The following is a 144,179-nucleotide window of genomic DNA, read 5'->3' on the forward strand; positions in this document are numbered from 1 at the left end:
CCCACTCATGTCTCACACCACCCCCATCCCCCTGCCACCATGGGCAGCCCCCACCAGGCCCCCACTCATGTCTCCCACCACCCCCACCCCCCGGCAGTGCAGGGGCAGCCTCCACCAGGCCCCCACTCATGTCCCCCTGCACCCCCACCCCCCAGCATCCAGGGTCACCCTCCACCAGGCCCCCACTCATGTCTCCCACCACCCCCACCCCCCGGCAGTGCAGGGTCACCCTCCACCAGGCCCCCACTCATGTCTCCCACCACCCCCACCCCCCAGCCACCATGGGCAGCCTCCACCAGGCCCCCACTCATGTCTCCCACCACCCCCACCCCCCCGGCAGTGCAGGGTCACCCTCCACCAGGCCCCCACTCATGTCTCCCAACACCCCCACCCCCCGGCAGTGCAGGGGCAGCCTCCACCAGGCCCCCACTCATGTCTCCCACCACCCCCACCCCCCGGCAGTGCAGGGGCAGCCTCCACCAGGCCCCCACTCATGTCTCCCGCCACCCCCACCCCCCAGCATCCAGGGTCACCCTCCACCAGGCCCCCACACATGTCTCCCACCACCCCCACCCCCCTGCCACCATGGGCAGCCCCCACCAGGCCCCCACTCATGTCTCCCACCACCCCCACCCCCCGGCAGTGCAGGGTCACCCTCCACCAGGCCCCCACTCATGTCTCCCACCACCCCCACCCCCTGGCAGTGCAGGGGCAGCCTCCACCAGGCCCCCACTCATGTCCCCCTGCACCCCCACCCCCCAGAATCCAGGGTCACCCTCCACCAGGCCCCCACTCATGTCTCCCACCACCCCCACCCCCCGGCAGTGCAGGGGCAGCCTCCACCAGGCCCCCACTCATGTCCCCCTGCACCCCCATCCCCCAGCATCCAGGGTCACCCTCCACCAGGCCCCCACTCATGTCTCCCACCACGCCCATCCCCCGGCAGTGCAGGGTCACCCTCCAACAGGCCCCCACTCATGTCTCCCACCACCCCCACCCCCCAGCCACCATGGGCAGCCTCCACCAGGCCCCCACTCATGTCTCCCACCACCCCGCCCCCCGGCAGTGCAGGGTCACCCTCCACCAGGCCCCCACTCATGTCTCCCACCACCCCCACCCCCCGGCAGTGCAGGGGCAGCCTCCACCAGGCCCCCACTCATGTCTCCCACCACCCCCACCCCCCGGCAGTGCAGGGTCACCCTCCACCTGGCCCCCACTCATGTCTCCCACCACCCCCACCCCCCAGCCACCATGGGCAGCCTCCACCAGGCCCCCACTCATGTCTCCCACCACCCCCACCCCCCGGCAGTGCAGGGGCAGCCTCCACCATGCCCCCACTCATGTCCCCCTGCACCGCCACCCCCAGCATCCAGGGTCACCCTCCACCAGGCCCCCACTCATGTCTCCCACCACCCCACCCCCCGGCAGTGCAGGGTCACCCTCCACCAGGCCCCCACTCATGTCTCCCACCACCCCCACCCCCCAGCCACCATGGGCAGCCTCCACCAGGCCCCCACTCATGTCTCCCACCACCCCACCCCCCAGCCACCATGGGCAGCCTCCACCAGGCTCCCACTCATGTCTCCCACCACCCCCACCCCCCGGCAGTGCAGGGTCACCCTCCACCAGGCCCCCACTCATGTCTCCCACCACCCCCACCCCCCGGCAGTGCAGGGGCAGCCTCCACCAGGCCCCCACTCATGTCTCCCACCACCCCCACCCCCCCGGCAGTGCAGGGTCACCCTCCACCAGTCCCCCACTCATGTCTCCCACCACCCCCACCCCCTGGCAGTGCAGGGGCAGCCTCCACCAGGCCCCCACTCATGTCCCCCTGCACCCCCACCCCCCAGAATCCAGGGTCACCCTCCACCAGGCCCCCACTCATGTCTCCCACCACCCCCACCCCCCGGCAGTGCAGGGGCAGCCTCCACCAGGCCCCCACTCATGTCCCCCTGCACCCCCACCCCCCAGCATCCAGGGTCACCCTCCACCAGGCCCCCACTCATGTCTCCCACCACGCCCATCCCCCGGCAGTGCAGGGTCACCCTCCAACAGGCCCCCACTCATGTCTACCACCACCCCCACCCCCCAGCCACCATGGGCAGCCTCCACCAGGCCCCCACTCATGTCTCCCACCACCCCCGTCCTCTGGCAGTGCAGGGTCACCCTCCACCAGGCCCCCACTCATGTCTCCCACCACCCCCACCCCCCGGCAGTGCAGGGGCAGCCTCCACCAGGCCCCCACTCATGTCTCCCACCACCCCCACCCCCCGGCAGTGCAGGGTCACCCTCCACCAGGCCCCCACTCATGTCTCCCACCACCCCCACCCCCCAGCCACCATGGGCAGCCTCCACCAGGCCCCCACTCATGTCTCCCACCACCCCCACCCCCCGGCAGTGCAGGGGCAGCCTCCACCATGCCCCCACTCATGTCCCCCTGCACCGCCACCCCCAGCATCCAGGGTCACCCTCCACCAGGCCCCCACTCATGTCTCCCACCACCCCCACCCCCCGGCAGTGCAGGGTCACCCTCCACCAGGCCCCCACTCATGTCTCCCACCACCCCCACCCCCCAGCCACCATGGGCAGCCTCCACCAGGCCCCCACTCATGTCTCCCACCACCCCCACCCCCCAGCCACCATGGGCAGCCTCCACCAGGCCCCCACTCATGTCTCCCACCACCCCCACCCCCCGGCAGTGCAGGGTCACCCTCCACCAGGCCCCCACTCATGTCTCCCACCACCCCCACCCCCCGGCAGTGCAGGGGCAGCCTCCACCAGGCCCCCACTCATGTCTCCCACCACCCCCACCCCCCGGCAGTGCAGGGTCACCCTCCACCAGTCCCCCACTCATGTCTCCCACCACCCCCACCCCCCAGCCACCATGGGCAGCCTCCACCAGGCCCCCACTCATGTCTCCCACCACCCCCACCCCGCGGCAGTGCAGGGGCAGCCTCCACCAGGCCCCCACTCATGTCCCCCTGCACCCCCACCCTCCAGCATCCAGGGTCACCCTCCACCAGGCCCCCACTCATGTCTCCCACCACCCCCACCCCCCGGCAGTGCAGGGTCACCCTCCACCAGGCCCCCACTCATGTCTCCCACCACCCCTACCCCCCAGCCACCATGGGCAGGCTCCACCAGGCCCCCACTCATGTCTCCCACCACCCCCACCCCCCGGCAGTGCAGGGTCACCCTCCACCAGGCCCCCACTCATGTCTCCCACCACCCCCACCCCCCGGCAGTGCAGGGGCAGCCTCCACCAGGCCCCCACTCATGTCCCCCTGCACCCCCACCCCCTAGCATCCAAGGTCACCCTCCACCAGGCCCCCACTCATGTCTCCCACCACCCCCACCCCCCGGAAGTGCATGGTCACCCTCCACCTGGCCCCCACTCATGTCTCCCACCACCCCCACCCCCCAGCCACCAGGGGCAGCCTCCACCAGGCCCCCACTCATGTCTCCCACCACCCCCACCCCCCGGCAGTGCAGGGTCACCCTCCACCAGGCCCCCACTCATGTCTCCCACCACCCCCACCCCCCTGCCACCATGGGCAGCCCCCACCAGGCCCCCACTCATGTCTCCCACCACCCCCACCCCCCGGCAGTGCAGGGTCACCCTCCACCAGGCCCCCACTCATGTCTCCCACCACCCCCACCCCCTGGCAGTGCAGGGGCAGCCTCCACCAGGCCCCCACTCATGTCCCCCTGCACCCCCACCCCCCAGAATCCAGGGTCACCCTCCACCAGGCCCCCACTCATGTCTCCCACCACCCCACCCCCCGGCAGTGCAGGGTCACCCTCCACCAGGCCCCCACTCATGTCTCCCACCACCCCCACCCCCCAGCCACCATGGGCAGCCTCCACCAGGCCCCCACTCATGTCTCCCACCACCCCACCCCCCAGCCACCATGGACAGCCTCCACCAGGCTCCCACTCATGTCTCCCACCACCCCCACCCCCCGGCAGTGCAGGGTCACCCTCCACCAGGCCCCCACTCATGTCTCCCACCACCCCCACCCCCCGGCAGTGCAGGGGCAGCCTCCACCAGGCCCCCACTCATGTCTCCCACCACCCCCACCCCCCCGGCAGTGCAGGGTCACCCTCCACCAGTCCCCCACTCATGTCTCCCACCACCCCCACCCCCTGGCAGTGCAGGGGCAGCCTCCACCAGGCCCCCACTCATGTCCCCCTGCACCCCCACCCCCCAGAATCCAGGGTCACCCTCCACCAGGCCCCCACTCATGTCTCCCACCACCCCCACCCCCCGGCAGTGCAGGGGCAGCCTCCACCAGGCCCCCACTCATGTCCCCCTGCACCCCCACCCCCCAGCATCCAGGGTCACCCTCCACCAGGCCCCCACTCATGTCTCCCACCACGCCCATCCCCCGGCAGTGCAGGGTCACCCTCCAACAGGCCCCCACTCATGTCTACCACCACCCCCACCCCCCAGCCACCATGGGCAGCCTCCACCAGGCCCCCACTCATGTCTCCCACCACCCCCGTCCTCTGGCAGTGCAGGGTCACCCTCCACCAGGCCCCCACTCATGTCTCCCACCACCCCCACCCCCCGGCAGTGCAGGGGCAGCCTCCACCAGGCCCCCACTCATGTCTCCCACCACCCCCACCCCCCGGCAGTGCAGGGTCACCCTCCACCAGGCCCCCACTCATGTCTCCCACCACCCCCACCCCCCAGCCACCATGGGCAGCCTCCACCAGGCCCCCACTCATGTCTCCCACCACCCCCACCCCCCGGCAGTGCAGGGGCAGCCTCCACCATGCCCCCACTCATGTCCCCCTGCACCGCCACCCCCAGCATCCAGGGTCACCCTCCACCAGGCCCCCACTCATGTCTCCCACCACCCCCACCCCCCGGCAGTGCAGGGTCACCCTCCACCAGGCCCCCACTCATGTCTCCCACCACCCCCACCCCCCAGCCACCATGGGCAGCCTCCACCAGGCCCCCACTCATGTCTCCCACCACCCCCACCCCGCGGCAGTGCAGGGGCAGCCTCCACCAGGCCCCCACTCATGTCCCCCTGCACCCCCACCCTCCAGCATCCAGGGTCACCCTCCACCAGGCCCCCACTCATGTCTCCCACCACCCCCACCCCCCGGCAGTGCAGGGTCACCCTCCACCAGGCCCCCACTCATGTCTCCCACCACCCCTACCCCCCAGCCACCATGGGCAGGCTCCACCAGGCCCCCACTCATGTCTCCCACCACCCCCACCCCCCGGCAGTGCAGGGTCACCCTCCACCAGGCCCCCACTCATGTCTCCCACCACCCCCACCCCCCGGCAGTGCAGGGGCAGCCTCCACCAGGCCCCCACTCATGTCCCCCTGCACCCCCACCCCCTAGCATCCAAGGTCACCCTCCACCAGGCCCCCACTCATGTCTCCCACCACCCCCACCCCCCGGAAGTGCATGGTCACCCTCCACCTGGCCCCCACTCATGTCTCCCACCACCCCCACCCCCCAGCCACCAGGGGCAGCCTCCACCAGGCCCCCACTCATGTCTCCCACCACCCCCACCCCCCGGCAGTGCAGGGTCACCCTCCACCAGGCCCCCACTCATGTCTCCCACCACCCCCACCCCCCTGCCACCATGGGCAGCCCCCACCAGGCCCCCACTCATGTCTCCCACCACCCCCACCCCCCGGCAGTGCAGGGTCACCCTCCACCAGGCCCCCACTCATGTCTCCCACCACCCCCACCCCCTGGCAGTGCAGGGGCAGCCTCCACCAGGCCCCCACTCATGTCCCCCTGCACCCCCACCCCCCAGAATCCAGGGTCACCCTCCACCAGGCCCCCACTCATGTCTCCCACCACCCCCACCCCCCGGCAGTGCAGGGGCAGCCTCCACCAGGCCCCCACTCATGTCCCCCTGCACCCCCACCCCCCAGCATCCAGGGTCACCCTCCACCAGGCCCCCACTCATGTCTCCCACCACGCCCATCCCCCGGCAGTGCAGGGTCACCCTCCAACAGGCCCCCACTCATGTCTCCCACCACCCCCACCCCCCAGCCACCATGGGCAGCCTCCACCAGGCCCCCACTCATGTCTCCCACCACCCCCGCCCCCCGGCAGTGCAGGGTCACCCTCCACCAGGCCCCCACTCATGTCTCCCACCACCCCCACCCCCCGGCAGTGCAGGGGCAGCCTCCACCAGGCCCCCACTCATGTCTCCCACCACCCCCACCCCCCGGCAGTGCAGGGTCACCCTCCACCAGGCCCCCACTCATGTCTCCCACCACCCCCACCCCCCAGCCACCATGGGCAGCCTCCACCAGGCCCCCACTCATGTCTCCCACCACCCCCACCCCCCGGCAGTGCAGGGGCAGCCTCCACCATGCCCCCACTCATGTCCCCCTGCACCGCCACCCCCAGCATCCAGGGTCACCCTCCACCAGGCCCCCACTCATGTCTCCCACCACCCCCACCCCCCGGCAGTGCAGGGTCACCCTCCACCAGGCCCCCACTCATGTCTCCCACCACCCCCACCCCCCAGCCACCATGGGCAGCCTCCACCAGGCCCCCACTCATGTCTCCCACCACCCCCACCCCCCAGCCACCATGGGCAGCCTCCACCAGGCCCCCACTCATGTCTCCCACCACCCCCACCCCCCGGCAGTGCAGGGTCACCCTCCACCAGGCCCCCACTCATGTCTCCCACCACCCCCACCCCCCGGCAGTGCAGGGGCAGCCTCCACCAGGCCCCCACTCATGTCTTCCACCACCCCCACCCCCCGGCAGTGCAGGGTCACCCTCCACCAGTCCCCCACTCATGTCTCCCACCACCCCCACCCCCCAGCCACCATGGGCAGCCTCCACCAGGCCCCCACTCATGTCTCCCACCACCCCCACCCCCCGGCAGTGCAGGGGCAGCCTCCACCAGGCCCCCACTCATGTCCCCCTGCACCCCCACCCTCCAGCATCCAGGGTCACCCTCCACCAGGCCCCCACTCATGTCTCCCACCACCCCCACCCCCCGGCAGTGCAGGGTCACCCTCCACCAGGCCCCCACTCATGTCTCCCACCACCCCCACCCCCCGGCAGTACAGGGTCACCCTCCACCAGGCCCCCACTCATGTCTCCCACCACCCCCACCCCCCGGCAGTGCAGGGGCAGCCTCCACCAGGCCCCCACTCATGTCCCCCTGCACCCCCACCCCCTAGCATCCAAGGTCACCCTCCACCAGGCCCCCACTCATGTCTCCCACCACCCCCACCCCCCGGAAGTGCATGGTCACCCTCCACCTGGCCCCCACTCATGTCTCCCACCACCCCCACCCCCCAGCCACCATGGTCAGCCTCCACCAGGCCCCCACTCATGTCTCCCACCACCCCCACCCCCCGGCAGTGCAGGGTCACCCTCCACCAGGCCCCCACTCATGTCTCCCACCACCCCCACCCCCCGGCAGTGCAGGGGCAGCCTCCACCAGGCCCCCACTCATGTCTCCCACCACCCCCACCCCCCGGCAGTGCGGGGGCAACCTCCACCAGGCCCCCACTCATGTCTCCCACCACCCCACCCCCCAGCATCCAGGGTCACCCTCCACCAGGCCCCCACTCATGTCTCCCACCACCCCCACCCCCCTGCCACCATGGGCAACCCCCACCAGGTCCTCACAATCCCCAATCATGTGCGTAATGGTCAGCCTCCACAGCCAAAAAGCCCTACCAAGTAACCCATTCACCCACATGGAAATGGAAATCACATGTTACACCCCCAATGTTCATGAAGCTAATGAACCCATGTCCGTCACACACATTTTTTGCAATTGAATGGGAAAACACACAACATGACATGCATGAAACCAATGAGATGATACCACACAGTGAACTATGCAAACAAAATTGTATTGAAAAAAATAAAGAATGCTAAAGAAAGAAAACTAACTACAATGTGAATGTGAAAAAATAAGCTGCATGTCCGTATAAAAAGACAAAACTGGAAATCCAAATCCTAAAACATTTTGTCCAAAGTCAAATGTAAAAAAATCTCCATGCAACAAAGAACTATGTACAAAAATAACAAGGGTCCATGAGCCCAACTGAACAAAGGAAACCTCCTAAAAAACCTACCTAAATATCAACTATATACAAAAAGTGGAGCAGTGTCCGTCGACTCCAAATCATAATAAGAACGAAAGGAAACCTAAAACTAAAGAACTATATACAAAGGCGGCGGGCAAGTCCAGCGGCTCACTCTGTGGTGTCCCGGGCCAGGGCATCATCGAACTCCTGTTCGATGTCCCGGAGGCGGTCCAGTTCCATGGCCCCGAGGGTCCGCAGGGACGACGCTGTGTCCTCCTCCAACCCCCGTCGGATTGCCTCGAGGCATTCGGCCCGCCTCAGGGCCCTCCGCATGGAGTTCTCCGCCCTGACCATTGTGAGCCGCGCCTCTTCCGCCCGCCGCCGCTCCGCACCTATGGCGTGGCCCAACCGCTGCCACACGGAAGACACTCTCTGTCTTGGGTCCCCCTGCCCTACGGCCGATGCCTGCCCCTCCGATGTCGAAAGCCCCGAGCCTTCATGTCTCCCACCATGTTGCTGCTGCTGCTGCTCTGCCTCTGCCCGTGCACTGCCTCCTGTTGCCTGCACATCCTCCGCCGGCTGGGGTGCACTTGTTGATGTGGCCACCCCTGCTGGACCTCCGACTCCCGACTGTGGCAGGGATGCCTCCTCCACCAGCCTGGCCGCACCGTCAGAGGCAGCTCCACAGGGCACCCAGGTGACTGATGGGTGGGAAGATGGCACAGAGGACGACTGGCACGTAGGGGGTCCAGTTGAGGAGGGGGTCAGAGCAAGCCCCATCAGACAGCGGAATCCGGCCTGGGTGACCTGTCCCAGCAGGCTGACGTGGTCAACGAGCCATTCGAGATGACGTGCAGTCTCTCCATGAAAAGACTGCAGGTCACCTTGCATGGCCCGTTGACGCAACGCCAGACCAGCCAGGACAGGCTCAACCCGGACCTGGATGGCCACGTCCGCAGGCAGAGGAAGGCCAGTTGACGTCAGCTCATCCCCTGCCTGAAAACGGGTCTGGACGTAGGCATCCCTGCTGGTGCAAGATGATGCAGGGACAGGATCGGGGACAGGATTGCACACAGGCACCTCCGCGGCCGCCTGTGCTGCCTCCTGTCCCTGGTCCTGCACTGCACCACTAGCACCAGTGGGATCCCCACCTCCAGACCCTGTCTCTGGTGCTTGCGCGGCCCCCTCCTCCACCAAACCCCCACCAACCTGGATGACTCCGTGCCATCTTCCCCTGTTGGGCCCTGTGGGGTCCCAGCTGCCCCTTCTGCTGCCGAGGAGTCCAACTGCAACCTCCGCCTCTTGGACCTCCCCCCGGCAGCTGCGGCCTGGGACGCGGCACCATACTCCTCACTCCCCGACGAGATGACAACACGGGAGGGAAGCCGGGCCTTGCGTCTCCGGCTGGCGGTCGGATCCCCGCCGCTGTGCTCCACAGCACCTTCTCCGCCCTCTTCATCAGTTGACGCTGCAGACAGGGAGAAACAAAACACAGGCATCAGGGCACTGTACAATGGACACATACACGCATGACAGTTGCACATGAGTGGCATTGGCAAACCTCAGACATGTCATCACAATCCCCAACACACATGTCATTGCAACTGGCACACATGAGCCATACCACAGCCATATCGCAACTGCCAGTACCATCCCATCACATACAACAGCATCAGCAGCCAAAGGGGAGCCAGACATCACATGCAACACAGGAAGTGCACCACACATGTACACACACCACCACACTTGCATGCCTGTCTACACCTCTGCCAAGTGTCGCACTGTTCAGACAGGCATCCATGTCACATCTGCCAATCAGGCTTCCACATACCGCTGTCACATGCATCCATGTTGCATCACTGTTGCACCCTTGTCAAATACACACACATGCACATGTACACAGTGCTCATACATGCAGCCGAAAACAACATACATGCCTGACATCACGGACATGTCTACTTACATACACATTCATCCAAACATGTGTGCACGCACAACTGCATTTGCCATGCAAGCCCACACACAAGCACCATCCATGTCTCACACATTACAGCCCTCGAATGTGTCACCCCCACGGCCCTGTACACACCCACCCATACTCGACCCCATACAAACAGATGTGCAACCGGCACAATGGCGAATGATCACCACACGCACTGCTCACAACCAGGATGCATGTACACTCACCGCTCGACTCCAGACGGGTCTGCTTCTCTAATACCTGGATGTGGAGCGCTGGGGATATGCATTCCAGGACCCCCATCTGTTCTTCCGACAAGTGGCCCCGGCGCCCCTTGGCATCCGCTGCCTTCAAGAGGCGCCGGGCCTTGTTCAGGGTCCTGGACCTGAAGTCCTCCCAGCGCTTCCTGACATGTTGTAAGTCCCGGACTGCCACCCCCTCCGCGTTGATGGCAGTCACGATGTCAGTCCAGATCCGAGTCCGTCCTTCCTTGTCGGCGCGGGAACTTACAAAGAGGGCATCATACTGCCCCAGGACTTGCTCCACCAGGACACCAACTTCTGTGGCACTGAAGCTGGTGCCCCTCTGCCTCTCTGGCCGGGGGTTGTCAGTGGTCACAGATGGTGTTTGCCCCGACATGACAACCCCAGAGGCAGGAGTGGGTGGGCAACTGGGTCCTGGGGCTGGGCTGTGGAGCGATGGAATTCCAGGCGGGAGTCTTCGGTTCCAGCAGGGGTGGTCTCAGCAACAGCACCCCTGGCTGATGTGCAGGCAGCAAATGGCAGTGCACGTGGGCAGCAGGCAGTCAGGCAGCAGCAGATGGCAGGTGGGAGCGTGCTCGGGGCTCTGGGGGGCAGTAGTTCGGCCTTCTGGGCAGGAGCGTGGTCTTCCGTGTGCTTACGCCTGGCCAGCTTGGTACGGAGTGATTTGGCATGTGAAAATCCTGCACATCAGCGTGAAAACTGAGGAAAGGCCCTTAGCGCGTAAGCGTGTCCGCACGCATACGCAATTCTATTTGACCAAAGGCCCTCAGCGCGTAAGCGCGTCTGTGACGTGACCCGCACGGGTGTTTCCCACACAGCACGTGATGACAGAGCACACGTGGAAAGACTGCACGTCAGAGTCTCATCGCGTGTGATTGGTGGAAATGGCCGTACACGCAGAAGTGACAAAGCGTGTAATTGGTGGAAATGGCTGTACACGCAGAAGTCACAAAGCGTGTAATTGGTGGAAATGGCCGTATACGCATAAGTCACAAAGCGTGTAATTGGTGGAAATGGCCCTAGCGCGTACACGCCGCGTAAGTGACATTGGACGTGTGGGCCTGTATAAAAGGTACGCGTAGAACACCATTTCCTTGTACGTGCTTTTCGTGGAGAGCGAGTGGGTGAATTCTGTACTTCTTGTCGGTTCACACGCGATTTACTTCACGGCGTTTCAAGTTCGTATTCCCTGTTACCTCTGACAGATTTTTCTCTTTTTTCTCTTTTACTGGTTTACCTGGGCCTGTTCCCTCAAACAGTGTTCCCTTCTACTGTTGTCCTGTCTCCTCAGACAGCTTACAAATCTTCTTTTGGTGGGGGTGTTGCCAACCAAACGCGCTCCTTTTTCACGCTCTTTTACCTGGCAGACGGTGAGTCACGCACGTATCTAACATCTGTGCTTGCCCCGTGTGTAGCCTACCCCTTCAGAGGTCATTCTAGGCTGCATGTGACACGCATACGTTCATTCTTGTGTTACTGGGTGCGTAGTGCAGGTTTTTCTTTCTGCACACGTGGTCTAGGAGCGGTTGCGTGCACGTCATCTCCCTTTTTTGGGGCTCCTGTGCGTAGCATGACCCGTCATCTTTCCCCAGGGGTTACAATCAGCCTTGCTAGAGCACTAGGGTACAATTACCATCTGGTACCCAACTCCTTTGACCCCCAATTGCCCAGGACAATATTTTACAGCCACTCCCATACGCACATCAACATCAGTGCCATAGTTGGGAGGCGAGGATTCCGTAAGGGTGGCAAAGGTGGAAGAGCCACAAGTGGTGGCCGTGGTGGATCCGGTAGGGGACGTGGTCGTTACTTGCAGGGTGAGCCTGTCCCCCCATGTGTGGAGGACCAGTCAAGGGCACCCATAATCCCCCCCACCCCCCTCCCGTTGAGGCTGATGTGGCTGACACCATCCATGCTCAGCCCTTGTTGGACCAGCCCATTGTGGCACCAGACCTGGCTGACTCCATGGCTGACTTCCAGGTCAGCAGGCCTATGACACGTGCGCTGGTGCACGTTGATGACACCATGCCACGTGCATCTGGGGCAGCAAGGTCATCTGCTGCACCAAGTAGGCAGGGCGGAGAGGCTGCAGGGGCAGCTGCGGCTCCATCCACCCCAGCCCTCACACACCCAGCCCGGACAGTGTCGGTCCTAGACCATGCTGCTGATATTCCCCCTGACACCATCACACTAGAGCCAATGCCTGCACCAACTCCCATGCTGAGTGTGCAATCCCACACTCCTGATACAGAGTCCACCAGGGCTCCTGCCCCTAGTGTCCAGAGCGGCGCAGGACACTCAGGATCACCACCACCTTCCAAGCGGAAGAGGAAGAGTGCTCGTCCGGCACAGGCTGATGCCCCAGACACGGCTACACAGTCCGGCCCGTCCAGGAAGCCCAGCTTCACGGATGACGAACTGAATGCATTTGTCGAGTATGTGTCCGCACATGACAACGAGATGGTCATTGTTGCAGGATCCAAGACCACACCTGCACTACGCCAGGCACACTGGCAGACCGTTGCAGACATCGTAAGTGCCCTTGGAATCGTGAGGCGCACAGCCAATGATTGCTATAAGCGCTGGAATGACCTAAAGCGCAGGGCAAAGAGTAAACTGGCCTCAAGTCATGCCGCAACTCTAGTGACTGGAGGTGGGTCTCCAGTAGTAGACATGGAACTCACTCCACATGAGTCAGTCGCTGGGACCTACGTCACGGAGGAACAGATCCAAGGCGTGGGAGATCTCCCTGATTACGAGGCATTGTCCGGTGAGTGCACATGCATGTGTGTGTCATCCATGTGCATGGTGTGTGTGAGGGCTTCTGTTTGTGTGCCAGGTGAGAGTGTGTGCGCCTGAGTCGTATGGGTCATCCATTTGCTTCATGCAATACATCCTGCGCAGCTGCATTTGGCCATAGCTGTATCCCTTCTGCCAACAGTAGACATGTAGGCCAACTGCACGCCAGTTGCCCTTGAAGTGTCACCTTGCCACAACATTGTTGCAAAATTTAGCACTGTTCATTTAGTCAGATATTTTCCATTCCACCACTTTTACTAAGCATGTCGCAGTCCTCTAGTCACATGTCTGACATGGCTATGGTAAAGTGGAGTGACTTTGTTACCTGGATATCATTTGTTCAAACATGTCCCTGTGCAATTGCACCATTTCGGACTGGCAGCTCCAGGTGAAGAATCTGACCTGTTAGAATTAGAAAAGCTATTACATGCGGGAACTGGACAGTATGCATAGGTGCTGCCCTCCTCTCCATCTTCACTCAATAGCAATGGTACATGCCATCTGTGTGATGGCATGTGTGTTTCACCTGCCAATCACAGGCCAATGTGTGATGCCACTGCCAGGCAGCATGCAGAAAATGTGTTCATCTTCAATCTTGGTGTCATCAGTGTGTGCCATTTGCCTGCCCTTCATACGCAGTGAGGGTGCATGCATGGGAGGGTTTTAGTCATGTGGGACATGTGTCAAACAAGTACTGGTTCTCTTGCTTCTCAGCCCTCATTGTGTGCCATGGTGCTAATGCCTGTTTCCATTTCTTTGTTTCTATGTCTTTGCAGGGGAAGATGCACCTGATACTGCTGGGGTTGTGGAGATGGTGCAGACGCAGGAGGGGCCCGAGCGCCGACCAACCACCAGTGAGGGACGTGGTGTGGTGGTGGGTGAGAACCCACACGTGCTGCAGGTCCTGCTCTCAAGGGGTGTCTCTGGCTGCACCTCCCCCGAGCTGTACTCAGGTGTTGATTTGGATGAGACCTACGTGCCGTCGCAGGTGAGTGTTCCAGGGAGGGATTCTGTTCTGTCTCACCCACCTGCACCAGGGTCAGAACCCTCAATGGGGATGTCAGTGTTGGCAGCTACGCCTTTGGTGGTTACGGATGCAGGTTCACACTCCGCGACATCTGATCCTGTTCCTGGGCCAGCAGATCAGAGGGGGAATGCAGTCCTGCAGCCTCAGGCAGTACTGGCACAGCAAGGCACAGTTCGCCTTGCCCCAGACAGGTGTGGTGCCCGCCGACGTGGTGGCCGTACGGCACCTGGCAATACTGCATGGGAGCAATCCATTTACGGTATGGCAACCCAACAGGCAGCATCATCCAAGATGATGGCTCAGGCCATGGATAGGGTGGCCACTTCCATTGTCCCCCCTGAAAGGCCGATGGAGCGACTAGAGCAGGCAACCGACACCATCTGCCAGTCACACAGGGAGGACATGTTGGGGTCCAACAGGGACAGGCGGGCGGCACTGGTGACTCTGCAGGAGGCCATCTCCATTGAGTCCCAGGGCCACAGGGAAGCCCTGAGGCAGGAGCTCCTTCACCTCAGGACGACTCTTGTTGAGCTTGAGGCTTCTACACACCAAAGGACAGAACAGCAGCTGGAGCGTCTCACCCGTACGCTCTCAGCTGAGATGCAGGCAACGAGGGCGGAGGTCCGGGCATCCCGTGAATTGTTGCATGGGGACCTCCGCACACTCATCCTCCAGAACCAGACCTACCACACCCGCATGCTTGCAGCCATGGAGGAGCAGACTAGGGCCTTACGTGGGCTGCCTCCCATAGTGCAACCACCTCCGGATGCAGCTGTACAGGGTGATAATAGCGACAGCAGTGATACTCCCACAATAGGGTAGCCGTGTGGGCCATGGGCCCATGGAGGTGTTTTTTTTTTCCCCAGGATCCACGCAGGTGGGTTCTGGTGTGCATCCTGTCCTCAGACCTCCTGGGTGGCCTCCCCAACCCCCCCGGGCCCTTCAATGGCCATTTTTTATTTTTATTTTAATTTTTTTATTTTTATTTTTATTTCTTTTATTCCCAATTTTTTGGGACGATTTGTTGGCTTCCGTGGTTCCTGTGGGCATACGCTGCATTGTGGCTGGGCACATGCAGGCTTGTAATGTATTTGTTTCAGATGTTTGGGTTTGAGTCACACACACCCCTCCTGCTTCCCGTTTCCATTGGCTTGCAAAGGGTGTGCCCAAGTGACAGTGAATTACACATTGACGCTGGACTCCCATGAGCTGTGTGGGCAGTCTGTAGTCAATACTGTGTATACATTTCTAGTGCATATTGCTGTTGTGTTGTACACTGCATGTTGCATTGATGTGTAACTCATCTTCTGTGTCTACCTCCCAATTTGCAGGTCCCTTCCTCATGTCTACACAAGGACCTCTAGTCTGGAGATGTGGTCCATTTTGGCAGCAGTGCACCTACAACTCTACAGGCGCCAACACTGCACAGTTGGTAGTGGTGGGAGTGCAGGCATTTCCAGGTGGTGAGACTACTAATATTATACATTAGTGATGTCATGTTAATGGTAGTACGTGCTCAAGTTTGTTGTTGGTCCGGCGTTACTGTGAGCATTTCAGGTGTTGCAAGTTTCTAATAGGGACACTGTACATTGTGACACTAGTGTCATGTTGTGGGGATTACTTTGTTTACGTGCAAATAGCATGACATGGGACGGTGTGTCGTGTGGCGGTGCTGGGGTTGGGTTGGCTGACATGGCACTGTCCTCTTGTTGCATTTTGCAAGTGGGTATTCATTTCAGCTGCTTTAATGTGTAACTTCACAAAACTGCATTGGTGGTGTCAGTGTGGGTAGGGATGCACACATTGTGACACTTCCAGGTGAACAATCTCAGGCTGATATGGTTTTCACGGTTCTTTCTCCAGACATTCAGGATCAGTGTCAGGTTGAGTCATCATTGATTGTCAGATGGAATGTGCCAGGGCAGTGTGCACTCCACAGGGGTGTGATTTCTATGTGAAGTAATTAGCCACTAGCTGTGTACGGGCTGCCTCCCCCTGTGCCCTTTCCCCTCCCATGCGCAGTGGCTGTGCATGTGGTTGGGGATGGGGGGGCACCACCATGTCCACGGCCAGGCCTCGGCGTGTTGCAACGTTGTGCAGGACGCATGCTGCCACTATGATCCTGCACACTACTGGGGGAGCGTACAACAGCTGCCCGCCAGAACGGTCAAGGGAGCGAAAGCGTGACTTCAGCACTCCAAATGTGCGCTCCACTATGCCCCGGGTTGTAATGTGGGCTGCGTTATATCTTACCTGGGGTGGCGTGGTGGGGTTCCGAATTGGCGTCATCATGTGGGGGCTGAGAGGGTAGGCACTGTCCCCTGTGGAGGTGGTGATTGGTATCATTGGTGGGGTTGTGACCTTGCTCAGTATCTGACATGCATGCATGTGCAGTGGCATTCATACTCACCAAGCAGCCATGTATCGCCATGCCGGCCAGCTTCTAGGTCCCGGCTTAGGGTGGACATTCGGTAAATGAAGCTGTTGTGGGTTGACCCAGGATAGTTGGCATATACTGAGGTGATGATTCCCTTGCCATTACATACTACCTGCACGTTGATGGAATGCCAGTGCTTGCGGTTCCTATAGATGAGCTCAGATGCCCTGGGGGGACGTAGAGCCACATGGGTGCAGTCAATGGCACCTAGCACTTTGGGGAATTGTGCCACAGCGTAGAAATCCAGGGCGGCAGCATGCCTTTCTGCAGGGGTTCTGGGCAGGTATATGTGCCTGCGGACTGATGGGCGTGCAGTGATGATGTTCAAGACCTGGTGTAGGCAGCGTGACTGGGTGGCCTGTGATACACCACCCACAATGGCACTTGTCCGCTGAAATGATCCAGTGGCTAAGAAGTGCATTGAGGACCTTCTCCAGGGGGCTGAGTGCTTGGGAGCACAGGGTGGGTGATGTGAGGTCGTCCTCCCACTCACTCACCAGGTCCAGTATGATGTGTGGTGGAAACCTGTACCTCCCATGGACCTGGTCATCAGCCATTCCGAAAGGCTGGTTCTGGGTGTGAATATTCTGGCCCTGACTATCCTCCTCCTCCTCCTTTGGTAGGCCACGGCCACTGCTACTAGGAACGGTATGTTCATCCTGGGTCTGAGCTAGTTATTTTGTTAGCGCGCAAATTAATGGTTTGCGCGTGTTGTAGGCGAGCGTGTGACCCGCGCACCCCTGAAATCCAGTGCCCAGTCCAATAGCGTGTGGAAATTGGCGCGCACACCGGGATACAGGTGCGCTGACGTACTTGCGTGTGTAAGTGTCCGCGCACACCTGATATACACGTACATAGGCCAATCGCGTGTACACGCACTTTTGTCCAATTACACGCGATGAGACTCTGACGTGCTGTCCAATTACACGCGATGAGACTCTGACGTGCAGTCTTTCCACGTGTGCTCTGTCATCACGTGCTGTGTGGGAAACACCCGTGCGGGTCACGTCACAGACGCGCTTACGCGCTGAGGGCCTTTGGTCCAATGGATTCGCGTATGCGTGCTGATGCGCTTACGCGCTAAGGGCCTTTCCTCGGTTTTCACGCTGACGTGCAGGATTTTCACGTGCCAAATCACTCCGTACCAAGCTGGCCACGCGTAAGCACACGGAAGACCACGCTCCTGCCCAGAAGGCTGAACTACTGCCCCCCAGAGCCCTGAGCACGCTCCCACCTGCCATCTGCTGCTGCCTGACTGCCTGCTGGCCACGTGCACTGCCATTTGCTGCCTGCACATCAGCCAGGGGTGCTGTTGCTGTGACCACCCCTGCTGGAACCGAAGACTCCCGACTGGAATTCCATCGCTCCACAGCCCAGCCCAGGACCCAGTTGCCCACACACTCCTGCCTCTGGGGTTGTCATGTCGGGGCATACACCATCTGTGACCACTGACAACCCTCGGCCAGAGAGGCAGAGGGGCACCAGCTTCAGTGCCACCGAAGTTGGTGTCCTGGTGGAGCAAGTCCTGGGGCAGTATGATGCCCTCTTTGGAAGTTCCCTCGCCGACAAGGAAGGATGGACTCGGATCTGGACTGACATCGTGACTGCCATCAACGCGGAGGGGGTGGCAGTCCGGGACTTACAACATGTCAGGAAGCGCTGGGAGGACTTCAGGTCCAGGACCCTGAACAAGGCCCGGCGCCTCTTGAAGGCAGCGGATGCCAAGGGGCGCCTGGGCCACTTGTCGGAAGAACAGATGGGGGTCCTGGAACGCATATCCCCAGCGCTCCACGTCCAGGTCCTAGAGAACCAGACCCGTCTGGAGTCGAGCGGTGAGTGTACATGCATCCTGGTTGTGAGCAGTGCGTGTGGTGATCATTCGCCATTGTGCAAGTTGCTCTGTCACGTGCTGTGTGGGAAACACCCGTGCGGGTCACGTCACAGACGCGCTTACGCGCTGAGGGCCTTTGGTCCAATGGATTCGCGTATGCGTGCTGATGCGCTTACGCGCTAAGGGCCTTTCCTCGGTTTTCACGCTGACGTGCAGGATTTTCACGTGCCAAATCACTCCGTACCAAGCTGGCCACGCGTAAGCACACGGAAGACCACGCTCCTGCCCAGAAGGCCGAACTACTGCCCCCCAGAGCCCCGAGCATGCTCCCACCTGCCATCTGCTGCTGCCTGACTGCCTGCTGGCCACGTGCACTGCCATTTGCTGCCTGCACATCAGCCAGGGGTGCTGTTGCTGTGACCACCCCTGCTGGAACCGAAGACTCCCGACTGGAATTCCATCGCTCCACAGCCCAGCCCCAGGACCCAGTTGCCCACACACTCCTGCCTCTGGGGTTGTCATGTCGGGGCATACACCATCTGTGACCACTGACAACCCTCGGCCAGAGAGGCAGAAGGGCACCAGCTTCAGTGCCACCGAAGTTGGTGTCCAGGTGGAGCAAGTCCTGGGGCAGTATGATGCCCTCTTTGGAAGTTCCCGCGCCGACAAGGAAGGACGGACTCGGATCTGGACTGACATCGTGACTGCCATCAACGCGGAGGGGGTGGCAGTCCGGGACTTACAACATGTCAGGAAGCGCTGGGAAGACTTCAGGTCCAGGAGCCTGAACAAGGCCCGGCGCCTCTTGAAGGCAGCGGATGCCAAGGGGCGCCTGGGCCACTTGTCGGAAGAACAGATGGGGGTCCTAGAACGCATATCCCCAGCGCTCCACGTCCAGGTCCTAGAGAAGCAGACCCGTCTGGAGTCGAGCGGTGAGTATACATGCATCCTGGTTGTGAGCAGTGCGTGTGGTGATCATTGGCCATTGTGCCGGTTGCACATCTGTTTGTATGGGGTCGAGTATGGGTGGGGGTGTACAGGGCCATGGGGCTGACACATGCGAGGGCTGTAATGTGTGAGACATGGATGGTGCTTGTGTGTGTGGGCTTGCATGGAAAATGCAGTTGTGCGTGCACACATGTTTGGATGAATGTGTATGTAAGTAGACATGTCCGTGATGTCAGGCATGTATGTTGTTTTCGGCTGCATGTATGAGCACTGTGTACATGTGCATGTGTGTGTATTTGTTAAGGGTGCAACAGTGATGCAACATGGATGCATGTGACAGCGGTATGTGGAAGCATGATTGGCAGATCTGACATGGATGCCCGTCTGAACAGTGCGATACTTGGCAGAGGTGTAGACATGCATGCAAGTGTGGTGGTGTGTGTACATGTGTGGTGCACTTCCTGTGTTGCATGTGATGTCTGGCTCCCCTTTGGCTGCTGATGCTGTTGTATGTGTAGGGATGGTGGTGGCAGTTGCGAAATGGCTGTGGTATGGCTCATGTGTGCCAGTTGCAATGACATGTGTGTTGGGGATTGTGTTGACATGTCTGAGGTTTGCCAATGCCACTCATGTGCAACTGTCATGCGTGTATGTGTCCATTGTACAGTGCCCTGATGCCTGTGTTTTGTTACTCCCTGTCTGCAGCGTCAACTGATGAAGAGGGCGGAGAAGGTGCTGTGGAGCACAGCGGCGGGGATCCGACCGCCAGCCGGAGACGCAAGGCCCGGCTCCCCTCCCGTGTTGTCATCTCGTCGGGGAGTGAGGAGTCCGGTGCCGCGTCCCAGGCCGCAGCTGCCGGGGGAGGTCCAAGAGGCGGAGGTTGCAGTTGGACTCCTCAGCAGCAGAAGGGGCAGCTGGGACCCCACAGGGCCCAACAGGGGAAGATGGCACGGAGTCATCCAGGTTGGTTGGGGGTTTGGTGGAGAAGGGGGCCGCGCAAGCACCAGAGACGGGGTCTGGAGGTGGGGATCCCACTGGTGCTAGTGGTGCAGTGCAGGACCAGGAACAGGAGGCAGCACAGGCGGCCGCGGAGGTGCCTGTGTGCAATCCTGTCCCCAATCCTGTCCCTGCATCATCTTGCACCAGCAGGGATGCCTACGTCCAGACCCGTTTTCAGGCAGGGGATGAGCTGACGTCAACTGTCCTTCCTCTGCCTGCGGACGTGGCCATCCAGGTCCCGGTTGAGCCTGTCCTGGCTGGTGTGGCGTTGCGTCAACGGGCCATGCGAGGTGACCTGCAGTTTTTTCATGGAGAGACTGCACGTCATCTCGAATGGCTCGTTGACCACGTCAGCCTACTGGGACAGGTCACCCAGGCCGGATTCCTCCGTCTGATGGGGCTTGCTCCGACCCCCTCCTCAACTGGACCCCCTACGCGCCAGTCGTCCTCTGTGCCATCTTCCCACCCATCAGTCACCTGGGTGCCCTGTGGAGCTGCCTCTGACGGTGCGGCCAGGCTGGTGGAGGAGGCATCCCTGCCACAGTCGGGAGTCGGAGGTCCAGCAGGGGTGGCCACATCAACAAGTGCACCCCAGCCGGCGGAGGATGTGCAGGCAGCAGGAGGCAGTGCATGGGCAGAGGCAGAGCAGCAGCAGCAGCAACATGGTGGGAGACATGAAGGCTCAGGGATTTCCACATCGGAGGGGCGGCCATCGGCCGGAGGGCAGGGGGACCCAGGACAGAGAGTGTCTTCCGTGTGGCAGCGGTTGGGCTACGCCATAGGTGCGGAGCGGCGGCGGGCGGAAGAGGCGCGGCTCACAATGGTCAGGGCGGAGAACTCCATGCGGAGGGCCCTGAGGCGGGCCGAGTGCCTCGAGGCAATCCGCAGGGGGTTGGAGGAGGACACAGCGTCGTCCCTGCGGAACCTTGGGGCCATGGAACTGGATCGCCTCCGGGACATCGAACAGGAGATCGATGATGCCCTGGCCCGGGACACCACGGAGTGAGCCGCTGGACTTGCCCGCCGCCTTTGTATATAGTTCTTTAGTTTTAGGTTTCCTTTCTTTCTAATTATGATTTGGAGTCGACGAACACTGCTCCACTTTTTGTATATAGTTGATTTTTAGGTAGGTTTTTTAGTAGGTTTCCTTTGTTCAGTTGGGCTTATGGACCCTTGGTAGTTTTTTATACGGACATGCATGTTTTTTTTCTCATTCACATTGTAGTTAGTTTTCTTTCTTTAGCATTCTTAATTTTTTTAAATACAATTTTGTTAGCATACTTCACTGTGTGGTATCATCTCATTGGTTTCATGCATGTCATGTTGTGTGTTTTCCCATTATATTGCAACCATTGTGTGTGACGGACATGGGTTCATTAGCTTGATGAACATTGGGGGTGTAACATGTGATTTCCATTTCCATATGAGTGAATGGGTTACTTGGTAGGGCTTTTTGGATGTGGAGGCTATCCATTACGCACATGATTGGGGATTGTGAGCACCTGGTGGAGGCTGCCCCTGCACTGCTGGGGGGTGGGGTGGTGGGAGACATGAGTGGGGGCCTGGTGGGGGCTGCCCATGGTGGCTGGGGGGTGGGGGTGGTGGGAGGCATGAGTGGGGGCCTGGCGGGGGCTGCCCATGGTGGCAGGGTTGTGGGGGTGGTGGGAGACATGAGTGGGGGCCTGGTGGAGGGTGACCCTGGATGCTTGGGGGTGGGGGTGCAGGGGGACATGAGTGGGTGCCTGGTGGAGGCTGCTCCTGCACTGCTGGGGGGTGGGGGTGGTGGGAGACATGAGTGGGGGCCTGGTGGGGGCTGCCCATAGTGGCAGGGGGGTGGGGGTGGTGGGAGACATGAGTGGGGGCCTGGTGGAGGCTGCCCCTGCACTGCTGGGGGGTGGGGGGGGTGGGAGACATGAGTGGGGGCCTGCTGGAGGCTGCCCCTGGTGGCTGGGGGGTGGGGGTGGTGGGAGACATGAGTCGGGGCCTGGTGGGGGCTGCCCATGGTGGCAGGGGGGTGGGGGTGGTGGGAGACATGAGTGGGGGCCTGGTGGAGGGTGACCCTGGATGCTGGGGGGTGGGGGTGCAGGGGGACATGAGTGGGGGCCTGGTGGAGGCTGCCCCTGGTGGCTGGGGGGTGGGGGTGGTGGGACACATGAGTGGGGGCCTGGTGGGGGCTGCCCATGGTGGCAGGGGGGTGGGGGTGGTGGGAGACATGAGTGGGGGCCTGGTGGAGGGTGACCCTGGATACTGGGGGGTGGGGGTGCAGGGGGACATGAGTGGGGGCCTGGTGGAGGCTGCCCCTGGTGGCTGGGGGGTGGGGGTGGTGGGACACATGAGTGGGGGCCTGGTGGGGGCTGCCCATGGTGGCAGGGGGGTGGGGGTGGTGGGAGACATGAGTGGGGGCCTGGTGGAGGGTGACCCTGGATGCTGGGGGGTGGGGGTGCAGTGGGACATGAGTGGGTGCCTGGTGGAGGCTGCCCCTGCACTGCTGGGGGGTGGGGGTGGTGGGAGACATGAGTGGGGGCCTGCTGGAGGCTGCCCCTTGTGGCTGGGGGGTGGGAGTGGTGGGAGACATGAGTGGGGGCCTGGTGGGGGCTGCCCATGGTGGCAGGGGGGTGGGGGTGGTGGGAGACATGAGTGGGGGCCTGGTGGAGGGTGACCCTGGATGCTGGGGGGTGGGGGTGCAGGGGGACATGAGTGGGGGCCTGGTGGAGGCTGCCCCTGCACTGCCGGGGGTGGGGGTGGTGGGAGACATGAGTGGGGGCCTGGTGGAGGCTGCCCATGGTGGCAGGGGGGTGGGGGTGGTGGGAGACATGGTGGGTGCCTGGTGGGGGCTGCCCATGGTGGCAGGGGGGTAGGGGTGGTGGGAGACATGAGTGGGGGCCTGGTGGAGGCTGCCCATGGTGGCTGAGGGGTGGGGGTGGTGGGAGACATGAGTGGGGGCCTGGTGGGGGCTGCCCATGGTGGCAGGGGGGTGGGGGTGGTGGGAGACATGAGTGGGGGCCTGGTGGAGGGTGACCCTGGATGCTGGGGGGTGGGGGTGCAGGGGGACATGAGTGGGGGCCTGGTGGAGGCTGCCCCTGCACTGCCGGGGGGTGGGGGTGGTGGGAGACATGAGTGGGGGCCTGGTGGAGGGTGACCCTGCACTGCCGGGGGGTGGGGGTGGTGGGAGACATGAGTGGGGGCCTGGTGGGGGCTGCCCATGGTGGCAGGGGGGTGGGGGTGGTGGGAGACATGAGTGGGGGCCTGGCGGAGGCTGCCCATGGTGGCTGGGGGGTGGGGGTGGTGGGAGACATGAGTGGGGGCCTGGTGGAGGGTGACCCTGGATGCTGGGGGGTGGGGGTGCAGGGGACATGAGTGGGGGCCTGGTGGAGGCTACCCCTGCACTGCCGGGGGGTGGGGGTGGTGGGAGACATGAGTGGGGGCCTGGTGGAGGGTGACCCTGCACTGCCGGGGGGTGGGGGTGGTGGGAGACATGAGTGGGGGCCTGGTGGGGGCTGCCCATGGTGGCTGGGGGGTGGGGGTGGTGGGAGACATGAATGGGGGCCTGGTGGAGGGTGACCCTGCACTGCCGGGGGGTGGGGGTGGTGGGAAACATGAGTGGGGGCCTGGTGGGGGCTGCCCATGATGGCAGGGGGGTGGGGATGGTGGGAGACATGAGTGGGGGCCTGGTGGAGGCTGCCCATGGTGGCTGGGGGGTGGGGGTGGTGGGAGACATGAGTGGGGGCCTGGTGGAGGGTGACCCTGGATGCTGGGGGGTGGGGGTGCAGGGGACATGAGTGGGGGCCTGGTGGAGGCTACCCCTGCACTGCCGGGGGGTGGGGGTGGTGGGAGACATGAGTGGGGGCCTGGTGGAGGGTGACCCTGCACTGCCGGGGGGTGGGGGTGGTGGGAGACATGAGTGGGGGCCTGGTGGGGGCTGCCCATGGTGGCTGGGGGGTGGGGGTGGTGGGAGACATGAATGGGGGCCTGGTGGAGGGTGACCCTGCACTGCCGGGGGGTGGGGGTGGTGGGAAACATGAGTGGGGGCCTGGTGGGGGCTGCCCATGATGGCAGGGGGGTGGGGATGGTGGGAGACATGAGTGGGGGCCTGGTGGAGGCTGCCCATGGTGGCTGGGGGGTGGGGGTGGTGGGAGACATGAGTGGGGGCCTGGTGGAGGGTGACCCTGCACTGCCGGGGGGTGGGGGTGGTGGGAGACATGAGTGGCGGCCTGGTGGAGGGTGACACTGGATGCTGGGGGGTGGGGGTGCAGGGGGACATGAGTGGGGGCCTGGTGGGGGCTGCCCATGGTGGCAGGGGGGTGGGGGTGGTGGGAGACATGAGTGGGGGCCTGGTGGAGGGTGACCCTGGATGCTGGGGGCGGGGGTGCAGGGGGACATGAGTGGGGGCCTGGTGGAGGCTGCCCCTGCACTGCCGGGGGGTGGGGGTGGTGGGAGACATGAGTGGGGGCCTGGTGGAGGCTGCCCATGGTGGCAGGGGGGTGGGGGTGGTGGGAGACATGAGTGGGTGCCTGGTGGAGGGTGACCCTGCCCTGCCGGGGGGTGGGGGTGGTGGGAGACATGAGTGGGGGCCTGGTGGGGGCTGCCCATGGTGGCAGGGGGGTGGGGGTGCTGGGAGACATGAGTGGGGGCCTGGTGGAGGCTGCCCATGGTGGCTGTGGGGTGGGGGTGGTGGGAGACATGAGTGGGGGCCTTGTGGAGGGTGACCCTGCACTGCCGGGGGGTGGGGGTGGTGGGAGACATGAATGGGGGCCTGGTGGAGGGTGACCCTGGATGCTGGGGGTGCAGGGGGACATGAGTGGGGGCCTGGTGGAGGCTGCCCCTGCACTGCCGGGGGGTGGGGGTGGTGGGAGACATGAGTGGGGGCCTGGTGGAGGGTGACCCTGCACTGCCGGGGGTGGGGGTGGTGGGAGACATGAGTGGGGGCCTGGTGGGGGCTGCCCATGGTGGCAGGGGGGTGGGGGTGGTGGGAGACATGAGTGGGGGCCTGGTGGAGGCTGCCCATGGTGGCTGGGGGGTGGGGGTGGTGGGAGACATGAGTGGGGGCCTGGTGGAGGGTGACCCTGCACTGCCGGGGAGTGGGGGTGGTGGGAGACATGAGTGGGGGCCTGGTGGAGGGTGACCCTGGATGCTGGGGGGTGGGGGTGCAGAGGGACATGAGTGGGGGCCTGGTGGAGGCTGCCCCTGCACTGCCGGGGGGTGGGGGTAGTGGGAGACATGAGTAGGGGCCTGGTGGAGGGTGACCCTGGATGCTGGGGGGTGGGGGTGCAGAGGGACATGAGTGGGGGCCTGGTGGAGGCTGCCCCTGCACTGCCGGGGGGTGGGGGTGGTGGGAGACATGAGTGGGGGCCTGGTGGAGGGTGACCCTGCACTGCCGGGGGGTGGTGGTGGTGGGAGACATGAGTGGGGGCCTGGTGGGGGCTGCCCATGGTGGCTGGGGGGTGGGGGTGGTGGGAGACATGAGTGGGGGCCTGGTGGAGGGTGACCCTGCACTGCCGGGGGGTGCGGGTGGTGGGAAACATGAGTGGGGGCCTGGTGGAGGGTGACCCTGCACTGCCGGGGGGTGGGGGTGGTGAGAGACATGAGTGGGGGCCTGGTGGGGGTTGCCCATGGTGGCAGGGGGGTGTGGGTGGTGGGAGACATGAGTGGGGGCCTGGTGGAGGGTGACCCTGGATGCTGGGGGGTGGGGGTGCAGGGGGACATGAGTGGGGGCCTGGTGGAGGCTGCCCCTGCACTGAAAGGGGGTGGGGGTGGTGGGAGACATGAGTGGGGGCCTGGTGGAGGCTGCCCATGGTGGCAGGGGGGTGGGGGTGGTGGGAGACATGAGTGGGTGCCTGGTGGAGGGTGACCCTGCACTGCTGGGGGGTGGGGGTGGTGGTAGACATGAGTGGGGGCCTGGTGGAGGCTGCCCATGGTGGCAGGGGGGTGGGGGTGGTGGGAGACATGGGTGGGGGCCTGGTGGAGGCTGCCCCTGGTGGCTGGGGCGTGGGGGTGGTGGGAGACATGAGTGGGGGCCTGCTGGAGGCTGCCCCTGGTGGCTGGGGGGTGGGGGTGGTGGGACACATGAGTGGGGACCTGGTGGAGGCTGCCCATGGTGGCAGGGGGGTGGGGGTGGTGGGAGACATGAGTGGGGGCCTGGTGGAGGCTGCCCCTGCACTGCTGGGGGGTGGGGGTGGTGGGAGACGTGAGTGGGTGCCTGGTGGAGGCTGCCCCTACACTGCTGGGGGGTGGGGGCGGTGGTAGACATGAGTGGGGGCCTGGTGGAGGCTGCCTATGGTGTCAGGTGGGTGGGGGTTGTGGGAGACATGAGTGGGGGCCTGGTGGAGGCTGCCCATGGTGGCAGGGGGGTGGGGGTGGTGGGAGACATGAGTGGGGGCCTGGTGGAGGCTGCCCCTGCACTGCTGGGGGGTGGTGGGAGACATGCATTGTTGATCAGTAGTGCAAGGTGACATGTGGGTTGGCTGGGGGCATGCCCATGGTGGATGGGCTGCCTGCGGGACATGAGCAGGGGTGCAGGGTAGTCCCCCGTGGTGTGGGCTGCCTGCAGGGGCCGTGGAGGTTGTGGAGCGTACACCTGGGAGGACCCACAAGGCCAATTCACGTGTAGTACTCCCCAGAACCCCTGAAATACACATTCCCTGCTTGTATCGCGTGTGCAACTTACCGCGCACCCCTGAAATACACGTACCCTGCTCGCACTGGGCCAATCGCGTGTGGAACTTCCCGCGCACCCCTGAAATACACGTACCCTGCTCGCACTGGGACTATTGCGTGTGTAACTTCCCGCGCACCCCTGAAATACACGTACCCTGATGGGATTGCGTGTGGAACTTCCCGCGCACCCATGTAATACACGTACCCTGCTCGCACTGGGACTATCGCGTGTGTAACTTCACACGCACCCCTGAAATACACGTACCCTGATGGGATCGTGTGTGGAACTTCCCGTGCACCCATGTAATACACGTACCCTGCTCGCACTGGCCCATTCGCGTGTGGAACTTCCCGCGCACCCCTGAAATGCACGTACCCTGCAGAATTCGCGTGTGGAACTTCCCGCGCACCCCTGAAATACACGTACCCTGCTGAAATTGCGTGTGGAACTTCCCGCGCACCCCTGAAATACACATACCTTGCTGAAATCACGTGTGGAACTTCCCGCGCACCCCTGAAATACACGTACCCTGCTCGCACTGGGCCAATCGCGTGTGGAACTTCCCGCGCACCCCTGAAATACACGTACCCTGCTCGCACTGGCCCATTCGCGTGTGGAACTTCCCGCGCACCCCGGAAATGCACGTACCCTGCAGAATTCGCGTGTGGAACTTCCCGCGCACCCCTGAAATACACGTACCCTGCTGAAATTGCGTGTGGAACTTCCCGCGCACCCCTGAAATACACATACCTTGCTGAAATCACGTGTGGAACTTCCCGCGCACCCCTGAAATACACGTACCCTGCTCGCACTGGGCCAATCGCGTGTGGAACTTCCCGCGCACCCCTGAAATACACGTACCCTGCTCGCACTGGGCCAATCGCGTGTGGAACTTCCCGCGCACCCCTGAAATACACGTACCCTGCTCGCACTGGGGCTATCGCGTGTGTAACTTCCCGCGCACCCCTGAAATACACGTACCCTGATGGAATCGCGTGTGGAACTTCCCGCGCACCCATGTAATACACGTACCCTGCTCGCACTGGCCCATTCGCGTGTGGAACTTCCCGTGCACCCCTGAAATGCACGTACCCTGCAGAATTTGCGTGTGGAACTTCCCACGCACCCCTGAAATACACGTATCCTGCTGAAATCGCGTGTGGAACTTCCCGCGCACACCTGAAATACACATACCTTGCTGAAATGACGTGTGGAACTTCCCGCACACCCCTGAAATCCACGTACCCGGCCAAATCGCGTGTGACACTTCCCGCGCACCCCGGTATACACGCATACGTATTTATTGTCAGCGGGTCCGTGTTTGTGGGTACCCCTTTGCACGTCATTTGTCCTGGAGGGCCACAGTATAGGACATTCATCATGGCAGTATATAGGTGCTATTTGTTGGCGCACCTTTTGGCGCACATTTCTTACAGCCGCAGAGACGCTACTGCCTGCTTTCTTGTGGCGGTCGTGTTTGTGCCTGTGCGCTGGTTTAAGCGTGCGCTTTTTTGCCCTATTCTATGCCATGAATACGTGTTTTAGGCGAGCGTGTGGGCGTTCCGCGCACTTGTGCCCTGTACTTCCCCCATGACGCCCACGTTTTGGCAAGTTGTTCCCCATTCCGAGAGGTACGCCCGTGTTCCGCCTACTTTTGTTGCGTGCGCCGCGCTATGTGCGATTTTCGCTCTGGCCTGTGCGATTTTCGCTGTGACCTGGCGCACGCTGTTAGATGGCCTGTGCGCCAACGTGCGCCGCGCACTTTTTTATCGCACATCCGCTGGTTTTCTCGCGCACGGACTTCCATGAATCGATGTGCGCTGCTTTTCGTGCGATTTTCGCACTTGCACTGCGATTTTCGCTATTCCACTGCGATTCGCACGTTTTTGCCCACTTGCGCTGCGCTAATTATTCCATGAATCGGCCTCTTTATCTTTTCATCCATTCCCCAACCAACTACCAGTCTACTTCAAACATCCCATGCATGGCAAAACTCCTAGAAACCTAAGTGTATTGGCAAATGCTGGCACATGTGGAAGACGACCATCTGCTGGACCAGACACAAGTCTGCATTAGACTTAAGAGTGGAACAAACAGCACTACTTTCCATCTGGGATTACCTAAAATGGACTCCAGGGTAACTGCCACTCTAATACTACTAGGCCTTTCAGAAGCATTTGACACAGTCGATCATGCAACTCTCATCAAAAGAATGTAAGAAATAGGGATGAGCAACACTGCACTATGATGGATAGAATTCTTGACAGAAAAAAAAGGAAATCACCTAGATATCTCCCTTCAAATTGGCACCTTGCATACCCACCTGTGGGAGTCCACAAAGCTCACCCATCCTGACAATACTCTTCAAGATTTACATGACCCCACTAATGAAACTCATCAAAAGGCATGCACACACTTGCTACAACTATGCAGATGAAACACAAATCATCTACAATGCCAGTAGAGAGATAGAAAAACCCCTTAATGACTGCCTTGCACAAAGGGATGGATGAGCAGTTACACACTTAAACTCAACCCGAACAAAACAGAAATGATCATCACGACCAACAATCCCTTCACTCAACAGCACACACCATGGCCTACTAAAATGGGTAACAGACCAGAAGCATACAAATTAGTTACGAATCTTGGAATATGTATAGACAACAACCTAACTCTAGAACCCAATGCCAATGCAGTAATAAAGAAATGCGTCTTCCATCTATTCCCAATCAATCAGAAACCTTCCCACACGGAACACTTGCCATCATCCCTCTCATCATATAGGAATATACTATATCATCAGCATTTGCCTTGGAATGCCAGACTACCTTACCAAAAAGCTGCAATTGATAAAGAGCACAGCAGCAAGACTACACCTCAAACCCACTAAGAAAGAACACATCATACCAACACTAAGATCCCTACACTTGCTACCAGTTAAAAACGGATTTACATAAACACACTCTTCAGAACCTACAGTGCAATTCATGGCCAAGAAGCAGAATTCCAGAAAGAAAGAATTACTCTCAAACTTAGGCTGAAATAAACCATGAGATCCAGCAATGATATACGTCTTGTAACCCAAACAATAATCGAAAAAATAATGTGGTGGATACTTCTCATACATCTCAACAAAAGTCTGGATCTAGATGAAATCAACCAAAGTGGGCTGACCCAATGAAAGAAAATGTAATATCACTAACCAGAGCACAAGGAATTTCAGTCTAAACCAAACATTGTATGCAACATTGGCATTTCAGACCTCCCATTTCATACCATGAACCCTACTAAAACTCTTCATATTCATGGAAACACGCCACACAACTACCAAATACAATGCACACAGATGACTACCACAACATCAATTAAAAAATGATACAGCAAAATTCACATCTGGTCCCAGAACATACTCAATCACAACATGGTAACATTCCAACACAACACTACAAGCACATAAAACAACCTATTCATAGTCACACACCAGAACTCCCACCATCCTATACAACCTAGAAGCAAACCCAACACACACTGACCAGATTTCCTGAACTATAACTACCAAAAGAAGAGCAAAAGCACTCTTGTGCTGCCGCTCTCTTCCTACTAACAAACCCTCTGTTGTATTCTGCCTATCAGAATGTTGATGCATGGAGGAGATGCATGTTTGGAATGTTGGTGTGTGAGCTTGAGTGAGTGTTCCACTGAGTGGCAGTTGAAAGTTGGCTGGCTGTGGTGCTGGATGCCAGTGGTTCCTCTCCTTCTTACTCTGGAGTAAAGGCACTCACATCCCTCAGATGGTCCTGGTGTGAAACTTGCAGAAGGTAAAGCACCCTACAACATATTGGTAACAAGTTGGTCTTCTATCAGTTCCAGGAGGGGGCTGTGAGGGGGAGCAGCAGCACACAACTACTGTCTCACAAAGGTCCACCATCCACACTGCAAGGGTACCCAGCAGACAGAAACGGGACTTGGCAGCTGGTAAACATGTCCATGAGGGCTGGCAGTCTGGGCGATGCCAGCACCAGCACCGCTGGAGCTAGCAGAAGGTAGGGGCGAAGCTTACCAGTCCTCAGGAAAAGCGTCCTTTGCATGCCAGGCAGTGTGAATTGGATGTTTTTCCTGAACAGAAGTCAGTGTAAGGCAAACGGGATAGACGAGTGCTGTTCTGGTGCCCCACAGCAGGGCAGGTCTGACCCTGTGTATTGTGCCAGTCTGCACCAGAAGGGGGCTAGCGGGGAGCAGTACTGGCAGAAGTGTCTGAGTGCTGCTTGGTGTGGCAACCTGTATTTGGGATTGTGAGGGCCAAGAAAGGCCGTTGCAAGGAGTCACAGTGGCATGGACTAGACTGTTGGGTTTCCGGGACTCTGCCTGTATATCAGGAGTTCTGTCTTAATCAGTGTCTGTAGTACATGTGAAGCCTACGTCTTTTCTTTCTCGAATTGATGTCGCACCAATGAGCGGTTGTGTTGAAGATGCACCAATGGGCGGTCACGCAGGCTGTGCGGTGTCGTGTTGCCTCAGGCGTTGTGACAAGGAGATCTGTGTGGTCCAGACAGGGAGGAACTGTGCTGTGCACACCAGTTCTGATGAGCCGCCAGGGAATGCACAGAGCAGCATCAAAGAGGAATCAGGAGCCAGCAGTATCGGAGTGGGTACCAGCACCGAATTTGCTGGGATGTTCAGAGGACCCGGAGACTCTGTAAAGATACGGGGGCGGGGTGGGAACCGTTTGAGCAGTGGTGGGTTGGTGGAATCTCTCAGGCATTAGGCCGTCTAGCGGAGGTCAGGAGGCATGCTTTGCAGGAGGAAAGTAAATCTTCCATGCCTGTGTTAAGGTAATTGGGACAGCACAGATATCTGCTGTGGAAAACACAAACATGAAAATAAAATGCCTTTCACAGCGAGTTGGAGTGCCAGCGATGGGTCGGACGTTGCGACAAGTGTGACGACAGTGAGGAGCTTTCTGCCAGGAAAGGAGATCAAGTTTAGAAGAGTAAGCAGGAAACTGACATTTGGACAGGTGTCTTTTGAGACCTGTGTTTTTAAACTTTGTTGTAGTCTCACATGGGAAATGTAGTTATCTGAAAGGTAGGAGGGTGTATGTTAGATTTGTGAAACCTGTATTTAATGTTGTGTTGTGCATGTTGTGGACCCATGTAGGGACATGCTTAGGAAACTGGGATTTTCCTGTTGGTTATGTTGGTTGGGATTTCCTGTTTGTATGAGAGTGGACCTTTCAGGTCTGTGGTGTTCACTACATTTCTATTTTGAGTTTGCTGAGTTTTTCTGGTGAACAAATGTATTTCGTCCTTTGGAGTTCTTCGGATATGCAGGTGCGGAAATTTCCTTTTGGGACATTTCATGCTATGCTTTTTTTCTTGGACATGAGACCAAGGGGTGGTTGAACATGGGACATATGTTGATCACTGGGAAAATGTTGGACTTTCGGTCATTTTGGGGACATGTTTGAACTTTTTGCTCATTTGGAAACGTGAACTATGTTGTCTATTTTGTTAGGTTTCGTGTCATTGTGCTCGGAGCATTGAGGTGCTGTGTCGACTGGGTTTAATGCAGTGTGTGCAGCATGGGTTTCGTGGATGCAGTGAAGTGCTATTTTTCACGACGGGTGCAGTGAGTGTGTGCAGGGGTATGCGTGGGCACAGTGAGGTGCTGTGTGTCATGTCAACGGTGCACTGAGGTGCTGTGTCAGTTTGCGTGCAGCTGGCTTGGTTGGAGACAGGGGCCATGTACAGCAGTGTTTGGATTTTATTTTTTGAGGTTTGAGTTTTAGGTAATTCATGGATGGTTGTTTCGGAGTTGCCTAGTTGTCTGAATGTATGGTTAATGACCTCATGCTGCAGGTGAGGTTGTTGTTCACATTGGTGCTGTTTGGTTGAAGGTGTGTTTGAATGTGAGTTGTAGGCGATGGAAATGTATTTTGCGTTTTCTATTCTAGTGGTTCATGTTCTGGTCGGAGTTATATTATGGAAGTCTATAATGTTGTTGTGGTTGGCTTCAGCTTTCCTGATTAGGGGTGTTTGGTCTGTTTTATTTTGTTTAAATATTTTTTTTTCATGACCAGTCAAGTAGTTTTTGGTGTGGTTTTGGAATTATTTGCAGGTGGTGGAATGGTTGTGGTTTTCGTGTCAGGCAGGATTTGTGGTTGTTTGTTTGGTTGCTCATAAGAGAGCATTGTGTGTGCTTGGGCGTGGCAGGCCTGGGACTCTGGGGTCCAGCCCGGGTAAAAGGAGTAGTTTTTTTTTGGTTGGTCAGATGTGTAAGTTGTTTCTTTGCTCAGGGAGAGCAAATCTGTGCCCAGGCAGAGCAGACCTGGCACTCTGGGCTGGCAGCCCAGGGTAAAAAGAGTTTTATTTTTTATTTTTAATTGCTGTCATCCCGTTGGTTAGTGTGACAGTTTTGGTTTGTCGTTTGGTTACATCAGTAGGATCCATTTCTGCTGCTGCTTTGCCCTGGTTGTGTGTTAAGGAGGTTGTAGGTCGGTGTTTATGTAAATGGCCGTAATTGGTTATGGACAGCAAGTTACTTGTGTAAAAGTTGGGTAAAGTGGCTGGATGTATGCAGAGTTGTGTTGATTTTGTTTTAAGGGCTCCTGGTTGCCATTTAGTGGCCTTGAATGATTTCTTGGAGGCGTGGCAGGCTGGTGTGTTAGGTTGCTGTGCGGGCCAGTACATTGTGTGCTCAGGTTTAGTGACATGCGTTGCCTTGGCAGTTGGAATATGTGCAGAGGGACAGTTGTTGTATTCTGCCTGTCAGAATTTTGGTTCATGGAGGTGATGCATGCTTAGAATGTTGGTGAGTTTTTGTTCCACTAAGTGACAGTTGGAGATTAGCTGGCTCGGGTGCTGGATGCCAGTGGTGGTACCTCTCTATCTTACACATTGAATAAAAGCACTTGCCTCACTCACCTGGTCCTGGTGTGATACTTGCAGAAGGTAAGGACCCTGCAACATCCTCCTTTTCGCGTCCATCCTTTCAGGTGTAGCAGAGTGCTTGGAGAATATAAAATTGGCAACAGTGTGAGGAATACATAACATTAACAAAACACAACATTCTCAAGAATACATAAAAACGAGGGTGTTTCCCTCAGAATACCTTACCTGTCATAATTACACTACCACATACCTATTTTCTCATGGTTCTTTACCCTTCATTCCTATTATGCGATTGGTTATGGCTTTACTGAACAAACCATCCTTAGAACCAGGCAATTTCAATAACTATCACCCTGGCACTATCCTTCCCTTCTGTGGAAATCATTGGAAAAAGCAGTTTCCAAGTAGCTAGATGCTCAGACTTGTAATTTGTAATCTGGAGTAAAGGTTCTACTAACCTGGCTTATTTCAGCACTAGTCCAGAGAACAAGAGTGATATGAATAAAAAGGTTGATCCTGCGGCAAAAAGAGATTTAAAAAAGGAATGTTTTCATTTTTCATCTGATGGAGAGTAGGTCATTTGTGGAATGGATGGATTTGGGGAGAGTTCCAAGGCTTGGTGGTGGTCAGACCAGTCAAGAGCAAGAGAAGAGCTGTAGTGCAGGGAAGACAGTGCAGTGATTATTAGATAGAGGATATTACCTTTCTCATGTGTATTTTCATGTTCTGTGTGAGGCTGAGGGTGTCGAGAAGGTGAGGAGAGCATCCTCCTCTGGTTTGGTGGCCTTTTTGCCTGGGAGGTTGAAGTCACCTAGGAAGATGTTGTTGGAATGCATGAGGGACATGGTGGTGACTGAATTCTCTGATGAAGGTGCTGTTGGGATTGGGTGGTCTGTAGATGAAATGGAAGGTGACTGTGTCTATCTGGGAGAGCGAGAATTGGCAGGAGAGGACTTAGAAGGAGCAAATGGTGTTAATGTCAAGTCTGGTGCAGGGCAAAAATGTCTTGTGGATGACTGCGAGGCCTACGCCTGTCTTGTTCAGCTGGTCTAGGTGTTGGATGCTGTAGCTGTCTAGGACAAAGACGTCTAGGATGTGGGTGGAGTCCAGTGTCAGCCAGGTCTCAGTGATGAAGATGACATTGGGTAGTGTGTATTCATGAGGTCGGCAATGTCTGTTTCATGTGTGATAGCTGAGTGGACGTTGGCGAGCATCAACTTCTGTGTTGTGGAATGTGAGGGGGCGAAGGTGAAGATGAGCTTGAGCTGATGTGGGTGAGTTTACTGCATTGCGAATACATGCCTTAGAGGAGGGGCAATGTTGTTGATATTGCCTGGTGATGGTGGGATGGAGTCAGAAAACTCATGTCAGTGTATGCTTACCTGTTGTCTGAGCAGGGCTTCGGGCCCTGGGTCCTAAACAGGAATTGTCCATTTCTTTGCCTGCCCTTCACTTTGGACACCCAGAAAAGAGACACCCTTTATCTAAGAGTTAAGAGCAGGCATATGAAGTGGGTGGGGTTTAGGCCAAAATATCTAGATCCACTTGCACCTGCTCACCAATTGCAAAGGAAAAGAGGATTGAGGGCTGCTTAAGTAGGGAAACAGGGTGGCAAAACAGGAAGGCACCAAGAGTTTAAAGTGATTGACAGGTGGGTGGGGCTTAGGCCACGTAATCTAGATCCACTTGCACCTGCTCACTAACTGCAAAGGAAAAAAGGATCGAGGGCTGATTAAGTAGGGAAACAGGGTGGCAAAACAGGAAGGCACCAAGCATTTAAAGTGATTGATAGGTGGGTGGGGCTTACGTTAAAACAATTTGTAACCAAAGAGGTAGGTAGAAATGATACATCACAAATGAAATATGTGGCGATGTTTTGGGTCACAGCAAAAATTAAGGGAGAATCTGAATCTGAGGACTCCGCAAATGAGCAGCAGTCACTGGAAAGAGAAACAGCATGTGATCTTGATGACAGTATAGTAAGGATTGGACTCAGATGTGGACTCTTCAGATGCTGATCCTGTGGAACGTTTGTTAGAGAGTGAAATGTAGCATGGTGAATGACAATAGAGAGAAAAAGATAGTTGCCCAATGTTTCAATATTTTGGAATCTAGGAGACATGGCAATGCCATTTGTGGTTGATAATGAGAAGAATGATGACAGTATTTCCAGAAGGTCTGCATCTTCAGAATGTAGTTGAACATCACTGTTGTTTAAACAGTCATTTCAACGATCTTGTTAATTAATTTTCAACATGCTAAAACATGCCAAGTCATCTTTGTCAACAGTACAGGCTCCACAATTTAAAATCTGTTACAAATAGTGCATTCTGACATAAGGGTCAGCGAAAGCCATAATGCCCATTTAACAACTGATAGGTGGAACAGCTACCAAGCAGCAGATTAAATGTGCATCCCTTCACATGCGCATCCGACTGTTGCAGCCTACAAACCAAGAAATGTCCACTTCTAAGTCCTTAGCTCCAACAAGCTCCTCCACCAGCAACGCATGCAGAAATATCTGCTCTCTACATCCATTTACGTGGACAAAATCACACTGCACCTAATATTTTAGCAGTACTGCACAATGTTATATCTGAGTCAATTCAACTGCTGTTTACACAAGTCAGATGATATATGATTATGGGTCAACCATACTGGCTGCATTATGAACAGGCAGATTTCATAACATACAATACTTTGCACCTTTTGATTAATCTTCGTATGGTACTTTTTGAAAAAAGAACAGCAGCAGTTTTACTTTGGTGGCAGCAAAGGCAAAGCAAAGCAGCACCGGCCAACATTCAGGCACATCACAAGTTACCATGTAACACCTTGTGCACGATGAGCCCACATCGTAGAAATGCACATTGTACATGTTTCAAAGAATGTTAGAGCAACAAGAGTACACATTGTAGCATGCCTAACACACCTTTGGAGCCCTTTTGCATAAGCCACGTGTCACATGTTAGGGTGCAAGAAACACATGAAGTGATACCACTAATAAATCTGTTAAAACAACTAACGTGTTTTAAAAGCAAAGGGGAAGTTTCTGGCATACCTCTTGCTGACTTAATGGTCTGGCTGCTTCAAGATTTACCAAACGGATGGGCGCAGAACACTGTAAATTTGCAACCCTACTTGACCCTTGGGTTAAAAAGACACAGTTATCAAAGGGTCCGGAAGATTAATCTTAGAAAAACAAACCATATTTGGGTCTACTGTACAAGAAGATGTCAATGCTTTGGCAAGTGACTGTTGCCAGCCCTCCGGTAGCCAACACAAAAATGTACAACCAATATCACCAGTCAACTGCTATCAGTACCACCTTAGATACAGCATGCATGCTTTCAGGTAATGGATTAGTGAGGGTCAGGAACATGTTTCTGAGATTGACGTTTTCTGCTAGGGCTAGCCAGGCCAATGTTTCTGATAACAACCTTTCATTTAGGAAGCCAGGGTGATTTTTTGAGTTAGCAGCTTTTCCGCCAGGGAGAGCAAGAACCATTTTTTAGATAGCAGCTTTTCTGCAAGAGAGAGACAGAGCAAACTTTAAAATAGTGAATTTTCTGTGAGAGGGATTCGGATCGATTTTTCAGATAACAACGTTTATTTATTTACTACACATGTGCTTTGCCTATACAACATTAAAAGCAAAAGGACAGTTACAACAAATATTCTACATCACGGTTTAGGTCTAAGCAACAATATGAAAGTCATCACAATAAAAACATCCAGAGGAGCTTGGTTCTCACAGCAACACCTAGGCATACATATGTGAGCTGAGATTATAAATAATATAAAACATGACATGTTTAAAAACTATGACTAAAAACAAACCTCGAAAAACAAACATATATCTCTGTGTCATTCATTGGTTTAAGGTGATGACCGGGGAGAGTTGCTTCAACAGGATAATATGTCAATGATCTCAACCCACTTCCAATAAAATCTAGCTAGATAAAAAATCAAATTATGATCACAACCATTAATAAAAGCAGGCCATAATAACAAGCTGCAATCACAATTCAAACCACTATGGTAAGATTTTGAGTAGCTACATCGTAACATATGGAGAGATTCACAGGCTCTGAACAGATGTTCAATATTTTCGAGGTCATTGGTGCCACATAGCCGAAAACACATGGAAGAGATTTGAACAGCTTTTCAAAGGCATTGATGTAATTATGAAGAGGTCTAGACAGCTTTTAAAAATATATCACATATTATTCTTGGGCTTCACAAAGTGTGGATTGTGCATCATTATCCAAATACTTTGTGTAAACATGTAATCTTGAATATATACCAATAACCTGCATAACTGCACTTTTCATTAAATTCTCTGAAATTGCTTTTTATTGAAGTAAAATTAAAGTTTATGTTTTTGGAAAGGCATATATGGTCCTGTTTCACTTCCCAGATTATGTGAATATCAGGTTGCTAAAAACTATGGTAATCAATGGTCAGACACATTGCCCGGGACACTATTAGAGTGGTTATCACTTTTAGGTACATGTGTAACTGATTCTAGGGACACAAGTTATTGTTTTTTCACTGGTAACCACAACCAAAACTTAACCTTCTTTGGGACAATGGACAGATCATCAACACTGTGAAAACGGCAGCGACAAATCCCAAGACCTACCAGATATCCTGCACTTCCTCTCCCTCTAATCATGCAAGTGTGTGGACTGCAATCACTACTACACTGTTTTCAATCACAATCTGCCAACCACTGGCAAACCCCACACAATTTCTATGGTTACCTAACATATTCTTTGAGTCAGTGTTGGCATTAGTGTTGATCAACCAGCAGCACTGTGACAGGTGCATCAGCACTGACTCTAATGACTGTTGGTCTGAGTTGTGAGGGGTCAGAAATGTGGGACGGACACAAGGGTAGAGTATTCTCACAAGCTGCCATTTTAATAAATAAAAAGTGGTGAGACAAACGCCGATATTTCCCTAGCCTAAGAAGGATATCCCTGCCTAACAAATTAAAGCTAAAGGAAAATGACCTAATGTCCTAAAGTATCTCACCTTCACCCAAAAAAATATACAGGAATGTCCTGTATCCTAAATGTCCTAAAGTACCTCACATCTCACCCCCACACAGAAAATTATACAGGAATGATTTGGTTGATTTAAACTCCACAAAATAACATATTAATTCAAATTTAAAATATATAAACATTAATCCTTGGGACCATGGTTGAATTCCCTCCCCCTGGATCAATTCAGCGTTCTCTGAAACAAAGTTCAGTTTCAAGAATGTTCTATTCAATAACAAAATTCCACTCAGTGTAGGATACAAAGTATTTTCTATTCAATATATTCTTTAAATTGGCAAAGTGACTATCTCACTACCAAATGTTTGCTCATACTTCAAAGCAATTATTAATGTTTCCTCCACAACCTCATGTTCAGTAAACCAAAAGTATTTTTCTCCAAATGAAAATTCAGAAATCAAATGCAAATCCTCTTCTTCTTTTTGGTATACTCGCCTGCCACGATAAAACTCCTACTACTACAATGTGTACTGTGTGGTAAAGTATGTTCTAAACTCTCCACCCAAGAATCATCAATGGGGAGATTTGAACCAACAACTGCATGTCTGGTAAGTCTTTTGACTTCTAACACAATTGGTTTACATATTCTTCCGAATGGATATTTCCCAAAAAATAAGGATTCTCTTGTTGGTCTGCTTGCCCTAGACAATGTAGGTTACAGTTCTCTCCCCTTGATCTCCCTTTTCAAGGATGGCTTTTCTCCTGCAGCCTTTGATTTCTAGCAGTGCAGCATTTGGCTGCTGGCAATGCAGATTAGAATTTAATGTTCCCCTACTTGGAATCCCTTAGTAGGATTATTGGGCCAGGTTCACCTTTTATCACTTTTCTTTGGCTTTGTCAATGTGGGTAATAATATTCACCTATTCAGTATCCCTCAGTTCGAGCGTTACCCCCGTTTTGCCGTAATTCAATTATTCAGTATTCAAAATAGTTTTTATTATCTAGCGGTCTCCTTCGTAGTGCCCCGATGTCACCTGCTTCAGGCCACCTTACCGGTATTCCTTGGCATTTTCGTCTGACTTGATGGCATTGCTGCTTCAGCTGCTTCTCTCTACGGGACCTCCTCTGTGTCTGACAGCTCCTGTCAAACTTCCGCTGCCGCGGCTTGCGTGACCTTCAATTGAGCTTTCGCAGCTCTGTGTACTCTGAGGTGAAAATCAAAGACTGGGGCAGTTCACAGTATGTAGAGAGCTTCTCTCATTCTCATGGAATGGCAGGCTTCAATACTGCTTCATGCTGCGTGTATTCTACATAACCAAAGAGTCCCAACCTCTGTCATGTCTTTTACACAGCATCCTGCTGCATCCACAACAGCAACTTAAGCTTCTGCTTCTCCCTGATGCTTCTTTTTCACCCACAAACTAAAAGACTTATAAATGTTTAAAGGTCTCACTCAGGTGTTGGTGATTACAACATCTAGAACACTCTAAACAGTTTACTAACTCTGGGTCCCTCTTCATCTCTTTACTAAGAGCATTATTTTTTTTATTTTATTTTATTATTTTGTGATTGAGAGAACTCAACCTTTAATAAAACTTTCAAATACATTCCCATAAAATATGACAAACCAAGCAAAAACAAAAAAGAACAAAATTACTTTTCATTTTCAATATAACAATCATTAAGACCAGTACTACAAATTATTACAAACGGAATTACATAATGTTTCATTTCTCATTGAATACATATGGAATAAATATGTTAAAATGGATATATGTTAATAATATCACAAATCCTCAAACTTCTAAATTCAATGCTCTAATGAAGCATGCAATTTTTTTTTACAGAGGATGTAGTCCTACCCGCCAAACATCTATGCCAGAACCCATTGGAATCGACTTTAGGTGACAGGGGAACAATCTTACACTAATAGACTATGCGCAAATCTCTCCACGCAGGGCAGTTCATTACCTAATGTTTGGATGTTTCCACCATACCTGCTGTTTAACAGAATCTTCAAGCACCTGACTTCGCTGGAATCTTGTTGTTTTATCATAATTTGTTTGGAATAAAGCAAGTTCAACCAAAAACAGATCAAAACTGCACAGGTCACTTTATCTGGGTGTATGCTCAAGAACGGAGCCCCTCCTTTTTTAAATCTTCCCTCAGATGTGCCAGGGATGGATACGAATGGAATTGTTCTATTGTCATCGTCCAGTTCTGTCAGGATAGCAATAATTTGACCCTGTTTGGATGTTCTATCATGTCCCATGCGGAACAACTTATCTTTTCCATATTGTGCTGAATAAGTCCTTTAGAGCTCTTATTCTGGTACAACACTGTTTGGCATAAAATGAATTAAAATCTACAAATGAAGAGTCCTCCACCGGAGATAAGATTTTACACAGGAGAAATAGTATTCTCCAGTATGCTCGAGGTTTTAGAGAGACTAAACCCAAATCATATTGCACTGCTACTCCTGGAAGGCTCATTTGTATGTTTAATATGCGTTTCTAGACTCTACCCTTCACAATAGACTGGTGTTCCAGAAGGGCAAATTGGTGAACATCAATACCATACAGGAGTTTTGTAACAATGTTTGCCTCATAATATCCAAACACTGGTTTAAGTGAAGACATACCAAACTTTATATCTATAATTTTTATTTGCGTGTCCATTTTCGTGGTTAACTCATTCATCCAGACGATTTTTCAGGGAAGATCTTGCATACACTGCGAACCCATATAGATCAACGAGTCTACACATGGAACAAATTGCCAATATACCACTTACAATTACATTTTTTCGCTGTTTGTGAATCTGATTCTTTTTTATTTTAAGGCATTGACGGTGAGTGCATGATCTTTCATAAATTTTACAAAGGAAGAAATCAGGCGTTGAAAATCAGTTTTAGTGGCAACAAAAAAAAAAAATCATCAGCATGAGAAAGGCATTGAAAATGCAGATTTAGTAATTTAGGGGCAATCAGCAAGGCCGCACATAGGGCCTCCATGATGTTGTCCAGGTATAAATTAAAGAGACAGGGAGTGACCACGCATCCCTGACTAACCCCCGGGTGGTTGAAATCTTCCTTGAAAAAGCGTGCCAGTTTCCACCATAACAGCCCTCGATCCAAAGCATCAAATGCCGGTGTAGGATTGAGGTAGGCCCCTGCTTCATACCTTCCACTCCATGCATATATTTCTGGGAGGCGCTGATCTGTCAGTCCCATATTTCCCATTGTGCTGAAGTCTACCATCCCTGTGGCCCTTGGTTCATATGAGCCAGTGGACATGAGGGTGGCAGAGTCCATGGAACTAAAGGGATTAAAGTCCCTGATGACAGGGGTCCTGAGGTTATGCTCAGGGGTTTCTCTTTCCCTTCTTACCTCATCTCTTTCAGCTCCTATTCCCTGATGACATGGCAAAATCTGACCCTTTTGCTCTTCTATTAAGGCCTTACTGGTATCTATGATTTGTTCTTGCACAGCTGTCTATTTGTGGAGCCTGTTATTCTTCTTTTCACAGAGAGCCTCATTGTCTCTATGTGCTTCCTGCCTAGATTGGAAATAATGGGCCAATTTTTGGGGCAGAAGACTCACCTCCAGAGTTTGTTCCTTATTAGTCTGAGTATTCTTTTCCAAAGCATCCTCTACCCACCTGGTGTGCTCTAGTAGCGTTTCATAATCAGTTTTGATTTCACCAAATTCCTGAAGGGCCATCGTTCTTTCCTCCAACTAATTGGCTTACTTCCTGGCCTAAGGCATCCATCTCCTGAGTTAGAATGCCCCTCTGTGCAGCCAGGCCATCCCTCTGTTTTTGAAATGCACTAGATTTCTGGCGCTCCTCATCAAATTCCTCTTGAGAGTGGATGTCTTTAATGATTAATTTATTATTTTCCTCTTTCAAGGATTCCAGGTGGTTCTCTAAAGTGACTATCTGTTCTGCACATGCTCTGTTAAAAGTGAATTGCTGCTCCAGCTTTTGTTGACTCTGTTGTAGAGAGTCCAACCTTTACTTACACTCTTTTTGCAGTGTCTGTACCTGGGTATCTGTTACGCTCACCTGGTCCCACAAGGGCGTCGATCGGACCTGGACAGCTGCAGTCTCCACCAACGTGATGCGTAGTGCAGAGATGACAGTCTGCACTGGCCCACCTAATCTTGTCTGCTGGACTCGTAGAAGTATTCTCCTGCAAGTGGAGAAAGGGATTTAGCCACCCGTGGACTTTAGTGATGGCACCCCAACTGTTCTCGTTCTCCCCACTAATCACCTCCGATATCCCCTCTTGGTAACCTCACCTCATGTTTTTAAATGATGAGCTCTCCATCCTGCATGGCATGCAGGGGCGCGTAGATACCAGTTACTTCACTGGTTTGAAGGTACTGGAGGAGTTCCGGAGGAATATTGACTCCAGTGTATATAAAGTTCAAAGAGTTCAATATGTCCGATGTTCACTCTTGTTCCATTCCCTCGTTAGGTTGCAGCTGGGTCCAAAAGAATATTGCCTGGACGCAGCTGATGGCGTTCATGTAAGAGTCTGTATTACCAAACACTGTCTGGTAAAAGTTGCATGAGTTTAACTTGCTGTTTTCTCTCCCTTCATAGGTGCGGCATAGGAAGATGCGGCGAATTAAAGGATAATACCTCCAGTGGTAAAGCAGGTAAGCCTATGGTGGCAAGAGATTGTCTTTGTCGGTTTTCTCGGCTCACCCTGTTATTCCTTTTGTTTTCCACCCAGGTGCTGGGTTTCGACGAAGAAAATGATGGAGGCAGCGCCGAGTCAAAAGATGCGGTGGACTGGTAAGTATAACGTGGCGTTGCTGCTGGCGAAGCGGCGCGTGCTGAAATAATGTCCTTTCCAGGCTCGGAGATGTGCTGGGTCCGGAATCAGGTAAGGAATCAAATAATGTCCGTGATCTAACCTCTTCTCCTTTCTTTTCCTTTTGTCTAGGAGCTCCGGATTCGAGGCGGGCGTGGCAGAAGAATGGATGCTGACTTGCAGACACAGTGAGCGTTACGCTGCTGGATGCAGAATAACACGAAGCATGGGCTGCTGTTCGGGCGTGGTTTAAATAGCCTGCAAAGTATTCCCAGGTAAGAAGTTCCCCAGAACCACACCCAAGTGAAAAAAGTCCCTGTAATAAAATAGTCCCATCCAGGCCTCATGTTGGCTTGGACTCATTTGCAGCATGGTCTGCATAAGGTAAGTAAAGTCTATGAGCCTGGCGCCTATGGCGCCAGGACTGATTTCTATGATGAGCCTGGCACCTAAGGCGCAAGGACTGAATCCAAACAGCCCCCAGCCGGGGCTGTTGTGGTTTTAATGAGTATCTGGATGCCTGCTCCCCGGGCTGATGGACTCGATCCGGATGTCCGGGGGTAGGCATCATGACAGCATCTTGCTCTGCAATATTTTGCAGTAAGAGAGTCAGATCTTCTTGGAGTTTGGTGATATAATGCCTAGCCTCTGTTTCAGACTCTTGGCTTTCCTGGAGTCTTTGCTCTGCAGAGTACAGATCAGTCTGGATTTTCTGCAGTGCTTCCCCTTGCCTCTTTGTCAAATCTTTATTGTCTCCGTGCTTTTCCTGTATGACTCCTATGTGGAAATACAGGTAGGCTGCTATTTTGGCAATTTTACACTGATCCTCTTTTATTTTTGGGGCCAGGTACAGCTCGGTAAGCGCTTGATGAAATGGACCCTTGCCCTGTCAAGTATCAAGGACGTTTTCAGTGATTTGTTGTTTTATTCCCTGCAGCCATACCTGTTCGCCCTGTTCTGGCCATTCACCCCTGACAAAAAATGTGTGTAGGTGGTGTTCCCTAGCAATAATAATTTTCAATGGGGTTAATTTCCTTCTGACTTATCTCAGGGTTAATTTACTTTTGCAAATAGGCCCAATTCCCATAAGTATTTCCTTTGAGGGGTGCTTGTACAGTGTAGCACAGTATGCTAACGCAACAAGGTGTATGTACTCCGCCGGCTAGCATGCTGTGTTAGGCTGTCACGAGTGGTATGTCAAATTCAGGATCCCGGACCCGAGCCCCCAAGTTGTAAGTGATTTCAATCTGGCACACATCCAAGTCTCGCCCAGCATGTAGTGCGCAAATGAAACCCTTATTTATTTTTATCTACAAATTCAGTATTCTGAGTGATATACCACTCATATCACACCCTTCTCCTGAGACCCCCCGGTCACACTGAACCAGGAATCAAGCTAGTTTGCAAAGGTAAATATGTATTTATGTATTTAGAATTTAATCACAATATATTCTAATAGGTAACAACAATCACTAATGGGTGACAGAAAACTGAATAATATCTTTAATGCATTAGGAATCAAGTAATGAGCACAAAAACAACTGCAGCAAAGAAAAAGATACTTTTGGGTCGGTTTGGAACAGATAGCACTATGGTTAGGGGTTCCTCCTGCAACACCCCACAACCCACCAATAGGCAATTTAAATAGATGTGAGGAGAGAACAGGTACTCAGGAATAACACAGATCAAATAGAATATCACTCCCATCTTCCCCCTTTAAACACAAGAGAAAAATGGAATTGACTTTTCAGCTGTCAGATTGGCTTTGCAATTGGCTGAGCAAAACAGTAAATGTGGTCAGAAATGCTTAAATTATTATAAATTTGTATGGGAGCCGCTTTAAACCGATGCAAGCAAACAAAAGCAATGATTTAAGCAAAAGAAAACTTTTGGAATCTCAAAGTCAAAGAAATAATTTAAAGCTATTCACACATGTAAACTTTTCAAAATGTCAATTTGCGGCAAACTTTTCCTTATGCAGTTTTTGATATAACAGGTCAGTCTCACTGTGTCGGGTTCTAGAGATAGCTAAGGATGTTAGGTATCAGTGACAGGTGAAATTTAGTGTCTATCTTTAAAACTGAAGGTGTTATAGAGGTTTTCGTGAGAGGCATCCTTGCAAAATAGGCGTGAAAAAGGGAAAACAAATTTGGGTTTAAAAATTACAGATATTATATATATATATATATATATATATATATATATATATATATATATATATATATATACTATATTAGGGACTACGAAAAAGAAAATGCCACACAGGAATCAGTTATTCATGGCCGATCATAACTCTTCATGCGTGATACTCTAGTTTCCATTTGGTTTGGGAATTACTTTTCTTAATCAAATCAATAAGGAGTTATGGTTTAATAACACAGATGAGAGAAAAGTCAGTGCAAGGATAGTTCTACGATAGTATGGTTCTGAATTAAAGATAGGGTAGGTTTGAGATTGGGATCAAACAATGCAGATATATTATGAGTCACTGTTCTTCCTATTCATACTTATCGCCTTTGTAATTAAATTGGACCGTCAGTTCTGGTCACTGGATCGGGCAGGTCTACTGGCAAACAGGCACCTCTGGAGGGATTTGTATCAGCGACGCAGTCTTGGTCAAGTTTGGACTGCACCTCAGACTGGATTTGGAAGGGCCCATTCCGGTTACTGGACACAGTAGATAATCGGATGCAAGCTTTCAGCGGGCAAGCCTAATGGTAGCCAGCCAAGCTGAATTAAAATTAAGTGCCTTCAAGTTTGGTATTTTTGCAATGGGGTCAGGCCAGCAATAATTTTGTAATGCTAGAATCTGGATTCTGCAAAGAAATCTGGATCTTTCAAAGAATTCTGGAGTCAGCTACAAGTTGAAAAATTCTGCAATAAGGTGCTGCGCGGACATCTGGATGGGTTCTGGAAGCTGTGTGTTCTAGAAGCAGTGTGTTCTATGTGTAGTGCCCTTCCTATATTTATCCAGTACAAATTTGATGACATGGGCAGAACTTCAAAACACCCCCCCCCATCTCTGTGAGTGGCTACATGCTTGCGCTTTGTTTTGGTTGGCAGCCTAAACAGAGCTTTGATCTTATGACAGGATTTAGGAACTCCCACCTGGATTTTTACCCAAAACATACTTTTGCACAAATGTACATTTCTACCATTATGTACCCTTATAAAATTAGACCCATATTTTTCACATTTGATTGTCTACATTTACATACAATTTCCATTTTTGTGAGAACTGTATTGGTCATTCTATGGATTTTTATCAATTTTACCCATTACACTTTGGATTAATCATTTCTAATTTGATACACCTCTGGGCTCTGATCAGTGGATTGTGTACATACAATGTTAAGCTTGCAACATTAATAGTTTTGCCACAATCAGTGTTTTAGTGTCTCTTTGGTTCCTTATGTAGTAAGAACTCCTAGCACATCTTCAGCTGTCTAGCATGAGTTCAGATTTATACGTTTTTATTTTTCACTTGTCTACTTATTTTGGCTGTCATCTTAAATGTCATAACGTTCTGAGGCCAAAACAAGTAATTTCTATTGAAAATCTAGTCCAGTTTTTTTTCTTACATCCAAAGTGAGCAGATGGCCAGTCCTTTGAAGTTCCCTGAGAAACCTCCCCCACATCCTGCTCCTCCTTGCAGAGGCCAATTCTCAGCATGTCCTTTGTTCTTTGGTCAGCCAGCAGACAAATGTCTAATGCAGCCCCATTGAGTCGCTTACTGGGATTATACATGAACCATTTACAGCCATTAGCCTTCCTGTTATCAAGGGAGTGTCAAACGGAGATGTCAGTTATCCCAGACCAGGCACTGTCAGATGAGAATTCACATGGGGATTGGCCCCAGACTGGGCTCTTGTACATTAAAGTATTTTCATTTCAAATGTAAAATATAAGCACAGTGTATGAAGGATTTAAACATTTTTAAAAAATGATCCCTTCACCAACATGCTTGAAATAGTGGATTTTACAATTTTTCAGGACAAAGAAAATACTTTTAAGCTGAGTTTTACAGCCAATTTCGTTAGGCAGCTGTCAGGCTATGATGCCTGGATTCCTCTGACTGCCTGGAGGATCCATGATTCCAGAATGCTTTCCTTTCAATCATTCACTGGGGAAAATAACTGAATTTAGCACCAAAACAGCACTTTGAAGATTGCCACTGATTAGGAAACTATATTTAGGGGCATGTTTGGATTTTAGCCATTCTGTCAACTTGTTCCCAGTGACAGATGACAGTTGACAGCAGTGATAACAGATGGCAGATGCCAGCAGTGATTCCTGCTTTTAAACAACTTTGCCGGTGTATGTGGCAGGGCGTGTAGCTCTTTTGGTGGGTTATGAACTCTGCGCAATTTTGCAGTCTTAATGCGCACCGGGGTTATTGCCTCCATTCTTGGCAATTTCCTTTCCCCATTGGCAAAGGGGTGCAGTGTGGCGCAGTGGCATGGATAATTATACTCCACAAAATGAAATACAAATAAAAGCTTCACACGTTTTAATGACATGCCAAAATACATGTCAACATATCCCTTCTTACTTCTTACTATACCCATCCCGCCTATCTACATACAGTATATTTCCATTCACTTTCACAGCTCACCTCCAACAATTAAACATTGAATTTGAATTGTAGCTTTACTGTGCTTGCAAAGGTTTCTAAAGCAAGTTGTGTTCATACACGTAATGTGACTTGTGTGGGTGTGAACTTCGTATACATTTAGGCACTACAGAACCACCACACCCTAACACACAAATGCAAACAACCATTGTTTCTAGTCTTGGATTAAGCCTATAGAATTGTTGACAATCCGTTTGTGAGTCACTCAAGTCCTTTTCTAAATTCAGGGTGACCTATTTGTGATTAGGTTGGTAGTTAACATACTGTAAATCAAACAAAGCACTGAAAAAGTTATGCAAATCATCCACACAGCATCCAACTTACAATCAAGGTAATAGTGTGTCATGCAAAGCAGGCACTATTGCATGTATTTTAGCATATATGATAGCTTGCACGACATTGATGTGGTTGTAATTCTGTAATGTATTTATTCTTGCTCAGAACAGGAAGATGCTGTTCCCCGAAAGCAAAAGGCCCATGAAGAGTAGAAGTCTTGGTACAGTTGTTAGGATGCAGAACATTGAACCTGACTTTTTGGGGGACTTCTTACTACTTACTACTCTATCTCCTAGTAATATTTTTTTGTTTCCACTTTAAGTATACATAACTGCGTTCCTTTAAGAAATATGATGTGCAGCTGGTGCAATTCATGAACAGGAAGGTTTTAGCCCCTCCCTTAGATCCACCATTAATTACACTTAGGGAAAAAGTCACAATCATCATGGAGGGTTTGCCAGGGGAACCAGCTGCTACCGCTGGCTCTCCCTCTGCTACCCCTAGACCTATCCTTGAGACCCCTGGGCCATTGGACAAAGAAGCAGTGCCAAGAGCAGATATCTGTGTTGCAGCTGAAAACTGATGTTATAAATGCAGCCAAATGTGCCACAGATTTTTTTTTCACCTGGAATCTAGATCTTGTTAGGTTGAGAAGTAACAGGGATGCAGGAAAAACCATGAAGACACCATCACTAACAGTTTGGCAGTCCATTAATGAAGAATGCCTGAATGTTTGGGTTCAGAGGTGTGGATGTCAGTGCAGCTATTACCCAATACTGTAGCAACAAGAACGGTATGGGGGCTGGGACTACCTAGCTGGGAATGGGAAGGAACAGCCTGCAGTATTCAATTACAGGACAGCATTAAGGCACATCTCATCAATAAGTTACAATAATTGTGGGGTGTAACCTGAAAAGGATGCACTAGTCATCCAAACTTAGTAAACCAATTATTTTGAAGAAACACCAGAGTTTGTTACATTTAAAGACGTGTTATTGGAAAGACTGTGCAATTTACATATATTAAGGGCCATAGCGCTGTTAGCCAGCATACACTATTTCCAAATCTCAACAATGTTTCTCATTGTCTGCTTTGCACATCCAGTGAGCCACTGGGCCTGTGATGAGAGGGGTGTGCCCCAGTGATTTCTGCCACCACTCCTGACTGTACACTGTGTGACCTGACCCAGCACTGAGAGACCTTCATCACAGGCACCCTATAGCTAAACGAAAGGTGAGAAAATGAATTTTCATGAAGTTGCCCTCCGCCTTTGAAGTTAAACATCTGTTGCTTCATCAAGGAACAATATATATATATTACACGGCCACGGTGGTGGCCGTGTAGTTATGGTTAAGTTGCTGTTTCCATAGGAAGAGCACATTTTGGGCGGCTTATAACTTGGCTCCCCCTGGAGGAATCTACACCAAACTTTGCAAAAAAAAGTGTATGGACAACTGTGAATTGTTTTGCAAATATTGGTGATGTTTGGTCCAGGGGGGGAAAAGTTATAGGGGGGTCCCAAAACGTCTTTTTTTCCCATAGACTGAATGGGGGAAAACTATGTGCACGTCTACAGCCCAAATGGCTGGACGGATTTTCACCAAATGTGCGGCAGGAGCTTGGTCCCGAAATCGTGCTTTTGTAAATTTGATGCCAATCCGTCCAATAGTTTTCTTTAAAATGACCAAAAAGTACATCTGAAAAAATTAGTGATATCTATGTCCACTCCGTGGACACACTTCCCTGTTCGCTCCGCGGACAAGATACCGATTGGCTAATCCATAGCGTCAAGTTCGTGGACATGTGGCGCATTCACTGATTGGATGTTGAACAGCGTGAAGTGCGTCAGATTCTGTCGCTGCGCCCACCATCTTTCATTCGTGTTTTGGTGTACGCGGACATCGATGCTAACACATATAAAACAACACACCATTGCACTTGTTAACCGAGGCAGGCACCTGCACTGTTTGATGGAAAACAGCGGTTCTGCAAGTGTATGGGAGTAGCAGTTCTCATGAAGGCATTCAGATATGTTGTTGCAAAGTCAGAATGTATTTTCATTCTGAGTGAAGGTCACTTGGTTTGCTTTTTTGCTTGCGAGCTCAGTAGGCCCATGCATCCGACTGAACCCATAAGGGTCAATTGTTTTTTGACCTTGAGCGAAAGGGAAAATTCAGTAAGAATGCAGGGAGTGCAAGTTTGGAAAAAATACCATTTGATAAGGTTATGTATTCAAAAAGTTTGGAAGACACATGTAATATCAGTTGAAGAAGATACATCGCTGTCTGGGTTTAACGAAGACAATGGAGACGGTAAATATCGTGCAAGTTTACTTTTGGCGACTCTACACCGGAACGAGTTTTAATTTTTTATTACCAGAACAATAAATTAGGCGTTGTAACTGAGGTACTATCTTTCTGTGTAGTTGTATTTTTTTTTTAAACTTATGGAGAGTTCAGATTCTCGCCGTTTGTAGTCTATCACTAGGTTCACCCATGTTCAACGCTATTATTTCTTTAAAATGTCATCTATGACCACATCGATTTGTGTATCAGTATCCACGCTCCTTTTGTCTTTTTTGAAATTGTTTGGTAAAGGTTGGGTATTGATACGTATTTTCTGTTACGTTTTGGCATTTTAACTGAGGTACTATCTTTCTGTGTAGTTGTCATTTTTTTTTTAATTTATGGAGAATGCAGATTCTCGCCGTTTGTAGTCTATCATTAGGTTCACCCATGTTCAACGCTATTATTTCTTTAAAATGTCATGTATGACCACATCGATTTGTGTATCAGTTTCCACGTTCTTTTTGTCTTTTTTTAAATTGTTTGGTAAAGGTTGGGTATTGATACGTATTTTATGTTACATTTTCCCAACAGCTTCATTCTGCCGTACTGTGATTGCCATGGATTCCAGATGCCAAGTGAAGGATTTTTGGGAGCCAGATGCACGTACTTGTGACCGGCTGCCTAACTGTCACTGTATTGTGGGACGACGGGCATGGCCCCATTTGTCCATACCCTGGAGTGGCCATTAGGAGTAACATAACATCTTTTATGGTGGTGTAGGCCAAAGTTCATGCCGACGTCTTGGAAATCACTGTGCGACCGAAGTGGTTGCTTTATCGAAAGCGAATACTTTGTGTATGCAAATAGATCAATGTGTGCCTCAGGATTAACATTTTCAATGACGACTGAACAAATACAGTTACTATTTGATTGAAAATGGGAATAGTCTGATGGCTCGGACAGTTTATTATGAAATTAAAGTACTTTACAAATTCTAAAATTGTTAATGTTTTCCTTTAAAAAACACTTTATTATTCCAAAATGTAACGTGCTACGTTGTACTTCGCTGTGTATTCATTTGCAGGTTTTGCGTCACGGCACGTAGGTGCTTATGGGCGCATTTGGCTATGGTAGACAGGAACGTCATCCAAAAAAGTGTATAATATCATAAGGGTTGGTTATGTGACGAGATGTCGGAGTGTTTTCGTATTACACAAGTGTCGTAATGTAGTTAAAAAACATAGCGGTATATGTTTATTGACTGAGGGGTAGGCTGCAGCCGTGGGGAGTGGGCAGAATGTCGGGGTCATGGTATAAGGTCATGATCCGCACAATGTGGCTACTGGCCATGACCAGAAGGGAGAAAAGATAGGATTACAGTGGCCATTTCCACCTGGGACTGGCTTTGTGGTAAAGTTGTTCGACATTACGATACATTTGAAAGGGAGGAGAAAAGTGCTGGAGGTAATATGTTAACAGCGTTTCCTTTTTGCTTTTTGCAGGCTGCCATGGAAAACGAAGAGGGGGCATGTATGGAACAACCGCCTTCCCTTTCTATGTTGGCCATCTTGGAAAAGGATTTTGTTTTCTAATCCGGGGCGCCACAGGCGTCTCGTGTTAGAACAACAAATCCTCTTTTTCAGTAGCACACGTTACTGCTTTGCAAATCTAGATTGTTAATGGCAAATATTATTGCGTCTATGTCCTTTACTGAGAAGTATAAAGTAGATGGAGTGTATGCAATTTTTTTTATATATATTTTTAAACTGTGAAAGGTGGTTCTTAAAGGAACATTTACTTTGTTTACGTATGGCTTTTTTTTGGGAAGGACAGCTAAGAAGGAAAGTTGTGGACGGAAATGAGCTAAGAGGCATCAAACAGTAATATGGGGGGTAGGTGGACAGGGGAAAATGTTCTGCTTGTGTTATTTGTAAGGTAGGGGCAGTGTTTCTCATGCTCCTTCATTACAGCAGTGGTGCTGTTTCTTGGGAAGGAGGGATGGCCTTAGCTCATGTCGTTTTCAGATAACTAGTACTTTTGCTAAAAGTATCTACTGTGTACTACATTGTTAATGGCTGACTACGAATAAGTGTTCGAGCTGTGCAAGGGATATGTTTAAGATGGAAGTTCCTACATCAGTAAAAATTGTATTTCCAAACTGTCCACGAGGCATACATCTTATTGTTAAGTGTGTGCGGATTCTCAGACACGTCACCATACTGTGTGCCAGCATATGGTCATGTGGCATTCTCCGCAAGGTGTGCAATGAAGTCAGATGTTACTTTATATTATGGTTACGTGCTACTACTACAAACCGATCAACTTTAGCAAAAAAACTTTGTTAAAGTGATGTTATGATTAAGTTGCGCTACTAAAAAACTATTCAATTCAGTAAGTAAAACTTTGTTAAAGGGACGTTATGGTTAAGTTGCCCTACTAAAAACCTGTGAAATTCAGTAAAAAAAACTTTGTTAAAGGGATGTTATAGTTAAGTTGATCTACTAAAAACCTATGAAATTCACACCAAAAAAACTTTGTTAACGGGACCTTATGGTTCGAAGTAAAACCGAAAAACCCTTAAATTTGCCAGTTATGGTAAGCTAAGCAACCATAACTTACGCCACCACTGTGCAGTGCTAACACTAACACCCAGGACATCAAAGATGACATCAGAAATGTCATTGATGACATCACTGATGACATCACATGTACATTTACTTTGAATGAAAACTCTGTACACGGTATTCTTATTATAATGTTGACCAAAAAGTGTCAAGGATCATTGGAATAAATATCATGTGCTAATTAGTGCATTAAGCAACGCATTGATATACGTAGCATTCTATTATGAAGTTTGATGCAGTATACTAAGGTACTCATGTAGAAACATAGGCATTGTGTGCAGCATACATGATGGAGGTGCAATATTCATAAACTTGCCATGTTGAACAGTGAAATGATAACTGTTTTCTTGTTAGAATTTTGGCTACTGTGAAACATGTGATAAGTAGGTAATAAAAACCACTTACTTCATAATGGCATTATTATAGACAAAACACTAAGGGGCCGATTCATGGAACAAACGTGCGCCGAAAATCTTTGCGCAAGCAGGCGCAAGCGCGAAAAAACAGGTGCACGCGCACGCGTGCGAATCATGGAAGTCCCTGCGCGTGTTTTCCTCAGGATGTGCGCCAAACCCGTGCATGGCGCACACGTCACTGCAACATCCCGAAAGCGCACAACCTCGGCGCATACACCAGAAAGTGGGCGGAATACGGGGCGTAACGTGCGGAATGGGGAACAATGCGCGAAAATAAGGGCGTATTTCGGGGGTGCGCGAGAAGTGGCACACGCGATTGAGTGGGGTACGTGTATTTCGGGGGTGCGTGGGAAGTTCCACACGTGATTGAGCGGGGTACGTGTATTTCGGGGGTGCGCGTGAAGTTCCACACGCGATTGAGCGGGGTACGTGTATTTCGGGGGTGCGCGGGAAGATCCACACGCGATAGGCCTTGGGCGAGCGGGGTACCACTCACCGTCTGCGTGTAGAAGAACGCGTAGCCAACACCCACCCGCTGTGAAGTAATAGCGTGTGAACCCCAATGCCTGGAAAACACACGCACCGCACCCCTCGGAAAGCACGTACAGAGCAATGGAAATCCACGTGGGATCTTCAAGCCCTGCCAGGGCAACGCCTGAGCGCGATATGTCACAGAAGCGTTTACGCGCTAAGGGCCTTTCCTCTAATTACACGCTGACGTGCAGAATTTTCACGTGCCAAATCACTCTGTATCAAGCTGGCCACGTGTAAGCACACGGAAGAACACGCTCCTGCCCAAAAGGCCAAATTACTGCCCCCAGAGCCCTGAGCAGCCTCCCACGAGCCATTTGCTGCTGCCTGCCTGCCTGCCTGCCTGCCTGCCTGCCTGCTGCCACCGTGCCCTGCCATTTGGTGCCTGCACATCAGCCATCTGCAGGGGTCCAGTTGCTGTGTCCACCCCTGCTGGAACAGAAGACTCCCGACTGGGATACTATCACTCCACAGCCCAGCCCCAGGACCCAGTTGCCCACCCGCGCCTGCTTCGGGGGTCACCATGTCGGGGCAAACACCATCCAAGACCACTGGTGACCCCCAGCCAGAGGGGCAGAGGGCAACCAGCTTCAGTCAGAAGGAAGTTGGTGTCCTGGTGGAGCATGTCCTGGGGCATTATGATGCCCTCTTCGGATCATCACGCGCCGACAAGGATGGACGGGACAGGATCTGGACGGACATCGTGACTGCCATCAACGCGGAGGGGGTGGCAGTCCGACTATTCCATCATGTCAAGAAGCGCTGGGAGGACTTCAGGTCCAGGACCCTCAACAAGGCCCGGCGCCTCCTGAAGGCAGCGGATGCTAAGGGGCCACTTGTCGGAAGATCAGATGAGGGTCCTGGAACGCATATCCCCAGCGCTCCACGTCCAGGTCCTTGAGAGGCAGACCCGTCTGGAGTCGAGCAGTAAGTGGCCAAGCATTGCTGTGTGTGACAGAGCATGTTGCAGTGTGCTGGTTGTCTGATACTTGCCTGTATGTGTGACATAGGCCATGTACGCGTGTGTGTGTGCAGGGACATCATGGTCATGCATGTGAGACCAGTAATGTGTGAAGCACACGGTTGGTGTATGTGTTTAAATGCTACATGGGGAGCCCTATGCGGAATGGACACATGAGAGCATGCCAGTCTCTGTTCCTGGACATGGGTGGGGGTGAGGGATGGGTGATGATGCCATGTACATGTATGGTGTCCATGTCTGTGTGTCTGACCTGCGTGTCTGTGACTTGTGAATGCCATGGATGCATGACACATATCTGTGTCAATGTTCAGATTCACTGATGCAGCCTAGCTATCCTTGCATCCACTGTGTCTGGGGTGTACGAGTCCAGATGGATGAAAGTACGGTGAAGTGTGCATGTGATAGGCATGAACCATGATGCATGTGAGTTCAAAAACAACATTGTATGTTTGTACAGTCCCTTGGACATGTAAGCAAATGTCCATAGCATGCGCCATGCCTGTTACTGCATGTGTTTTGCCTGCACTGACCCATGTGTTGTGGAGGCACATGATGGAAGTGATCTTTGACAGTGCCACTCGTCTGCTATTGCTTCCTGTCTAGGGGACCATTGCACAGTACCCTGATGCTTGTGTTCTATGTCTCCCTCTACACAGCGCAAAGTGAGGAAGAGGGTGGAGACGGCGCTGTGGAGCAAAGCGGCGGGGATGCCCCCACAGCTGCAGCGGAAGGGGTGGGTGAGCCCCCACAGGGGCTTGCAACAGCGGAAGACAGTGTGGAGCCATCCAGGTTGGTGGTTTCCACAGAGGAGGAGGAGAGGAGGAGGCCGCTACTGAGCCGCACATGGGGCCTGGTGGGGGCATCCCTGCTGGTGCACTGTGACTGCACACCATGCACCAGCAGGGATGCCCCATCCCAGGTCCGTCCGCAAGTAGGGGGGATGTCCATGTCATCTGACTCCCCCTCCACCTGCGGACGAGGGGACCCCTGGCCGTATGGAGAAGGTCCTGATTGGTGTTGCGTTGCGCACGCATGACATTCGTGATGACGTGCGTGCTTCCTGGGGGGAGCACGCACGTCATCACAAAGAGCACCGTGCCAACGTGGCCCAGAGCGGTCGTGGTCAGGGGTCTCATACATGTGTCGGGCACTCTGGCGACCCTCTCCTCCTCTGTGGAGGCTATGCGCCAGTCGTTCTCCATGCCGTCTTCCGGCCCAGATGCCACCAGGGCCCCCTGTGGACCTGCTCCAACCAATGCAGCCAACTCGGTGGGGATCCCATCCCTGCCACAGTCGGGAGTCGGAGGTCCAGCAGGGGTGGACACACCAGCAACTGGACCCCAGCAGATGGAGGATGTGACGGCAAAATCGGGCAGGGCACGTGCACAACGGCGTTGGTGGATTCCATCAGCCTGAATGCCGTCGTGCTGGCACAGGCAGTTGCGTCGGAGGCAGCGGCAGGATCGACGTGGGAGACATCATGGCTCGGGGCCATCAACATCAGGGGTGTCATGATGCCCGCTCCCGGGGAGCCAGTTCAAGCCCTGCGTCCCCGAAAGCGGACATCCAGTCCCCAAGGAAGGACCCAGCAACCCCATATAAGGGGCCCTTTGCACAGTGTCCTGGCGCCTATGGCGCCAGGCTTATAAAAGACATCAGTCCTGGTGCCATGGGCGCCAGGCTCATTATGGAAGTGCTTGGGTGCACTTACCTGATGCAGACCATGCTGCAGGATCCAGGTCTCCTTGAGGCCTGAAAGGAACTACTTTACCTGTGGGACCAATTTACCATCCGGGCGTGGTCGGGGAAGGATACATACCTGATTGGAGGAAGGATACATACCTGGAACTTCTTCCAAGGCTATTTAAACCCCACCCGAACAGCCACACGTGCTTCGCGGTGTTCTGCATCTAGCAGCTGGACGCTCACCGTGTCTGCTCCTGCATCCTGACTTCTGCCACGCCTGCCAGCATCCTAGATCACCTGCAAAGGAAGAGAAGAAGAGAACAGAAGAAGGAAAAGTCCTTACCTGTAAAAACCGCATCCCGGAGACATCTCGCCGACAATCCTGAAAAGGATGACTTTTATTTAAAAGCTCATCATGTCGATCGCTGCAGCGCCGCATTCCACTCACCTTTACAGGGCGCCTCCATGTTCAGCAGCGATCATCCGGATTCGCAGTCACGCCCCAGCGCCTAGGGAGAAAAAGACCAGAACAAAAGGTGAGAGAGAGAAGGGAATACGGAAAGCTAAATCTCCATGTTAAGACGTACCTGTTGATTCATTCCCGCTTCATTTCAGGTCCGCGCCGCATCCTGGAATTTCCGGACCCCGGCCGCTAAGGGGAAATAAAGACATCAGCGTTAATGAGCGAATGAAAAGACATTACCAAAAAACGCTCATTAAACACTTACCTGATTTCTACAAGGATTTCACCTCTCATCTCGGGTCGGTGCCTGTTCCCCAGCATTCCGTACCCCGGCCCCTATGGGGAAAAAGACACTAGCATTAGTATATTAATGCATGGACACAAGGGGAACCTCTTATCAAAAAACTTACCTGGAAGCCAAGCAAGTTTGGTTCTCACCAATCTGAAAATCCAGTGAAGTAACTGGATACCAATGCGCCCCTGCATCAGAAGCAGGATGGAGAGCTCATCCTTCCAGACCCTAAGGTGAGACGCTACGAGGAATCACAGAAGGGTTTCTAGGAGGGTGAGAGGGGAATGTAGGAGGCTGATTGCATTACCCCGCAGACAGTTAATCCCTATTTTTGCCTACAGAAGGATACTTCTGCGAGCCAGACAAGCCAGATTTGGGGGCCCGGTCCAGTCCGTCTTCCGAACCCTGCACATCACCTTAGAAGAGGTCACAGCAGCGCAAACCAGGCCAGCGCCTCGTGAGAGTCAGGTGAGCGTTACAGAACGCGAAGACTTCCTACAAATTCCCACCCAGGTGCTATGGAAAGTTCTGAGACTGATCAGTTGGCCCAATTACTGGGAGAATTACGGGCCGAAGTACATGCCGCTCGTCAAGAGACTAATGCACTCAGGAGGTAATTAATAACATCAAAGGAAAGAACTAATGACCTGGCCATACAGCTTTTGCAAGGTCAAGCTGGGCAAACTCCTCTACCCGGTTCCAGAGGGAACCCCGCTCCTGTGGTTTCCAGTAACCCTGTGCAGATTAATCTACCTGGAAACATGCCGCTGGCCCCACCCGAACGCTTTGCTGGGGACCCCAATCGATTTGCCGTATTCATGAATAAGTGTCGTTTGCACTTCCTATGCAGACCTTGGGCCTTCCCTAATGATCAGACCAAGGTAGCCTTTGTATTGTCATATCTCAGCGGCTGCGCTGCCGATTGGTCAGTTCCACTGGTTACTCAAGATGACCCGATTCTCCGTGATTTTCAAAGGTTTCAAGCAAGCATGGAAAGGTTATTTGCTCGACACTCTCAGGGGCAGGCTCTGGATGACGAACTTCTATCCCTGCGACAGGGCAATCAGGACCTCCTATCCTATATTGCAACCTTTAATAGACTAATTGTGGAAACTGGATGGCCAGAGGATAAAAGAGTCACGTTGTTTTATCGAGGGCTATGCGGAGAACTTAAAGATGTCTTGGCCCAAGTTGTAAATCCGCCCCAAGAATGCACAGAGTATATAGACTTAGTGGTCCAATTGGATCACAGACTTCAAAACAGAAAAGCAGATCGGTCCAGGTTTGAGACCCCGGTGTTGGTCAAGACCCATGCTAATCCCAAGGGAGTTGATGTCTCTGAGCCTATGCGAATTGGAGGGGTTAAAGGACCCTTAACTCAAAAGGAACGTGAAAGGAGGCGGCAGTTAAAATTATGTCTTTATTGTGGGAATTCTGGACACTTTCTACGAGATTGCCCGGCAAAACCGCCCCGAAAGACGGTAGAAGCCGCTGATAAAAACCATGAAGACTCTGTTTCGGGAAACGACTCCGCCCGACAAGTGTAGGGGTCCACTTGCCGAGCTTGAAAACTAACTCTCAGACCTTGCATTTCATTGTGCCAATGGTTCTCGTAGATCCAGAACAGCCTAAGCGGTTGCATGCAATAAAGGCATACATTGATAGTGGGGCTATTGGAAACTATGTGGATCGTGAATTGGTCTCTAGGATTAACCTCCCTCTCCGTCCTAAAACCAGCAAAGATGTCATCACCACAGTCGATGGAGTTGAAATTGCCTCTGGACCGGTAACACATTCCACTACTGAGGTGACTCTTATTGGTCCCAACGGCCATCGGGAGGGTGTTGTGTTTGATGTAATCAAGGCTCCACAGTTTCATGTTATTCTTGGAATCCCTTGGTTAGAGACACATAATCCTCGAATTGATTGGCGAGCTAAGAGAATAACCTTCCCGGATTGTACACAAACCTGCTACCCAAAAAAACTGAAGATTAATCTAGCATCTGTAACCTCTGCTTCCATGCAACTACCTCCGGAATACCAAGACTTTCAGGACGTCTTCCAAAAGGAACAGGCCAACACGTTACCCCCTCACAGATCGTACGATTGCCAAATCGATCTGGTGCCCGGTGCACAACCCCCTTGTAGCAGGATTTATGCCCTTAGCGAACCTGAGAATCTGCATTTGAGACAATATTTCGATCAATACCTAGCTAATGGTTTTATTCGCCCGTCAAAGTCCCCGGCATCCTCGGCTTTGTTCTTCGTGCCCAAAAAAGAAGGCAACCCTAGAACTTGTATCGATTACCGCGCATTGAACCAGATAACTCTTAAAAACCGTTATCCTCTGCCCCTGATCCCTGAACTCCTTGACCAGGTGAAGGACGCTTTCATATACACCAAGTTAGATCTCCGGGGGGCTTATCATCTGGTACGAGTTAAAGAAGGCGACGAATGGAAAACTGCCTTCCGTACTAAATACGGATTATTCGAGTACCAGGTGATGCCTTTCGGATTGTGTAACGCGCCGGCTGCCTTCCAATACTTCATGAATGATGTCCTTCGGGAACTCATCGATGTTTGTGTTGTCGTATATATCGATGACATTCTGGTGTACTCCTCTTCGGAATCTGATCACAGAAAACACGTCAGGGCAGTACTTGAAAAACTGCGTCAACACAAACTATTTGCTAAATTGGAGAAATGCGTTTTCCATACCACAGAAGTCGAGTTTCTAGGTTTCATCCTGACACCCAAAGGAGTCCGAATGGACTCAAGAAAAGTGGATGCTATCCTCAAATGGCCATCACCTAGCTCTGTAAAAGGGGTTCAAAGCATGCTCGGCTTTGGCAATTTCTACCGCAGGTTTATCCCGGAATTTTCACGTGTGGTACAACCCATTACTGCACTCTTGAGGAAAAATAAACATTTTAAATGGTCTGAAGAAGCCGAGCAGGCCTTTCAGGATTTAAAAGCTAAGTTTACCTCCGCACCTATATTGAAACACCCGCATCCTGATCTCCCTTATGTCGTCGAGACTGACGCATCCAGCCTAGCCATGGGAGCTGTCCTGTCCCAAAGAGATCCCGAAACCAACCACCTGCATCCCGTAGCATTTTGGTCCAGAAAATTCTCGGCACCCAAGGTTAATTATGCAATCACGGACAAAGAACTGTTAGTCATTAAGTCCGCTTTTAAAGCCTGGCGGCATTATCTGCTTGGCGCTCGACATACCATCACAGTGATCACTGATCACCGGAATTTACAGTATTTGAAAACCGCCAAGGCTCAGTCATCCGATGGGCTTTGTTTTTCGCTGAATTTGATTTCGTGATTACCTATCGACCTGGCTGCAAGAATGGCAAAGCAGACGCCTTATCCCGAATTGGAATGGGAGAATCTGATACAAACTCAGAACCAGTACCAATAATTCCCGAACAGAGGATTCTAGGCATGACTTCATTACAGACGCTTGAAGACATTCAAGCCAGAGTGAAACAACTGCTGGACCCTACAACCTTACAGGATTGGATACAAAAGGGATCAGACTTTACCATAGATAATGATTTACCTTATTTACAAGTACGCTTATTCCTGCCACATAAGGAATTACACGAACTAGTTATTTCCGGTTATCATGATGCATTAATAGAGGGACACCCCGGTATTGCCAAGACAGAGGAAAAGGTGAAACGACAATTTTGGTGGCCCTCTTGGCGAAAAGATGTTAAATCTTTTGTGATGTCCTGTGGTGTTTGCGCCCAAAATAAAAGTCAAAAGAAAAGACCAGCCGGTCTCCTTCAACCTCTAGACAGCACCCTGGCACACCCTATCAATGGATTTTATTACGGACCTACCTCCTTGTTCGGGGTACAATACTATTCTGGTACTTGTGGATTTGTTTTCCAAAATGGCCCACTTTATTCCTTTGAAAGGTTTACCTTCAGCTTCTGTCCTAGCCAAAGAATTTCTAGAAAATATTGTTCGGCTACATGGATTCCCATCTATACTAATCTCTGACCGGGGAAGCCAATTCATTTCCCACTTCTGGTGCAAATGTTGTCAAATGGCGCAGATCGATGTAAGATTATCGACCAGTCACCACCCTCAGACCGATGGTCAGACCGAGAGGACAAATCAGACCCTTGAGCAATACTTACGGTGTATGTTACAGCAATCTGAAAGCAACTGGAAAGACATTCTTTGGATAGCCGAATACGCATATAATAATTCGGTACACTCTGGAACTGGCCACAGTCCTTTTTATACTTTGTTTGGGCATCACCCTCGAACCTCAAACCTTGACTCACCTCAGAACCTCGGAATGCCTGCAGTAGAACATCTGCATTCTACAATTACCCAAGCCTTCAAAGAGGCAACTACGCATTTACAACAAGCCAAGAGAAAATACAAGGAGAATGCTGATTTACATTGGAGTGAAGCACCTCCGTATCAGATTGGGGATCAAGTGTGGTTAGCTACCAGACATTTACCACTCAAAGGGCCTCGAACTTTTAACCCAAAATATCTCGGACCTTATTCTATTACGGCAATAATTAACCCAGTGGCTGTTAAACTTGATTTACCAGCTAGTATGCGAATTCACCCTGTTTTTCATGTGTCACTTCTGAAACCAGTGGTACCCGAAACCCGACTACTCAAACCTCGAGAACCTATCCTAATAGATGGGGAGCCCGAATTCGAAGTGAAGAACATTTTAGACTCAAAAATGCTTAGGTCAAAACTGTTCTACCTAATTGATTGGAAGGAGTACGGACCTCAGGAGAGGTCGTGGGAACCCAGCGACCATGTGCATGCACCTCGATTAGTCAGGAAATTCCACCGACTCTTCCCAGACAAACCAAAACCCCCGGAGGGAACAACCTTGGGAGGGGCCTGGGGGGGGAATGCTGTCATGATGCCCGCTCCCGGGGAGCCGGTTCAAGCCCTGCGTCCCTGAAAGTGGACATCCAGTCCCCAAGGAAGGACCCAGCAAACCCATATAGGGGCCCTTTGGACAGTGTCCTGGCGCCTATGGCACCAGGCTCATAAAAGACATCAGTCCTGGCGCCATGGGCTCATTATGGAAGTGCTTGGGTGCACTTACCTGATGCAGATCATGCTGCAGGATCCCGGTCTCCTTGAGGTCTCCTTGAGGCCTGAAAGGAACTACTTTACCTGTGGAACTAATTTACCATCAGGGCGTGTTTGGGGAAGGATACATACCTGATTGGAGGAAGGATACATACCTGGAACTTCTTCCAAGGCTATTTAAACCCCACCCGAACAGCCACACGTGCTTCGTGTTGTTCTGCATCTAGCAGCTGGACGCTCACCGTGTCTGCTCCTGCATCCTGACTTCTGCCACGCCTGCCAGCATCCTAGATCACCTGCAAAGGAAGAGAAGAAGAGAACAGAAGAAGGAAAATTCCTTACCTGCTAAATCCGCATCCTGGAGACATCTCGCCGACAATCCAGAAAAGGAAGGCTTTTATTTAAAAGCTCATCGCGTCGATCGCTGCAGCGCCGCATTCCACTCACCTTTACAGGGCGCCTCCATGTTCCATGATCATCCGGATTCGCAGTCACGCCCCAGCGCCTAGGGAGAAAAAGACCAGAACAAAAGGTGAGAGAGAGAAGGGAATAAGGAAAGCTAAATCTCCATGTTAAGACTTACCTGTTGATTCATTCCCTCTTCATTTCGGGTCCGCGCCGCATCCTGGCATTTCCGGACCCCAGCCCCTAAGGGGAAAAAAAGACATCAGCGTTAATGAGCGAATGAAAAGACATTACCAAAAAACGCTCATTAAAGACTTACCTGATATCTACAAGGATTTCACCTCTCATCTCAGGTCGGTGCCTGTTCCCCGGCATTCCATACCCCGACCCCTATGGGGAAAAAGACACTAGCATCAGTACATTATTGCATGGACACAAGGGGAACCTCTTATCAAAAAACTTACCTGGAAGCCAAGCAAGTTTGGTTCTCACCAATCCGAAAATCCAGTGAAGTAACTGGATACCAACGCGCCCCTGCATCAGAAGCAGGATGGGGAGCTCGTCCTTCCAGACCCTAAGGTGAGACGCTACGAGGAATCACAGAAGAGTTTCTAGGAGGGTGAGAGGGGAAAGTGGGAGGCTGATTGCATTACCCCACAGACAGTTAATCCCCTATTTTCGCCTACAGAAGGATACTTCTGCGAGCCAGACAAGCCAGATTTGGGGGCACGGTCTAGTCCGTCTTCCGAACCCTGCATATCACCTTAGAAGAGGTCACAGCAGCGCGAAACAGGCCAGCGCCTCCGTGGGAGTCAGGTGAGCATTACAGGGGTGCAGGCATCGGCCGGAGGGCAGGAGAACCCTGGAATGGGAGTGGCTTCCGTGTGGGAGCGGTTGGGCCAGCAGATAGGTGCGGAGCGGCAGCGGGCAGAGGAGGAATGGCTCACAATGGTCAGGGCGGAGAACTCCATGCGGAGGGCGCTGAGGCGGGCTGAGTGCCTCGAGGGTCTTCGCAGGGAGTTGGAGCTGGACACTGCTTTATCCCTGCGAGACCTCGGGGCCAGGGAACATGCCCGCCTCCAAGCCATTGAACAGGAGTTCGATGATGCGCTGGCCCATGACAACATCCAGTGAGCCGTTGGACTAGCCCGCTGCCCTTGTAAATAGTTATGTAGTTAGTGTTAGGTTTCCTTTGCTTTTTTCTTGATTTTGGACCTTTTGGACAGTGGCCAACATTTTTGTATATATTTTTTTTATTACGTAGTATTTTTAGATAGGTTTCATTTCTTCAGTTGGGATCATGGACCCTGGATTGTTTATCTGTATATAGTTGACTGTTGGATTATGGATTTTTTTTTGATTTACCCATCGAGCAATGGTTTTTGGTTTTGTTTTTCCCTTGGATGTACTTTTTTGAACTGTGACTTTGGACACCTTTCCTTTGGATTATGATTTGTGGTTTTTCATTATTTTACGGACATGCTGCTTTTTTGATTTTAATTCCCATTGTCGTTTGTTTATTTTTAATCCCATTTATATTGCTTTTAATACATTTTTTCCATCAAACTTCAATGTGTACTATCATATCATTGGTTTCATGCATGTCATGAGATTGGTTTTGAAATTCACTTACACCCATTGTGTGTATGTGAGGGACATGTGTTCATTTACATACTTGCCATTGGGGTTGTATCATGTAATTGGCAATTCTGAGTGGGTGGATGCAATACTTGGGTGGGTGTTTGGCATGTGGAGGCTGCCCATAAGGGCCAGGGATCTAGATTGTGATGACGTGTTGGCTGGGGGACATGTGTCAGGGCCTGCTGGCAGTTGCCTCGCAATGCTGGTGGGTGGGGGTGCTGGAAGACATGTGTAGGGGCCTGCTGGCAGGTGCCTCGCAATGCTGGGTGGTGGGGGTGCAGGGGGACATGAGTGGGACATGAGTGGGGGCCTGCTGGAAGGTGCCTCGCAATGCTGTGGGGTGGGGGTGTTGGGAGACATTTATGGGGGCCTGGTGGAGGATGCCCTGCACTGCTGGGGGGTGGGGGTGCTGGGAGACATGCATTGTTGATCAGTAGTGCAAGGTGACATGTGGCTTGGCTGGGGGGCATGCCCATGGTGGATGGGCTGTGTGCGGGACATGAGCAGGGGTGCAGGGTAGTCCCCCGTGTTGTGGGCTGCCTGCGGTGCCGTGGAGGTTGTAGAGCGAACACCTGGGAGGACCTACATGGCCAATTCACGTGTAGAACTCCACGGAACCCCTGAAATACACGTACCCTGCTGAAATTGCATGTGAAACTTCCCGCGCACCCCGAAATACACGTACACAGGACATTAGCGTGTGGAACTTCCCACGCACCCCTGAAATACACGTACCCTGCTGAATTCGCGTGTGGAACTTCACGCGCACCCCGAAATACACGTACACAGGACATTCACATGTGGAACTTCCCGCGCACCCCTGAAATACACGTACCCAGCTGAAATTGCGTGTGAAACTTCCCGCGCACCCCAGTAATACACGTACACAGGACATTCGCGTGTGGAACTTCCTGCGCACCCCTGAAATACACGTACCCAGCTGAAATCGCGTGTGAAACTTCCCGCGCACCCCGGTAATACACGTACCCCGTTCGCATGGGGCTAATCACGTGTAGAACTTCCCGCGCACCCCTGAAATACACGTACCCTGATGGAATCGCGTGTGGAACTTCCCGCGCACCCCTGAAATACACGTACCCTGCTGAATTCGCGTGTGAAACTTCCCACGCACCCCAGTAATACACGTACCCCGCTCGCACAGGGCCAATCGCGTGTGAAAATTCCAGCGCTCCCCAGTAATACACGTACCCAGCTGAAATCACGTGTGAAACTTCCATCGCACCCCAGTGATACCGCTTGCCGTGCTGGTATAGGGTTAGCGCAGCCCTTTGCGCTGGATTGGGGATTTTGATGGCTTTTCCCGGCACAAGGGGCGTTCTTGGGGGAGTAACTGGCGCTGCTGCAGGCTCGCTGCGCCACTGTGCGCCACGGCTGGTTTTGGTGGCTGGAAACCATGAATATGCTGTGCGCGGAAAGTATTTTAGCGCACGCAGCTGGCGCAAGGATTCGCACGCGCACACTGTGCGCCCGCCGCATGTGCCACTTGTGCGCTGAATTCTATGAATTACCCCCAAAGAGACAACATCAAATACAAATATGAGTATATACACGAAAAATGAACTAAGGAAAAAAACAGCGGTAGTAGCAGTCAGTCTTCATAACCGAACTGATTATCTTTATGCAGAGAAATGATTGCTCTATTTCAAAGGTGCTACTTACCCTATGCCTATGTATCACATGATTTGACTGGACCCTAAGGGAATTACTGTAAGAACATACTTGAAGGATAAGTCCACAAATATAGTACCTTTTATATTTTTAATTCCTGACTGTTACTGAAGAAAACCATGTGGCCTAGATATGTCAGTAAAGGAAAAAAGGGGGAGCCATACAAGTGATGTCATCAGTGATCTCATCAATGACATTTGTGATGTCATCTTTGATGTCCTGGGTGTTAGTGTAAGCAGTGCACGGTGGCGCGAGTTATGGTTGCTTAGCTTACCATAACTGCCGAATTTCAGGGGTTTTCGGTTTTACTTTGAACCATAACGTCCCTTTAACAAAGTTTTTTTAGTGAATTTCATAGGTTTTTGGTAGCGCAACTTAACCATAACGTCCCTTTAACAAAGTTTTTTTACTGAATTTTATAGGTTTTTAGTAGCACAACATAACCATGATATCCCTGACTTTGAATACATGTAACATAGAACATACTGAACCCCTAGCTAGTGATTTTGATGTCCGCGGACTACCGCCATGTCTGCGGACATATCGTAAATCTGAGCGTGGTGAATGTAAATTTAAATACTGTGCCCCATTTCCCCTTTGAGGTTGGCTCTGAAAAGAGCCGTTTTTTGGGGGGTTTTTGGGGGTTTTTTTTCAGATGCTTGACAGACACCTGTTATTTTGTATTTTTTTTTTCTTTTTTTCTTACGTTACTCCTAAAATCTTCACATAACCTTCTCCAAAGCAACCCTTACATTCCAAAACAGCATGGCATTTCCCATAAAAGATAAGGAAATGCCATCTTCTTTAAAATAAACATTACTGGAATCAATATTTTCATTATTACATAAGAACATACCAGATGTAAGCATGAAGGCACACATGCCTCGGTTGATTACACACCTAGCATTGTTTTGCTGAGGACAAAAAACTGAACTATTGTCCCATATAGTAATCCAGAAAAAATTACTTTGGCATTTGGAAGGTTGTTCATTACTGCTTGAACCAAGTGTTCCAAATCTGCCAACAAAGTAGGGGCACTGACATAGCCTAAATGGAAAGCACCATAGTGCAAAACTACCACATGGGGACTGTTGCTCCTGCCCATATCTTCACAAACTTGTACAATTCCCTGTACATTGCAATCAGGCACCGTGCTCTACACGACCTCCACTCCTTTAACATCAAAATTCTTTGCAACATGCATTGAGCATACTGTTGTAAACCATGCACAAACATATCTCCGAGCACCAACACCCTGATTTTCTCCAATTCCGCCATCTTCACTACACACAGTCTCTTTCAACACAAATCCACAACCTCAACATTTGATTGGCTGATCCCTACAGTCTTCTTTCCATGCTGGATTTGCTGTAAAACCCCGGATGTAGCACGCCCTGTCCATGGACAGCCGCGCTGTCCGTGGACCGCGTAACTCTTGGACAGCCCTTGTACCATTTCCACTTCACTCTCTGTGCCATTTCCTCATTGCATACAGCTAAGCAGTCACACAATACAGAGAACATCCTCAGAACACCCCCATTTTGTTTATTTTCGAACATTTCAGGACACCGCAAGTGTTCTTATAACACATGCAACTTGCCAGCGAACAATACGGACAACGTCCTCAGAACACCCCCATTTTCTTTATGTAAGAACATTTCAGGACACCGCGAGTGTTCTTCTGGCTCACTCTTTTTTCTTTTGCTGACATATCTAGGTCACATGGTTTTCTTCAGTAACAGTCAGAAACTAAAAATTGTATTTTATTTGTAGACTTATCCTACAAGTAGGTTCTTATAGTAATTCCCTTAGAGCCCAGTCACATCATATGAAACATATACATAGGGGAAGACACAAGCTTTAAAGACAGCATTATTTTCAAGCAAATAAATGATGATTTCTCTGTTTCAAAGCTGCTATTTACCCTTTGCATATGAATATTGGTATGTGTTCTTGTCTCTTTGTGTTTTCTCTATAGAAATGCAATTATGTAATACATGGGTTTTATTAGCTACTTATTACATATTTCACAGTACACAAAAATCTATTAAGAAAACAATTATCATTTCTTTATTCAACATATTAACATTACGAATATTATACCTTCATCTTGTACGCTGCACACAATGCTATGTTTCTGCATTAGTAGCTTAGTATACCAGATAGAACCCCATAATAGAATGCTATTTATATCAATGCATTGTTCAAAGCACTAATTAGGGTATGATATTTATTGCAATGATCCTTGACACTTTTTTCGCAACATTATTATAAGAATCCCTTGTACACATATTTCATGAAAAGTACATACACATGTGATGTCATCAGTGATGTCATAAATGACATTTGTGATGTCATCTTTGATGTCGTGGGTGTTATTCTTAGCAGTGCACGGTGGTGGCGCGAGTTATGTTTGCTTAGCTTACCATAACTGGCGAATTTCAGGGGTTTTTCGGTTGTACTTGGAACCATAACGTCCCTTTAACAAAGTTTTTTTATTAGCACGCAAACAATATACAAAGATGGAGTGTAAAAAGCAATTTCTCAGAGATGGCTGTACACAGAATGTTGCAAACTAAGAATTTATGGTCGTTTACAGTGTAGGTCAGCTGCTTCGATTTTTTGCTCGCGTGCCGGAGAGGCCCAAGAATCGCATTATAAAGTTCTATTGTTTTTTGACCTTGACAGACAGGGATCATGCTAAGAGACTCCTTTTGAAGGAGTGTTGCAAAACCATAAGACACAATAAGGATGAAATTTCTGAAACAAAACCACTTTTATATATTATATCACTATGAGAAAGATCGTTGGCACAGACGGATTCAGATTTTGGGACTGCACTATGCTTAGACAATGGAAAATGCCAATATAATGTAAGTAACCCTTTAGATTCTTTTATACTGGTATATAATAACAATAGCGTGGCGTTAAAGCCCGGTTAAGTTGTACTTGTTCGTTCAATGTGGCATAGTGTTTTCTACCGCGCACTATCACCGCCAAATTGGTCCCCTGTCACTTAGAGGGCTCTGAAAAAGGCAGAGGACAGAGGGTGGGTTAATGGGAATAAGTTAACATATCGGGTTGCACTATCCTCGCTAGCAAATAGTTTCACGCCCTAATAAATAAAATGAATATTTTTAATGAAGATCGGCTAGTGACACTAATTTATGTTTTTTAAAACAGGTACGTCCTTCCGTACTGTCAATGCCACGATTTTCAAACCCGGCCGACGGATTCTTCAACTGCCAGGTGCAGCTACTTCTAAGCAACTTCATGACCCTCACCATTTTATGGGACAATCGCCAAGTACCAATATGCCCTTACGCGGTATTAGCGGCTAGAAGCAACATACCAACCATTATGGTGGTCTAATGCCTCATTGTTGGAACAGCCTTCCGATTATCAGTGCGACCATAGTGCTTCTTTTATCATAAACCAACACCCTGTGTAGCGCAAAGGAACAGCGCATGACTCAAGATGAACTTTTGCGGATCGACAGCAAAGACAAATGCAAATCGCTGAATATTCTCTAAACATTTGATGTCAAATAAAAGTACTTTACGAAATGTACAATATTGCTGTTTGCTTTTAAATCACAGTTTCATATTCCGAATTGTGGCGCGCTGTGTTGTGAGATGATCTGTGATGTTTTCCGGGTTCTGTGTAAAGTTGCGTAGGACTGGAGACGACTGGGCCTTATGCAGTACTAGCGGCTAGAAGCAACATACCAACCATTATGGTGGTCTAATGTCTCGTTGTTGGAACAGCCTTCCGATTATCAGTGCGACCATAGTGCTTCTTTTACCATAAACCAACACCCTGTGTACCGCAAAGGAACAGCGCGTGACTCAAGATGAACTTTTGCGGATCGACAGCAAAGACAAATGCAAATCGCTGAATATTCTCTAAACATTTGATGTCAAATAAAAGTACTTTACGAAATGTACAATCTTACTGTTTGCTTTTAAATCACAGTTTCATATTCTGAATTGTGGCGCGCTGTGTTGTGAGATGATCTGTGTTGTTTTCTGGGTTCTGTGTAAAGTCGCGTAGGACTGGAGACGACTGGGCGCGTTTGGCTACGCACCCTGTACCGTCACGGAGAGAGACTGGGAATATGAATGTTTTGATACTGTCAGGCTTGGGGGCGGGAGATATGATTTAGTGTCGCAAAAGCAGGTCAGCCAGGTCGATGGGGCAAGTGATAGGATTATCACATAATGTCGGCGCACAGCAGCCTGATTTATCGTTTGTTTAGTGGACAAAAAGTCGGGTAAGGCCCATAGGAAATTGTAATGTCAACGGACATAAGCAGGGTTCTTTGAACACTTTCAACCTGACAACGAACAATACGAACAGCGTTCTCAGAACACCCCCATTTTGTTTAATTGCAAACATTACCTCCACGTCCACTCTTCCTCGTCCCAGTACTTACTTCATGAGGCCCCTGCCTCTGACACAGGACCTTCTTCTATTTCTTTAAATTCCTATAACTCCTCCCCCACATCCACATCACTCAGTTTCATATTACCAAGCCGGAGTATGGGACCTTCCCCGCAGGGAGGGTGAGGAGGGTCGTCAGTACTGTGACGAGGAAGAGTAGGACTAGGAGTAATGGAGATTACCAGTAAGTAATCAGAGCATTTCAGGACACAGCGAGTGTTCTTAGAACACATTCAACTTGCCAGAGTACAATATGGACAGCGTCCTCAGGACACCCCCATTTTGTTTATGTACGAACATTTAAGGACACTAAGAATTTATGGTCGTTTACAGTGTAGGTCAGCTGCTTCGATTTTTTGCTCGCGTGCCGGAGAGGCCCAAGAATTGCATTATAAAGTTCTATTGTTTTTTGACCTTGACAGACAGGGATCGTGCTAAAAGACTCCTTTTGAAGGAGTGTTGCAAAAACATAAGACACGATAAGGATGAAATTTCTGAAACAAAACCGCTTTTATATATTATATCACTATGAGAAAGATCATTGGCACAGACGGAGTCGTATTTTGGGACTGCACTATGCTTAAACAATGGAAAATGCCAATATAATGTAAGTAACCCTTTAGATTCTTTTATACTGGTATATAATAACAATAGCGTGGCGTTAAAGCCCGGTTAAGTTGTACTTGTTCGTTCAATGTGGCATAGTGTTTTCTACCGCGCACTATCACCGCCAAATTGGTCCCCTGTCACTTAGAGGGCTCTGAAAAAGGCAGAGGACAGAGGGTGGGTTAATGGGAATAAGTTAACATATCGCGTTGCACTATCCTCTCTAGCAAATAGTTTCATGCCCTAATAAATAAAATGAATATTTTTAATGAAGATCGGCTAGTGACACTAATTTATGTTTTTTAAAACAGGTACGTCCTTCCGTACTGTCAATGCCACGATTTTCAAACCGGGCCGACGGATTCTTCAACTGCCAGGTGCAGCTACTTCTAAACAACTTCATGACCCTCACTATCTTATGGGACAATCGCCAAGTACCATTATGCCCTCACGCGGTATTAGCGGCTAGAAGCAACATACCAACCATTATGGTGGTCTAATGCCTCATTGTTGGAACAGCCTTCCGATTATCAGTGCGACCATAGTGCTTCTTTTATCATAAACCAACACCCTGTGTAGCGCAAAGGAACAGCGCGTGACTCAAGATGAACTTTTGCGGATCGACAGCAAAGAGAAATGCAAATCGCTGAATATTCTCTAAACATTTGATGTCAAATAAAAGTACTTTACGAAATGTACAATCTTGTTGTTTGCTTTTAAATCACAGTTTCATATTCTGAATTGTGGCGCGCTGTGTTGTGAGATGATCTGTGTTGTTTTCCGGGTTCTGTGTAAAGTCGCGTAGGACTGGAGACGACTGGGCGCGTTTGGCTACGCACCCTGTACCATCACGGAGAGAGACTGGGAATATGAATGTTTTGATATTGTCAGGCTTGGGGGCGGGAGATATGATTTAGTGTCGCAAAAGCAGGTCAGCCAGGTCGATGGGGCAAGTGATAGGATTACCACATAATGTCGGCGCACAGCAGCCTGATTTATCGTTTGTTTAGTGGACAAAAAGTCGGGTAAGGCCCATAGGAAATTGTAATGTCAACGGACATAAGGAGGGTTCTTTGAACACTTTCAACCTGACAACGAACAATACGAACAGCGTTCTCAGAACACCCCCATTTTGTTTCATTGCAAACATTACCTCAACGTCCACTCTTCCTCGTCCCAGTACTTACTTCATGAGGCCCCTGCCTCTGACACAGGACCTTCTTCTATTTCTTTAAATTCCTATAACTCCTCCCCCACATCCACATCACTCAGTTTCATATTACCAAGCCGGAGTATGGGACCTTCCCCGCAGGGAGGGTGAGGAGGGTCGTCAGTACTGTGACGAGGAAGAGTAGGACTAGGAGTAATGGAGATTACCAGTAAGTAATCAGAGCATTTCAGGACACGGCGAGTGTTCGTAGAACACATTCAACTTGCCAGAGTACAATACGGACAGCGTCCTCAGGACACCCCCATTTTGTTTATGTACGAACATTTAAGGACACCGCGAGTGTTCTTAGCTCAATTTTAGCTTGCTTGTGAACAAAACGGACACATACTCCGTCCTCAGAACTCCCCACCATTTAGTTTATATAGAACATTTCAGAACAGCCGTGTTGTCCGCAGACAAATCAAACACAACAAAAGTGTCTAGCATATAAAAAAAACAGAACATTGAACCTATCTCATACTCCTCCACCCTCCCCAAACACTCTTACACACCAACACACTCCACTAAATACAATTTTTAATCCAAGTTTCACTGCACTGTCCGCGGTCATCCGGGAATGCAAGATGGCGGGCACCACAGAAAATCTGACGCACTTCATGCACCACGCCGTCCAATCAGCAAACACACTGCATGTCCGCAGACATCACGCAAGCCGCTCGGCCAATCAGGGCACTGTCCGCGGAGCGAACCGGGAAGTCCGTCCGCGGAGCGAACGGAGATATCACTAATTTTTTTGCCTTACATTTTGGTCATTTTTTTAAAAAATACTGGACGGATTTATACCAAATTTACAAAAGCACGCTTTCGGGACCAAGCCCCCGCTCCTGCCAAAAATTTGGTGTAAATCCGTCCAGCGGTTTGGGCTGTAGGCCTGCGCAAAGTTTTTTCCCATTATGTCTATGGGAATAAACAAAAGTTTTGTGACCCCCCCTATAACTTTTCCCCCTCTGGACCAAACCTCTCTGCAAAATAATTCAAAGTGGGCCATATACTTTTTTTGCAACGTTTGGTGAGGATTCGTCCAGAAGGAGCGAAGTTATAAGCCACCCAAAAAATGCTCTTCCTATGGAAACACCAAATTAACCATAACTATATATATATGTTTTTTTTTTTTTAAGCATAGCTCAGGGGCAACAAACTTGCTTTGGGAACAAGAATTTGCAGTGCAACATGGGTTCAGTTCCTGTTTCAGTGCTTAGAAGCTGGAGGATTCTGGCATTAAGCAACATATAAGGACCAACAAAAATAATGAAATGGTCCTTTTTTAGGGGAGATGTCATGGAGCTGCTGCCGCTGCTGTTGATGTTTTAAAATAAAATAAAAAACCTGCAATTACTGTGACCTGCACCACATCCTTGCCCTCTATCTCCCATCTAACTAAATAAACTGTAGGTTACTTACCAAATACGCAAAAGAGAAAGGTGCAGGCTGGAATGTTTGAAACCATTCATAACCACTGGGACAGCTCTGGGTTTCAGGTGAGTGCTTCAGGTTTTATGTTATGGAGGCAGGTACTGGACACTTAAGATGTTGAACTAGTGACTTATGGCTTTTGTAGAGAGTGTTTGAAATTGTGTAGTAAGGAGTTGAAATGTGTTGACTGTGGATACAAGATTTTTAAGGAAGGTATTTGAGACTCATACTGCTGGGGTGTTGAAGGAGGGTACTGGGGACTTAACTTGCTAGTTTGCTTGAGGTTGATGGTGTTGGTGGAGAATGCTGAAGACTTAAGTTGCTGGAGGGTGGCACTGTGTAAACTTGAAGGTGTTGGAGCGAGCATTGGAGGTGTAAAGTTTTGGAGGGCAGGAGTGGGTGCCAGACATTTAAAGCTGTTGACAGGCGGCACCTAACTCTGTCAACTTGCAGTGGATGGTGCAGTGCCTGTGATGAACATGGTTAGGGGATAATCAGGCTCTGGGTGAGTGGCTTGAGTGGGTTGCTGTGCAATGGTTCAAATTGCATTATTGACAAGAAAATCCCTGCATGTTTTGAGCAAGTCTAAACATTTAAAGTGGTACAGCCTCTCATTGGCTTCTAGTTGGACTTGTGTTGGTCAGTTGCTATTTCCAGTCTCTGGACAGAAAATTGGCAGCCACTGGATGTCTGCATTTTGGAGTCTAGGCCTCTTCGAGATGCTCTGTCTGTTTACATTTTAGCCTGAGTGATGTACAATAGTCACGGGTGTTATGTTGGAAATCTGCCTACATTCACCGTTATTTTGTTATATGGGCCTACACACACTGATATTAATATATATGGTGATCCATTCTTCTATGAAATGTATATCAAATTACAGTGATATCGTAACCATATTTTATGAAAGTGTACTGAGGAACAATGCTATGTGATGCAACTTCCTGTTGTATCACTTCCTGTGATGTCACTTGGGGCAAGGTCAAATCACTTCACTTCCTCGGATGTCATCAGAGGTCAAGGGCCTTGAAACACTTGTGTATAGGCGCGTTGCAAATACCATGTCATATCATATCATATCATGTGATGTCCCTTTTGCTGCCCCTGGCATTTTGGTGAAATGATGTCCCTGGAAAAAATATAGGGCAGACTCACCGTGTTATATTCAAATTGGTGGGTTATCTAGTGTTTAAAAACCTCATCTGGAGATTAGCAAAATTGTGACCTTGTTCAAAACACATTAGCATTCAAAGGACCTCAAAGGACCTCATCACGAGTTGGGTGGTAACGCCGGCGCTAATAGCCCTGGCTTTATCTGCCCTACCACTAAACCCACCGGCGCTATTAGCGCCGGATCACGGGTTTGGCGGAACGGGAAATCCCCATTCCCCGTTGAGCCCATTTGGGAATGCCCCATTCCCCATTGGGCTCAATGGACACATTTCACGCTCTTACCACCGGCGGATTTCCCGTCGGCGATAAGAGCGCGAAATTTCGGCGGATTTCACTGCAGCTAAGAGCTGGGTGGAAATCAGCCGAAGCCGTGATTTGGCAGACCCTTAAATCCGGCGGTAACAGCGCTACCGCCCGATTTATGGGTTACCGCCAAACACGTGATGAGGCCCAATGTGTCTTCGTTGTTTTGATGCCAATCGATACCCTGATATTTTGGACACCTAGAGAGAGGCCAGACTTCCATTCAAATGGAGAGCAACATTATTACCTGTTTGCACGCCATGTTTTTACTTACTGAACGTTATTTGTATTACAGTACATCAAATGAGAACCCAATATATTGCTTATCATTTTGTTGCTGATTTTGCATAAAAAAGCGGACACCATTTCATTTCCAGTGTCTTATTTCTAGTAAAAGTGATTTTTAGAAATAATGGCATTCATCACAAGAGACATAAATATTACCATAGCTTTAGTGCTTGATATATTTCACATCGTCTTTTTTTTCTTTTGTACATTGTGTCGTTATATGTGTAAGCGAAAGAAGATAGACGTGTTATGTAGATGTCAAAGATTGATCAATTCATTTTTATAAATGCTTAAAAGAAACTCATATTGTTGTATTTGTTTGTATCTCTTAATAGAAAGACAACAATACATATTGAGACAGGGACGTGTGCAGGTAGGCAAAATGATGAATGAAGAACAAGTAGAATGGTACAGAGAGAAGAGTAATGAAGAACAAGTAGAATGGTACAGAGAGAAGAGTAATGGGAAAGAGAAATGAGGGATGGATGGGGACGAAAACAGCAAAAACAAAACATTCTGGAGAAGAATATGTGTCTTCTCTCAGGTGGATGCTTTCATTATTGTCATGGCCGCTGGAAAGAGTATTAACACAATATAGATGTATACGGCCTTCACCATGAGTATTTGCGTCATGTTATACACTTCCAACAGTCTTTTTCAGAAATATACAAAATGGTGTAATTGCCCAGCACTCTTGTCGTCCCCAATGAAGACTTATATCCCCCGTTCGTATATAACAAAACTAATGAGACACCTCCAACACACCAGATTTAGATACATCTTCGAATACCGTTTCCCAGAAAATATTCTCTCTACAACCATAGTAGGTGAGATAAAAAAAAAAAAGACAACGCAGTCCTTCCCATCTTGTTATCACCTAGCCTTTCAACTTGAACAAGTGAACATTTAACGATATCAAGGGAGACAGGCGGTTTAGGTCCTATAACTGTATTATCAAGCAGGATGCCCTGTTCCATTGCAATCATATTTGCAGTGAAAATAGTGTCATAGCTAAACAGTGACTGCAGCTCCTCAGCAATACAATACGCAGTGACAGGCTCTCAGGGCTTCCATGTCTAAACAAATACATTGTGTAATTGGACAAAGGCACAGATGTACATAATGTAAGCATTCAAGGCAACACAGAAACATTTCTAGGACAGACAGAGATACTCTTCAGCATGCCAGTCATTGCACGCAGATGCACTGATGGACGCTTCTTCATAACTGTTGTCACTGTCGTGCACTCACATCTGGAACACGTTTAACTTCAGTCAATATTATCGCCGATAAGACGTGATATTCGTCTGAAGGAGATCTGAGCAAATTACATTTTCTAGAAATTGTCAGAGAAACGTGGCATTCCTGTGAAGTTGCACGGGTCTAGCCCAGCACTGCCCACTATCATCCTTGCAATGTCAATATAATGAATACCAGTCTATTGGGCCATATTAACCCCTGGTAATAGACCTAGTAACTCCCCTAGTGTGTTTCAATGTGGTGTAACAGCTGAAAAATGCAAAAAAAACTATTAAGATAAAGTTTTACTGAGAGTGAAACTGTGCCCAGTTCATTAGTGACAATATCCAATGTGATGTGTGGAAGGAATTTATTTAATCTTAACCACTGTCATTGATCTGGACAACCTTCCACATCAACATTTTTCCTCTCTTGGCATCACTGAAGATAGGGACCAGCCATGCACAAAATAGTATTGGAAGTGCATGTAAACACTTTCAACCACAGACACATGTCAGCTTTTTTGGGCCCGATCAATGAGGCTTGCTTTCCTATGGCTCAGAAAACAAGGGACCCATGTCTGGGTATACCCTCTCTCCTCTAGGGAGACATGAACCTGATTCATGGAATTCGATGCAAAAATAGTGCAATGGTGCGCGCCGAGAAGGACCCTGTGTGAGCCGTGGCGCCCAAAAAACTTGCATATTCATAAATTCCAAGATGCATTATTAACCGTCGCGGAAGTCACAACAAGCTGCGTGGGGAACACCCACAGCACGTCCCAGCATCCAGTACCCCGGCAAAATTGCGTGCCTAACCTCGCAATGCCAGGCCGCATCCCAACAAAATTGCGTGCCTCACCTGGCAATCCCAGGCCGCATCCCAAAGAAAACACATGCCCTCGCTCGCAAGCCCAGCCGTACCCCAGTGAAATTGAGCGTCCCCTCGTAAGTGTAGTCTACACCCCTTACAAAAATGTGAGTTCCCCCTACACCCTCAGCACACATCCTGTCCACATAACCCTCCTACTGCACATCAACCACTGTAGTCCACACACCACCCCCAGATCCCCTCACCTTTGACAACCCCCACATGCAAACCCCTCCAGATGGGACACCAACCCCCAGCCACCCTTACCTTTGACATCACCCCCCAATCCCTTTCACCTGTGACACCCCCACAGATAGCCCCCTCCAGATGGGATACCCCACAGGCAGCCCCCTCCAGATGGGACACAAACCCCCAGCCTCCCACACCTGTGACACCACCCACAGGCAGCCCCCTTCACACTGGACAACACCCACAGGCAGCCCCTATAGACTGGACACTGCCCCCTCAGACCCCCTCACCTGTGACTCCACCTACAGGCAGCCCCCTCTAGACGGAACACCAAACCCCAGTCCTGCTCCCCTGTGACACCACCCACAGGCAGCCCCATCCAGACAAGACATCCCCCACAGGCAGCCCCCTCCAGATGGGACACCATCCCCCAGCCCCCTCACCTGTGACATCAACCACAGAAAGCCCCCTCCAGACTGGACAAACACCACAGGCAGCCCCCACCAGACTGGACCCTCCCCTCTATCACCCTCACCTGTGACACCACCCACAGACAGACCCCTCCAGACTGGACACCCCCCACAGGCAACCACTTTCAGATGGGACACCACCCACAGCCCCCCTCACCTGTGACACCACCCACAGGCAGCCCTCTCCAGACTGCACACCCCCCTCAGGCAGCACCCTCTAGATGGGACACCACCCCCAGCCACCCCTCACCTGTGAAACCACCCACAGACAGGACACCACTCCCCAACCCCCCTCTCCTGTGACACCCCCCACAGACAGCCTCCTTCAGACAGGACACCCCCCATAGACAGGCCCCTCCAGACTGGACACCACCCACAGGCAGCCCCCTCCAGATCGGACACAACCCCCCGAACCCCCCACACCTGTGACACCACCATAGGCAGCCCCTTCCAGACTGGACACTATCCCCCAGCCCCCCTCACCCGTGACTCAACCCACAGGCAGCCCCCTACAGACAGGACACCAACCCTCAGTCCCGCTCACCTGTGACACCACCGACAGGCAGCCCCCTCCAGACAGGATATCCCCCACACGAAGCCCCCTCCAGTTGGGACACCACACCCCAGCCCCCTTCACCTGTGACAGCTCCCACAGGAAGCCCCTCCAGAGTGGACAAACACCACAGGCAGCCCCTTTCAGGTGGGACACCACCCCCAGACAGCCCCCTCACCTGTGACATCACCTCAGCAGCCTCCTCCAGACTGCACACCCTCCTCAGGCAGCCCCCTCCAGACTGGACACCAACCCCCAGTCCCGCTCACCCATGACACCACTCACAGGCAGCCCCCTCCAGACAGGATATCCCCCACACGAAGCCCCCTTCAGTTGGGACACCACACCACAGCCCCCTTCACCTGTGACAGCACCCACAGGAAGCCCCCTCCAGACTGGAAACCCACCTCAGGCAGCCCCTTTCAGGTGGGACACCACCCCCAGCCCCCCTCACCTGTGACATCACCTCAGCAGCCCCCTCCAGACTGTACACCCTCCTCAGGCAGCCCCCTCTAGATGGGACAGCCCCCCACAGACAGCATCTTCGAGACAGGACGCCACCCACAGACAGCCCCCTACCAACTGGACACCCCTAACAGGCAACCCCCTCCAGATGGGACACCACCCTCCAGCCCCCCTCACCTGTGACACCATCCACAGGCAGACCCCTCCAGACTGGACACTCCCCACAGGCAGCCCCCTCCAGTTGTGACACGACTCTACAGACCCTCTCACCTGTGACACCACCCACATGCAGCCCCCTCCTGACTGCACCCCCCTCAGGCAGCTCCCTCCAGACGGGACATCCCCCACAGGCAGCATCCTACAGATCAGACACCGCCCACAGGCATCCCCCTCCAGACAGGACATGACCCCCAAAACCCCCTCACCTGTGAAACCACCCTGCAGCACCCCTCACCTTTGACACCACCCACAGGCAACCACCTCCATACTGGACAAAACCCAAAGTCAGCCCCCTCCAGACAGGACACCACCCCCCAGCTTCCCTCACCTGTGACATCACCCATAGGCAGCCCCTCCAGATGGGACACCACCCCCAGCCCCTACACCTGTGACACCACTCATAGGCAGCCCCCTCCAGACGGGACACCACCCCCCCCAGCCACCCTCACCTGTGACACCTCCCACAGGCAGCCCCCTCCAGTCTGGACACCACCTTGCAGCCCCCCTCACCTGTGACACCACCCACAGACAGCCCCCTGCAGGCAGGACACCCACCACAGGCAGCCCCCTTCAGATGTGACACCACTCCTAGCTTCCCTCACCTGTGACATCACCCACAGGCAGCCCCTCCAGATGGGACACCACCCCCAGCCCCCACACCTGTGACACCACTCACAGGCAGCCCCCTCCAGATGGGACACAACCCCCCAGCCACCCTCACCTGTTCACCTGTGACACCTCCCACAGGCAGCCCCCTCCAGTCTGGACACCACCTTGCAGCCCCCCTCACTTGTGACACCACCCACAGGCAGCTCCTGCAGATGGGACAACCGCACAGGCAGCCCCCTTCAGATGGGACACCACCCCTACCCACCCTCACCTTGTGACACCACCTACAAGCAGCCCCCTCCAGACTGGACACCACCCACCAGCCCCCCTCACCTGTGACACCACCCACAGGCAGCCACTGCAGATGGGACACCCCGCACAGGCAGCCCCCTTCAGATGGGACAACGCCCCCAGGCCCCCTCACCTGTGACACCACCCACGAGCAGCCCCTTCAGACTGACAACGCCCACAGGCAGCCCCCTCTAGATGGGACACCACCCCCAGGCAGCCCGCTCCAGACTGGACACCAATCCCCAGCCCCCCTCACCTGTGACAATTCCCATAGGCAGCCCCCTCTAGACTGGACATCCCCCACAGGAAGTCCCCTCCAGATGGGACAACACCACCCATCCCCCCTCACCTGTGACACCAACCAAAGGCAGCCCCCTCCAGACTGGACACCAACCCCCAGCCCCCCTCACCTGTGACACCACCCACAGGCAACCCCCTCCATATGGGACACCCCCCACATGCAGCCCCCTCCAGATGGGACAGCCCCCACAGGCATCCCCCTCCAGACTGAAGAACACTCCCCACAGAAAGCCCCCTCCAGACTGGACACCTCCCCAGCCCCTTCATAATACTACACTTATTACCGTAACCGAACTAGGATTTACCCACAGATGTATGAAACCTACGCACATAAAAGGCAGAATACTTGACTGGGTTGTGGACTATAATTGTCTAGCCAGCATCACCAACATCTCACCATTAGCCTGGACCGACCACTACTTGGTATTGTTCACGCTCTCTACCATCCGGCCCCCACCTTTACCTATTAGTAGGGCCCCACCCACACTCACAAGAAATAAGAAGAGCATCACTGTAGAGAGATTCATCCCAAACTTACTTCCCACACTAAACTCACTCCCGGATAACCTGAACCCAGAAACCATGGTTGAAGAATATAATAAAATCATGTCCACTTCATTGGATCTAATTGCTCCCCTCAAACTTAGACCAAGTACGCCTAAAACGCATCTGAACAAATGGTACACACTATTCCTTAAACATTTAAGACAGCAAAAAAGAAATTGTGAAGCCACTTGGAAAACCCTTCAGTACCTAACAAACTTAAACTAACCAAACTAGCAGCCCTCTACAAAAAGGAAATCTACCTTGCTAAACGATCCTCCTTTGACTCCTGGATAGCCCAAGCAAAATCTAACAAGAAGGAACTATTCTCCATCCTGAAAGAAGTAGAAACCCCTATTGCACCACCAGATACCTGCACTAAAGATAAGAATTGGTGCTCAGAAATTCAAAAGGCGTTAGCCAACAAGATTGCTACGCTACAAATAAAATTTCCTGCAAAAAAGCCTCCCTTAACGACCCTCCCACCTCCAAATCACCTGAGAAGCCTATGTAAAGGGAAACCACCTGCTTTCATTTCTCCAAAGTCACTATACCTGAAGTAGAAAAAATCATCCTGTCACTAAAACCATCTAACTGTCAGGGCGATCTTTGCCCTGCACAGCTCATTACAGATGCGGCTCGTGACCTTTCCCCTTTTATCGCAAAATTAATTAATGCATCCTTCTCCACTGGTTCTATCCCTACCAACCTAAAACAAACATGGGTACTGCCACTTCTAAAAAAGCCCACACTTGACCCAGCCACACCCACAAACTATAGACCCATAACGACTGTGCCATTCCTGGTAAAAATGCTGGATACGGTCGCATACGTGTAAATTTAGAAGTATCTGGAAGAACACCACATACTTGGAGTCAGGCAATCAGGTTTCCATCCTCAACATGGGACCGAGACTACCCTCATTGACCTGAAAGCCCAGATTGACAAACTTAGATATCATGGCCAAGCAGCCTTACTCCTCCTCCTATACCTTTCCGCCGCATTTGACCTGGTCGGTCACACGGTCCTATGCACTCACCTACACACGTCAGCCCACTTTTCCAGTGAGGCCATTACCTGGATTAAATCTTTCCTCAATGGCAGAACTATGAGGGACTTTTCACCAACAGCTGCAGCAGACCCCATTCCCATCACCTGTGGCGTGCCACAGGGCTCCTGTGTCTCACCCACTCTGTACAATATATTTACTAAGCCCCTTTTCGATGATTTGGATCATCTCGGTATCACCTACACCAACGACGCAGATGATACCCAGATCCTCCTTCCGCTTTCTGGAGATTATGGAAAGGATTTGGCCTTGGTGAATAAAGTGTACATCATCATCCAGGCATGGATGGCCACACATGGACTATGCCTGAATGATGATAAAACGGAATTTATAATTCTAGGTACTACTACCAACCTGAAGAAATTGGGCTCTGCCTATTGCTCCTTCATGGTCGATGGAAATAGCATCAAGGTGGAACAAGAGGTTAAAACCCTGGGCTTTTACCTGGACTCCACCTTCTCCCACATCATTGAGGTGAACTATCTAGCCTCATCCACAGCCTACACTTGCAAATTGATCTGTGCAGCCAAACCATTCCTATCGGACACAAGTTGCTTGACCCTAGCCAGAGCACTCATACTGTCCCGCCTGGACTACTGTAACACTCTCTATCTTGGGTCCTCCAGCGCATCACCAATAAACTCCAAACTCTCCAGAATAATGCTCTTAGAGCACCATTGGGCATCTCTAGAAGAGCGCATATTACAGCACATCGTCAACAGAACAATTGGCTTTCTGTCAAAGACAAAATCCTCCTAAAAACGGCATCACTCACTCACAAATCGCTCAACAATGCTGCCCCCATCTATCTCATCAATAGATTCCATAGACAGACCTCCTTGAGACCAACAAGTACAGCCTACAAAGACTGCCTTTCTGTCCCCAACTTTAAACGCTCTACCGTAGGGGGCAACAGCTTCCCAGTCAAAGCTGCAAAATTATGCAATTCTCTACCACCTCCCCTTAGAATGGACTTGCACTATAAGAACTTCCGATCCAATTTCATTCTATGGCTGAAAACGTAGCCTTCCCTTCATAGCCAGGTGCCCAGTCTATCAGACCCCTGCTTACTGTACCCATTGATGCATACCTGCACGTATGTATATATTCCTGATATTACTGTATGTTATATATTTTCTGTTGATGTTGTAACTCAGCTTGGCAATCTCATGTAAATGCTGCGCTCTGTACCCGAGGGTATGAAGGCGCATTACAAATAATAAAACAAACAAACAAACAAACCCACAGGCAGACCCTTCCTGACTGGACACTCCCCACAGGCAGCCCCTTCCAGATAGGACACCAACCCCCGTACCAATATAAAATGGTGGGCTGTGTTTCCAACTTTCAGCTGAGCCGAACGACCTTTGAGTTTTGTTTATGTTTAGGCTGACCGAGAGCAGACTGTTTGTTCTATGCAAAGAAACCTTGTGACTCAAATGAACATCAATCTAAGTGTTGTCTGCGCTCACCAGCCTTATCCTCATATAAACAATGAGACAATGTAGAACAAACTCAGATCATGTGTTTTTGCTGAACTAAATTGAAGTGATTCTTGAAACAAGGCTTACTGTGGATCAGAGAACCAATGCCACCATTGTAACCTCTTGGACATGCAAACTTGTTAAAATCAGTTGTACAATATTGTAATATTTGACATGTGAACTGGGCACAAACCCTAGAATGTAAATTATTAATTTGGAGAGGGGCTGGACAATGTTTGGAAAATTGTATAAAAGTGTCAGTGTTAAGATGTCCAGCACTCTCACCCCTCACTGTGTCTGCTGGTACACACTGCAAGGTGTTGGGAGCCAGAAAGCAATTTGCTTGCTTTGAATCTGGACAGAATAAAAGATACTTGTATATTTTTGACCCGTGATTGGCGTATTTCATTTTGTGGTACTAAGCCTCAATATTTCTTTGGTCTTTCAGATGGTGCCCAAATAGGGATCCTCAAGATTGATGTCTCCTCGCTGAAAAGAAGACGCAGCTATCGTACCGGGATCAGAGAGTGAGAAAAGGGGGCCCCTTTGTATGAGACGTGACATCTTGACAGTACTGCACAATCCAATCCCTGAATGGTGAGCACATGGTTCGAGAGGACATCTTAATGAGTGGCCCCAAATCGAGGCGGGCTCTTTGCCGAAATCGCCGTCCACGAGGATCCTTTGTGAACCGATCGGACCTCCTTTGCATTTTGTAATCAGGTAAGTCATGCCCCAATTCCTAAGTGTCCTGATATTTGGTTGTAGATTTACACTTGCGAGTGGAAACGATGCCAGGTAACACCAGTGATTTGACATGCCTGGGAAATTGTCTGCCTGTTTCAGGGTTTATTCCGCAGAGACAGACAATCTTTGAAATACAGCCGCCCGGCACCACCTTAGGGTTTGCGTTATGTACTGTGTATTGTAAGTACGGCCTTGGTAGTCAAGTATTCAAAGATATTTGGCACAGACAAACTAGACATGAGTCCGAATTTCAGTTGCCAGTTCATGGTAGTTTTGAAATTGCCCGTATAGAGTATTTAGAGTCTATTTTGTCAAAGAAAAAGGCTAGGCCTGGAGCATTTGATGTGATTAAGAATTGGAGAAAGGAAGCTATGCAGCAACTTTAGAGTAAAGAGAAACATGCACGTCGACATATGTCTAACTCTGAAAAAGCATTATTGTATGATCAACAGAAACAGTTGGAATCTATTACAAATATGGATAGGGTTTTTCAACTTGAAAAATATATCTGCCTCAGGACTTTCATACCTCAGACAAACTAATCGATAAGCTTTTGTATGAGCGTAGGACAGTTGCCACCTCCATATGTGACTCTCCCTGTTGTTTACCTCTTCCCGCTGTTGCAACTCCTCCTGTTGTTGTTCCTGTTCCTCCCGTTGTTGCTCCTCCTCCAGTTGTTGCTCCTTTTCCTATTGCCATCCACCATTCTGCATCTCTGCCCTTACCGGCAGTTGCTGTTCCCGTAATTCCGTCTTTACCGCTAGCGGTAGTGTCTCCACTACCCCGTGTACAAGATTTTTGTGAACTTTCTTTTCCAAGTGGTTCTGCTCCACTTGTAGCGATTGAAGGGCAACGGGCAATCCAAAAGTAATGACTCGTAGTATAGTATCAAGATCTAGAAAAAGAGAATTGTATGCATGGGCTAAGAAATGTATAGAAGAAGATGAAAAATCAGCTGTCTTAACTGCAATTTCTGACTGAGAAAGTATTTCTGAACAAAATATTTTGATAGAGGGGATGGGAATGAATTTGGCTGAAATGTGCAGTGATTTGACAGACATGGATGTCCCGCAAGGGTTGAGGGATTTGAACGTATTAGCTTACTCAAGGGACACTGTGGAGAAAGTACATGAGCATGTTGAGCGAGTATTTGAGTTTAAAAGGGAGTTAGATCAGTTACTGAATGATGATATGGATGACGATAGATTGGACACTTCGCATGTGCAGAAACTATTTCTTCCCTCTTGTAAACCAATGAGTGAAGAGACGCTTATTTGCACAAGAGACGCGCTTCAATGGATTTCGGATGTTTTAATTTCTCCCATTAAAGTATATGACACGTTTAGTCAGTATGCTCGACAATGCAAAGGAAAGTGTTACGGGTAATAGTAAGGTCAAGTGGCACAGCGAGTAGAGTGCTCACTTTGACCCCCGTGCAGAGCCTGCTATTGCAGGTTTGAATCCCGGCAGGGCCAAACTCAGCCTTTCATCCTTCCGAGGTTGATAAATGAGCACCACACACCGTGGGTAATAATAAGCAGCGCTCAGATACCTGAGGGTTCGTAGCGCTATATAAATGCCAAATTATTATTATTATTATTATTAGAGTAGAGTACCTGCAGGATGAGTGTATGAAGAAAAAGGTTTGTTGTCCCGCAGATTTGATGATCATTTATAGGCGAGCATTTTCACCCGATACTGTTTTGACTACTTGATTTAGCTTTGTTGCTTAACAAACGTTCAGAATGACCTACTTCTCAATTGCCAACCAGGGAGGTTCCTCAGACATTTGTTCCTAAAGCAGAAATTCCAGCTAATCTTGCAACAGGCGCAGCAGCCACTACTATTGAAGCTCGTTATGTTTCACAGTTTGTTCATGTGCCATTTTCTAGACAGGAAGTGAATAATATAAAGAAATTGAATCTGTCTTGCATTCGTCAGTTTTCACGCTGGGTGATATAGACTTGTTGTTCCCTGTGATCCTACCTGCTGATTTATGGTAACAGATTAGAACTGTAGATGATTTGTCAGGATTGGCTGATCCATGGGTTCATTTGTTATGGATAGATGAAGAAAGGAATGCTGGTGAGAGACCGCCACAGGTGATAATGACACTGCCAGACAGAATAGTAACTTAATTGAAGACCTTAGTTCCAGAGAGAGGAATAGTTTGGGACAAGCTTACAGCTTGCATCCAGGGGAAATCTGAAGGTGCTGCTGAATTTTTGAATCGGTTCGAACAAATGTTTTCAGATTTTAGCAGTCAAGATTTGAGTACTGAGTCAGGAAAAAGGTTGTTTATAGATAAATGTGTGCGTGGATTGTTGCCTGATATCCAATCAAAAATTATGACTTTCGAAAGTGCCTGGCAAGCAAAATCGCAGACTGAAATATTGCACATGGCTCGGTATTATGAAAATAAGGGCAATAATGAAAAAGAGAGGATAGAAAAGAGGAAGGGAGACTTGAAGACAAAAGTGTTGTTGCAGCAAATAGTAAGATGACCTAGAGGTGGGAATACACAGTTTAGAGGTCAGTTTGCACCACAGAGTAATGCGCAAATGGATCCTTTACAGATGAACCAATGTGCCTTTTGCAGACAAGAAGGTCATTGGCGAGCACAATGCCCGATCCTTCAGCAGCGATCGAATAACACATATGGCACGTGGCTATTTTCAACAGCTGCACTGACTGAGAAGGACAAACAACATTTTAATTGACAAAAGAAGGAGAAATCAAATATCCCTGTCACACAGGAAAACAGGATTTTTAAACACTGAAATACGAAAAGGGCCTCCGCATTTGTGTGCAAATAAACACGGTTTGAAAAAGTAAGTGAAAAAAAGATCACTGCTCACAGAAAAAAGTCAGGAAAACAAAACATGATGTGTGGGTTGATAAAAAGCAATGTATATTATCTTTCACCTACCAAAACTCCAATGACATTTGAAGAGCCACTTTGTCTTCATGGAAAATGTCAGACCCTTTTGCTGGCTGTGGGAAAAACTTCACAAGGACATCTCCCACTTCTAGCTTCGATGTCGTATCTCCCAACTAATGACCAACCACAATAAAAATGTCCTGCGAAAGGTGTCAAAATTCGATGTTCTAGAGACCTGCTGGCTCTGAAAGCAAAAGTGACCCTTGGCTGGAGCATGACTAATATGTGTGAAAATTGGGGCACTCACTTCAAAGAGCAAGCTTCCAACACAAAGGAGGTTGATAAAAGAAACTGTGGCCAAAGGCTGACCAGTGAAAACAAACTGCGAGAAGCAGTATCGGGAACATGTGTCTCACATGAAGTTTAACAATGTATTCAAAAGGACTACTGTCCTTTAGGCCTTTTTTTCAGCCATCATATGGCAGATGGATTTCATCTATGTACCATTTTTTATGTAATTTCCAGGCGATTTGGGGGATATAAAATTAATCTTCCTGTGACTTTGGAAACTGTAAGGGCCAGTTAAACTATGTTTCTGGCTGATCTGAACATGTTCCAAATGTGAGAGTTGGTGAGCGGTTGGAAATTGAAATGAGGGATGTGCTTAATAAATTACACATTTGTAACTGTTGTGCTTTTCATGGAAATAGCAGAAAGGTGCCACATGGCCAGGCTACATGATACAGACTTGCTTATCGACTCTAATTTCCCATGTTTAGCGGAAATCGAAAATATCTTAAGTCTGGCAGTTGCTAGTAAAATTATGAGGTTGTGATACATAACTCATTTTTTGCCAAAAATTTGAAAGGAGAACAAAGGATGATGACAAATGGGAAGTGCCATATGTTGCTCCAGACCCCTAAACCAATCCTGAATTGGAGGCTGGGTTTGGAGGGAGAGAGAAGGGTAACTGTCCAATTCTAGTGGCAGGGATTTTTGCAGAGTACTTTCCCAAGACTGTATGATTGGTGATGTCATTGCTGTTATATAAAGGGGACTGCACTAGGACAGGGGAGGAAAAAAGGAGAAGGCTGCTGAAACTTGCCATCTGACAGCTTTAAGGCGAGACCAGCAGAGATTGCCGAGAGTGCATCTGGGTGGAGCTGTCTATCTCTAGGAAGGCCTCAAAGCTGTCTGGGTTCTATGGTGGAAAGCGTGAGGCCATCTCTGAGAGTGGAGTGACCAGACCCCTGCCCTATCTTTCCAGAGTGTCCTGAAATGCAGCTGGCTTTCCTGAACCGTAAACAGAGGCTTACTATGTAAGTAGAACTGAGGCCTGGGAAACCAAAAGGTGGGGGAGTCTGCTTGACTTGAATCTTTTCCCTTTATAGTGGGTGGGGGGGGCAGAACTGTGTAGATCCCTAGCCTATGTAACCAAAAATATTAATTTAATGAATTCCCCATATGGCAGAACGCTGCAGTGAATTTTGTTAACGTTCGAAATTAACAAAGCTCACTTCCCAGTGTGTGCTGAAAAGTATAGCATATGAATTAATTGAGTAATCCTTGTTGTCCAGCTGACCCCGAAACAGGTTTTTCAGTGAGGGGGGTCTGAAATCCAAAATTCCCCAAAGCATTCCAATTTTTCTGTCTGACCAACATAGACCAAAGCAAGGAAGGGCCTGAAAAACAAACAGATCAATCACGCTGTGTTAATTTTATACCAAAAGTGTTGGCAAAATCATCACTACCAATCTTGAAATCCTACTGCTAGCCTTTTAAGCCTGCAGGAAAATTCAAATCACAAATTACATAAGTGCCTTTGTTATTGGTCAGTGTAATTATTTTCTGAAGTGAAATGTGCAGAAAGTAAGAATTGTGATTGTGTTCTTTTAACTCACTTTTGCGATTTATTTAAGATGAGAGAAGTTGATTGTGCTGTCCCACGGATAAAGTGGTTTTGACATTTTTGTGCTAATTTCTATTACTTTTAATTTAAATAAATAGCCATATATTTCCCGTACACCTGCCTGGTTCTTGGCTCATTGTTAACTATGGGTAGAGGGATCCAAGTGGCATGATATTTGTCTGAGATAGGGCTAAATAAAAAGAATGTTAAATAATTTGTTGCATAACCACTTGAGTGAGTAGGGAAGGACCTCCTGGTGTTGAGGGTGGCTTATCAATAAACCGTTAAAGCTGCCACCCCCAGTTAGCAATATGGTGCGCACAACAGGAACCTCTTTCCTGAGCACCACAACACAGGTGAAATTTTATTATTCTCATTTATTGAAAAGCCAGGTTTCACAAGCTTCTTGAAGATGGTATAGGATGTTTCATCTCTGATGCATGGGGTAGTGAATTCCAGAGTGAAGGAGCAGTGACCACAAAACATACACCTCCAGCTCTAGCCTTTTTAAATCCCAGAGTGACATGGGGTATGCTGTCAGCAGAGCAGTGGGAATGTGAATATTGTTCTTGTGAAATACACCAAGTGTGTGACACAGGAACAGTGATGGTGTTTATGGGGTAGCTGCAATGGGTAGGGGCAGCACAGCATATGGGAGCTCTAGAGGGGTAAAATGATGATTGAGTTGAGGTGCCACTGATGGGAGAGATACTCTTTAAATAGCAGGGTCTTACAATCCCACAGGAGGTGTAGTTTGAAAACTGAAAAGTAGTATCTTAGTTGCTCATTTTTTTGAGAGTGAGGATGCGTGACAGGAAACGGAGTGGGTCCTTCTTTTTTGTTTTCTCTTGAGCTTCTTTGATATGAGACAGAAAATGATGGCATGGCTTCTGGTGGTTCATCTGCCTTCAGATGTGTCCCGGAAGAGTAGGGTGTTGGGTGTCACTACTTTGTAGGTGATGCAGTCAGGATTGAAGATGGTGCTTGTGTGTATTGCTAGACAGTGCAGCGTCTTGAGAATGGGGGCGATGTCGTTGTATTTTCTCAGCCGTGTGAGGAGACATGCTGCACCGGTCCATGCTGGAATGGATTCACTGCGGCCAGGATGGCAGTCTGTACTTGTGCAATTAGGGTGTTGCCAATGTCCACATGAGAGATGACCGAGGGTTGGTCAACTTTAGTGAAATGCTAGGCATGAATGAAAGGCATGACTGCAGAGGCGAGCTAGCTGATGCATTGCTGTTTCAGTCTTCTCTATGGTTTGAGTAGAAATAACAGTTGATTGTAAATCCGAGAGGTTTTCCGCAGGGTGAGAGTTGGCTGATGAATCAATCGAGCTTCACTGAAAGTTTGCAAGTTTCTGACATGTGTTCATCTATTACTGTGACAGGAGGATAGCTCAGGGGCAACATGTGTGTCTCGGAAACAGGACCACGCAGAGCATCACATGTTTGAAACGCGGTCCCGCGCTAAGAGACAGGTTTCTGGCATGAAGCACGCTTCCCCTCTCTGCTGTGAAGTTCGTGTTTGAGTTGGTAGAAAATGTACAGACACAATTCGCTTATTCTCACAGATTCCCACAGAATATTCACACATTACCAAATGCAGGTTTAATCTATGTGTACGGTGACTGCACGTCTGTTAATTCCATAATGAGTATTGGCACGTGACTTAAAACATGTGGAATTGGAAAATAAGCCTTTTTGTAGACATATTTTTTGACTCAGCCCCTCCTAACATTAGGAGTTGTGATGCCACTGAAGCCGGGCACATCCGGCTAATGCCAATTTATTTAGCTGTCTTCTTTCTAGAAGACGCCCCTTTCCTAAAATGACACTTTGCATGTCTACCAACAATGCACAACTGCACCACTCCTCTTTAGACAGATTAGGATTACTAACACATGGTAGAAAGACGCGGCTTCTACCCGAGACACCTTTCAGCAGTGGGATTGTATAACAACAAATATATAATTGCATACATTAATCGAAACTTTATAAGTAAAAGAACAATTAAGTTCTGAGGCTTTAAATTCAAGATGAGACCGTTGGGAAGGCACATTAGCGCATTTCCTAGTTGACCCCAGCGCTTGAGCACTGCTTTTGTAGTACATGGTTTGCTTTTATTATCAGCGAATGCCTCCCTCATGAGAACTTCGCACGAGAACATGGTTTTCTACTTAGCAGTGGCCATCGCCTGACCCTCCCAGGGGTGGTTGCAGTCGCATGCTTCGCTTGCTCCTCAGGATTTTCTGTTATTCTCTGCCTATTGGCTGCTTATCACAAATGTTGCCATCTGTGCATTACCATTATATGGTACATTGCAGCTGAAATGGCATCGCCTGCCTGTGCAGGTCCGGTGCCAAAACGAAAAACACACAGAAAGAATGCAAACTTTCAAATTACATCCACGGAAGAACAGGGAACCTGTTACAGAAAGTTAGCATTGGAGCAAGTGTGCACAAAACACAGAGGGCCTGATTCATGGCATTGTTAGCACGCTGCAAAGTGACTTTGCACTGCCAACAAACACCCTGAATCACTGAGCGGTGCAAAGTGCATTGTTGCACAGCAAAAGTACACTTTGCACCATTCTGTGAATCCGGGTAACTGTTGGCAGTGCAAAGTCACTGCGCACCGCACACAATATTTCGTAAATCAGGCCCAATGAAATCCCATTGACAAAACGCAAATCGGGCCCATTCTAGGCATGTTTAGCCAAGACCCCGACCCTTATACTGATGGAAATATGCACCCTAAGCGAGTGTTTTTTGGTAGAATGGCAATGTGTGCCCTAGTTGCTCTTTTGGAAGATCTGCAATACCACCGTCATTAATGTCTCTGCATAGACATGCATGGAGAACATGTGTAATATCGAATGCGGGAAACGCACGGCCTGATTTCGCGGATCGCCTGATATAGACAGCTACAGAGTAAAGAGCCAGGCCGCTACCATGTCAAATCGTTATTCTATGAAATTGCTGCGATGACTCCGAAAATTGTCTCATAATTGACCTTCGAGCCATTTGTGCTGTCAGCATTTATTAATAATATTTAAATGCATAGGTAGCCGTAACTGTCCTTCACACGATGACCTTCGGTTCTCCAATCTAATAGCTTTCGACATTTAATAATGCGTTTAACGGCAAGGTCAGGTTAGCAGATATTTTAATGGGCCAATATTTTACAGGGAATTGGTGAACCAAAAACTGTAATTATGCATGCAAAATAACCCTTGGAATAACTGGTGGTGGCGAACTGATAGAGGCCATTTGGATGGGGCGTGCGCAACTGTCTGCAAGGTACATGACACATGGGCCACTTACTTCTGTCATACATAATTGGGATTTTTATTATGGGCCAAACCTTCACATACCTTGTCACCTTGATAAACCAGCAGAGAAGAGTTCAGTTTAAGGAAGGGGTAATGTTTAGCAGTAGAGTATTATTGCCCAGACATTTCTGATTGTCTGGATCCTTCCATATTTACAGCTAGTTATACAACTAGTTAGTCTTACCAAATAAAAAATAAATAAAACAATCTATGGTATAGTGCATTTTATTTTTAAAGGCACACAGATACCATATAATTTTGGATACATTTCCAAATGAATTAAATGCGGCATCATTTGACCATTCATTGTTATTATTACTAGGTGTATTATTATCATTATTATTATTATTAGTATTATTATTAGTATTATTATTACTAATATTAGTGTTGTTATTATTATTATTATTATTATTATTATTAACAATATTATTATTATTATTGCGTTTGTATTTGTTTTGTTATTATTATTTTGCAATATAAATACATTGATGAAATGACTGTTTTGTGCCAACAATAAAACACTGAGCCATATTGCTTAAACAGTGGTGGAAGTGTGCGAAAAGAAGTAGTGGAACTATGTTCCCTGCTGGCCTGCCCCTGCTTCCCACAAACCCCATTGCCACAACCCCTCCCACACACAATACCCCCCCCCATACACTTGCACCTGCTGTTTAAGGGAACAGTCAATGCAGGGCACTGAAAGTAAAGGTGTCAACCTCTTCCTACACTTTTATTTTCAAACAAAACCATTCCGGAACGGTTTTCTTTTAAAAATAAAAGTATAGGAGCTGTAAAAGGTAATAAAAAAAGTATAGGAGCACCGCTCCGACCGCTACCGCTCACTTCGACCACTGTGCTTAAACTACAGTGGTGCTGGGGAATTGTGCATTTGTTGCAGTAATGTCTGAACAAAAGAAGATCGTGGTATTGAACAAGCTACGCTGTGCAGCAGGCGCGGTTGTCTGGTGTAAATGTCGGCTCACAATTGCTTGACAGTCGAGGGAAATATCGCGGGACCGAGAGGTACCTGATTTGGCCACATGCCCGTGGGATTCCATTAGAATCCATACTCTGCAGAACAAAGAGTGCTCCCGGTCAGACATGACACAATGCTGAACAGAAGAACATACAGAAACATACTCGGAACAAGTCGGCATAGCGTCTCAAAGCATGCGCAGCCATTTGGGAAATGAATTAAACATCAATGGATTTGAAATCCAAGGTAAACGACTTCTACTCTAATATGATGACTCCACCCAAAGTTACTAGATTTAGGGCCTGATTTAAACACTTGTTTTAAACTCGCTGCCGGCCTTCTTTGTGGGATGCCAACTCTTAATGGATTGCAATATTATTTTGCACGAGTCCTTGAACAGGACTGAACTTTAAAACCCCAGTACCTCACCGAGGTGTGCAAAGAGCTCCTAGTCGGTAGCCACAGTACTAGCGTTAACACAACACGAGCTAGAGGAAAGGGGTGCATATGGAACACTCCCCCCCTTGTGCATCAGGCTGAACTGCACATCAAAAGCTTCAACTCGACGATAACTGCCTTATTTTGGAAATGCTCAGACCAGTTGAGGTTATCACTGGTGAAGAGTTCTCATTTGAAATGGCAAATAAATTGCATGTTTTAAAAAGGATATCAAGCTTTGCATGTCAGTCAAAATCATACACATGCAATGCACTCCATGGATCTCCACCTGAGGTCAAGGAAGGCCCCTTCTGAGTTTCTGGACACTTTATCACTGAAGGCCACTTGGCTGTGTTTTGAACAATGATGTTCCGACTCCACTCCCACCACATCTGTGTGTGTGGTTGAAACTTCATTTCTGGCACTGGAGTATGTTACAAAAACCCATAACTTTAAAACAAAATCATAATATTATACATAATATTCAAATCGTAAAAGGCAAGATGCACAGCTGTGACATGGTGTGGCCGTGTGCGGAAAAGGCATTCTACTATTTACTTCTTTTAAGAGATTAAGATTTATGTTTAGTGACTTTGTTCTTGTAGTTCCAGTTACGAAGCTCTAACCGCATGGACATAACTGTGTTCTGTTCCACACAAAATACTCACACAGGAGCATGCAGAGGAACAACTCTGTGCGTTTGATTATGTTCTGTGACACTGGATGCACCCAACTGCATAGACGTCAGGTGAAACTCATTGACTGGTAATTGGAAGTGGATGACCCACACAACGACCAATGCTCTTCCGTTGAGGTTATTTGGGAGTGGTTCCACGTATGAAAGAAATACACGCTGACTGCTGTTAAAGTTGGAAGAACAATGGTAGAGGAAGCACGCATGCACTCATGGTGCTCTCTGGCGGGGAGTGTGTCTGCTAGGAGACACACGCTATGCCTGTTTACAGTGGGGCAGTCATCTGGGCTAACACTGTTGGGGAGCAACATTGGTAGGCACGGTCACTGTCTGATGTGTGCATTGCCCACCTGCTACTAATGTAGTGGCTTCTGGGATCTTTAATGTATTACTTTATTATATGTGTACCACACATCAATGACCCGGATGTTTACGAGCTTAGAGTGGTCATCTAGGGACCTGGCGTTTTTTTTTCTCTCCTTTGTTGAGCATCTCTGTGGTAGTTTGTTGACTGAGCATGTCCATGCTCTCTGTGGTAGTTTGTTGACTGAGCATGTGCATGCTCTCTGTGGTGGTTTGTTGACTGAGCATGTGCATGCTCTCTGTGGTAGTTCTCTCTGTGGTAGTTTGTTGACTGAGCATGTGCATGCTCTCCGTGGTAGTTTGTTGACTGAGCATGTCCATGTTCTCTGTGGTAGTTTGTTGACTGAGCATGTGCATGCTCTCTGTGGTAGTTTGTTGACTAAGCATGTGCATGCTCTCTGTGGTAGTTTGTTGACTGAGCATGTCCATGCTCTCTGTGGTAGTTTGTTGACTGAGCATGTGCATGCTCTCTGAGCATGTGCATGCTATCTGTGGCAGTTTGTTGACTGAGCATGTGCATGCTCTCTGTGGTAGTTTGTTGACTGAGCATGTGCATGGTCTCTGTGGTAGTTTGTTGACTGAGCATGTGCATGTTGTGCTAGTGTCTGCTTTTCTCTGCTTTGTTGCTGACGCCCATTAATTCCAAACAACTGTTTGCTGACTACAGCAGAACATCAGGGAAACATTGAAGGCTCTGCCATGGTATGTATGGGGGTGCACTTCGCTGGGCACAACCATCGTTAATGATGCTCGCCAATGCTCTGTAGTTTTAGGTGGGAACTTATCTTTTCTACCCCACCTTCCCCACCTGCTGTTGTCTGTTTCTCCAGTGGCATGTGCTTTCATCACGTGGTGGACTGCACTTGTTCAAGGCGCTGTGACATCGTGAACTTGGTGTACCCAGCTAGAGGGACACATAACATTCTTAGGATATGGCTGGAAGGCGGATGGTTAAACCCTGCCAGCAGCTCTCTGACCTTCGGGAGTTCTAGATGCAGAGGTAACTGTTTGCTACATGTAAAAGGGGTCTTTATGCTCTCTATTTTGCAGATGTTTGCATCCTCGTCTTATGTGTTCCACCCCTCTTGTGTAATCCTCTTCAACCCTCTTCTCCTCACCTGCAGTTGCCCAGCAGTGTTACTGGCTAGCGGGAAAGAATGAAATCACCCGTGTGGGTGTGTGATTGACGTGTTATGGCAATCAACATGTCCACGTGGAATGTCCAGCAGATTAACACCTATCAAGCGAAAGAACATAATGTGTGTGTAATAATGACATTCAGAGCGATTATAAATTCCTGCAGGAGAACCCCTGCAGACACATGTCGAACTCCATGCAAATGTCTCAAATGATAAGTAGATTAACAGCATGACTGACACTAAAACCCGGGGGTCTGTGCTATGTTTCTCAAGAAGGTTACATGCCCTAAACTGAATACTGCAAAGGGCACAATGCGGCTACATCCCTGTGAAAATGGACTTAGATGGTCATTTATAGGTATACGGTGTTCTCTATGTCTCAGACTGTCATCATTGTACTGTTTTAAAAGGTAATCTAAAAGTCACGGGTAACATTATTCCAGGGGGTGACATCAATGTGACCCAGGAGCTGGCTCTAGAGTTCTTGCCTGCTAGCATACAGCTTGACCACTGATATATCCCACAAGGTTATACCCTTAAGGAGCAATGTGATCTTTTGGATGGCTGGAGACTGTTCACCCCGCGAGGGATGGACCTTATTGTCATTTCCCCTGCCCATGACAATTACCCAAGGATGTATGTTTAAGGCGTCTCTTCAGAGATGAATTTCAGGGTGCCAGACATTCAAATAAAGAGAATTCTGGTGGCAAACCACACATCAGTGTTGCTACTCATGTAACTGTCAGACAAAAATGGTGAACAGGCAAGCCTTTTGAGGCAGAGTCTCTCAAGCACACAGGACAATCCGAAGATAAAAGAGGCTATTGAGATATGATATGATATGACATTTATAACGCGCCTATACACAAGTGCTTCAAGGCGCGATGAGGAAAGGGAGGGGAACAGAGGGAAGACAGACAATGATCTTACTAGGCCAGGTGTCATTCAGATCGCGCAAGTGCAAGGGAACGGGAAAAGAAAGGTGCGGGGGAGGGAGTGCAGCACATGGGATAATAAATAACAACATAAATAAATAAAGAACGGCCAGTTGGTGGCAAGTGCAGGGTGAGTGCAGACATAAGTGCTGGTTTGGGGACTGTAGGGATACAGAAAACATTCCCCAGGTGCAGGGGTTGCCAGGGAGGCAGCACAAGCCTGCAACTGGCAGGGCTAGGGCCTAAGATCAGATGGGTGGCCACGTAACCCGTGCAGCCTCATTATCAGCCAGGACTTCAGCAGGGGAGAGAGGGAGAGAAAGCAGAAGCAAAGAGGAGGGTTTTTAGGTGCTTCGGTGTTAGGCAGAAACCTGTGCAGTTCCCTCTGGGACCACTGCAAAAGATTTAAGACTACAGGTGTTTGGCAGTATACCCACTTGGTAGCAGTCTGTACCACACAGATTCACTTGGTAGCTGTGGCTGAGCAGACTTCCCTCAAGAGAGTTAGGCAGTATACAGAGTATTCACAATAGGTCAAAATAACATAGTAGAACAAGCAAACACTGACCAGAGCTTGGTGTAAAAGAGATATAATAATTTATTTAAAACCACATCTAATAAAACACACAGGCACTCATTTTAAGTGGTTCAAAAACACGGTCACTAAAAGATATACACTCCCTTAAAAGAATATTAGACAAGTCTTAAGTAAAGCCCCACTTATTTTAAGACAGCAGTGAGTGCTTAAAGCAGATGGCACTCTAATAATTCGTTTTAAAAGGGAGAGCAACGCAGAATATACTTTGAAACGGATCCCAACACTTTCACAAGAACACAGTAAGAGAGGAAGGCAGAGTCAAACCGTGAAGTTAGAGTTCAGAAAGCCGGATCCACTTCAGAGGATCAGAACAAAATGTGTCCAAGGTCACACGGTTGAAAAGTGCACGAAAGTCTCAAAAAGGTTCAGAAAGAGTTGAACCAAAAGAAAGGGACCAGTTAGATGGTTAAGCTGGACAGCCCAGTCCAGAAGGTTAAGGGATTATTATTACCTTGTAGCAATCTTTAGAAAGGGAGGCCTGGCGGACACGGTACCTTAAAGTGGTGAAAATACTCCAGCGGGGGCAGTTGTTCCTGGCAGCGGATGCAAGTCGGTGCTTCATCCGGGGGAAGAGACGATCTCGTCGGGGAGGAAGACAGGAGTCCGTTGCACTGCCAGGGAAGAAACCAGCCGCGGAATTCTCAGTTAAAAGGAGCAGTCCTTTTATTCGCGGTCCAGGGGTAAGTGGCTATCCGGTTGCCGGAGTGCTTGGCACGGGCAATTCGACCACAAGACGTCCTGGGATGCGAGCAAAAGAAGGTAAACTGGTTGTGCCCACTAGTCAGTGGAAGAAGACTCTCCAGCAGGGAGATCTTCTCTGTCGTCGGGAAGTGGTGAGTCGGTTCCGCAGGGCTCCACCAGTGGTGTTGTTGTAGCAGGTCGGCTCAGCTTCTCCCTCATCGGATTCTCAGGTCCTGTGGCGACTTCTGAAGTTCCAGTCCCCAAAGCCCTGCTTTTATGCAGCACACCCCCATTCACTCAGCCTAGCTGTCAATCAAACATGCTAAGTGGTGAGCCGGCCAGCTCACCACTTTGGCCAATCACACAAGAGTGCGACTGAGTTACCAAGGTAACTCAGTCCAGGGTTCCTAAACCCCCTCCCTCACCCCTGTGGTACCCAGACAGAGTGGCACCACTTTGGGAGGCTTCTGTGGAGAAGCCCACCAAAAGTGGAACAAAGGGCTTGATTTGGGTTGGAGTCACAGAAGAGAACACAAACGCCATTTTAGAATCGAGTCCTGGCAAAAAATACCAACCGGCGAATTAATATTAAATAAATAAACCGGCGGTATGTTCGAGGCTATGAGAATTAAATAATTAAAGTTGGTAGCCTCGAACAATGGGAAAATCCCATAGGGATATATTTGCGGTCGAATATAAAAAGTAGTATCCACTGCCACAAGCCAAAACTCGATTAGGGGGGACGGAGACGTGCTCCCTCGACTAACAGACCACGGGGCAATCGAATTGCCCCGACCAGTACATCCACAATATGATGGTTTGTACTGGTTTCTGTTCATAATTTGGGACTAGTAAAGCCAATGGTGACTTTACATGCCCTGGGAGACAGTAGTCAGTCCCAGGGTATGGAGTCTATGGTGGGTGTCACTATGACACCCCTGTGTCACTGCACGGAGTGTGCTGTGTAACACACATAGTAAAAACACATGAGACCCTATGGAGTAACGGACCCCATAGCCCATAAAACACATTAGCAGTCAAAGGAACACCAAAAATCATGTCCAAGAGTGGGAGAAAAAGAGTCTCACTCTTGGCAGGAGAAAAAAACAAACTCCAGAAATCCAGAAAAGCTGCTGGGGGACTCACTAGGTTAGGAAATTCAGCCTAAACCGAGAATTCTCCCTAACACTCGCCCTCCCCCCAGACTAAGGGACAGGAGGATTTAATCCACTCCTTGATGAATCTCATATCTCTAGTCGATGACCTACATCCTAGAGAGACCATCAGCAGTTTGGTGGTGACACCCTGACCTGTGCTCAATGGTGAAATCAAACCCTTGCAGGCAGATTGACCATCTCAATAGTTTTGGGTTTTCCCCTTTCGTTTGCATTAACCATCTCAAGGGTTGGTGGTCAGTCTGAATGACAAAAGTAGAACCATACAAGTATGGCCTAAACTTCTTCAGAGCCCACACAATAGCAAAACATTCTTGTTCAATGGTTGACCACCTTGTTTCAGGATCCTTCAGTTTTCTACTGATGAAGCAAATGGGGTGCTCCCTACCTTTCCCATCCAGTTGACTGAGGACTGCACCTATTCCTACATTTGAAGCATCTCTCTGCACAATGAAAGTTTGGTGGTAGTCAGGAGCTCTGAGTACTGGGGCTTCGCAAAGAGCCTTTTTCGGGGTTTCAAAGGCCTGATTGCATTCCTGATTCCACCTAACCTTCTTAGGGAATTTAGGAGAGGAGATGACATTCAGTGGAGAAGCTATGCACCCATAGTTCTCAATGAAATTCCTGTAATACCCAGTGAGGCCTAAGAAGGCTCTCACCTGGGTCTGAGTAGTAGGTGTTGTCCAATTTTGCACAGCTTCACTCTTACTGGGCAAAGGCTTTATTTCTCCACCTCCTACCTCATGTCCAAGGTAGATCACTTTACTCTGTCCAATCTGGCATTTACTTGCCTTTATGGTTAGAATGGCCTTTCCAAGAGCCTGCAAAACATATCTCAGGTGGTCCACATTTTCTTCCCAGGAATTGCTGAACACTGCTATGTCATCCAAATATGCCATGCAGAAGTCCTCCATCCCATTCAGTACCTGGTCTACTATCCTTTGAAATGTAGCAGGTGCATTTTTCAATCCAAAAGGCATAACCATAAACTGGTATAAGCCAACTGGGGTAGAAAATGCAGTTTTCTCCTTGGCATGGTCTGTCAGGGCTATTTGCAAATAGCCTGACGTCAAGTCAAATGTGCTGAGGAACTTTGCTGCACCAAGTCTATCCACCAACTCATCTGTCCTTGGCAAAGGGTGGGCATCAGTCTTAGTGACTGCATTAAGAGCTCTGTAATCCACACAGAATCTAAGTTCCTTAGATCCTGCCTTTGGTACTAACACAACTGGGCTAGACCATGGACTAGTAGAGGGCTCTATTACCCCGAGATCAAGCATCTTGCTGACCTCACCTTTGATGTGGGTTCTTACATTTTCTGACATTCGATATCCTCTGCTTTTGACTGGCAGACAGTCACCAGTGAGTATGTCATGCTGTCCCCAAGGGGTCAAACCTGGTGAAAGTGAGAACAGGGAGGCAAACTGATTTAACATAGATTTGCACTCTTCCTGTTGCTCAGGTTTCAGGTTTGAAGAGAGATTTACTCCTTCAATCTTTTCGTCTAAAGGTAAGCCTCTGAGGAGATCAGGAAGAGCTTCACTCTCTTCTTCTTCCTCTGATGATGCTAGAAGCAAAGCTCCTACATCAGGTCTGGAGACATACGCTTTTAGTCTGTTGGTGTGGAAGACTGTTGGAGCCTCCTTGGGGTTGCCCAAGTCCACCAGATAGTTGACCTCTCCAAGTTTACCCACAATCTTGAAGGGTCCCATCCATTTGTCTTGCAAGGCCCTCTGCCTTGTTGGAATCATAACGAGAACTAGCTGGTCCTGAGTAAACTCAACCATGTTAGCCTTTTGGTCATGCCAGTGCTTGACCAGTGCTTGTCCAGCTTTCAAGTTATCACTTGCTTCTGCCATCATTTGTGACATTCTCCTTCGGAGAACTATCACATAGTCAGTCACTCTGACCTGCTTGGGGGAAGAAGCACTCTCCAACCCCTCCTTGATCAGGGCCAATGGACCTCGGACCGGATGACCATAAAGAATTTCAAAGGGAGAAAACCTACTCCCTCCTGAGGGACTTCTCTATAAGCAAAGAGAAGGCATGGCAGTAGAAGGTCCCACTTTTTTTTAAGGGGGTCCTCTAAAGCACCTATCATGCTCTTCATGGTTCTGTTGAACCTTTCAACCAGTCCATTTGTCTGAGGGTGGTATGCGGTTGAGAACTTGTAAGTAACTCTGCAGGTTTTCCACATGGCTTTCATGTAGTGGGACATAAAATTCGACCCCCTGTTAGAGATTACTTCCTTAAGAAACCCAACCCTGGTAAAAATACCAAGGAGGGCCTTAGCCACAGCCGGAGCTGTAACAGTCCTCATAGGAATTGCCTCAGCGTACCTAGTAGCATGGTCTACTACAACAAGTATCAACTTGTTGCCTGAGGAGGGTGGAGGATCAAGGGGACCAACAATGTCGATCCCTACTCTCTCAAATGGGACTCCCACTACAGGGAGAGGCACTAAAGGGGCCACATTCTTGGAGCCAACCTTACCAGAAATCTGGCAGGTGTGGCAGCTCCTGCAGTACTTATCTTCTTCAGCCCCCATCTTTAGCCAATAAAAGTAGAGTGAGAGCCTTTCCTTAGTCTTCTTGAAACTCAAGTGACCAGCCAAAGGAATCTCATGGGCTACCTGCAAGAACTGTGATCTTTTCACTTGGGGTAGTACAAGTCGTTTGTTGTCCCCAGGTGCAGACTCCATTGGTTCACTGTAGAAGAGGCCATCTTCCCAGTTTAACCTCTATTTCCCAGGCTCTTGCCCTTCAGCCTGAGCATCTGCCTGGTGGCGAAGACCTTCCAGAGTTGGACATTCTCTCTGTCCCTTACTGAAGTCTGCCCTGTCGGGGCCACCTTCTGCCAGTAAAGACTGCAGCTCAGGATGGTCAACAGGATCCGCGTCTCCAATGAGTTCCTGGCCTTCCACTAGCTCTTCTTCAGAGTCTAGTTCAATCATAAAGGGTTGTACCTCCCTCTCAGCCTCAGCTGGAGGGGGAGTTACTGGTGTAACTTTGGACAACCTCAGGGAAGTCCTTGTTGGCTGCACTGGAGTACTGGCTGTGAGGTTCTTTTTAGAAGTTTTACGTTTCCCTTTTCCTTCTAGTTTCTTAGAGACAGCAGCTGACATCTCCAGTGGAGCAGGAGTGATCTATTTCTTCATCATCTCCTTGGAAGTACCTCTCATGGTTCTCTCCCTTGCAGGTCTGGTGAGCTCCTGTAACCTTTTACTAGGAGGTCTGGGGGTATGTGACACTACTCCAAGAGTTTTTAAGTCATTACCCAGCAGAACCCTTCCTGGCACCTCACTTTGTATGCTGACAGGCATCTTCACAGTCATGTCATTACACTGGATGAGAACTGGTAATTGGGGAAGCATCTGCACAGGCCCTCCAGCTAACTTGGTGAGGCGTTTGGGTGCCTTAGCAACATCCTCAGCCTGAACAAATGATTTGTCCACCACAGTTATGCTGGCCCCAGTGTGCCTAATGGCAGGCATCTCCTGACCATTCACCTGGACACTGTCCTTATAATACTCTTTAGTATTATCTGGGATAGAATTATAGACATCTAAGTTATGTTGTTCCCACAAACCCAGAGACACTAAAGAAACACTGGCTGAGACTCCACTGGGTTCATAAGCCAGTAATAGAAAGTTTCCACTTGCCATTTGTACTTCCTTCTCTGGAGCGAATGCTAAGGAGACAAGCTGGACCCCTGAAGGTTTACCCTTACATCTGGGATCTCCTTTCACATGGTCAGTAGAGCCACAAGCAAAGCATTTACCAAATGCGTTCTGGAATGGTGGCTTGGTCCGACCTCCTTCTGGTTTGGCACCAGAAGGTACACTAGCCTGATTTGGTTTCCCTTGTGGCTTACCCTTTTGGTTTTGTTTGGGGCCCTCTTTGGAATTGGAATTATTAGAATTCTCTTTGGAGTCCTTTTTTGGCTGTTTTCCCTCATCTGTTGGCAACCCACAAGTCAGCAGCCTTAGCTAACTTCCTGGAATCCAATTCCTTTGAATCAGCCTAGTGCTGTCTGAGCTCAGGAGAGCAGGCATCATTAATTGACTCCAACATTACAAGATTCTTCATTCCTTCATAAGTATTAACTCTGTAACCCTTAATCCATCCCTCTATGTTTTTCAAACTTTCACTCACCCAGGTAGCCCAAGGGGTACCATCATGCCTTTTGAGGGTCCTAAACCTCTTAAGGTACTGGGAAGGGGTCTTCCCAAATCTAGCTATCAAAGCTAGTTTCACACATTCATAATCCTTCTTATCCACCTCCCCCAACTCCATTACCACATCAGTTGAAACAGGGGGAAGCCTAGAGAACAACCAGGGAAGTAACTTGTTCCCTATGATGTCCTGGAGCCCATGATTATACTCAAACATTTTTAACCAATCCAACCCATCCAACTTAGGTTCATACATACCCACTAATTCCTTAGGAATCTGGGGTCTTTTGGGACTGGAACTACAAGAGGAACCAGAGGAGAGAGAAGCATTTTCCACAGACAACTTCTTTATTTCTAGTTCATGATTAAGCTCTATTTCTCTGAGTCTTAACTCAGCTTGCTTCTGCTCGGCCTGGGCATTCATTCTTCTGAACTCTAGCTCTTGGTTTCTTTCAGATTGAGCAATAAAACGTTTGTACTCTAATTCAAGCTTCATTTTTTCAAGTTCAAAATAACAGGGTTACATGTAGGACCAGGTAAAGGCCCAGTAGGTACAGTAGGTAAGGCAGACAGAGGCTCAGAGTGACTAACTTCATTAGGTTCACTTTCCTCTTCTGACTCATTATCAAGACTTTGATTTAGATCAATACCATCACTGTTTTCTACATTTGCTGGGGGGGTAGATTCCTTTGGACCACCCAGACTTTGGTTTTCTAACAATCTTTCTATAAGTTCCATTTTCTTGCCCTTCTCAGAGAGATTCTTATGTCGACACAATACTTTTAAGCAATCAGCAGTTTTGTCAGACAATGATTCTAGGGTGTAACTCTCCATAGCAGACATAGTTAGAAAATCAGCTTTTTTAGTGCTAAGTTTTGTGGTTAGTTGTCCTAAAGTGTTCAAAGCACTCTAAAGTGTATACTCAATACAAATCCCACCGCTCTACACCAGTGTTAGGCAGAAACCTGTGCAGTTCCCTCTCGGACCACTGCAAAAGATTTAAGACTACAGGTGTTTGGCAGTAAACCCACTTGGTAGCAGTCTGTACCACACAGATTCACTTGGTAGCTGTGACTGAGCAGTCAGACTTCCCTCAAGAGAGTTAGCCAGTATACAGAGTATTCACAATAGGTCAAAAGAACATAGTAGAACAAGCAAACACTGACAAGAGCTTGGTGTAAAAGAGATATAATTATTTATTTAAAACCACATCTAATAAAACACACAGGCACTAATTTTAAGCGGTTCAAAAACATGGTCACTAAAAGATATACACTCCCTTAAAAGAATATTAGAAAAATCTTAAGTAAAGCCACACTTATTTTCAGACAGCGGTGAGCGCTTAACGCAGACGGCACTCTAATAATTCGTTTTAAAAGGGAGAGAAAAGCAGAATATACTTTGAAACAGATCCCAACACTTTCACAAGAACACAGTAAGAGAGGAAGGCAGAGTCAAACCGTGAAGTTAGAGTTCAGAAAGCCGGATCCACTTGAGAGGATCAGAACAAAATGTGTCCAAGGTCACATGGTTGAAAAGTGCACAAAAGTCTCGAAAAGGTTCAGAAAGAGTTGGACCAAAGGAAAGGGACCAGTTAGATGGTCAAGGCGGCCAGCCCAGTCCAGAAGGTTAAGGGATTATTATTACCTTGTAGCAATCTTTAGAAAGGGAGGCCTGGTGGACACGGAACCTTAAAGTGGTGAGAATACTCTAGCTGGGGCAGTTGTTCCTGGCAGCGGATGCAAGTTGGTGCTTTGTCCGGGGGAAGAGAGGATCTCATCGGGGAGGAAGACAGGAGTCCGTTGTACTGCCAGGGAAGAAACCAGCTGCAGAGTTCTCAGTTAAAAGGAGCGGTCCTTTTATTCGCAGTCCAGGGGTAAGTGGCTATCCAGGTGCCGGGATGCTTGGCACGGGCAATTCGACCACAAGATGTTCTGGGATGCGAGAAAAAGAAGGTAAACTGGTTGTGCCCACCAGTCAGGGGAAGAAGACTCTCCAGCAGGGAGATCTTCTCTGTCGTTGGGAAGTGGTGAGTCGGTTCCGCAGGGCTCCACCGGTGGTGTCGTCATAGCAGGTCGGCTCAGCTTCTCCCTCGTCGTATTCTCAGGTCCTGTGGTGACTTCTAAAGTTCCAGTCCCCAAAGCCCTGCTTTTATGCAGCACACCCGCATTCACTCAGCCTAGCTGTCAATCAAACATGCTAAGTGGTAAGTCGGCTGGCTCACCACTTGGGCCAATCACACAAGAGTGCGACTTGAGTTACCAAGGTAACTCAGTCCAGGGTGCCTAAACCCACTCCCACATCCCCTGTGGTGCCCAGACAGAGTGGCACCACTTTGGGAGGCTTCTGTGGAGAAGCCTGCCAAAAGTGGAACAAAGGGCTCGACTTGGGTTGGAGTCACAGAAGAGAACACAAACGCCATTTTAGAATCGAGTCCTGGCAAAAAATACCAACCGGCAAATTAATATTAAATAAATAAACCGGCGGTATGTTCGAGGCTATGAGAATTAAATAATTAAAGTTGGTAGCCTCAAACAATGGGAAAATCCCATAGGGATATATTTGCAGTCGAATATAAAAAGTAGTATCCACTGCCACCAGCCAAAACTCAATCAGGGGGGATGGAAACGTGCCCCCTCGACTAACAGACCCCGGGGCAATCAAATTGCCCCGACCAGTACATCCACAATATGATGGTTTGTACTGGTTTCTGTTCAAAATTTGGGACTAGTAAAGCCAATGGTGACTTTACATGCCCTGGGAGACAGTAGTCAGTCCCAGGGTATGGAGTCTATGGTGGGGTGTCACTATGACACCCCTGTGTCACTGCACAGAGGGTGCTGTGTAACACACATAGTAAAACCACATGAGACCCTATGGAGTAACGGACCCCATAGCCCATAAAACACATTAGCAGTCAAAGGAACACCATAAATCATGTCCAAGAGTGGGAGAAAAAGAGTCTCACTCTTGGCAGGAGAAAAAAAACAAACTCCAGAAATCCAGCAAAGCTGCTGGGGGACTCACTAGGTTAGGAAATTCAGCCTAAACAGAGAATTCTCCCTAACATCCAGAACTGAAGGTGGTTCTCCTCAAGTTTCAGGGAGGTGGGGAGGCTGTTCCAGAGGGAGGCCCTAGCTGAAGAGAGAGATCTACCATCAACTCATTGCTTGGAGAAGCGACTGACCCTGAGGGAGTTGGAGGCGGATGAGCGAAGAGCTCGAGAGGGAAGATATTTAGTAAGAGAGAGTTGAAGGTATTGAGGCACCAGGCCCCAGAATGCCTTGTGGATGATGCAGATGGTTTTGAACTTAATCTTCGCAGCAATTGGGAGCCAGTGCAGAGATTTCAGTCCTGGAGAGATACGATCCCTGGGCTTGAGGCCAAGGACAATTCTTGCAGTCCTGTTATGAATGAGTTGCAGCGGGCGTAGCCTAGAAGCAGGCAGATTGAGAAAGAGGCTGTTGCAATGAGTCTGGAGAGAACCAGGGCTCTGGAGACAGTGAGCTTCTTGGGGAAGGAGAGGAAAGGAAGAATACCTCTGAGGAGACTCCAAACAGTGGATGGGTGTGGCCTGCGCAGAGGGCGGGGAAGGTTGCTGAATACCAGAAATGGGGACTAACTTGCGAAGAAGTGGGCATTACGAGGAAGGGCATTCAGGTAGTCCCTCGCACGGCCACTAATGCGCGGCAAGAGATGTATTCATGGAATCGATCGCGCAACGTCTCGGCTGGGAAATGCCCACAATAGTCCCTCATAGGAGCCGCCACCCGAAGGCTGGTGTAAGTACAGGTGCAATCAAATATTGTTTTTCGGGGTGCGTGTACACAATCAGGGTTCCAATGTTACGTAGGGGTGCACATACACTGTTTCACGGGGTGTAGGAACGTTTATGTGGGGTTGTACACACATTTCCTGAGTTATTGCTGAGATACAATTTTTCATACGTATGTTGTAGGGGTGCCGAATACATTTACGGGGGACCCCGCGCATGCTGCTCGAGTTGCAGGCCTGCTTAACAGGACCCCACACACTGTTTGAAGGGTGTGTGTATTCGTGCCTGGGGACCGCACAAAGGTAGCTGATTTGGCAACTTCCTGCTTTGCGTGTGGGCGTATTGGGGGCGTACCAGCCAGGAGTGGCGAATACGGTTACTTTGCGTGAACAATCCCATGAATATGCATTGCGCACAGCTTTACTTATTCCTGCAGGCTCACACAGTGGCAATTTTGGCACGCAGCACTTGAGCAATTTCTGCACTGAATTCCATGAATAGTCCCCTAAGTTCATAGGTCTTCTTAAATGAGAGTCTTCTGTTTTTTTCAGAATCACATGTAGCATTCTCACTGCCGGCTAGTGAAATATTCCAGTGGTGGGGCGCTGAGCCTGGAATGAGTAAGAGCATGCAAGTGACCATAGCGAGTGAGCAGAAACCACACTAGGAGGGTTTGCAGGGGTTCTCCCCCTCAAGAAAAATGTGGAAAAAGGGGTTAAAAGTATAATCAAAGCACATGTCTCCTATTTGGATTTTGTTTTCCTTGGAATATTTCAATTTGAATAGTTAGGTTTAAAATGTGTGCACCTTTTATACTTTGCCAGCATAATTATTTTGTTAACATTTTGAAGACTTGAAACATGCTTATGTTCCTGCCTCACGACCTCCCAGGTAAATAGGCTTGCTCTCTTGCACTATAAGGCAATCCTGCAGTAGACACAGCCTGCCCTGACTACCAGGGCCAGTCCCTGCCCTGACTCTTTTATCTTATGTCCTGTGCAGACGCTTACCCACAATTTGCAGGTAGGCATCTGCACAGGAAACATGACAACGTTGGGTGAAAAACTAGCAGCTGAACATTTGAAATCCTGGCCTCAGAAACATCTAAACGGGGTTGTGTTTTCCCCCTGAAAAAAGGGGACAGATACTATCCACCCAAATGTATCCTCGACTTGTGTCCTAAAAACCAGGACAGGGCCAGAACCAGAGAAGATAACCCCTCCAATCTCCAGGACTGCAGCCTCCTCTCTTGCCACCTCCTGGGCGTATTCTCTCACCTGCCCTCTCTTCTGTAAACTTCTCAAACCCCACGTTTGGGTTTCAACAATACTATCTGAATCCACGCCAAACATGGGGCTGAGAAGGTAAAGGATGAGAGGGCAAGTGAAATACTCTGGTTTACAAAGAGAACTTGAAAAGTAGATAAAGCATGGTAAAGTACTCGCAAATATATACATCCTTAGAGAAATATGCTAAGCAAAAAGTGTACAATTGTGGCATTGTTCACCCTGCCTTGAATGGAAGACCAGGACTACCAGAATTCAATTCAGAAGGCACAAAAATGGCCTGTGGATTTTGAAAATGTACTTTCAAGACAAACACTCATAACAAAGGGTAATGTGGGAAAAGGTTACCTGTTTGAACGTTTGACAAAGGCATGATGCATCCTTTATAATGTGAGTAATATATTGCATACAACCTAAAATAAACCTTTTGGGCATGACAAATATCAACATGTGGAAATAAGGCAGATAGTTTAAAACCTTTTTGTGTGATAATATGTTTAATTGTCTTCGAGGAAGGCGCAGATTTTAGGTAGCTAAGAGGTGCTTTCAAAATGGAATCTCCCTTTTTAGTTCTTAACAAGGAAACGTTAAGAAAGTGATTTTGACACTCGGGAGTCAAGGGTTCTCTCTCAGTACCAGTTGGTGCTGCTGGGGCATGGCCTGACAAGCTGGGCAAGGTATTTATGGTGCAGTATGAAGCAGCATCGGGTCGGGCCAGAGGGGGAGACCCTGGGGGTGGGTGCTAATAGCACCCAAGTTCCAACCCGGGCAAACTCATGTAAAAGTATGAACGTCTCCACACCTTTTGGCCATCTGATGTTAGTCACTACACCGGTTTTATTTTATAATTCAATTATCCTTGCCAGGTTTAAACAGTTCTCAATTTAATATGAAACAAAGATATATCACGCACATATGAAACAGTGATTTGTACCACACATGTGCTGCTCATAACTAGGGAGTCTAATCCGAACACAAGTGCCCTTTGCCAGATTTCTTTGCCTTAGTAGGCTCATTCAGTATTATTTCCAATTGCAATCCTCAATACATTTTTCAATAATGATGTAGAATAGGTGTGGGTTTACTTTGAATGGAGCTAACACAACTTCAAAGTCTCAGCACCTCCAAGCAAGGAGCTGCATATTACCCAGACGGTCACCGAAAGTTTCACTTCCCGGCCCAGCGCGATTAAAACCAAATACATATTCTGTGACTGCCAGTCACAGAGCTGCAACAATCAACGGGCGATATGCTGGGTGTAATAGTCACATTATGAAGCAGAATGTGCAATATGTCCAATGCAACCATCATCCTCCAGAACAGATTAAAAGATGCAACAGTCAGATGATAGGGCGGGATGTGAGTTGCAACAGTCACTCTATGGGTGCTGTTAGTGACATAGGGTGCTTCCAGCATGAAATTGCCAGGTTCCTATAGCTTTTAAGCAAAGGGGAAACCATACTTTGTTAAAGGAAAAAAGGTAATTTTGTGTACACACACTGGCTCATTTAGGAGGAGAAAAGGTGGAGCAAGCAAGATGTTCAACTGGCAAGCAGTCGACAGGGGAATAAAAACGTGTTTCGCAGCAGGAAAGAACAGTGTTCTCCACATACTACCGAAAGGAATCCACTTGCACAAGGAGCGCACATTTCAAAACAGGCGAAGAGACTAAGGGATGGCTTTCAGAAAATGAAACAAGAGTCACCATGATTTCCGATTGTAGGTTACTGATGCAGTATTATATGATAAGATATTTTATTTGCATCGCGCTCATACACAAGTGTTTCAGAGTGTGGCTAGGCAAGGGAGGGGAACAGGGGAGAACACAAACCAACAGCGATCTTACTAGGCCCAGTGACATTGAGAACGTGCAAGTGCATGGGAAAGGGAAAAGATAAAAAAAGTGCATGGAAGGGGGAGAGTGGAAAGTGCAGAGCAGATAAATAAATAATAAATAAAAATACATAGAAAATGGAGGCAATAAACAGTAGATGGCGTAGTGTATTTGTGTGGGTATTGATGCCATTTTCTGAAGGAAATAGCACTACATCATTGTTTGTTTTTATTAAAAATAAAATAGCTTCAAATAGAAATCAAAGACTTTAAAGCGCTGAGGAAAAAACAAGGGGTAGCGTACATTAGGGGCAGATGGGCAGTGTCCTCCCTTAACACATCAACACATGAACTGCCAAGGAAGTGAGAGCACAGTGAGCGTCATATGATAGGATGACTGGCTGTGGTGAGCACTTGTTGGAGTCATGTCTCTATGTCAAAAAACGCTGCTCTGCTTATAAGTAATAAACAAAATGACAGCAATTGATCTGCACAGTCTTAAGAGTTCACATCTGTGATCTCGTGACAACACTGCTGACAAATTGTATTTGCAAAGGATGGGAACAATTATCACCTTTACTGTCTCATAACGCTTGCGCTCCGCCCATAGCCAGGCAGATTTCTACTGCACCGCACGCTGCATGCGGTTACATACATTAAACCATGTAAATGCTGAACCCATATGCATGCATTAGTAATGGCCGAACCCCGTACCCTCACCCGTAATGATAGGCTCACAACTTGTTTCAAGTGTTGGCAATAAAAAGGCCGTAGGATTTTATTGTACAGATATGGGTTATGACAATAACAATATCTCATATCATGATGGTATCATACTTTTGGGCACCGGGTCCCGAGGTTACCCCCTCGGACCCGTGCCGCCTTCTTGTGTCCCACGACTTGTTGTGGGCACCGTACAGTGCCTTGTACTTCTTTTTGTTCTTCTCTCCTTTTGTATGGTGGGTGGGTTCTGTGGTAAAGAAGCAAGAAGATTTGGAAGACACTGAGTAAACAGTGAACCTCCTGTTTGCTTGGGTCCCCGTTCCGGGTCCACAAACAGATTGTGTTCACTCCGAGCATGCTGCTCTCATTCATAGGACCCAGGGAGGCCCTGGGTCTTTGTTGTGCATGTGGTGGGGGCCGCTGTTGTCGTAGCGCCCGGCTGGATAGCCGACTGTCTGACCCCCTGGTGGAGGCAGATCTTTGAACCTGGGCCCTGCCTGATGGTTGTTTCCTTATGGCGCTTAGCACCTTGCTGTTTGGAGGAAGGGTGCAATGACTGTTCGCACCTTACCCTTCTGTGGCTTTTGTGCTGCTGAGACTGCGTGTCTCCATAGCTGGGGGGAAGGAGAGGAGCAGGCGCGAGGGGTTGGGGCTGCCCCTTTCCCAGCTGCCGATGGTAATAGCAGTTACCCTGCCTCGTTTGTGGGATGCCCATGCAGCATTGCCCAAATAAGTTAGTGACTCCCACCAACATTGCTTTGCGAGTTACACTAAGCAATGTTGGTTGGTAGGATTCTACCCTTTGACCCGATACACTCATATGTATGGCGTGAGTGCATTAACCCACACAGCTAGCTTACCAGTGAAGATATGCATCCCCACCTTTGCAATCAAAACCACCAGAGAGAAAGCACATCGGGGCTACAGTAGACCCCACCCCCTCACAACATTACAGTAAAGACATTGCTAGGCTAGCACTAGAGGAGAAAATAGACCACCAACAGTGCAGTATGGAAACCCTCGACATTAAATTAAGGACAGGGCCAGCGCTATAGGAACATAAGTAGCCCATTCACTGGGACAGCAGCGACAATTACCCACTCCAAGAAAGACACTCGCCCCAACATTTCATGGTGCAACGCACAGTACAAAACATACTTTTGAGATCTACAGAGCTCAAAAAGCCTATTCACAAAAATCAGGGAAAATACAGAAAATCTTGTTTAATCTCTCCACATAAATAAAAGCGAAATGTGGGGAAATGTGTGTATATGTGTGTGTGTGCATGTTCTTAAATGACCAGCACACATCCCAACATGCCACAAGCCTGAATTATGGCATTTGGGTAGGTTCCATGGTGAAGACAATGTAAAAAAGTATAACATAAAAATATACCTTCGTCTATTACTTTTTTTGTAGTAATTTCATGCAAAGCACGGGTTAACCTGTTTGTACTTGATTAACATGTTGCTAATACATGCCTGTCACACCCAACATGTTATGTTTCTGTTCCTTAATCGTGTTATCTTTTGTGATCCTGCACCAAAACAACTGTTGTGCAGGCCTGTTCCACGAGTCTCCTGTAATGCGTCTTTTATAGATATATTACATGGCCACGGTAGTGGCCATGTAGTTATGGTTAAGTTGCTGTTTCCATAGGAAGAGCACTTTTTGGGTGGCTTATAACTTCGCTCTCCCTGGACGGATCCTCAGCAAACTTTGTAAAAAAAGTAGTTGGGTCACTCTGAATTTTTTTGCAAAGTTTGGTGAGGATTCCAGGGGGGAAAAGTTATAGGGGGGTCCCAAAACTTTTTTTTTTTTCCCATAGACTGAATGGGAAAAAATTTTTGCTCGCGTCTACAGCCCAAACCACTGGACGGATTTCCACCAAATTTGGACCAGGAGCAGCGGCCTGGTCCCGAAAGCGTGCTTTTGCAAATTTGGTGAAAATCCGTCCAGAATTTTTTTTTAAAATGACCAAAAAGTAGGTAAAAAAAAATTAGTGATATCTGTGTTCGGTTGGCGGACACACTTCCCTGTTCGCTCCGCGGACAGTGTCCTGATTGGCCAATCGTCTTGCGTGATGTTCGCGGACATGCAACGTGTTCGCTGATTGGACGGTGTGGAGCGTGAAGCGTGTCAGATTTTTTGGTGGCGCTCGCCATCTTGGATTCGCGGAGGTCCGCGGACATCGCGGTGAAACTTTGTTCAAAATGTGTATTTTGTAGAGTGTGTTGGTGTGTAGGAGTGTTTGGGGAGGGTGGGAGTGTATGAGATAGGATGAACATTGTGTTTTTTATGTGTTAGACATTCTTTTTGTGTTTGATTTGTTTGCGGACATCACGGGTGTTCTGAAATGTTCTAAATAAACTGACTAGGGGGTGTTCCAAGGACTCAATATGTGTCCGTTTTGTTCGCAAGCAAAGTGAAACTGTTCTAAGAACACTTGCGGTGTCCGGGGAGTGTTTGTAGGGGGTGTCCTGAGGACGCTGTCCGTATTGTTCTCTGTCAAGTTGAATGTGTTCTAAGAACACCCGCGGTGTCCTAAAATGTTTGCAAATAAACAAAATGGGGGTGTTCTGAAGACGTTTTTGAGAACACTCCTGGTGTCCTGAAATGTTCGTAGGGGGTGTCCTGAGGACGCTGTCAAGTTGAATGTGTTCTAAGAACACCCGCAGTGTCCTGAAATAATCGCAAATAAACAAAATGGGGGTGTTCTGAAGACGCTTCTAAGAACACTTGCGGTGTCTGTGGAGTGTTCGTAGGGGGTGTCCTGAGGACGCTGTCCATATTGTTCTCTGTCAAGTTGAATGTGTCCTAAGAACACTCGCGGCGTCCTGAAATGTTCGCAAATAAACAAAATGGGGGTGTTCTGAAGACGCTTCTAAGAACACTCGTGGTGTCTGGGGAGTGTTCGTAGGGGGTGTCCTGAGGACACTGTCCATATTGTTCTCTGTCAAGTTGAATGTGTCCTAAGAACACGCGCGGTGTCCTGAAATGTTCGCAAATAAACAAGATGGTGGTGTTCTGAAGAAGCTTCTAAGAACACTCCCGGTGTCCTGGAATGTTCGTAGGGGGTGTCCTGAATACGCTGTCTGTATTGTTCTCTGTCAAGTTGAATGTGTCCTAAGAACACTCGCGGTGTCCTGAAATTTTTGCAAATAAACAAGATGGTGGTGTTCTGAAGACGCTTCTAAGAACACTCGTGGTGTCCGGGGAGTGTTCGTAGGGGGTGTCCTGAGGACACTGTCCGTATTGTTCTCTGTCAAGTTGAATGTGTTCTAAGAACACCTGCGGTGTCCTGACATGTTCGCAAATAAACAAAATGGGGGTGTTTTTAAATTATTAAAATTAGCCAACAATACATCCTTTTTTTCTTCTATATTGTGAAGACTGTTATCCATAACAGGGTTTTCTGAAGTTTTTTCTATTTTGGTATGCTCTGTACAAAAAAATAATATATATGTTAAATGTATATAAAAAAAAAAAATAAATAAATGGTTTATATTATAAAGTGTTTACCATTAGTTTCACTATCTTGTGGCATTTCTTCATGTGGGAAATTGTCCTCTAGCCATTCCAGAGTACTAGACATTTCTGTGAGAAAAAAAAAAAAGATAATACAGAAAGTTTATAAATATATGAGTAAAATGAAGTACACTTACCATTTCTGGTAAGATAAGTCCTATGTATTCAGTGGGTCTGGTCTTGTTCTCAGTTCTGTTGTGTCTGTGAGGTAATTATGTTGGAAGCCAATTTATCTTCTTGTGGTATATTCCATTTCAGAACATATTGTATTTAAATGAATGGTTAGTGTGTTACATATATGGGTTACATTTCTTATGTATTACTATATATAATGTGTTTGTGTGCTGCTTTTTGAATTTGTTAAATGTTCCTATATTATGATATAACAATCAAACATACCCCACCACCCCCCCACAGTTTTTAGGTAGTGGTACTGTTCTCCGAACATGTCCGTGAACATTAAATAAGTTCGCGGACATCAAGTTCATAGAAGAGATCTAGTCAGTTGCATATGACATGTATATAAAGTCAAAGTCATTATTGTTAAATTGTGCTACTAAAAAACTATGAAATTCAGTGAAAAAAACTTTGTTAAAGGGACGTTATGGTTAAGTTGCGCTACTGAAACCTATGAAATTCAGTGAAAAAACTTTGTTAAAGGGACGTTATGGTTCCAAGTAATACGGAAAAACCCTTGAAATTCGCCAGTTATGGTAAGCTAAGCAACCATAACTCGCGCCACCACCGTGCACTGCTAAGACTAACACCCAGCACATCAAAGATGACATCACAAATGTCATTGATGACATCACTGATGACATCACATGTCTGGTTCACTATTTTTTCTTTTGCTGACATATCTAGGCCACATGGTTTTCTTCAGTAACAGTCAGAAACTAAGAATTTTATTTTATTTGTAGACATATCCTTCTAGTAGGTTCTTACAGTAATTCCCTTAGAGTACAGTCACATCATATGAACCATATACATATGGGAAAACACAAGCTTGAAAGACAGCAATCCTTTTTGTGCATAAAGATAATCACTAGACTTATGAGCACTTTCTGATAGTTCTGTTGTTTTTTTTATGGCTGTACTTTCCCTGTATATGGTCATATTTGTATACATTGTACTCACACTACTTTCCTTAGGGTCCAATCACATCAAGTGATACATATACATAGGGTAAATACCAGCTTTGAAACAGAGCAATAATGTATTTGCATGAAACTAATCAGTTAAGTCATGAATTGTTTCTGCTACTACTTGTGCTTTTTTGCTAACTTCACTTTCCCTGTATATACCCATATTGGTATGTGTTCTTGTGTCTTTGTGTTTTGTCTATAGTAATGCAATTATGTAATACATGGGTTTTATTAGCTACTTATTTCATATTTCACAGTACACAAAATCTAAGAAAATAATTATCATTTCATTATTCAACATATTAACATTACGAATAACATACCTTCATCTTGTACGCTGCACACAATGTTATGTTTCTGTATGAGTAGCTTAGTATACTAGATAGAACCCCATAATAGAATGCTATTTATATCAATGCATCGTTCAATGCACTTATTAGGGTATATTTCTTGCAATGATTCTTGACACTTTTTTCGCAACATAATAAGAATCCCTTCTACACATATTTCATGAGAAGTACATACACATGTGATGTCATCAGTGATGTCATCAATGACATTTGCGATGTCATCTTTGATGTCCTGGGTGTTAGTCTTAGCAGTGCACGGTGGTTGTGCGAGTTACGGTTGCTTAGCTTACCATAACTGGCGAATTTCAAGGGTTTTTCGGTTTTACTTGGAACCATAAAGTCCCTTTTACAAAGTTTTTTCACTGAATTTCATAGGTTTTTAGTAGCGCAACTTAACCATAACGTCCCTTTAACAAAGTTTTTTTCACTGAATATATATATAGATATATACTTCATTATGCACTTTTTTGCTAAAATGAACCTGTCCCACATCACCTGCAGAAACTCTTTTCTTATAAAAAATACCAAGTCCCACCTATGTCTTTCAAGCACTCCTATCCTCTGTTGCTTCTTCTCTCACCCTCTCCCAGACTGTGATCGGCTCACTGCTAGCTGCTTTCACCCCGGCATGTTTAATGCTCTTGCTCATAAAGAGCCCACCAAAGACCACACAATATATCCATTAATCCAGGGGTGTTGCTAGGTCTGGGAAAGATCTGGGGCTATGCTAATGTCGGGACTGTTGGGACTCGGGACTTGCTAGCCTTTTGGTTGTAACCCCTCAGCCTCTATCCTGAGCTACAACCAAAGGACCAGGTGCTATAGCCCACAAAATCCCCCCCCAGCAGCGCCTCTGCATTAATCCCTTTCAAAACCCAGTTAAAAAAAAGGCGTCTATTACCATCCACCAGTGCAGAATTATTCATCACGACTCGCTGCCCCTTATCCGAGTCTGGGGAGCACCCAGTCAGTAGAGGCATTTCTTCCGAATTGTTTTTATTTAATATCTTGGCATCCAGATCATATCCGCTTTAGAGACCCCAGAAAAAAAGTTTCAGCTGCCAAAAGTGAGGCTTAGAAAACGAGTTGGCACAAAAAGAGCAAGTCTGGATATTCAGTTTGAGAGCATTGGAGAATGGAATGAATTCAAACGTTGTGTGGGCTGCGTAACATAAATGAAAACGTGGAATATGATTTAATAGAAGTATATTTGTCTCGCATAGAACCTGTAATATGTCGGCAACATATTTAGTTGCAACAAAACATGTTAGTATTACCCGGCACGGTACACTGAATGATGTTATGCTATCAATAGTGTGGAAAGCTGTCATCTTTTAATACTCATCATGTTCAACTTCCCGTTAGATGGACGACGCTATTGCCTCAACAGGACAGAAGACAATGCTGCAAAATCACTATCAAAACGCGCGTGACCACAAGGTTCATTTCACAGATGTGCCTCTCGACTGAAGACATTATTTACAGCATCGGATGAGAGCAAATGCACACGAATATAAATGAACTCTAAGGACCTGAAGCAATGGCTTCTTTTGCAATCCTTTGGAAAGTGATGTGGCGAGACTACTGGTCACCACGTTGAATATGTGGGTATGTATACAGTGCCAGCCCCAGGTCTGCAGCGTCCTGTGCGATATGTTTCGGTGCCCCACCCTCTCCAAAACATTCAGACAGCATTATGGCCACCCCACCACAAATGCAGAACAGCAGGGAGCTCAATTCTGTTGTACTGCGGATACAATTAAGGACCAGTGTCTTGTCAACTTAAATATTGATCTGGCTCAACACCTACTAAAGAGTCACAGGAGCTGGTATTAATTATAACTGTTCTTTTATAACACACTTCATACTGGGGACCAGTTTCTAAGCCCGGGATTTAGACGTGTTATGAGACAAGACAAGTGCGTTGCCCCTGAGCTATCCTCCCAGCGCCTAATAGACTCTGGGGCAGACCAATATTTTAGTTTACATGACACTGACCTGGAGGCAAGGCATCCTTTACTTGCTGGGTTGCGGCTGGGGTTTGGGGGGGACCCCCTTGTGTGGTGGCACTCCATGAGTGTTGTATGTATATGAATATATCCGTATGTAAGTGGCAATGTGGGCTGGTTAAGCGTTATGTTATTAGGTATGCTTCCTAGACTTTATGCTCATTTCTTTTTTATGTGTACAAATGCAACAAAAGCTTTCTAAGGTTGGCAGGTGGTGAAGTGCATGAAGGATGTATATTACTAAATACATAACAATATACAAGAACAATCGAATATTGGCCATAGATTTAAGGATTTTGGAGCAACAGTGGAATGCGGATTAAAACAGTGATGGACATGATTTCTAAGGAGCGGTTTAATTTGAAATGACATGCAGAAATCGGGCAAGTGCCGTGGGCCGAATATGCCACTGCACAAGCCTGCGTGATTAAGTAAATTTGCATGCAAAGCATATTCATGGGATTGTTTGTGTAAAGTAACCATATTCGCAAGACCCAGTTGGTACGGCCCGACAGGCCCACATGCAAAGCAGGAAACTGCCAGATCAGCTACCTTTGTGCGGTCCCCCAGGTGAAAATACATGCACCCTTCAAACAGTGCGTGGGTCCCACATAAGCAGGCCTGAGACTTGGGGAGTATGCGCGTTGTTCCGCGTATCTGTATCCTGCACCCCTAAAACAAAACGTGTATGAAAAATCGTAACTCAGCAATAACTCGGGAAAATCCCACGCGCAAGTCTACTTATGCCAGCCTTTGGACGGCGGATCCTATGAATGACTTGCGTGGGCATTTTCCAGCAAAGATATGAATGCGTCTTTTGCCGCTCAATAGAGGGCGTGCGCGGGACTGCCTGCAGGCCGTCTCTTGGAACGCCCATTTCTACGCAAGTTAGTTACCATTTCTGGTGTTCAGCCTCCTTCCCCACCTTCTGCAAAGGTCATGCCCACCCACTGCTCGGAGTCTCGCGCAAGGGCCTAGCGGCTCGCAGAGGTGTGCCAGGCCAGCACTAAATCCAAGCAAGTTGAGGAAAGGTCTTGCGCATTCGATTCCATGAATCGACAAGCAGAGGTGTGCCCGCAGACCGGGCACAAGTATCATATAACCTGTGCGAAAGATTCCATGAATCGGCCCCATAATTGTAATACATGGTATTAGTTTCTGTTTTTTCTGCCAGGTTTTGCTCTCCGGACTGGATTCTGAGTTGCATTGATTTCATGTATGGTGTGCACATCATTTGGTTTCTCTGTTCTGGTGCTTAGATTTTGTAAAGCACTCTTCAACCGTTGTGATTGGCTCTATAAATATACGTAATTTCAATTCATGTAATTTTTACTCAGACTACCATGAAGGGTACATTGTATCAATATACACTCTCATAGGTGTATAGCGCTGTAGACATACATAGCATAACAACAATCAGTGTTTGGATTCAGAAAAAGGAGAGGCCTCATCACGACTTGGGCGGTAACGCCGGCGCTATTACTGCCGGTGGTATTCGCCCTACTGCCGAATTCCCCGGCGCTAATAGCACCGGATCACGAGTTTGGCGGTAATGTTAATCCCCATTCCCCATTGAGCCCATTCCGGGAATGCCCCATTCCCTATTGGGCTCAATGGGGAAATTTCGCGCTAATACTGCCGGCGGATTTCCTGCCGACGGTATGAGCATGAATTTTCGGCAGATTTCCCCCCAGCTAAGAGCTGGGGCGAAATCCGCTGAAGTCCTGATTTGGCGGACCTTTAAATCCGGCGGTAATACTGCTACCGCCGGATTTAAGGGTTACCACCAAAGTCGTGATGAGGCCCATGCTTTACTACTCTTTTTTAAATACAGATGTGTGTTCTTAAGGATGCGTTGCCACATACAGCTCTTATTGAGCTTCACTTGCATCCCATTTCTCATCCCAATAACCCGTGTGTATGCATTATCACACATCCTTCAAGATACGCCAGGCTCTCCATATGACCTTGCTCGGCTATCTCATGGTTGGTAATCACACATGAATCGGATAACAATGTCTACTGAAGCAATATCATTATCTGCCTGGCGAGTCCTTGTTTTCCAAACAGATCCAAAAACAATACACCGTGTCAGCGTATTCCCTCATGCAGGGATGTCGCAAAATCAAAAAGTCTGCTAAAAATAGAACAGGCTGTCACATTTTCGAACTTGTTCCGTTTGAGTTCTATGTCAGCATAACTCATTAGCCAGCACATATGCATGTTATTTATACAGAATGTTGGTAGCCAAATAACATGACAGACAAAGGCGCTGCTTTTTTTCATTTGTTCTTTGGGCGGCGCGCCGTAGTCAGCATCCTTGTGCCCATCATTTTTTGGCGCTTTTAATGCAATAGGTCAGCTACGTGCCCCTTTGCTGTGCTTGGTTAACAAGTCCATGCTCTGCTTAAAAGTGAACACCCTAAGGTCCTCTCCTTTGGTACACAGAGAAAGCTAATTATAAAGATATATAAAAATGAATCGATAGCGATTACATTAGATAAGAGATGAGAGCGCCAGATTTCCGAAAGGACATTCCTCGGGTGTCAAAGGCGCAGCATCCTTGATATCTATAACAGTGGGCGACTCTCTCTCACTCAAGGCTGGCGTGGCGCATCGATTTGCAGAATGTTGAAGCAAACAGCGGAGCCGACAGTCTTCGCAGAGTAAAGTTCAAGCGCAGAGTGGGAGCCCGCGTCATAGGGAAGACACTCATGTTGGCTTTTACGTTACAATCCAGGTCTATTTTTGCCAAATTGCTCGTTTTTCCAACCAATAAAATGTTCGACTGCACTTTTAAAATTTTACAGCAGTAGAATGTGTAAGCCAGCGACTCAGGCTCAGAGTGCTGCATGAAAATAAGCATCCAGTCAGCATGCTTGCAAATGAGCAAATACAATACAGGAACACGTTGTCCTTTTACTAGTGTAAGAACACCTCCATTGAATTGCGGTATGTTCAAATCCCACCCCACCTGTGATTCGAAAAGTCTGAACGCCATGTAACAGTGGGAGTTCCTCTTGATAACCTGGAAATGAGGCGAAACAGGCAAATAGCCAAACAAATATTTCTCCCAGATGTTTATTTATTTATTTTTTATTTATATGGCGCACAAAACCCGGAGTTATCTAGGCCCTTATGATTAACAGATTGGTTACAGTGCTTCCAGTTACAGAAAGGAAGCGCAGGAAGTGATTACATCATAGAGAAACGCACAGATGTAATTACATCGCACACGCAAAGTGCACAAGGAGTTCAAAGTGTGCATATTCATGGAGCCTAACCCCATATTGCAGGGCGGCTGCTACACAGAGATACAATGTTGTATTGGGGGAAAGGGCATGTGGGTCTCTAAGGGTTGGAGTCCAGGGAAAGGTAAGAGAGAGAGAGTAGAGGTGCCAAAGTACATACTCTCTACCTTTAAAGCTTTAAATCCAAAGCGCTCATCTATCATCGCCTCCTGTATTTGTAGTAGGCAAGAAGAGATGAGGTGAATGTCTGAGCCTAAAGGCAATCTGTCACAGATTAGAGTGATGTGGCCGGCAACAGGTTTGATAAAAGTAGGAAGGAGCCAAAGTGAAAGGAGCCACATTCAAGGATGTGTTGATCAATAATGTCAGACTTGGCAGAGTAGGTTAAATGCAATTTCTAGGCATGTTGACATGTATACTTTGTTTTGTTTGTTTATTTATATAGCCAGAAAAACCCAGGGGTACCTAGGTGCTGACACTTATTTGATTAGTTTCAGTGCTTCAGGTTACAGACAATGAACGGTAAGAGGTGAATTACAACATTGTGGAATGTGCAAAGTAATACATCATACGCAAAGTGCAAAAGATAAGTACATGGTGATCACATCCATTGAGCCTCACCTCATGTTGCAGGGTGGCAGCGGCACACAGATGCTAAAGTCAAATCAGTGGGCAAATACGTGGTGCCTGCACCATGTTGCACAGCAGCAGCAAACAGATGTGAAAGTCAAATTAGTGGGCAAATACATGGTGACTGCAACATGTTGCAAGGCGGTAGCAGCACCTGGATGTGGAAGTCCAGCAATGGGCAAAGACATAGTGCCTACCCCATGTTGCAAGGCGGCAGCACAGCACACAGATGCAAAAGTCAAATCAGCGGGCAAATACAGGCGACCAGGAGGGGAGCACACACAGCATCACAGGTGACCAGGGGTGGGGGGGCACACACAGAATCACAGGCAACCAGGAGGGTAGGGTGGGGGCACACACAGCATCACAGGCGACCAGGGGGGTAGGGTGGGGGAACACACAGCATCACAGGCGACCAGGGGGGGCACACACAGCATCACAAGCGACCAGGGGGGGGGCATACACAGCATCACAGGCAACTGGGGGGTGGGGGCACACAGAGCTTCACAGGCGACCAGGGGGAGCACACACAACATCACAGGTGACCAGGGGGGCTGCGGAGGCACACACATCATCACAGGTGACAGGGGGGGGACTTGAGTCATTGGGAGGGGGACTTGAGACGTATGTCATATGAACAACAGAAGCTATGGGTTACCATTATTTTGAGTTCTTAGAATCATGTTCCACCGTTATTCTCTGAAGAAGACTACTGTTTAATGTAGTTTAAATAGCTCCTATTAAATTATCATAATAAATATCTACGGGAACCCCTGGTAAACCTAAAAAATGACAAATCTTATGTTCTGTACATTTGGCTTTGTTTATATTTCTGTTTTCAGAAATATGTTTTGCTCTCATGCTAAGTTATGCAAGGAATCCCACAATTCATAAGGAAATGAGCAGACCGAATCTGTGACACAATTAGTTTTTGTGTGATCAAGAATTGATCATAAATACATATATTGAACTGTTAACCATTTAAAACATTCTATGAAGCAGCAAACCGTTAGAAAGTGACATGCATCAATGTTGGTGATATCATCTACATGAAAATGAACATCTCCAGACATAGTAGAAGACCCTGTCTCATCCTCGGTAGAAAGTATATTGCAGTTGCAGATCCCTTTATGTTTGTGCTTCACTTCTGCTGTACCTCGCTGAAAACACAAAATGAGGTAGAAACGTGTCACAGGTTGCTGCTGGTACTCAGAGGAGAATTTCATGGCATTTCTATTATGTACTGGACGAAAAATGCAGTTGTATGCAATGAATTGTTGTAACGAATGTAGATTGGACTGTGATTGTGAATTCGAACAAATAATTATATAAAACACTCATTTAATAGAACTATGCTCTATTATTAATACACTGGCCCGGTATATTTAGCTAGGCTACATTTACTCCATTGTGTTCACTGAAGCAGTATTTTATTCAGACACTAGTTTATGAAACCTCACTTTCCTTGCCAGGAGGATGTTTATGTAACAAGGGTAGCTTTGTGCTGAGAGTGCATGCTTTAACTGAATAATCAATGCACATGTGAACTGATATCTCATGAAGGTGTGAGGAATGACCTTGGAAGACCAATTCGTGACATCTCCTCATAGAAGTCCATTGCACTAATTGGAAGGAGAAATAACTTGCAGACTATTCCTTTGGTAGCAATAGAATTCATGTGTTAGAATACCTATGTTAGGTAGTGTGCAGGTTGGTGGATAACACAGGTCCCATATTGCTTAGAGATCAAGTACTGTGAGTTAGGTGTTCACTCAGCAGCACTATTATTAAAGGTTTACAGAACAAACTTCACCAAGATTTGTGTCCAGAGTTTGTTTTGCTCTGCAGAATTTGGTGCCATGATTTGGATTGAAAGAAGACCATGGATGAGCCCTCTGAGCATTGCCCTGGGCCAGGGAGCCTTGCCAACAGGAGAAAGATCCATTATTTTCAGAGGATGACCTTTTAAATATTTAAGATATAATTGTATTTTTTGAGTTGCTTTGTTCATTGTGTATGACTATAATACGTTTTATTTTTCTTTTCTGGATCAGTTAATAGAGTACTCATAAAAACCCAGTGTCTTCTTGAGAAAGCTAGCTCTCAATAGTAGAATCACTTGCAACCAGGTATGATACTCAAGGGGAAAATCATAAGTCTAGGGATGACAGTATTCTTGAATGCAAAATTCATAAATGAATAAACAAAATGTAGAAAGATCTGTGCACAATTCAAACCAGTCGGACAACCTTGCACGCCACCCCACTCCTGTAGTCAATCTACACCTTTATGATCACTGATAGGCTTTACATCAGACTCACTTTCAGTCATTGATATGTTGAGCGATAGGTGGCCCATTTTTCACATTCATCGAAGGCAACTGCAACCTTTGAACAGCTTCTTAACAAGCCCTCTTCAACTGACACAGTAGAGCACCATTTCAGAATGTTACCTGAGAAGGCAATGCAATAGTGACTATGCACGCACCATGAGGCATGACTGATCTCTTTATTATCCTGCACATGTTTCATAATATCCGTGAAACCCCTGTTGAAATTCGAGAAGAATTACAGCTTATGATTGAGATCAGAACATGTGGGATAGTATGAGTCAATCAGTTATATAGACCGTCTCTTCACCCTGACATATTCACTCTATGAAAGCAGAAATTCAATTGGCCATTGTAAGAACCCCTAGGGAGCATTACAATATTTCATTGACAAGCCATTCTAAACGATCAGATACATTTTCCACAGGAAAACAGACGGAACCAAAATCAATGGTGCAAACAAAGCAAACGGGGGGACCCAGCCCATTTTCTTGAGAAACTGAAACAATATTTTGTTCCATGTTCAAGGATCCCTAATGCAGCAATTACTTTGCCACGCGCCATGGTTTCCACATGTATAATAGTGCTGCAGCCCAAGATAGATAACTGAATTAAGGCAGTGCTCCTTGACTGAGAAGGCAATAACTTGACTGACCTGTTACTAGCCGAACAGCATTTTCATGAAAAAGCAGAGAGAACGAAAGAAACCACCAAGGCAAAATGAATGGCATTACATGTACAGCAGCTTGTGCCTCTGCATGCAGGGGTTGTGCACCAAGCACACCAAGTAGGTGCTCATTTTAAAGGAATGGTAGAAAAAGTTGAGTGAATGGGAAGTGTAATTATTGTAAAGGGTTTGGGCATTGGAGGTATGCAAGGAATTGCCATCTGACAATACACGCCTTTGACTTTTTTTTATTGTTATTGCTAAATACAATTATGTGGGTAATTAATCTCTAAAAGGGCAATCTGCTGATGAGATCCCCCATGCCAAAATCCTAGTTTGTACCTGTGCCCCGCTGTTTCCGTATCCTTATCTGGTGCACCTGTTCTACCAGCGGCAAAGAGCAGGTTCAGACTACAAACGTGCCCATTTGACAGCTGAAGTGCAGGACAGTGGATACATTGAAGACTTTTTAAAAACCCTACAATTATGACTTTACTGTTCAGAACAGGGAATGAACTCCTAAAGCAGGCTTTCTTCAGTCCATTCAAATGTGGGCCTTTGGACAAACACTTAAGAAATAATTCATTGAACCTCTTTTGGGAGAGTTGACCTTTCCAAAGTAATCTGCCAGTGAGGTGAACACTGAGTGTCTAAAGCAACGTGAATCTCGCTCCCCTAACCATCCCCAGGGACCTGTGGTGATGAACTGGTGTTGGGACAAGACCTGTCTCTTCCAGCCATGGTGGTTCCCAGGACCTTACCGTTTCAGAGGACCCCTGTGGTTATTTGCCAGCCTTCTCATGTTTGTGAACCCAAGAACAAGGACCAATCTCCTCCTTGAATCCCTGCACTGGGCTTCACATCACAATGTGGGCCAAGACAGCCAGAATCCCTGTCTTTGCATCAAACCAGTCAAACTGCTTTTAAACAAAGTTCACCACCTCTCAAACCACATGACATCCCTGTGCTGCCTTTGGCATGCAACCCAACTCTTTGAACCTGTGTGCTTCCAAATTGGACCAGCTAGATGCCTTCACCTGATCTGCTTGAATGCACTACTCATCGCCGGACCCCGACTCACACCAGTGGAATGTCCCTTGCTGACTTCGACCAACCATTACACAAACAATTCAAAATGGCTGGAGCTTGAACTGCTGCTTCATCAAACTGCACACCGTAGCATCAAGCTCACTATTTCAAACCATCGCCAACCCTAGACTTGCACCACTGGAGTTCCACTAGTCAACCCTACCCCAAGGTTGCGAGACAACTTGACCATGACCCGATTCTGGGGAGTGCTCCACCCTGCAACACTCGACTGCTGCCTTAAAACTGCACGGAGCCACCACTGTATTCTCCCCATCTGGACGCTAGCTCACTATTTGAATCAACTCCACTCGCTGCATCCAAAAGTGGCTTAATTCACTCACACAACAGCTCAAAGCCTGGTTCAATGCTGTTGAACCGCCAACAAAAGAAGCAATGCATTATTAACTGCTCACAGACCCATGGTCGATTTCTGGGCCTCGGATAGTGGTTAAGTAGTTGTGATCCCTTTTGCACACAAGAACATATACTTTTAAATAACATTGTGGCTTTTACTTGACATCCCCCAATTCATTAATCAGAGTGCTGCAACTTTCAATTTTTGCTGATTCTGTGTTCTGTAAGCCAAGACCCAAATCCAACAATAAAAACAATCAATCCAAAACAGAATGTACAAGATGTGAGAAAAACAAATGTTCATTATAACACAGGCCGGGCTGGGAAGAATCAAAAAGACATTCATCATGTTCTCATAAAATGGCTGCATTTATAGTAAGAATCAGAGGTGAGGTGACAACACATGTTACAGATTATTCATGAATCCTCAGCTTGTGTTTGGGCAACGTCATTTCCACTATAGGTCAATCTATAACATTCCTAGCCCTGTTGACTTATTCTACCCTCGTGACCATGCCCAAACACCAGCTTATTAATGAATTGACACTGAGATCATCTTCCTTCCCATGATACTGATTGGATGCTACTCTTTATAGTTTTTATCCTCTAAAATTATTTATTGATTGGCTGTTCCATGAGGAGTCTTTGTGGGGTGAGTGACTTGATAGATTTCAACCAATCACTATGAGAGGTGTGAGAGTGTGGCAACAAAAATGATAACTTTACATCCTTTCCCAAAGACTTCATCGGTTGGCACCAACTTACCATTCCCACCATTATGAACTGTTCTTGACAGTCTAACATTGTAACTCCTCATTGGAGAAATTACTTGTTCTCCGTATAACACTTCCTTTAGAATTGGCTTGTGCATGACCTCCTCTAAACTTATGAATTGGTGACTAAAGTGTCTGTGGGCTTCATTTCTCTGCAATGCTACATGTGTGCATAAATCAAAATAGCTATGAATGTAATTCTAAATAGGACGGAATGTATTGTTAGGTACATTTACACATCTTCTTAAAAGGCCATCAGTGCCTGATCAATTGTATTGTATATGAAATGGTGTTTTATATGGCTCCTGTCTGGGTGGTTGGATCTCTTTCAGTGTGGTTTTCCCTACTGAGGGCCATATTGCACCTTTATTGTAGTTCCTTGATGCCCATGCTTTCTTACTCGCTTTATTCCTACCAAAGGTCTGACCTTCATTGTGTTACATTGTGTGCTGCATGTTAGTGCCTTTGCTTGAAAATTGGAGTTAGGTGTGCTTTATAAATCTTTGCTTTGAGTGTCTTCCATTTCGCTTCTCCTTCATCTTTACCTACCTGGCTGCTAGGCCACCTGGTGAGTTTTTCGTGCACTGTGCCGTGCCCCAGTTTTTCTTCTCTCTCCCTCGCTACTCCCATGGCACTCTCTATCTCCCCTATCTATTCCAACTGCTACTCTATCACCTTTCCTAACTCTCTCACACATTCTGGAAGAAAAAGGCTTAAAAGAGCTCTCCTGGCCTCTAACCTAGGCCTCCCTATTGCTGACACCTACGTCAATGCTACTTCCAGGCAGACTATTACTGACATCCTCTTTTCTGTGCCCTCTCCTGACATATGGAGTCTCCACTCTCTCGCCTTCTGCCTCTTCCCCCATTAATGGTGGTACTAGATGGGAAGTACTCTTGGCATAATTCTCATCCTTTAGGTGCATCATTAATGTCTATAACAATGGCACTACCATGGCCCAAGGCATTCAACCTACTATCCTCTTTCTTGATCAGCACCTGCCCTCTCTCATCACCTTCCTCGCTTCTCCTGCTACTCTAACTTTCGACTCTCCTCTACTCTCCCCACCACAAATGGGAATACCACACCCCTGTACCCACCTCAGAAAACTTTCAATGGTGGTAATCAGCTTCACTTAGCTACACTGAGTGCTTGTTCTGCTGTCAAACACTCCTCTGACATCTGTCTCTGCCTTGAAGTCTTTGTGCCTCATTAGAGGTTTGGCGTTAGCCCTGCCGGTAGGCTGTTGCCAAACTTCCAAAAATTTCTGGCGCCCATGAATGTGCAATTACCGGGTCATTACGGCTCTCCGGACCCGGTAATTGCCCATTTGCGGGCACTGGAAAAAAGATGCTCCCCATTCCCATTCGACCCCATAGGGCCGAATGGGAATGGGGAGGTTGGATGGACCGGCACCGTTTATAACAGTGCCGGTGCATCCGACATGCTGTGCTCGCGGGTGCCATTCTGCCCGCCAGGTAATGAGGCCCTTTGACCTTGCCGTACCCGCCCTCACCGAGACATTGTTCAGTGCCAGCTCTGTCACTGCTCTTGACACTTTCCTTCATGAGGGCTACAAACCCCCCCCAAACAAAGACCCAGCAGTCCCGGAGGTCGAGTGGCCATGATTTTCCCTGAGTGGGTCCCTGCCACTATCATACCTACTCAATTATATGCCTTTTTTGAATGCCTCATCTCTATGCTCAGGATCTTGCCTACTCTCTCTCTCACCCTCATTACCATCTTCAGGCCCCCTGGCCCTTTCACTCTCGTCCTCCCTGAATGGGCCGACCTTGCCTCTTCCCTCTTAACCTCTTCTTTCAAACCTCTCCTCCTTGGTGATTTCAACATACACCTCGACTTCCTAGAATCAGCCACTTCACACTTCCATGTCCTCTGTGACTCCCTCTCTCTCACTCATCTTCCGTTCGGGCTGACCCACTCAGCCGGACACACTCTTGTTGCCCTCATCACTGGGGACATCGTGATCCCTTACTCGGTCACACAATATTCTGTTTTATAAGCACCTATCAAAAGTTCAATAAATAAATAAATAAATCAAGATGTACTGGTTCGGAACATGATTTGTTATATATCTTTTGAACACAGGCTTGTGAGCTCGGCTAAGCTGATGTATCTCAACCAATCCGTGTGCAGTATTTGCAGCTTAACTCTGGGGTCTGTTACTTCTTTGGTGCTTTTTCATGACCTCACTACCAAAATTCAGGCTTGAGAATGTGTTGGCCTGCCTGCCTTGGCCAATCACTGCGCGGCATCCAGTCTTGCTGTGGGATGTTACAGCTTTGGACGTGTGTGCTTCTTTGCAAAGGCCTGACTGATATTTTCTCTAGGTGATGATGATTTTTAAGCTTCAGAAATGGATGAGTTTGTCTCAAGGCCTAGTTATGTGCCATCTATGCAATTAGTGTAAAAAGCTTACCTTAATTTACTATCTTGCCCCTAATGATTCCTTGACTAATGTTAAATGCTAGTATACTTGTTAGGGATATGTGGCTTTTCTCATGTACATTGTCTGCAAGTAATAGTTTACTCGTCTCTTGGGGACACTGTTTACTGAAGCACGGTTACTAGCACATTTTTGGCCTACACTAGGTCTTTTAAATGTATGGGGCTGCTCTCTATACAGTGTGGATTTCTTCACATGGACTTTCGAAGCTTGTATCTTTGTGCATGTTCGGGGCATTGGATGTATTCCCCAACAGTTGTGTATTTCGAAGGAGGTTTCTCTCTTAAATGTGCCTGTTTAATCTTAATGATTGTGTTGGCTCTTTGTTTGTAGAAGTATGAGAGCAGAGTAGGTGCTTTAGCCTCTAATCATCCTTCTGCTCCTGCAGGGCAGAATACAATGGAGGATAGCACATAGGCAATGTGCTGGTTTTGGAAGCAAGACCGCGCATTGCAACAGAGGTTCGAATCCCTGGTCTACGCTTAAAAAACCGAACTCTGGTATTAAGCGTGTTATTAAAAAAAACAATTAAATAAATAAAAATAAAAATTCTTGTCCAAATGAACCAGCTCAGCATTCACTGCAACCAACACAGCTCCCTCCTTTTTCTCAGTAATTTCCACCTCCTCAGGTGCCTGATATTTCGAATACATATTAGGGCAGGCAAGGTGCAACTAATATTATTGCACCACTTTTTCTGCCTTATCCTTCTGCTACATTCCTAAAAACAGCTGTTAGTAGTAAACTTGTTTCTTGTCTTCTTGATATCAGAGCATCACACCTTTGAGAGCCTCTAAATGTCCACATGTCTGTTAGGCAGATTCACATGCAGTACCCTTTGGGAACACTACATGTAATTAAGACTACAAGTGTCAGTACAATGTCACCTTTGGTACAAGCCTGTACTACACAGTAATGTGGTAGCAGTGGCTGAGCAGCTAGACCTATCTCAAGAGTTGATTGAGGAGTAGAACATGTTACACAACGGACCAACAAAGTAAGTGGTTCAAACAAACACTTACTCAAGGTTTCTTTGTAAAAGAATATACATGTATTTACGCAATCAGTTTGAAAACATTACACTAGCAAGAGCAGCTCAATATCATATACTAATATACTACAAATACACAACCAATTAGTTACTAACAAGGTCAGCTCCCCTGAAGTGGGACTTCAGTTACTTTAAAAAGGGGTTAAAAGACACGTTTATAAGAATCAATAGCAGGGCAAAGGTTTTCAGTTAACTAGAACCAGCAATTCAGTTCATAGGCCTGGGCCAAAGTCAATGGTTCAGAGTCTTTATATCGGATAGCACAGTTCTGGTATTAAACGGTTAAGTCTTTGCCACAGATCTTAGAAGGATTTGGTCAGGTGAAAAGTTGCACACATTTTTAGGGAAGGACACGCCTTCAAAGTCGGGAAAGTTTCACAAACTTTCACCATGGCCGAAAAGTTTTCTGGACCGCGTTTGCACAGTACCTTTAAAGTGAAGAAGAGCTGTAGCTGAGGCAGTTGTTCCTTGCAGTTCGAGCAGATCTCGCTGTTCCTGAGCTTCAGTCATGGGGACAAGAAGGAGGATGTCGGGAGGTTCCTGCACTGCCCAGGGAAGAGGCCACAAGCTTGGCAAAACATTGCTTTAAGGTGTGAGTGCCTTAAAGTCCACGAGCTGGTTTCCTTCCCACTGGCTATCCAGTTTTCAAAAGCACTCTGAAGAAAATTCAACTAGGATGGAGGCGGTGTCCAGGTGGCTTGTGAGTTGGTTGTTCCCACCAAATTCAAGGGAAGAAGTTAAACTTGGAGGGCTTCTCTGTCGATGGAGTTTCAGGTAATTCGGACCTGCAGCAGGGTTTCACCAGTTGTCCAGGAGTTGCAGCAGTCCTCTTGTTAAACGGTAATTGTATAGTGCCTACTTTATATTTATATTGGCCTAAGTCTAGTCATGCTACACGGGAAACCGCGTTGCAAAGTTCCAATTTTAGGTTAACTTCGCGGCCATTTTAAGATTCATCCGCCATTTTGATTTCTACTTGTGCGTTCTTTGTTCTAAAATGGTGGACTATGTTTTCAACTTGCAACCAAGCTTCCCGACATTTGAGTTATGTTAATGTTTAGACTGTCCGAAAGCTGACTGTTTAGACTAGGCAATTAGACCTTGCACTGCATATGAACTGTTGTTTAAGTGTTGTCTGCGCTTACCACAGGATTTGAGAGCATACATCACCATTGTGCCTCCATGGAAATGCAAACCTATGTAATCCTGTGCATAATATTGTATAAACCATATGTGAACTAGGCACAAACTCTAGACAACGAATTATTAACGTGAAGAGAGGCTGGACAATATTACTCGAAATTGTATAAAAGCACGAATGTTAAGACGTCCAGCACTCTCTCACCTCTCTCTGTCAGGCTGGTACACATTGCGGGGTGTTGGGAGCACGATAGCTATCTGTGTTGCTTCATAAACTGTACAGTAATAAAAGATCTGTGAATCTTTTTAGCCAGTGATTGGTGTGTTTCCTTTGTGGTACTCAGCCTCGATATTTCCTTTTTCTTTCACTCTTCCTTCAGCTCTTCTTCGGTTCTTTCGTTCCAGTGGTTGACTCTGCTTTCCAAGTCCCAGAGACCTGCTTTTAAACAATTTTCCTCCATTCATTCCAACCTGGCTGTCACTCACATAGACAGCAAGCCGGCCAATCATGCCAGAGTGTATTCAGGTATCCTTGGACACTACGCACAGGGAGTTTTGGGCACCTCCCTCACATCCTGTCCATCCCAGACACTCAGGCGTCAGAGGAGGGCTTCAGCACTGAAGCCCGCCAAAGGCCAATGAACAAAGGGACCAAACCTGGTTTGGTGTGCAGAGACAAACACAAGAAGGAACCTTCCTGAAAAGAAATGGTGAAAAAAGTTGACCAGAGTCTGTTTTTACAGATAGGTCTTGGGCGCCATATTGAAAAACATGTCTGACCCGATTTTTAGCTACCGTTGTTCGCGGTCAGGAAAAACCATGGTAGTTTGAGCTAAACCACTGCCACCAGCCATTTTAAGTAGGAAAGGGTAACATTTGACTGTTTAATGAGTGTTTTGACTCAGGGGATGCTAGACAACTACTCCAGCACTCTATAGGAAGATAGTTTGTGCTGGGTCTCAAAATGTAAAGAGACTAGTAAAGTCAATTTAACTTTACATGCACTGGGAGACAGTAGTCAGTCCCAGAGAAGGTATTTAAACCTTGGGAAGTCTGGAAGACATCCCTGTGCCACTGCACTGAAGGTGCTGTGTGACACACAAAAAAAGATGATGTCTATGGAGTTGTTTTAAAACTCCGTATCCAAAGAACACAAAAGTAAAACAATTTGCAGCTAGAGGGGGAGGGGGTCAGGGGAGACCAAGTGCAGGGGTAGGCTTGATTATGGGGGCCTGGTGCCCTGTGAGAGTCTGAAGGAACCAAGCAGCCAGTCAAGAGGCAGACAGGGACATTAACAGGGGAGGGGGACAGGGAAGGACAAAGATATGAGGACGGTCTTGAGAAGCTTCCAGAACTTAAGGAGATCCAGCTCAAGTTTGGGAGGGGCAGGGAGGCCATTCCAGAGGGAGGCACCTTTGAAGGAGAGAGATCTACCCTCCACTCTCTGCCTCGAAAAGTGACTGATCTGCAGAGAGTTAGAACAAGATAACCGAATGGCTCTAGCAATGAGGTATTTAAGGAGAGAGAGTTGGATGTAGAGGGGTCCCAGAGCACAGAAAGCCTTGTGGATGATGCAGAGGGTCTTGAACTTGATCTTCGCAGCAACCGGGAGCCAGTGGAGCAATGTTAGGGCTGTAGAGATGTGGTCCCTGGGCTTGAGGCCAAGGATATGTCTTGCAGTCCTATTCTGGATTAGTTTAACGGGGCAAAGGAAGGAGTTAGGCAGATTGAGCAAACGGCTGTTGCAGTAGTGCAGCATGGAGAGGACCAGAGCTCTGGAGACATTGAGTTTGTGGGGGAAGGTGAGGAAAAGGGGAATGCCTCTGAAGAAGAACAGCTGAAATTTGGCCTTCTTGTCAAGGTCTGTGATGTGAGGAGAGAAGGGGAGAGAGGAGTTGAAGATGACACTAAGGTTTTTTGCCTCACAGGAGGTGGAGGGGAAGGGGTCCATGTAGGTTGGCCAGAGTTTGGGAGGAAAGAGGGAGCAAGGGTCCCAATGAGAAGGATCTCAATCTTACTGGCATTAAAGCAGAAATCGTTAGCAAGGCACCATGCCTGAAGAGCAAACAGGCAGTCAGGAATTAGAGGGGAAGAGGAGGAGGCACAGGAGGGAAGGTTGAAGGAGAGCTGCACGTCATCTGCATAACACTAGAAGTTAGAAGAGAAGGTGGAGATCAAGTGGGCTAGAGGGGTGAGGTAGATGTTGAAAAGCCAAGGCGAGAGACTAGAGCACTGAGGGACACCGCAGGGCCTGAGTGAGATGGTGGAGAGAAAAGTGCCCAGTTGAACCTGGTAAGGTCGGTCCAAGAGGAAGGAGGTCAACCAGTCCAGAGTCAGGTTAGTGATGCTAAGGGTATCAAAGAGTCGATTTATCAGGGTGGCACGATTGACCGTATCAAAGGCTGAGGACATGTACAGGAGAGTTGATACCTATTTCTGTGAATCATGCATTTCTATGGCACACTTTTACACCAGCGCATTCTGTATAACATGGATTTTACTATCTATTGTACCCAAGGTGGGTTTCATTTGGGTGAACCAATACGTGGAGAGTTGGAATTTTTAGCTGTGTGCTAGAGTCTCAAAATCCAAAAAAAGGAGCTATGGGACAACACTCCCCCAAGGATTCGACTGTTGGGGCTGTTAGGGCAGTGAGTGCAACGAGGTGCTCGATTGATTATTCTGCACCTTTGTTAGCGGCTGTCTGAAGTAGCTAAAGCTTGCTGAATGTGCAGACATTTGAGGAACTCTAAGCAACATCAAAGGGTACATCTTTTCTTTTCTCTCATATTTATTTTGATACATTTGTGGCATGCAGGGATTGAGAGGGAGTCAGATTCTACCTTCCCCTTTAGGCAGATTGGCATTCCCCAGCAGCTCAGCTTTTCAAATGTATTTCTATGGCTACCAAAAGGAAGCTGTGCCTGGGAGTGCTTTCACCAGAACGGAAAAAGGGATCACACCCAAATCCTCTACCAATTGATGAAGCATCCAAAATTCAAGCAACTGAAGTTTTTTTTTAACAGCACCCAAAAACTGTCACCTAAGCCTACTTGCCGTTCATCAATTCTAGCTGACATCAATGTCAAGAATCTGTCTCAGTACAAGATTCCATGAGGTGCAGTGAAGGTAGTCTGAACTATGCATTGCCAACCGAAGTTTATGTATCAGCAAACATTCTGGGCCTCATTACACGGATGGCGGTAAGGGTTTACCGGTACCGGTATTTTACCGGTACCGGTAAATCCTTACCGCCTTACTACGAGGTCCCTTTGCGGGTTGGGGAATTTAACGCCTGCTATTTGCAGGCGTTAAAAACCAACCCACAAAGGGACCCAGGGAGCTCATTACGGTACCGCAATTTGCAATATCGTAATTAGCGCCTTCCCCATTCCCATTATGCCCTATGGGGAAAAAATGGGAATGGGGAAGGGCAATGGTGGAAGGGGGAATTACTGCCCCGCCAACCTTGGAATGGGGTGGTAATTCCCCTTTCCACCAAGGCGGTGCCGGTAAGTTACCGGCATGAACCATGGCGCTAACAGCGCCATGGTTCTCCGCCATCCATGTAATGAGGCCCTATGTCTGACCAGACTTGTGATTTTATTACTACAAATACTGGGAATATACAAAGTATGGAGGTGCTGATGTCACCCGACATTCCCATCTGTGCTCAGCTATCAGCCCTAGTATGGTTGCACCCCGTAAAGATGATTTAAGAAGGGAGTCTAACACACTCATAAGGGTATTATCACAACCACCAGGCTCGCACTCAAGTGGGCTTGGAGGGTGGGCAATGGACTGCACTTAAAATGCACCTTGGGTAATTCACACTGATCATCCTGTATGTGGACAGTCAGGCGCCCTGGACCCCTTGCACATGGTTGGCACTGCATGTTACTCTAAAGCACATGTGGGTGGGCCATGCTGCTGCGTGTAATCCTGAAATGTGGACCTTGTTTTCGCAGTAGTAGGAACTAGGGATGGCAATCTCTCACTCTGTGGGCCTCATTACACGGAAGGCGGTAATGGTTAACGGCCACCGTTAATGGTAACGGTGACAGTTAACCATTACCGCCTTACTACGAGGTCCCTTAGCGGGTTGGTGCTTTAACGCCTGCTTTTTGCAGGCGTTAAAAACCAACCTGCTAAGGGACCTCGGAGCTAATTACGGCACCGCAAACTTGCGGTGCCGTAATTAGCGCCTTCCCCATTCCCATAGAGCCCTATGGGGCAGAAATGGGAATGGGGAAGGGCAATGGCGGAAGGGGGTTTACCGCCCCTCCAACCTTGGAATGGGGCTGTAAATCCCCTTTCCGCCAAGGCGGTGCCGGTATTTTACCGGCATGAGCCATGGCGCTAATAGCGCCATGGCTCACCGCCTTCCGTGTAATGAGGCGAACCTCTAAGAGGATGACTACTATGCATTCATCTAGCGCTTAGATCACATATGAAACGTGATACTGCTTCTTGTCAATAGATGGAACCCAGGAAATAGACATTGTTATTTGTACAGCTAACCCATTTCTCCTCTTGCACACCACAACTTCACAACTTAGCGGAAGGCACAGTCTCACTCCAACCACCCTGCACTCACATATAACACAAACACAATTGTACTTCACTTCTGCAATGAGAATGAAGCTACTTTTAATGTCAAAAATGTGAACTGTAGCTTCTCAGTTATCTCCTAATACTCAATCACCCACCCACTTATTCCATAGAATACCTCTGTTGCTGCCATACACAATCCATTTAGACATGAGTGACAATCAGGGATAGTTGCCAACCTTGCATAACTTTAATGGCTAAAATACACATACACATAATAGCACATCCCAAATTCTTCAACATGTTTGGACTCCAGCCCCTCCAGAGGGCATACAACCAAAAGCATGTTGGGAACATAATTATGGTGAAAGGCACTAGAACGAATGACAAACAGAAGAACGCCTGAAGTTATCAGTAATACAGGCTCTAACCCAACACCTTGTAGACATCATACAGTTGAGCGTGGTCCACATATGCACTCATGTTCCACTATGAAAACCCTTGATTACCACCCCTGTCATAGAACATGAATTGATCTGGGAAAGGAGATAACAGTGTTAAATAGCATAATCAATGACAGGAAAATAGTGATCTTAAGAAACTGTATCTAAAATAAATACCAGCATGAAATGTCCCTTACTCCCTCTGAAACCCTTTAGTGTGGACCCTCACCAACATTGGACTACTAGTTAGCCTGGCAATAAAGATATGACCTCACCAGTAGAAAAAGATCAGAATCTGTTAATCACAACTGTGTTAGTTCAGAACGTATTCTGCCCACTGGGAATTGTGAGCCATCCCTTATGCCACTTCTCAGGTAATAGACATTTTGCAATAAAAAACACCACTCATACAAAAGTAGTAGACTTTCTGCAAGATGTTTAAAGCCATCTGTCCATCTAAAGATCAGCTAAACTCTTGAATTGCAGGAAGATAAGGATGGCTCCCAAAAGCTGTTCGGTAGTTACAGTAGGTATAGGCATTGATACAACTGAGTCTCTCTCCAACAACTCATTATTGATGATTAATATACCAAGTCTAGCTACAGGTATAGGAGAGATCAAACACATGTTAATTAATAGTTTTATCCATTGGCTGTGCCACAAGTGTGGTTGTCTATCTATTAACTGAGAAGACATTGCTGAAGTCCATAGATCACACGAGCCCTCACAACTAGCTGTAGATATTGTAAGAGTTACATTAAAAAACATACTTGATGGACTTCTTGTGACTGACCTGACGATCTGGAGGTGTTTCTGAGGTAATGATACACTGAGAACAATGCACTGAACACAAAAAACATTGGTACACAGAGTTTAACTCAGACTAATTGTCTTCATAGTTCCAACCATCCATGAAAATGGTTTACTGTCTCCAACCCTAGGACTGCCCAAGCCCCTGGGGATTGACATCCTGTAATCCATGCTGAGCTTCCAATGCTCAACTCAATACTGTTTTTGCAGAATTATGTGATAATTTCCTCTGATGTCTGTATTGTATACTGGAATGTTGCAGGGTAAAGTAAAATGTCAGATTGTGATTGTCATTTGTTTTTAGAACTCTATCAAATTATATGCTTCCAGGGCTCATGAGCAATTGAATGTCTCCACAACGCTGGATACATTTGTTCTTTCATTCCAGTAAAACAGAGTGCTAAGGGTTGACCAAGAAGCAGCCTGTTAGCATGAAATAACATAACATTGAAGGTTAAAATTAAAATTATTAGAACAAAGACCAATGATCCGATGTACATTAAGATTACTTTCCGTACTTGGAATGTGCTTTTGTTGTTTAACATTTGTGTATGACCACACAGATCTTTGAATAATCTATGTGTTTTAGACAGATGAGAAAAAAAATGATTTAATCTGAAACATTAGATAGTAACACAAATAACTCTCTCAGGATTATGTTAGGTGATTTTAATACAGAATTCGAAACCAGGGCAGCTTTTAGTAATTTAACAGTGGACGAGGAGGATTTTAGGGGAATTCCACATTTAGATTACTGCATATCAAGGCGATCTTACACTAGTGAAATTGCCTCTCTTGTTTACACTCTGGGCGTGCAATGATGCAATGAACATTTAGCTGGTTGGCGCCTGGATGCTTCAACCTTGAGAAGAGGCTTACAAGCCAGCCATATTGATTATATTTTCCTGGTCTGGTCGGTCAATAATTGGCCAATGGGTAGATCTCAGACCACAATCCAGTATGCCTTAGACTTGCAAATCAGATGTGTCTATCACCAATAATTAGAAACAATTAAAATGGGCTAATTTAGATTGTAATTCTTTAGCCCACTCGATATATCTGGCAATGTTGCTGGTTCTCAACGTTTTCCATCCTCTTGAGAGACTTGATAGATTCGTTAGAAGCATTTTACCAATCACTATTAGACACAATCTCACCCATAGTTACAAAATAAGCCAAGCCAATTAAAAACCAAATTAGACAGCAGACGTATAGCTTTGATGGGGATTGTTGATCTGAAAAGCTTGCCCTGCTACCTGTGCAGCTTGCAAAAAGTTCATTCAAACTAAAAAGAAGGTGGCAGGATACAAATGTGAATCCTTAATACGAACACCAAACTGTAAAGACCCAAAAAGGTTCTTGCACAAAATGTCTGAGCTGCTATGTAGTGAGATGCTTTTCCTGAAAATGAATAATTCATAATAAACGAAGGATGGTATGTGCACTTCAAAAATGTTTACAAAACAGGCACAACCCTCTCTAGTGAAGCAACACTATTTGCGGTCGGCAGACACTATCACCAAAGCATAATAAAATAGCTTCTAAACTCACAAACAAAGGGGAGAGTGTTTGGGCCCAATTAAATCCCATTCGACCTCTTCAGAGAAGAGCCCCAGATATGGATACGATACCTGCCTTGTTTTTTCAACAATTTATAGATGGCCGACTATGTTCCATCGAGCTGGCAACAGCCCGAAATAGTTCCTTTTTTAATAAAAGTGGATCGACAACTCCCTGCGAACTATAGGCTAATTAACCTAGTTGAAAGCCTTTCAAAGGCATATAGTAAAATTTGCCTCAACGGACTTGAGAAGTGGGTGATTGAGCGACATTTAGGGCCTCATCACGAGTTGGGCGGTAACACTGGCGCTAATAGCGCTGGCGCTATCTGCCCTACCGCCAAGCCCCCCGGCGCTGTTAGCGCCGGATCACGGATTTGGCGGTATTGGAAGTCCACATTCCCCACAGAGCCCATTCAGGAATGCCCCCGAATGATCCCGCTGGCGATATGAGCGCGAATGTTCGGCGGATATCCCCCCAGCTCAGAGCTGGGAGAAATCCGCCAAAGCCCTGATTTGGGGGACCCTTAAATCCGGCGTAATAGCGCTACCGCCGGATTTAAGGGTTACCGCCAAACTCGTGATGAGGTCCATAATTTCAAACTACCAAGCAGGCTTCAAATAAGGTGTGGGCACCATAGATCAGTCTTTCTTTCTCTTTGGGATTCAAAGCAAACATGTGACGGTCAGGAGAGAACCACTCAACCTGATAGGTGTGGACTTTAAAACTATATTTGAGTCCATGGATATAATCACACTATAGAATGTGTCATTAGATCACAAAATTCCTTTTGAAATCCTTTCACCTATCCAGATACTATATTGATAATAATACAGCGTTCATCAGATTTGAGTGAGAGAACAAAAGCATCCCATTGAGAACTTGATTACAATAGGGATGCACCCTCACCCTTCTCATTTCCCTTAAATAACTTGGCATTAAAGATCATCAACGCAGAAGCAGATGCCCCGCTAATCGCTAATTAGGGAGCCGGCATATTATTTTATGCCGACAATGTGGTTTTGATGTCAAAGACAAGAACTGGTCCACAAAAGCAATTGGACATTGTTTTATATTTTTAGAAGAACAGAAACATAGCAGCGAATCAATACAAAATATGGTTATGGCATGTCATACCACATGCAAAATTAAGCCAAACATGGGAATTAGGTGAACCTCTTCAGGAGGTAAATTACTCTATTTGCGAGTAAGCATATAGAAACAGGCAAAATGGGGTCTCCAATGAAGCAAAAGCACATTCATTCTTAAAATACACAATGGTGTACTTGACTAGCAGAATCACCATTTAGGCAATCAGCGTCCATTGACAGTTTTAGAAGTCTACAAGTCCCAAAACGTCACCTGTGGCCGTATAGAGCAGCAAACTATGTGGATTTGAAGATATAGGCAATTTAACAGTAGCAGAAAATAAATGTGTAATGTAAACTTTGGAGTTGCCAACTGGTACTTATATTGGCTTGGATGCGCTTACACATATCTGTCAATCCGGGTCATTATACAGAACATCTGTCTATTTTTATCGTTTCTCTCAGGGGCAAAACATGGAACTGTAATAAGCACAATTCCACTTCATTGGACAAAATAGGCCTCTTACATTTGGTACATGAAGATTTGATAGTAAAAGTAAATTAGAAGTGAGTCATTCTAGAATTTTAGGCTACACCGCTTTTAAAACCAATCCAGGTGTGGAAGGTTACCAGAATGTAATGTACCCAAAATGTAATAGAATATTATACATCAAATTTCGATTTCATGTATTCCTTGGTGGCTTAATATACACAGATGGAGTTGCCACTCAGGAAAATCCTGTTTATGTACATCTTAGTAAAAGAAACAACCATTAACCTCTTCTTGGAATGTCCAAAATATACACTACTAAGGAAGAAGTGGTTATTACCAGTTTTCTAAAATCCGACAAATTTGTTCTAGAATGCGTTTGTTCTATGCAAAATGACACACAATCCAGAGGTCATATTCGTAGTTTCATTATCTGGCAAAGGCTTGGTGAACGAGGATGAAATCAAATAGGACACAATCTGATGGATGTTTTCCTGGCAAGCATGTAAATATGATTTTATTTTAAACTTTTATACCAGTTTTTACGGTAGTATGAGAAACCGGAAGACTCTTACAGCTACTTCTGCTCAAGTGGCCAGGAAAGGGCCATCGCTTTTGGATCCCGACCCTGGGGGCGGACAAGCGAGGGAGGATCACCTGAGTGGAGGGTCCTTGGGGATTGGGATGAGGGTGCCTGGTGGCTAGATATGGTATACCCCCCTTTTCTAACACTGTCTTACCCTTCCTTCCGTCAGCCTTTCTGAGCTATTTTCGCTCATGTCATAATCTACCCCATGATTCCCCACAAAGTACAGAGAAGAGGAAGAATCCACAAAAAGAAATTCACAATTCCCATAGGAAGCATCACTCTAGTACTGCGATGAAGAAGAGGGATTTGTAGGAATACAGACATGAAGGTAAGGCATGTCACATTCAATGTATTAACCCGATTGACAGGCTTCAGGTGTATAATAGGTGGAGCACACAGCAGACAGCAGAAGGAAGTTCGTCAAGAAAGAGCAGCAGGAAGTCCTGTCCAGCCTGTGATGAACCTGTGGAAAGCAGAGCGCTGAGACACTCAAAATGTGAAGCGTAAAGCACTTTCTGGAAGCATTGTGACTGAGTCGTCTCTCAAGGGAGTCTACGAGGTCAAAGAAGGGAACTGTGTGGTGGATTGGTCCCTTCATTGTGGCAGTGCAGTGCTCATTCTCCTGGGCAAGTAAGCCGAGCCAGAAGTGTTTGAGGGGCAGGAGGTGAGACCCTGACCTAAGGTATAAGAATCTGAGTGAGCAGATATGCTGCGATATCCAGCAGCACAACCAGTGAGTTTCAAGTAAATGCCAGAAGCCCGGTACGCGAGCGAATGAACGTTGCTGATGAAAGCTTTTGAAATACATTGTATCGGTGTGGCCGCCTGCAGCCGGCATGTTGTCAAAAGTCTCTGCTCCAGAGACAAAGAGAGAATACGCGATTTTGATGCCAGCAATGGACCGTCTGTAAACTAGGTAAAAGAGTAGTCGCGTATAAGAAAATCATATGTGTATTAAAGTTAACTGAATAATTGAATGTGAGTTAAATGTATTCCAACCCAGAAATTGATGAAGAGCGGTTAGAGAACAGCAGAATTGGAATGGAGCAGTGGAGTGTGAGCAAAAGTTGGATCTGAAAAACCCTTTAAAGGAGAAAGAGGATACTAATGGGAGCCAACAAACTCTAATATTTTAAAAGGGGTGACAAAGAAAGCAAGTCACCTACCAGTGAATATTAAGACACAAAGGGCCTCATTACGACCCAGGCGGTAAGTTACCGCCTGGGCCGTGACTTTACCACCATGGCGTAAACTACGTTTACGCCATGATGGTAGGCGGACTTACCGCCCCATTCCGACCTTGGCGGAGCGGTAAGTCCCCAATCCCCATTTACCCTTCCCCATTCCCATTTTTGCCCCATAGGGCATAATGGGAGTGGGGAAGGCGTTAATTACGCCACCGTAAATTACGGTGGCGTAATTAACTCCATGGTCCCTTAGCGCCATGGATTTTAACACCTGCTAAAAGCAGGTGTTAAATTCGCCATGGCGCTAAGGGACCTCGTACTCAGGCGGTAAGGGTCGGCGCTGTTTACGGCGCCGTAAACCCCTTACCGCCTGGGTCGTAATGAGGCCCAAAGATTGGGCAAGAAAGAAGCACGATAAGAAACCAAGTAAGAACCCAGCTAAGGTACCAATTAAGAAAATACAAGGGCAACTGGTTGCGTGACCTGTAGTTGGTGGATCGTGTGGTCTGTCAACTGCACCAGGACCAGGGAGCCCCAACCAAACTGCAACAGTTATTAA

Source organism: Ambystoma mexicanum, chromosome 5p (genome assembly GCF_040938575.1).
Source record: "Ambystoma mexicanum isolate Mex_15411 chromosome 5p, UKY_AmexF1_1, whole genome shotgun sequence".
Lineage (NCBI taxonomy): Eukaryota > Metazoa > Chordata > Amphibia > Caudata > Ambystomatidae > Ambystoma > Ambystoma mexicanum.